Source organism: Sylvia atricapilla, chromosome 10, assembly GCF_009819655.1.
Source record: "Sylvia atricapilla isolate bSylAtr1 chromosome 10, bSylAtr1.pri, whole genome shotgun sequence".
NCBI lineage: Eukaryota > Metazoa > Chordata > Aves > Passeriformes > Sylviidae > Sylvia > Sylvia atricapilla.
Window position 1 is genome coordinate 3,202,315 of NC_089149.1, and position 143,090 is coordinate 3,345,404.

The 143,090-nt window shown below is 44.1% G+C and overlaps 2 protein-coding genes and 2 long non-coding RNA genes across 10 annotated transcripts in view; 2 read left to right on the forward strand and 2 right to left on the reverse strand.

The window, feature by feature from the left end:
• Positions 1–1,409, reverse strand: part of LOC136365728 (uncharacterized) — a 2,751-nt gene extending 1,342 nt beyond the window's left edge. The window contains exon 1 of the long non-coding RNA XR_010744397.1: positions 1,323–1,409. This is a non-coding gene — a long non-coding RNA (uncharacterized lncRNA). The remainder of the gene's footprint in view (positions 1–1,322) is intronic.
• A 43,850-nt stretch (positions 1,410–45,259) lies between these two features.
• Positions 45,260–59,918, reverse strand: PDCD10 (programmed cell death 10). 5 transcript variants are annotated; one of them, XM_066325701.1, is made up of 10 exons: positions 59,774–59,906; positions 59,047–59,122; positions 57,286–57,365; positions 53,316–53,522; positions 52,712–52,765; positions 51,232–51,349; positions 50,449–50,575; positions 50,056–50,134; positions 49,660–49,742; positions 45,260–48,117 (listed from the first exon to the last, which is right to left on the reverse strand). In XM_066325701.1, exons 4-10 carry the CDS (start codon positions 53,409–53,411, stop codon positions 48,036–48,038), a joined length of 639 nt encoding a protein of 212 aa, XP_066181798.1. In that variant the 5' UTR covers positions 53,412–53,522; positions 57,286–57,365; positions 59,047–59,122; positions 59,774–59,906; the 3' UTR covers positions 45,260–48,035. The 5 variants fall into 5 exon arrangements, with proteins under 5 accessions (XP_066181798.1, XP_066181793.1, XP_066181797.1 ...); XM_066325696.1 differs by having other exon boundaries at positions 53,316–53,530; XM_066325700.1 differs by lacking the exon at positions 57,286–57,365 and having other exon boundaries at positions 53,316–53,530.
• Positions 59,919–60,130: 212 nt separating this feature from the next.
• On the forward strand, positions 60,131–104,925 carry SERPINI1 (serpin family I member 1). Of its 2 annotated transcripts, XM_066325702.1 has the most exons (9): positions 60,131–60,146; positions 84,148–84,416; positions 85,702–85,932; positions 88,398–88,592; positions 89,369–89,573; positions 96,553–96,650; positions 101,545–101,631; positions 102,833–102,922; positions 104,182–104,925. In XM_066325702.1, exons 2-9 carry the CDS (start codon positions 84,167–84,169, stop codon positions 104,256–104,258), a joined length of 1,233 nt encoding a protein of 410 aa, XP_066181799.1. In that variant the 5' UTR covers positions 60,131–60,146; positions 84,148–84,166; the 3' UTR covers positions 104,259–104,925. The 2 variants fall into 2 exon arrangements, with proteins under 2 accessions (XP_066181799.1, XP_066181800.1); XM_066325703.1 differs by lacking the exon at positions 101,545–101,631.
• A 20,092-nt stretch (positions 104,926–125,017) lies between these two features.
• LOC136365729 (uncharacterized) lies at positions 125,018–130,376 on the forward strand. 2 transcript variants are annotated; one of them, XR_010744398.1, is made up of 5 exons: positions 125,018–125,225; positions 125,704–125,797; positions 126,762–127,604; positions 128,207–128,404; positions 129,787–130,376. It is a non-coding gene; the product is annotated as an uncharacterized lncRNA (long non-coding RNA). The 2 variants fall into 2 exon arrangements; XR_010744399.1 differs by having other exon boundaries at positions 128,256–128,404.
• Positions 130,377–143,090: the final 12,714 nt, after the last annotated feature.

Genomic DNA, 143,090 nt, shown 5'->3' on the forward strand with positions numbered 1-143,090 from the left:
GATGTGTCAGACAGAGGCAGCTGGAGCAGGGAGAATTGCTCACCCCCCAAAAAACACTGCTGGTGTCATCACCTGCATGTGAGGAACATGAAGTAGCTGCGTGGTGGGGTCATTATCCATCCCCAAAATGCATCCAGAGTCTCCTGGAGCTCCTGGCACGGCTGCTGTGGAGAGCAGGGCTGAGCTGGGGCTGGCTCCGTGCCCAGAGCTCTGTTTTAATGAAACGCGAAGTTGAGAGGGATCAATAAGGCTCTCCCCTCCCAAACAGCCCGTTAGAGGCAGCTTTGGGAAGGTGATGGGGAAGGAAATTAGATGTCTGTGAAAACTGGCAACATTCCTGTCAGGTTCACACCACGGAGGCTGTCTTGTCATTCCGTGGCAAACCTCAGCAGGGGGATAGAGAACAGAGTGAAAGACAAGAGTGTGTGAAAAGAACATGAGAGAAAACCTCTTTTCTCCCCTTTCCCCTTCCTCCCCCTTGTTTTTTCTCTCTGCCTGCATCCCAGAAACCCCCAAGTGAAACTCCCCGAGATGTGACCCTCAAGATGAGCAGCCAGAATGACAGACCTGGTGATGTTCAAATGCTTCCCCCCACTCAGAGCCCTCCCATAAACACAACCTGGTGGCTGCTGAGGCCAGATCGACCCTGCAGGAGTGGAGTGGGAAATAAAATGAAGCCACCCCTTCAGAATTAAGTCCTAATCCATCCTCCTGCAGCTCAGACTTGGGCAGTGATTTATGGCCGAATTCCTCCCACCCCTACGATGCACTCACCATCACAAACAGGCTCAGGGACCACTCAAAAAAATTAAAACCCAGCTCAGCATAAGCATGGCAAATCTGTCTGTTAACCTGATGAGTTTCTTCAAAGGGTAATACCCAATGAAAGTCATTTCCGAAGCAACACGTGGGGGAAAAAAAAGCAATTTAAAGTGTGCCAGGGAGAGCTTGTGGTTCTCTAATAAATGGATGTCAGGAGCTGAAATGTTCACAGAATCCCAGAATGGTTTGGGTTGGGACATCAAAGATAATACAGCTCCACCCCTGCCATGGGCAGGGACACTTCCACTAGCCCAGAGTGCTCCAGTCTCCTCCCAGCCTGGCCTTGGACACTTCCAGGGATGGGACAGCCACAGCTTCTCTGAGCCAGGACCTCCCCACCCTCACAGAGGGGAATTGTTCCCTGATGTCCAGTCTGACCCTGCTCTCTGTCAGTGGGAAGCCATTCCCCCTGCTCATATCATTCCAGGCGCTTGGAAATTGTCCTTTTCCATCTCTTCTTTCAGCTCCTTTCAGGTACTGACAGGCTGTGATAAAGTCACCTCAAAGCTTTCTCCTCTGCAGGCTGAACAGTCCCAATTCTCCCAGCCTGAGAGCAGAGCTGCTCATCCCTCTGATCATCCTGGTGCCTCTTCCCTGTGCTGGGACCCAGAGCTGGAGGCAGCTCTGCAGGTGGGGTCTCACCTGAGCGCAGGGGCAGGATCAGTGTGGGCAGCATCACAGCGGCAGGAGACACAGGTGGGGTTTTTGCATCACTTGCACGTATTGAGAGCACTCCTATTTTGAAATCTTCAGCTATTTGATTGTAATTTTTTCTTTGTGATGCCTGAGCCAGCTGCAGTTCCCGAGCACTCCCACTGATGTCCCCAGCAGTACAGCGAAGCTGCTTTGTGCCACTCCATCAGCAGCTCAGTTTATCCCAGCTAATTTACCCCTCTCTTCAGCTGCCTGCTCATCTTCCTCCGTTCTTCTGAGACTCCTTGTCACAACCTTTCCAGGATGAATTCATTCAGCGTTTTTGGCCCCCTGCAGGGAGGGCTCTGCTCAGACCATCTTGTACAACAGGCAGCCTGAGGAGAGCCCTCTGTGCCAGGGACAGCCCTGCTGCTCCCTGCACCTTGTTTGTCCAAATATTTCTGATGCAACTGCTACAAATCACCTGCCACGGTGACCAGGCTTGCATCATAAACCTTTGCACAATCAATACTTGAGAAAAGCCAAGCTGTCCCTTGGTAAGGTAATTTTTTTTTTTTTTGTGAGTTTAGGAAGGGCTGTGTTAGGAAACAGTTCAAAGGCCCATTCAGTGTGCTGAATATTTCTTATTCCAAGTGCAAATCTGTGACTTTACCTGCTAAGATTGTATTAGAGTGATAAAACCAATTAAAACATATTTATTGCCTTTCTAAGATTCCCTTTTGAGATGGAAGTAGTCCTGCTTTTAAAACATGAATTCATCTGTTCCATTCAGGTTACACACACTGAAAAAGCATTATCAAAAACCATAGGATTGCCTTTTGAAGTAATTTTTTAATCTTTCACTGCCTGCCTTACTTGGCTTACTGATACAAGTCAGTAGAGAACAGTTTTTAGGGAAGGCTGAGAAGAAAATGGAGCTACAGCAAATTTCTGACATGGGGCCAGAATCTGACACCAGAAACCTCTTGTGGTAGGAACAAATCCTCCCGGGAATTTTGGTGAGGAGCTCGTGGGCACAGTCTGTACACAGAGCAAGCCTGGGTTCAGATCCTCCCCTCCCTGCTCATGCCTGGCCGCAGAACACTGTCCCTGGGGACCAGGTTGGTTTGGGATGCTCAGGGGAGTTCCCTGTGCAGGCTGGAATTGAACCCCTGCCTTCCAATGCTTGACCACTCTTTCCGTAAGAAATTCCCCCTGATGTCCATCCTGACCCTCCTTTGCTGCTCGAGGTCTTTTTCTCTCATCCCATCACTGGTGGCCTGCAGGAAAAGCCAACCCCCCTTTTCTGGAGTCATTTTCTACATTGATTTGTACTAGTTACCACGCGAAAAAAAACCACTTTAAAATAATAATCTGCTGCAGTTTATGGCAGTAGCAGGAAATCCCTCCCAGAGAACAGCCAGCAGCAGGAGAGGAGATACTCACCATCACCCCAAAGCTGCTTTTGAGTGTTTGTCCTTTGTCCCCACTGCCCCACTTGGAGCACTGGAGCAGCACCAAGGGGGCTGGATCCAGCAGTGGCAGCACAGGGACAGAGGCAGTGCCCAGCAGGGACATCCCAGTACCAGCGAAAGCAGAGCTCTGCTATCACACACTTGGCATCATCACACTGTTTATTGCACCTTTTCCCTGCCAGGTGATTGAAACCCATTAAATTATTGGAACCGGGGAAGTGATTTATCTTCAAAGTACTGCTCTTGCCTGAGAAAATTAGATAAAACTACTGGATTTTCTGAAGTTTTATTGCTCCGTGTCTTTCCTCATGGAAGGAAGTTGCCAACATCTTTTGGGAGGGTTTTCTCTGACCTGGAGCAGGCCTGGGTATAAATTTGCCTTCTAATGAAAACTCCTGTATCTGAATGGCTGCCAGATCTAATCCCATAAAAATCCATGCCAGGGAAAGTTAAAATTCATATTTAGGGCTTTCTTATCAGTATTATTTGGCTCAAGGAACACATTCCTTTAAATGCCCCACTCAAGGACACAATAAGAGAGTTTCTTTCCTCCTGAGAAACAAATTCAGTGATTGTCTCATTTCCCTGATCTGAGCAGCAAATGTAATATCCACAAAGGCTGTATCACTCTTTACACACAAAACCAAGCCCATACATTATTTCAATTATTGAGAAATACTCTTGAGAAGCACTCTGTAGCTAGTAGAGAGTGGCTCTCATAGCAAATACAAACCTGGACTTTCAATTGTGTAGTGCTCTCCTTCAGAATTTCTAAGTCAAGATGACTAAAATCCTGGCAAACATTTAAAAGAATAAGTTTGGTTTGTGTTTTTTTGTTTTGTTTTGTTTTTTTCTGATCCTTGGAAAGCCAAGTCAAACTTTCCTTTAGAAAGGCATCCAGATATTGACTTAGAATTCCACTTCAAAAGGATCACCAACACCCACGCCCCTTTCTCCTCCACTCAAAGAACTGCCACAACATATTTATTTTCTTTCATGGGGATCGTATTTATTGCTGGACAAGCAGGATACAAAGAAACAGGATCTCTGTAATGCCTTAACCCAGAGTATAAACGTCAGTCACATCAGGGAGCTGAAAAGGGGATTTTAAAAGCATCTCAGCAGCTCTTGGGAGAATCCTGCTCCAAATCCATCCTGCTGTTTATCACCTGCTCTGTCCTAAAGGCAGCAGCTGAAGAGGAATAAAACCAGTGGGACTCTTCCCATTTGCTTTAATGGACTTTGGATCAGTGCCCAAGCACATTAACTTTCAGAGATAAATATATTTTGAATTCAAACAAGTTTTCCAAAGTTTCTGTCGAGATCAATCAGGAACTCAGTGGTCTTGTGGGAAAGAGCCGAGGCCCACACACAGCTCTGCCTCCTCCTAAAGCTTGAGCAAAAGCAACCCCGATTTAGGCACTGGGAATACCAAACACCACTTAAAATATTTAACTTTCCTCTGTTAATGGCTGTCTCTGGCTGCTGCTGCAGCACTGTCCCGTGTGAATCCCCATCACTGACACATCAACTGCTCCCCAAAGCCCTGGAAAGGATGAACGTGCACAACCACCTGGAGAACAGCCTCACACCTCTCCACTGGTGGGTGTTAAAGCAGGTTTGCCTCGAAAAATAAAGTCTAAAACAAGGGCACAGATAAGCCTAACGTGAAAAACAATTTGATTAATGCACCAAGGGCCACAACAGGCGAGCAGCAAACGCTGGGCTGTCAGGGCTGCCTTTGGAAGAAATTAATGGAGGGAACAAGGTTTCAGTTTAATGGGATTACGAGACCTTAAGAAATGCTCATTTCTGTCTCAATTTACCTGACATTTTTGTTTACCTTGCAACCTCTTCTGTAACAGAGTTCAGGGCTCTGCATTTGTAACTAATACATTACATAGGGTCAGTGATAATCTTGTCCTGAGTGGCTCCCACAAGGAATTGCTCTGTCCTGTGCCCTTTTCCTCCCTTCCTGTAGGAAAAAAGTCAGCAGGAGCCTGTGAAATCCCCCTGAGTCAGCACAGGGCTGTGCCTCAGCCCAGCTTTTACCCTGCAAATGCAAACCCATCCCTCACTCCATCACCAGCTGAACGTGAACAAAACAGCTTTAGGCTAAAAGCAATCTAATCTAAACCAGAGAAATACTGTGACATTGAAAGCACTGGAAATATATGATAGAACATCTAGAAAGCTTTTAATCTGGATGGGCTGGAGATAAGGCTGTTGTCACTTGCGGGAGGCACGACAAGCTCGGTGTGACTCGGTGATGGATGACCCAGCCTGCGAGTCCCGGGTCTGTACCAAAACATTATTTGTGGCCTTCTTGCAAACATTCATTGTCACTCTGCCTATTTTAAATCTGAGCCTGCTCGAGCTTTAAAGGAAGAGCATGCCATAAATAATGGGTTAGAAAGTTCTGAAATTGAGCAAAAAAGCTTTTCTGTGCATAAAGGTGGCGCCGGTTTAAAGTGCAATATATTGCCATCTCCCCAGACTAGATGTCGCGGGAGGGTGGGAATTTTCTCTCTGCAAGAGTATAAAGGTTTGGTTTCGAGCCCTGAGGACAGAAATGATCAGGTCTAAGTCCCAGGGCCAAGCAGAGCTGTGTCCCATTTGCACCTCAGCCCTGCACGGCTGATCTGGGGCAGATGTGCAACCATGGCTTTCCATTCCTGCCAGGCACGAAAGGCCATCACTGCAGCACATCAGTCCCTAAAAACTGGCCTCTGCCTGAAACTCCTCAGGTCTGAAATTAAATTTAACTGATATGAAGAGGAGAAGGTTCAGTGCAAGCATCAGGCAGTCCGAAGGGAGGGTCCCTGTGCTCCTGCAGCAGTGGCAGGGAGATCTTTGTGTCACCTCCAGAACAACCATCACTGCCTCCTGTGACCCCACAGAGCTCAGCCAAAGCCCCTGTGCTCCCACCCTGCAGCTCAGCCCCTGCTGCTGCCTCTGCCACCCCTGCTACCCTCCTGGGGGGCAGGATCTGCTTGTTTCCTTTCCCTGTGCCCTCGGATTGTTTTAATTGTCTGGCTCAGAGTGAAGAGTTTCTCAGAGCAAGGATAATTTTTCACCACTTAGAAAGCATCAAGCATCTACTCTGCGTGTAATTGAGGTCCTAAAGTCGTTAAGGCAATAACACAGGAGAGCTGTAAAAAATTATCAGAGAAAATACAGACAGAAGAGATAAGGTGCAGCTCTGGGAAAAGGAACAAAAGTACTTTCAAGTTCTATTCTTCGAGTCTTCTTTGGCTTAATTAATTAATTCTCCTCAGCTTGCTTTGCTTCACATAAACTCCCCAATGCCTGGGAGTGTCCAAGGCCAGGTTGGACAGGGCTTGGAGCAGCCTGGGGCAGGGGAAGGTGTCTCTGCCCATGGCAGAGGTTTGGAAAGATATGGACCCAAGGATCTCTTCCAATCTAAACCAATCCATGATTCCATGGCTCTCATACCCATGGAACTGATGCTAAAATGGCTCTGAATGAATGAACACGTATTTGACATTACCCATTATCCCCTCACTCTGCAAATATGTTCTTGCAGGAGGGGATTTTATTTGCTTTGAAGTTTACGTGATACTGGGAGAAAAAGCCAGGCTCTGACCTTGTAAACAACTCTGCACTTAGGATTTGTTTTTTTCAAAAGCAGATGTAAACCTGAATAGTCCTCCTGAATTCAGCGTGACTCAAAGCTCTGCAGGATTTGGTCTGGCAAATTACACATGCAAATTATTCTACAAGAGGATATTTTGCAGATTGACTTAAACTTGAGGATGAGCCAATATAGTAACTATTGCAGTAAGATATGTAAATTGCTTTGAATAAAGCCCATTTTCTAGTGAGAAAATATTTTCCACGAGAAATGAGATGACAAACACTCAACCAGATACTGCAGAGAGCAACATCTCCTGAGCAAAAGCTGCCTCTGAGGTAGGAAAGCAGCTCATTGTTTTCTTCCTACAATCTGACCTTGCTCCTTAATGAATAGCAAAGTTCCTGGCAGAGGAAGAATTAAAGCTGGAGTTTTTTAGAGAAAGTACCTCTTAAAACATTTCTGTCAGTTTAGGCAAGCACTGAATCCTCAATTACTTGCCCCAAATTTATCCAGAACAGGTATTAAGCTGGAAAAATGGAGGAAATGAGGTTGTCTACAGAGATTTAGAGATTTCTTGCCCTTCAAAGAGGAAATTAGAGTAAAACAGCACCAGAATAATGGGGGTTTTTTCCATATTCAAAGACACACAAAATATTTTTTCCTTTTTTTTTTTTTTTTTTTAAATTGGAAAGCTCCATGATTGCCATGATTAATGTTTTGACACCACCTAATGCAATCAAGCACCTAGCTCAGCGACTAATTCCATTTGCACGTGGCTTTCCTGATACACAGGGATGGGTTGGTACGAGTGGGGGATCAGGCTGGGGGTCAGCACTTCCTTACTCTGAATTAATGATAACAAACCGTGGGGACAGAACAATCCTGGGAAGAAAATCCCTGCAAACACCAGGTTCTTCTCTGGGCTCACACTTGTGTTTGTTTTTTAGGGTTAGAATAGGAAACTTAGAGGAAATATTAAATTTGGAAGTGAATAATTGACAAGTAATTTCACTGCACTCAGACTCTTTGGTTTAAATCAGACGAGGATTTTACCACTCAGAGTTTTAAAACCTTCCAACTTCAGCTGGATTCCAATCAGGGAAATTACTCAAACAGCAAGGGAAAAAAAAAGGATAAAAGTGACCTCCTGATTTGGGTTCCTTTGATGAAAAACCCAGGACAAGCTGGAGAGACAACCCGAGATAGGACCTAAGGGTTGTGTAAGGATGAGATCCCAAGTAAGGGCTGAAAACTTTGCTCCTAAGGAAAAAAGAAAAACATTTGGAAAAAAAATTAAAATGGCACACAGCGCAGACAATTGGATCTGCATTCTGTGTACACACCTTCCTTTGGAAGAGGAGGTTTATTTTTCTGCCAGCTTTGCTTGCTGCTTATTTCTTTTTATTTTTGCTCCGTACTCACTGACAGTTGCTTCGCTTGTTTTGTTCAGGATCATGAATTTCTTTGGGGAACAGGCTCTTCTCATCAAATATTGCTTTCAAGGCTACAAAACAGGAGTGAATTCCACATCAAAACCAGGGGAACATTTGGTGAGGTGCACTGTGAAAATCAGGCTGCAGGAAGAACTCTAAAAAATGAGAGAGGCAGAGATCAAGCACTGCTCTAATCCAAGAAAAGCACTGGATTTTCTGCTTCCACTTCTACTGACAGGTTTAGATTCTGGGGGATTTTTCTCCCAGTTGGGGAACTGAGACTTGTTCAGCCCTAAGGGCCACATCTTTGCCTCACACCCTTTGAATTCATTGGCCAGGTATAGCAAATCTGATGGAATGGAATCCTGGAATTGTTAAGGCTGAAAAATACCTTTAAGGTCATCATGATCAATAGAGAACCAGCCCCTATTAGAGCTGGAAGGGTGCAGATCTCAGGGAGCAGAATTCCTACAGAGCAGGAATGCAGAGAGGCTGGATGGATGGATGGATGAGGAACAGGAGAGGATGGATAGATGGATGAGGAACAGGAGAAGCTGGATGGATAATGAACAGGAGAAGCTGAATGGATGAGGAACAGGAGAAGCTGAATGGATGAGGAACAGGAGAGGTTGGATAGATGGATGAGGAACAGGAGAGACTGGATGGATGGATGGATGAGGAACAGCCCTTCCTTGGGGATGCCCCATTCCTGGCCAATCTTCAGCCAGAGCCAGCACCTTTTTGGGCATCAGGATCAAACCAGTCCATCTCAAGGGAGAAATCCCTGGCAATGTGCCTTCACCAGTGCTTTTGTAACTGCTGACTCCATTTTATTTCTTCCTCATTTAAACCTTCGGGCTGAAAATCAGCTGCAGATCCTGAGACATCCAAAGGGAGACCTTCCCATCCTGCATGTGCTACCCCTTCCAAAACCTCCCCTGTACCGAGCAGAACTTTGCTTTTCACTTTTTCACAGGGGCAAATTAATCCCTTCCTCAGTTTAGGGAGTCTGCACTGGCCTTTTTCTCCCCTCTCCTCCTCCAAGTCTCCATTCCTTTAATTTATTAACACTCCAATCCTGCCATTAAGGACTGAAAAAAAGATAATCAAATTATCCTCCGCTGAAACAAGAGCTCTGAAACTGTTCCCCGAAGACCTGCATGACTGAGCAGGTTTAGCCTGCAGCCATTTATTTACATGGATACAGCAGGATGATCTCCAAGGATTCCTCCAGTCCCGGGCCAGATTCCTTCTCCTCACGTGCATCAATCCCTGGTGCTAAAGCCAGACTAATTCATGAACAGGAATAAATGATGTTCACTGAGCTGTGACACCTGACAGGATCTCAGGAGCAGTGTGGGAGGAGGACTGTGCTGTTTTCTCGGGGAAAGGAGCCCCAGGAGTCGCCTCGCTGGGAATTTCGCACACTCGCATATCGCTAACGAGATGATGAGCACAGAACGGGCACGGATCTGAAATTGCTGCAGCCACTTCAGCTGAGAGTGCACTTGCATTTAACAAGCCAGCAAAGCAGGAGGCAAAGGCTGGGTTTGATGCCCGAGTGATCGTTATCACTGCAGAGAGCATTAAATAAAATCAAATCAAAAGCACACAACGCTCCTGGAGCTCTGCTCATTACTGGCCAGGCAGAAAAGTATGCCCTGAGTGCTGAGGGGAGAAACAGCCAGCAAAACATCCCAGACAAGTTTCTGGCCATGCTCTGGGATCTCACCTTCCAGCTGTAATTACAGGCATTTAGCCCTTGGGAAAGCTACAGGACTTTATCTATCGATTTCTGGAAGTTTAGGACCAAAGTTGTAATGATTTAAAGGATTAGGATTTTAAATGTGTAAACTGTGTTCCTGGCTTCAGTTAATTAAAAGGTACATTAATTTAAAAAAAAAAAAGCTAATTAATTCATTACCAGGACTTAATACTTAATTTCAGATATAAGATAGCCATTGAAACACACCCTTAAAAGAGAAAACTTTTTGACTGGGAATTGTTAAAGTTGGCAGCAGAAAAGAATCTGATGCAGATTTACTGCTCCCCTGATCCTAAAGGCAGCAGAGTGGCTTTAATGAGTGATGGTTCAGAGCCTCAAACAGCAAATCAGCTCCCTGTGCCCACATCTGCAGCACAGCCAGAGCAGGAAAAACCTCAGCATTCAGCGTGCTGGGGGCAGGACCGGGGCCACAAGACTTTCAAATAAAAACTGGCAGGGATTTGTGCAAATAATCCAGCTGTTCCCTCTCTAGAGAGGCCACTGGGAAGCCAAGGTCATCTAGAACCGAAATTCAAATTTGCCAACAGCTGGGCTTATTTGCTTTGGTAATGGGGATATTCACACACAACCATCACACTCCACTCGAGTCTGGCTTTTAAAATTGCACTGCCCCCATGATTTTAATGGCTTTATCCCTCATTTATCTCTCATTTTGAGCAACTCAGGGTAACCTGAAAGTGCCAGAGCAATTTTTCTTTTGCTTGATGAGGGTGAGGTTTGGACAATTAAAACCAAATTAGTGAGGAAGGTCTGAAATGCTGGAATAGTCTGTATAAAAATGACACAGTGTTTACACACGACCTTCCACAGAAAAGCAGAGAGAGCATTGCTGCTAACATCCTTACAGAGAAATAACGTCCCTTGGTCAGATAGAAACAGGCACCTGGTTAAAAAATTCACAGCTCATGTGACAATTAAATCAGCTTCAAGGTATTTAATTTAGAGGTTGCAGACTTGGCCTTGCTGAATCAGCTGCAAAGTGTCCAACACAATCAGGTTCTTTCACCTCATTTCTTTCAGGGAGCTGAGTTATCAACCTTTGAAATCCTTCTTGGCCAAAGTGAACGTGTCCCACAGCAAAGCTCCAGATCCTCCCCTCCAAATTCCTGATCCTGGGGTCTCCAGCCTGCAGGGTTGGCTGTGCCCACATCCTCCATCCTTCCCACCACGGGCAGGCTGGGAGCTGGCAGCGCTGGAGAGGAGCTTTTCTGAGGACCAGGAAATGCCAAGCAAAATTCCCAAGCCATCAGGAAAGCTCCTGGAAGCTGCAGGGACACTGATGGATGCAGCAGTCGGCTGCTTTAATGCATCCAATTAAGCAGCTGCACAGACCCTGTCAAGTGGTTTCCAAATGGACCGAGGGAAGTCTCTCATCTTATTAAACAGAAATCACCTGGTGCAATCCCCAAATGTAATTTCCCTCTCATACTCCCATGTATTTCACAAATTAAAATCCTTTTTCTTCGATCAAACCCATTCAGGAGCCAGTGTCCCAGACTCATGTTTTCAATTAACCTGTGAAGTCTGATCCAGCGCCTGATGAAGGAAGTTCTGATGTTTCCATCACATTCAGGGGGTTCTGGAACATGCCTTTACAAAATAAGGAAGTGTTGAGATAGGATTAAGAGTCTCACCACTTACTTGAAGCTTCAAATCAGCTGCTAAGCAATAAATCTTGGAGTTCTCTATTACCTTCATCTCATTTTAGCACAGATGGTAAAAGCTAGTGACCTTTACATTTTTTTGTCTTCCTGTGCTGAGAGCTGGAGTAATGAGAATATAATGAAGGTCTCTTTATTTTCCAGCAGCCTGGGAGGACACAGATTTTTCCCAGTATTGCTCCACTGGCTTTTCCCGAAAGTATTTCTCAGGGAGAGGAACAAAGTCAGACTCGTTCGTGCCATCAGTCTCCTCCGAGGCTCCAAGACTCAGTGACCTAAACACACCCTTCAAATCCAGGTTTGCTGGAAAACCAAAGGGAATTGTGCTTCTGTAAGTCAACTTATCTAATCTTTATAACACTGCCCTACCAGGCAGATAATGTAGTTACAGGCAAAAAGTGTTCAGAAACTCTAAATAGAGTAAAAACATGTTTTGTTTGTTTTTTTGGGTTTTTTTTTTTTTCCCTCCTTATTTCCTTTTAGGGGAAATAAAACGTGCCAGGTCTTTCCTAAAACCAGCTTCCCCTTGTGTTAAAAAGCCCAGACTGCCTGATCCTGTGGGATTCTTCCCAAATAAGATGAACACAGGTAAGTGCTGGGAAACCAGGCCAGCCTCTTGAAGATAATTAATAGCCTTAATTACTGCTTTGCTTTGTGCAAACAATTCTGCCCTGAGAAAAATTCAGCTGCAACACATCATTTGTTGCTGAGGTATTTTGAAACTGCAGCACCAAGGCTCAGCTGGGATTCAGTTTGATCCCGTAGCAGAAGCAGAAACGCTGTGAAATCCATTGTGGAACTGTCAGGTGAAATCCATCTGTGTTTCCTGCCGGTCACAACCCTCCTGGAGCCCCCAAAGGCAGGGAGAGGAAGGCAGTGGCTCCCTCAAGGTCAGGCTGAGGAGGATCCCTGGGGATGGATCCAGGAGCACTTCCCTCCCTGAGCCTGCCCTTGTCTGTCTGCTGTCACCTTCAGTGTTTCCCTGAGCTTTAAACTGTGACATCCGTCCGTATTTGCAGAGCATTTGGGGGCAGATTTTTCCTACGTGCACAGTTTATACATTTATTTAAAATATTGATATAGTTATAGACATATGGAAATCCAGCTTGGAGCAGACCTTGAGGAAAGGTTGCAGGATAAAAAGTTCTTGCCTGCCAGCCAAGGAGGAGAGAATGGGAAGGTTTGGGGTTGGAAAAGGGTTTTAAAACTCATCTCATTCCACCCCCTGCCATGGGCAGGGACACCTTCCACCATCCCAGGTTGTTCCAAGCCCTGTCTTGGCCTTGGACATCTCCAGGGGTGGAGCATCCACATTTCTCTGCACAAGAAACTCAGAGACAGCCTCTGCTTCCACAGGAGGATGAAGGGATGGGAAATGCAGGGCTGCAGCTTTTTCCATCAAACACAAGCAACAAATCCACTTGCAGCAATTTTAGGTCATGATGCCTTGGGAAGGCTGAGCTGGAACAGAGACTGGACAGAGCTGGAGAACAAAGTAGAGATTTATTGAAAGGCTTTTAGGGTACACCTTGGGCAGGAGAAGAGCCTGGGCAGGGCTACACCCAACGTGGACCCAAAATGGTCACCAAATGGACCCAGTCACAAGGTCTGACACTTTTACAAGTTTTGGTCCATTTGCATTTTGGGGTTGAATTGTCCCATTCCAGCTCCAGGCTGTGAGGTCCCATCCTTCTTGTCCCTCCCTCCAGCCCACCCTTGTTTGTGCTTTGGGGCTGAAAGTTGTCCTTGGTGTGCAGCAGGAGAAGGATTTGTTTTGTGTCCCTGCTGTGTGCAGAGCTGAGTGACACTGACTGTGAGCTCAGAGCTCACCCCTGGGCACCACAGAACATGAAATACAGGGAAGATAAAACTTCAGGCATCCATCACACCAAGAACCTTTTAAACCCAAGAGAAAGTTTCTTGACCATTTTGGAGGGCTTCAGACCAGGTAAAGAGCAATCTGCAAATCAGACACGGCCTACTCGTACAGATACAAGATGTTGAGCGAGTCAGCCAGAAATCCAACTTACATAATAAGGTTTCTAATCATCTTCTTTTAATGAAATTTTAATTATGGAAAAAATGAGCAACTGGTCCAGAGGTTTGTGCGTTACTGTAAATGTCTCCAAAAAAAGCACTTGCTCTAAGAAATACCTCACGTTGCTGCAGAGCTGGAAAGTAGGACATGTTGATGGGATCCCAAAGCAATTTTTACTAAAAGCACTATTTCTGAGGAATCTGGCTCCAACAAAAGAGAGAATCCCTCACGAGGCAACTTTCTAGTAAAATATTTACAAGTACACCCAAAAGCCAGTTTCTTCTTCGTGTGCTTTTGGTAAAAATGTACCAAAAGTGGAACGAGTTAATCTCTTTCTCTTCCAGGCACTCTGCAAAAGCTCAGAAAAGAAACTTTCTGCCAATGTTCCCACTGGGCTGGGAGGTGGGAGAAGGGGATCACGCCTCTGCTCCTCGCTGGCATGGCTGGGAACAGGCAAAAAATGGCAATTCCTTGGAAAAAATGCATCTATTTGGCCTTTTTCTGTTTTCATACCAGAATAATAAATCCTACAGTGCTGGGCCAAATTCAGGTGGGATTTCTGACAGCTTTATGGAGTGAAATCAAGGGAGAATTCTCTGGAATTGGGTTCTAGATGGAAAGTGTATGAAAAGGGCTTTTCACTCCATGTTCTTTTGACTGCTGCTCCGTCTTCAATAAATACCTCATACAGAATTAACCCCCCAAATTTAGGAATTAACAAAGAATTCACAAAGTCACCTTCAATTCTAATTAATTCTGATGATTCAGATGATGGAGCTGGGAAATTCCATTTCCTCTTTGCCCATCATCACATGATGGTTCAGTTCCTAACTGGGGGGTGGAGAAAGCAAACTTGAGAAAGCAAGAATTTACTTAAAATTGAACTTCTGTCAGGTTAACAGTTGAATGGTTCAAACTGGAGGCAGTGTAAGTGTTTTCTTCTAACATCAAATCTTGTCTTCATCATCCTCAAAAAAATTTGGTCTGAAACATCCTATTTTTTTTTGCTTTTTACCTAATTTCGATATGTCCAAGCATACCCCTGCATAACCCCTCTTGTATAAGTCACTTAAGAGTAAAATACTTGTTTATCTCAAAAATCAAGAGATTCCTTTTCCAAAAAAAAGAGTCACTTTCCTTCTTGTCTTCATCCTCATCAGCTTTTGTTCTTGTGCTTGTTTTTTTCAACATCCTTCCTGTGAAAGAAAAGCAAGATTTTCAATTTGCTGATTTTCCTCCAAAAAAAGAAAATGGAGGAAATGTTCGCTTGAAGCTTGAATAATTTCTTGTAGTCTTCAAATAAGATCTGCAGACTCTCCTACAGATAAATATATCAGTTGTCATCCTTTTCCTGGAAGGAAAAAGAGAGGAAGAAAGCACATCTGTCCCCTGAGACATCTGCAGAGCCATAGTATTTATTTCTACCAGAGAGGTTCTTAAAAGCGTTGTTTTTAGAAGTCAGGATAACTCCCAGACCACAGTTGCTTTTTATTTATATTTCATCTTTCTACCCAACTACTGCTGAAGAGGGAGAAATTGTTCCTAAGACATTCCAGCCTTCCACAGGATTTGCACAGAGCAGGGCTGGGACCTCCTCCCTGGGAGCCAGCACTAAAAAAAAAACATTTCCAGGAGAGGAAACAGCCAGGAGGAGTTTGGAAGCTTCTAAAGGCCCATCCCTTGCTGTTTGTAATCCTGGCCCTGGAGGATGGATAAGGGAAAGTCTCCTCCTCCTCCTCCTCATCTTATTAGGGTGGGAAATGGTTTTGTTGAGCTGCCTGCTGGGCACTCGTTGGAGGGAAAGGGATCCTTGGATTTCCCTCAACAGCTCAGACCTGGAGTTGGAAGCTTTGCTCCACTTTTCCCTTTGCTAAAACCAACCCAAACAAAAAAAAAACCTGCCAAAAATTAAAGCCATAGGTAAAATCTGATTGATTTCCCTTTGTCCTATAGGGAAGAAAATTTAATTGGCTGATTTCCTTGTACTCTACCTGTATTTCCCATAATTTCCTGACCTATCAGGAGATCCTGGCTGCCCTTGAGCAGTGACCATCCTGCACCCAGCTCCAGGCTGAGCCTCCCAGGGCTGCACAGCCTCCAGGGGAGCACAGCTGCCTCCAGATTTCTCCTCAAAACACCAAACGGGGCTGAGCAATTCTGCACAACCTCATTGTTCCAGTCATCCCTTAAACATTGCCTGGGACAAACCTGCAAATCAATTCCCTCCACAGGAAATACATCCTGCAGCTGGCTGCTGGAAGGATTCATTTCCCTGCACAGAGCAAAATGAGAGAGAGTTACAGCAGGAAAAAAAAAAAAAAAAAAAAAAAGCTTCTTTCAGAGCTGTACCTTTATTTCCTATTCATGAATACACTGCTCCAAAGGAAATCTCCCTTTGTAAACAGTTTTCTTTACAGGACTGAAAGTACCTGGTGAAACTGAATGTGGTTGGGGAAGGGGGAAAAACTATAAATCAACAACCCGATGGACAGATTTCTTTGAGCACAGTAAATAAATTTGCATGTTTTCAACAAATTGTTTCACAGACTCATGGTGCAGGTTCAAAGAATGGCCAGGAGAAACAACAGAGAATATATTTCACTTTGTCCAGACAGAAATCAGCTGAAGATCCCACACAAGCCCAGAATGTGCTGTCACATATATCCTGTGCAGCCTCAGTGGCTTTAGGACACTTCCATGGGCTGGAGGCTGCACACATTAGGATTCTATGTTTGTTGCCAGGCTGGGTTTAGACTATTTAAATTCCCTGTCAGGATCAGTTATGGTCAAATCATTTCCCATAAAAAGAGAAATGGATCCGTAACGAGACTTAATGCTTTGTTGTTTGAAAAACTATTTCAACACACTATTAAAAACTCCAAGGACTCTAATTGAACTGGTTTTTTAAGGAGGAGGCAATTAAAGTTTGCTGCATAATTAATAGATCACAGCCATTAATAACCCCTAAATGATCCCTAAATTTCATTTTATTCATTATGGACAAATTGAGCCGACTCATTGTACAGGAAATACTTTAAAACACCTGTCAGTGGAATATTCCTTCCACCGTGCAGAAAGAAAAGGCTCCTAACAGCTCCCTGAAATTGGTATCACTCATTAAAATCATCTTCAGACATTGTGTGCCTTCCACAAGTCCTCTAAGCACGATCACGGGGCTCTTTTAGTCACCACTTATCTCCAAGAGATATTCCCAGCTTTTATCAAGGAGCTTGTGTTTGTAAATAGGCAGCACAAAAAAGCCACAGCTCATTTCCCCACTTTTGTCCTGAGCTGCTTCATGAATCCCAAGCTCTTTTGAGGAGAATTTGCACACTCACAGGGTTTTATTCTAACGAGCTGAATCCTGCCACCCTTCAGGCTGCTGAGGAGATTTGGATCCTGGAGATGAATCAGGGAGTTTCAGCGGAACCATTCAGAGAGGGATGATCAAACCCCACAAACAAGGCAGCAGATGGTGGCCAGGGGAGGCTTCCAGGCCCTTCTCAACCAGCACAGCACCAGCTCTGCCTCCTTTGCACATCCCAGGAGCTGTCTCCACGCCAGCTGCAAGGGGTGGCCTGGCTCCTTCTGGAGCCCCAGGGATGGGGAATTCGAGGAGGGTTTGGGAAACACTCCCAGGCACGTAATGGGATGTTTGCACAGCCAGCCCTGTGATGTCTGTAGGTCCATTCCAGCTCAGGATACTCAGAGAACCATGGAAGGGTTTGGAAGGGAGTTTAAATCCCGCCCAGTGCCACCTCCTGCCAGGGCAGGGACACCTTCCACTGTCCCAAGGTGCTCCAAGCCGTGTCCAGCCTGGCCTTGGGCACTGCCAGGGATCCAGCCACAGCTTCTCTGGGTACCTGTGCCAGGGCCTCCCCACCCTCACAGGGAACAATTCCTGCCCAATATCCCATCTAAACCTCCCAATATCCCATCTAAACCCGTTTTGTCAGTGTGAGGCCATTCCCTGTGTCCTGTCCCTCCATCCCTTGTCTCCATCTTTCTCTTTGACCCCTTCAGGCCACCCTGAGCTCACCCCAAAGCTTCTCCTCTCCAGGTGAACAATCCCAGCTCTCCCAGCCTTTCCTCCCAGCAGAGCTGCTCCATCCCTGGGATCATCCTGGTGCCTCCCCTGGATGTCTCCTGTGCAGGATCCAGGGCTGGGGCAGCTCTGCAGGAGGGGTCTCACCTGAGCAAGGGGCAGAATCCCCTCCCTCACCTGCTGCCCACGCTGGCTTAAATTCTGATATTTCAGATTTCTACAGATTCTACAGATTTCTATCACCTCACTGTTGTGTCCATGACTTCTGGAGAGGTTCTGTGCAGAACCCCCAGCACTGGCAGCTCCCGTGCACCAGCTCCCAGCAGCAGGGCGAAGAATAAACACCTAAAAGCTCCACAAGCTTATTGTTCCTTTGACATATCCGTGACATTCACAGCACCATAAACCTTCCTCATCTGAAATATTCAGCTCCTTAGCAGCAGTCAAACAGACATGCATCCTGCCTGGCACATCCACACCGTAGATCACTAATTTATTTCTTACAGCCCTCCTGGGTGCTGTGTGTGCTGAGACAACTGCATTCCCAGAAATGGGCATAAATATCTGTATTTATTTTCTCATCATACTGGCTGGGGAGTTGTGGGGAGAGAGGGGAGAGGGAGCCAGCATAAGAATCACACAGAGAAAATGGCCTGACAAACGCTCTGGGTGCACTTCCTCCAGCGGAGTGCTCGGCATTATTCCTCATCTGCTGTGCCACAGCTCAGAGTGGGCCGTAATTATGGATTTCCAGCTGGCATTATGGTTATTATAGATTAGATGTTCGTCTGTAAAGACTGTCAAACCAATGAAATTTTTAGGTTTTGAGTAGCCTCCAGGGCAGGGCTCTGCAAGACTCGCTTTCCTGAGCCGTTAGTTTTATTTATAGTCCAGGACTAAACAAGGCAGGAATTAAGGGAATGCTCCTCGCTGAAGGTAATGGTATGGAAATGCTGATGTAGGTCTGTGACAGCAGACAGGAGCAATAGCCTTGAGGAAATATTGGAAATGTGGAGCTGAGCAGAGCAAGCAGCACCTCAAGGCTGCTTTTTGTCACTCTGACAGGACAAAACTGTAAATAATCCCCCCCACACTCTGCGCTCAATTATCAGCAATTTAGTGGCACCCAGGATATGATATGCCCGGAAAAACACAGCAGTCACCTCGAGTTCTCAACAGAATCCCTGGGATGAGTTGCTTTCTCACCTGGTTTGGATCACAGAGGTTTTGGAGGATTGAAGGCTGGCATTTTCCAGGCTGCTGTTCCAAACAGCTTTTCCAGCACAGCTCGAACAACGTGAAGTTTACCTGAATCAACCAATCTTGAGCCAAAATTACAGAAAAAAATAAATAAAATAAAACAAATTCTTATCATATACGTGTGTTCTATGAAAGTTCCTCTTTTATAGCAAACTTGCAGATTCACATGTGTCTGATGCTGGACACCAAGAAAAAGAGGAGAGCTGGAGAGAGACTTTTCATCAGGGTTTGTGGCCACAGGACAAGGGGCAATGGTTTTGAACTAAAGGAGAGGAGGTTCAGGCTAAATATAGAGAAGAAATCGTTCCCTGTGAGGGTGGGGAGGCCCTGGCACAGGGTGCCCAGAGGAGCTGTGGCTGCCCCATCCCTGGGAGGATTCAAGGCCAGTTTGGAAGGAACTTGGAGATACCTGGGCTAGTGGAAGGTGTCCCTGCCCATGGGATGATCTCTGAGGTCCCTCCCAACCCAGCTCATCCTGGGATTCTGTGATTTGGTCACCCCTGGTCAGTGCCAGGGCCTTGGGACAGATCCCCTCTGATCCATGGGGGAATGGATGTCCTGCTCTCTGTGACTGGAGCCTGTGACAGCAAAATGCAGCGCCCAGGGCATGACACTGATCCTGACCCTCTTCCCCTTCTCCAGCCTGAACAGACAATTGCTTCCCATTATCCAGGTGGAAGGCTGTAATTACCCTCATAAAAGATGCACAAATAAACCAGTCCCAAACAAATTAATCCAGTCACACCTTTCTAGTAGTATTTTATCTGTACTGGCTCGAGCACGATTATTGTTTCTAAGAGGTTGAGCTGAATTCTGAGCAGAGCTGCCGTAAAAGTGCTGCCTGCTGACAAATCAAAGGTAAAGCAAGAACTGCTGCAAACCCAGCGCTGAACAGACCCCCAGCATGCTCTTATCAGATCTACAGGGACTCAAACTGATACAAAAATCATATAAATATCTCCTAACAGCTTTTACCAGCAAAGCACAATGACACTCTGACCTCAAAGAGACTCAGATCCGCATCACTGGGATGGAAATCTTCCCACCTGAGGAGGTGTGGATGCTTTCCCAGTGATCCATGCCCAGGAGGATGCCAGCACTCACACAGAATTCTATGAAAGCCAAGGAATCTGTGGTGAAGCCTTTCAGTGATAAAATTCTTTCCACTCCTGTTTATCTATTGATTGGAAAGAGACAAACTGAACCAGACAGCAAAATTTATATCTCCCCAAGGAGTCCCAATAGCAGGATTATATTGGATACAGGTGGACATGGCACAGCTACAATCAGGGAAAACAGATGGCTGCCTTTTCACCAATGGGAATTTAATGAGACTTTGCCTGATAGAAATGGGAAGCAGAAATATTCGCTAACAAAACTCTTATCTTTAATTTCACCATTTGCTTTTAGGGAGAAAAAGAGGGTGAGTCAGTGATCCCAGCTGAAAAGTGACAACATTCAATAGCTTGGTAGGAAGAAAAATACACTGATCTTCACCAAAATAGAGACCTTTAGTCCTGTTTCGTGGGCAGAATACAAACAGAATTTAGTCTGTCTACAACAATATTTTACAGAGTGCAACAGTGTTTTGGTGTCTGTAGATTATCACTGACTTTCTCCTCACTATGCCAAATAAAGCCTCACTTTAAGAGCCCAAAAAATAAAGGAAAGAAATATCAAAGCAAGCATTTAGATGATGCAGTTTGAACGAGGGGAAGTTTAGACCCAGCTCGCCATTGAAAACAACATAATGATGAACATCATTCTTGGTTCACTGCAAACAGCACAGATCCAGAGGTTCAGAGGGAGTTTTGGCTACTTAGGAGCCATAATTCCTGTGCCGGCACATGTGGACAGCAGCAGTTTGTTCCCATCCCTGGGAGCAGCTGAGAGTTATTCCAAAAAAGCAGTAAATACCCTAAATACACATTCCAAAACACAGAGAGAGGCAGCACTCACCTCTGGCACCAAAGGCATTTCTCTCCCATCACAGTGCACTGTCTGGGTGTTTTCCTTCCTGAATTTCAATCCTAAAAAGCAACAGATATTTGTTTGGGGAGGTTGAAAATGGACAAGGACACAAAAGCAATTTATCCCTTTTTATTCCTCATCTCACACTGAACAACTGCTGTGTAAGTCTTCTCCTTAGCCAGAGCAACATCTGCATCCTTGGGAATTCTAAGTTTACAAATAAAATGGTTGGAAATTATGCCTCAGTGTTTTCCATGGTAATGGCATAAAAACCTAGCAGAGAAGTGCTCTTTATCATGTCAGTGCTTTGATGAGCCTGAACCATTTTAAGGGGCTCTTTCCTGTTTACTGCAAAGCAGAGAGAACAAAGCCTTCGGAGTCAATACTGGGTCAATCCAGTGCAGTAAACACCTGAACATGGACAGATCCACGGCTTGAAATGGGATTTATTGAGGACAACTGCTGCCTTAATTTGCAGGAGGTCTGGGAAGGCATTTCTTCAGTGTGCTTCAGCCTTTGAAACAATTTAGGGATGTGCAGCCAGACCCCAATCTTCTCCCAGCACCAAGCTGCCAACCAGCCAAGGGAGTTACTCAGCTTGGAGAAAACCAGGCTTGGATAGATTTTTATATCTTAAAAAAATCCTGAAGCAAACAATACATTTCAGCAATCTATCTTTGCCTGCTTCTTCTTACAACATGCGTGGTACCTGTACCAGCACATCATGCCTTTCATCCTCTTCAGAGCCAGGATCCAATGGATCTGTTCTTTCCAACATCAACTTGATGGTGACAGTGAAATCAAACTGCTAATTAGGAAACCGAAAAAATAAGAAATTAGCAAAGGCAGAGCAGAAAAATGCTCTGTTATATTCAGAGTCGATAAAACAGTGAAAAAATAAAGCAAAAAATAAAGTTATAAGGAAAGAAAAATCAGGTGGCAGCAATTGGTAGCTGCTGTGGCTACATCACACCCCTCTCACTATGGATTTTTTTATCTGTATAACAGTTTTCCCTGCACTAGTCCAACATCAAGCAAAAACCCAATAAAAATAAAGCCTGTACCTTGCTCTGCACCAATATTTGCTTTTCCTAGGCTGTTTTTGGTTATTCTACAGTCTGGCTCCTGCAGATTCAAACAGCTTTTGAAAAGATGGCAACATCGGTAGCACATCTCATTTAAATGCAGTCTAATTCATGCAGTGATAATTTATATCGACAGGGCTTTGAGATAGGAAGTATTTGCCATTATAAGCTGGAATGCATTTCACCTGCTGGAATTCCAACATATGCATATTTCATGGCAGGAGCCGATTTCAAAGGTGTTGCATGTGTTTGTTTTATGTGTGCGAGGTTCAGGGAGGCTCCATCGTCTTCAAGTTTTATTTACAGGGCAGGAAAAGTGAGATAAGGAATTCCCTTGCTGCACCATTCCTGCTGGTTTCACTCAACCTCAGCCTCTGGACTGAAATGTAAAATTCTGACTGTTCTTAAAATTTGAATTTCCAGATTATTCTTTGAAGAGCACCACCGCTGCACCTGCTTTTTCATTATTATTTAAAGCAGGGTTATGGTTTTGTAATGAGCTTTTTCAAAGTGGAAATGGAAGGCAGGTACAATACTCAGAAGACCTGATGAGACCTAATGTTCTAAGGTAGAACTTTTGAATTTAGACAAGCCCTAATGGAGCACTAAGAGAAGCCTCTTTTCCAGGAAATGCATATTATTATTACCATTTATTAGGGCTTCTCTGAAATAACCTTCCTCTGAGAGCACTTCTAATTAGACAAAGCCAAGAGCTCAATTCACATTAACCTCAGCTCCAGCATCCTGGATAATGGCGAGAGGCAGAAGGGCACAGGCTGGATCTTTGTACAACAAAGAGAACAGAACGTTTTTAAAGAGTTTTCATTAAGAGAGAGAAGTTTCTGCCTGTGAGGCACATCCAGAACCAGAAATGCATTAGAAACCTGTTAATTCTTGTCACCTTTTAACACACCAGCGCCTGGCTGCACGCAGGCAAGGGAGGCACCAACACAGATCCCACTGCAAAACCTTCATCTTGCAGGGATAAAGGTCTGAAGCCCTTGGTGCCAGCTCTCTCCAGCTGAGGATTCTCCCCCCAAATCTCCTGCTGGGGTATCCAAGAGTTCTCAAACAATGCATGGTTTTGTGGGGACTGCCAAAAAAGGGGCAGCAAAACCCACAGAGGTTCCGTGAGGTTTCTGACACGGCCTCTCTCATTTAGCTGGAAATAATGGAGTTAAAATCAGCGGGATTTCTACCATATGTTGCCCAGTCCTTGAATCGAGGATTACAGGTCATGATTTTTTGTGAGTGACTCGGGGGTTTAGGTGAGTGATAAAATCAAACCCCATTTTCCCAACAGCTTCAACGTTTTCCTGAGCGAGGCAGGGGAAAACAACACCCTGTTGTCTGGCCATTTTTTACCAGCGTGGATGAAACTGTGAGACAGGAAAATACCTGGAAAGGCTGGAGAAGGAGGAGAGGCTTTCCCCACACCTTTGCAGTGGGAGAGGGAAGAGCCTGGCCCTGCTGGCATCGAGGTGCTGACCCTCAGCATCCCCATGACAACAACTCGGATTTCCTGCCCACTGCCAGGCAGCAGCAGCAGCTCTGTGCCTGAGCTAATTACCTGGGGGACAGCAGGAACTGCTGAAATAGAGACTCTGCCTCTATACATCTTCATTAAAATCATCTCATACGTTTGTGCTCGGAACCTGGGCAAGGCTAAAAGCTGAAATGCAAATCACGAAGCACTCAGCATTGATTTTTTTTTTTTTTTTTTAATCATTATTATCTTCTCCCCGCCTTTTCAATTCATTGGAAAGATTTCTGATCCCACGGTGTTGGAGCTTCCAAGGGGAGAGCTGGGTCACTCCTTTGGAACAGCAGCAGGGGCGAAGCAGGGCAGCACCACAAGTGCAGCCCCTAGAAAATGGAATTTAAGGAGGCTGAATCTCAGGAATCTCAGCTGAACTGAGAATTCACTGATAAGATCACAGTTACAGATTAGGAGAAGTGTCATTTAAAATCCACAGTCATTGTTTTTTTTTCTCATGTTTTGGCCTAAGGACAACAAATTCCTGTTGCCTGTTGCAAGCTCCCATCAGAGAGCTGGGGTTGCTGCTCTCCTTCAATGCAAAGCCAAGGAACCACCATCAGAACGGGTCATTTCTGACAGCCACGATCCTGTGTTTATAAATTTAAACTGTCAGGTGCTGGATACTCAAGAGCATCCCTGGAAGTGTCCAGACCCAGGCTGGATGGGGCTTGGAGCCGCCTGGGACAGTGGCAGATGTCCCTGCCCGTGGCAGAGGTGGCACTGGATGGGCTTCAAGGTCCCTTCCAACCCAAACCATCCTGGGATTCTGTCATTGCCTTCCCAAATCCTCTTCACAAAAGCTTCTCACTATTTCTTGGGATTTCCAAACCCAAATTTAAATGTTGCATTTCTTCCCAGTGCCAGTCAAACCTGAGAATTTATCCTGAGGTTTTCAGGCAGCTGAAACCCCACAGCCCAAACCAACATTTGCTCTGATCATTTAAAGCCATTAATATAACCTTGATCTATTCTAGCAAAAACTGGTCAAAGCCATCAGAAATCTCTTCTTGTATCCCTGTAAAAATCCATTGAAGTGAGGCAGCATGATGCTGCCCTTTAGAAATTCTTATTTAATTACTGAAGCCCATTTGAGAAGCAATACACTTCATACTTCCCCAATTACAAAGTCTGCCTCTGCCCTTAAAAATAATCTCAAGCAGAGCCAAAACTAAGCTCTGATTATAATTAAATTTCCTTTTCACATGAACGTTGGTATTTTCTTATGCATTCTGAGCTCTCTGCTGATTATTGTAGGACACTGACAGGATACAGGGGGCTCAGAAATGAAAGGAAGAGAAAAAAAAAGAAAGAAAATATTATTTGATATACTAAGAAATCATGCATTTTTACAAAGATATGCTGGAAAAGTTACGGGGCAAAAATGTTATTTAAAATAAATCATGAGAGCCATCATGATATTATCACTAATTTCAGAAGGTTTAATACATACATCTATATAGATACCAATTTTTATGAGCAACTAGCAGAATCGACAGCATTGAAAGGTACAGTTGCACAAACATAAAAGGATAAAAATATTTTTAAATTATAAAATAATATGTTGATTATACAATAATTTATTACTATATTAATTATTCTATAATAATAATATATTCCAAGGCATAGTAAAGGAAGAGCAAAGACAAGAGGAAAACCAGAGGGAAACGTTGGTTCTTTGGAGAAAGATTTCAGCAACGCCAAGTCCAGAATGTTCATTCCATTATTTAATTAGTCTTATTAAAGATGTCAAGCAGGGAGTTAACACCAAGGACAGGAGGGTAAAGGCTGTCCCTGGAATGGGCTGGAGAATAATGGGAGAAGACAGATGTTTGCAGAGTCTGGGCAGTGAACCTCAAACCCCAACAGTTCTCCTTGAGGCACCATGGAAAACAGCCCAGGAGCAGGAAACTGAGAAAGGCAATTGTTCTCCCTGTCTGCCAGCAAAGGGAGGATGGAAGAACGTGACTGCATTATTTCCATCCAGAAAAAAAAAAAAATAATCAGGAATAACATCAGGATATAAGTGGGCTGCCAGCAGAGGGGATGGGAGGTGAGCAGTGGCCAGGACACCCTCGGCAAAGAGCAAAGCTCCTTCCACAGCCACAGGCCAGAGCAGCACAGGGAAATTCATAAATCTGAGCTCCAGACACGTGTTCTCCTCGTTGTTGTCAAGATTAAAGTGCCAGGAGAGCAGCAGAGCAGAGGGGGTTGTCCCCAAGGGGAGGCTGAGCTCACATCCTCCTGTCAGGCACGTCCCTCCAGGTGCCACCTGGGTGATGGAAAGGGTCTGGTGACACGGATTTGGGAGGCAGCACCTGCCAGCAGAGACAAAGTTAGGGATCAGGAATATTCTAAAACGCAGCTCTTCCACAAAATGCAGAGGTTAAGGATATATTTAGATATATAAACATATATATACACATTTATGGATATTTACAGTGCTGGAAAGAGTTCCAGCAAATCCATGGATCAAGGAGACAATGAGGCAGACCTGTGTGGTTATTTTAGCTCAGAGGGGACTGAGGGAAGCTGTGACAACAATCTCCAAGTATCTCCTGCACTGCAAGCAGGGAATTACTCATTGTCTGTGTCCAAGAAAACTTTGGGGACCTCAAACAATTTCTGGAAGGAAAATTCTAATCAGACATTAGAACGAGCTTTTAAAAAACTTTTTTTTTTTTTTTTTTTTTTTTAAGAACATAAGTCTAGAAGAAATTATTTGAGGAATTAATGAAGACTCCATTGCCTAAGGTTTTTTTATATGTTAGGATGATTTTTAATGGCCCAGGGCTGCCTCCTGAAAGCCACTTGTCCTCTGGGAGCATCCAGAGGCTGAGGAACAACTCACCCAAGGTAATCTGAACAAGCAATGTGAGAGGGAAGTTCGTATCTAGCGATGAAGAAATGGGGGAAAATAAGTAAAAAGATAAATTATAAGAACTGACGTTGAGAAATGTAAGTTGCTGTTGCAGGTAAAAGGCACAACACCCAGAAAATGTGGCTGTACCCCAATATAAAAGTCAGAAAGGTGGGGAAATTTATTCAAGAATGGAGAGTTATGGTCACAGCCCAGATAACTTCTAGACACTAGAGTTTCATTATTGCTCTGGCAAGATTAGATTACCAAAAGAGTAAAATGCAAGATTTTCTTGCCCTGACAGGAATTTCATGGCCAAGTCACCAGGCTGGTTACTCCTGGGAGGGTTCTCCTGTCGAAACTCACACTCAGGATGCTGAAGGCAGCTTTGATTTGAGCACTGAACTCCAAACTTTTCTTCCCAGCTTGTTCAAACATCAGGTTTCTGGATGAGAGGTTACACAAGGCTTCCCCCCACCTCTTAAACCATTTCAAAGAGGTGTTTTTAGTAACACATTTATTGGCAATTGCCACCCGTTTTCAGTGTCCAGCTGCACAGTTAAACCTTGCAGGGAGTATCCCAAGTGAAAAACTCACACTTTGCAAGACCTGCCTGTGGAAATGGAGCACATCACCCAGCTCTGGCTGAGCTCTGAGTGTGGAGGCATTCCCAGAAATGAACTTTGATAAAATCCAAATTGGGTCTTACAACTGGTGGTGTTGAACAACATACACTGCTCAGTCCAAGAAAATCAGCATCTAAAATTGGAATATTAAATAGCAGAGGGGACTATAAAACACAGGCCAGAGAATATCAAAGACCAATAGACCAATAAGGGTGAAAAATGCCCATTTGCAGCCCAGAAAACACAAGTTTCACAGGTACCTGCCCTGGATGTATTTATCATCTTCACAGCCATGATTCCAGATACTAAAAAGCAAAAATAGCTTTAGTAATAAAAAACACAGGCCACAGGGCAAGAAAATAGGTTTAAATCTAGATACTTAGAACTCTAAACCTCTGAGGGAAATAAATCTGTAATCTAAATCACATCCATTTATAGATGGGAGACAGATTTGCTCTATAGAAGGAGCTGATTCATCTAAATAAACCACCAGGCTTGTATTTACAGCTCTGCTGAGATGACTCTGTTCTCCTTCACGTGGGTATTGCTTTATTACCAGCTTTCGTGGAGCAATATTTCATTTCAGAAAAATGAACTGAAAGTCCAACATTTCATGTCAAGCCCAGGATGCTCATTGCAGCCAGGATTAGCTGTTGGTATTTAAGCATCTCTTCCCAAACCACATGAAGCAACAGGTTACCTTGTTCCCCTGTGAATCGTGGGGTCATGGAATGGTTTGGGTTGGGAGGGACCTTAAAGATCACCCAGTGCCACCCTGCATGGGCAGGGACACCTTCCACTGTCCCAGGCTGCTCCAAGCCCTGTCCAGCGTGGCCTTGGACACTTCCAGGGATCCAGGGGCAGCCACAGCTGCTCTGGGCACCCTGTGCCAGGGGCTGCCCACCCTCACAGCCAGGAATTCCTTCCCAATATCCCATCTAACCATGCCCACTGAAATTGGGAAGTCATTTCTGTGTCCTGTCCCTCCATCCCTTGTCCCCAGTCCAGCTCTCCTGGAGCCCCTTTAGGCTTTGGAAGGGGCTCTGAGCTCTCCCTGGATTCTTCTGGTTTTCCCAGCCTGGCTCCAGCCCTGGGATCCCCATTAATAAAACAATGACATAACTCCTCATCATCAGAGTTTAAAGTCATCTTTGGTTGAAGTTTTAAGGGGTTTATTCAGGAAACATTTGTTTCTCTGGGCTGAGGGCACTCTGTGCAGAGGGAGCAGATTCCCAGTTGTGCCCTCAGCCAGGTGGGCACGGATGCTTTGGCAGCAAATTCCATCCCTGGCTGAATTTTCCCCCCTTTTTAATCAGACCGTGGCACTGCTGCTGTGCTGCTGATGCCTTGGGCAGGCTGAGCTGGAACAGAGACTGGACAGAGCTGGAGAATAAACTAGAGATTTATTGAAAGGCCTTTAGCATATATTACGGGCAGTATAAGAGCCTGGCCAGGGCTGCACCCAAGGTGGACCCAAAATGGTCACAAAATGATCACCAAATGGCTGACCAGTCATAAGGTCGCACACTTTTATAAGTTTTGGTCCATTGACATTTTGGAGTTTAATTGTCCCATTCCAGCTCCAGGCTGTGAGGTCCCATCCTTCTTGTCCCTCCCTCCAGCCCACCCTTGTTTGTGCCTTGGGGCTGAAAGTTGTCCTTGGTGTGCAGCAGGAGAAGGATTTGTTTTGTGTCCCTGCTGTGTGCAGAGCTGAGTGACACTGACTGTGAGCTCAGAGCTGCACCCCTGGGCACCACAGGACCTGAAATAAAGGAAAGATAAAACTTAAGGCACCACTGCCAACATCCCTTTGCACCAAAACGATGGGAAAACCACGATCCCTGCACACCAGGCTTGCAACTCAGCGAGGGGACAGAGCCAGAGCAGCCTGTGGTGAGAATTCCCTGCTCTGGTGTGAGTGTTCTCCAGCCTGGTTCAGAGCATTCCTGGCCCCGTGTGAGCATTCCTTGGTCTGGTGTGTGTTCCCCAGCCTGATGTGATCATTCCCCAGCCCAGTGTGAGCATTCCCAGCCTGGTCTGGAACATTCCCAGTCCAGTTTGGAACATTCCCAGCTTGGTCTGGAGCATTCCCGACCCAGTTTGGAGCATTCCCAGCCCAGTTTGGAGCATTCCCAGCCCAGTTTGGAGCATTCCCAGCCTGGTCTGGAGCATTCCTGGCCCGGTTTGGAGCATTGCTGGTCTGGTCTGGAGCATTCCTGACCCGGTTTGGAGCATTCCTAGCCCAGTTTGGAGCATTCCCAGCCCAGTTTGAAGCATTCCCAGCCCGGTTTGGTCCGTTCCCTCCGCAGCCGCCGCTCCTCATTGGGATGCACATCCCGGAGCATGGCTGCAGCCCGCACGACAAACAGGAGCTGCCCTGCATACCAAGAGGATTTCAGGAGAGGGATATCCCCAGGGACACTCAAAGCTGGAAAGAAAAGGAGGATTTTATCAGAAGCAGCAAAGGGAGGCTGGTGCTCCTCAGGGATAACCTCAGCTCAGGGGGTTGTGTCTGCTGGGGCTGTCCCGCTGGAGCACAGGGAACACCAACATTTTGTGTGGCTCTGAAATTCAGAACCTTTCTCAGAACTAAACCTCTCTCAGGCAGGAAAGGCTGGAAGGCTCCAGCTGCAATGCAAATTCTACTGGAATTGAGCAAAGTAGCCACATTCCTCTCCAGGGAGCGCCACAAAAACATCCCAGTGGGAGCTGGGGCTGCCCTTGGATCCCTGGAATTGTCCAAGGCCAGGTTGGATGGGGCTTGGAGCAGCCTGGGACAGTGTCCCTGCCATGGCAGGGGTGGCCCTGGATAGGTTTTAAAGTCCCCTTGAACCCATTCCATCTCATGATTTATGATTATGAGATAATTTCCCGTTAAAGTACGGGTTTGTTTTGTTTCTTTTCACCCCTCTGACATCTCTAAAATCCTTTCCAGTGACACACTTTCAAACTCTTTTTTTTTTTTATTTTTTTTCAGGGAAATGCAGAAAGATCAGTTTGCTTTTTTCCCCTTATTTGCTCCAAGATGGAATTGCTCAAGATCCAACCTCAGCTTCGCCTCTGACCCTGCTGCAGGTTTCCTGCTCCATTTGCAGGAACATCAGTTCATTATTAGGGGAGATAAAGGGGCATCTCTGAGCTTCATTAGGATAGGGAGAAGAATGGGATTTCAGATCTTTGAGAAGAAACCAGCAATCTTCTGGGTGCACAGCAGATGCTGAATGCCCCCGGTCCTCAACACCTGTGAACAGAACAAAGAAATCACCAATTATCTCCAGGTTTTGCCTCAGAATGGGACACAGGAACAAATAGCTCACACAGCTGAAGGTCTGCCTTGCTTATTATTTTCCTCATTTGCAACTAAACACATTTTGGTTGGCTCTATAAAGTGTTGTTATTTGTTTTGTGTCAACAGCCAGGGTCCTGCTGTACTATTATTCATTGCATAAACACACATTTCTTCCAGCAGTATCCTGCTCCTACTCCAGCACATTTTATTCTCTGGTTTTCACATTCCTTTACAAAAGAAGTAGGGAGCTGCAGGGAGGTTTGGGGCGTGCAACGCTTGTGCTTGTGTCTCTCAGCTCATCAATCACACTCATTTCCTTCCCCACACTCTGTGCCTTTCTCATGCGATGTGGCTGCATTAAAACATTATTTGTTTTATAATCAGGTGAATGAGAGGCAGCATTGTGTCTGAAGTCTCTGGCTCATACACTCTGAAGGAAATCAGAATTATCAGAGAGAAGCTGGAACATCAGCACTGGCAGAACTGCATTTTGCAAGGAGAATATTCTCCTGGGAATATCAGGCAGGAGCTGTGCAGCCATGGAGGCCCAGTGAGGAGGAGATCCAGTAAAAATGAATGCACATGAATGAACAGCAGGCTCTGAACCAATAATCCCTGGGTGTGTTGTGAGGAGCTCTCAGTGAGCTGGTGGCTCAGAGGAAATGTCCTGCCCTGCAGGGGCTGGGGTGGGATCTCTGCAGCACTCCTGGAACTCAGGGGACAATAACTGGGTGCAGACCAGGAATAAAGCTGGAATCAAAGGAATCAAACGAGGTTTGCCACACACCTTTCCTGGATCACATTCTGGTGTCCAGAAAGGAGAGATTTTACCTCATGAAATATCCCATTTCTCAGGAGATGAGTCGATGACATCTTTCACCTATTAGATAAATGTAACCATTTTTTACAGCGGTAATAATATATTATTTTTTTTTCTTTTAATTCCACCTTCAATTATGTGTAATTTCACCCAGCTTATTTTCCAAGCTCCATCTTCTCTTTCCTTCAAGCTGATTTATCAGATGAAATCACAGCCACCCTCCAACTGATGCAATAATTCACTCTGATGGGCGACACACATACAGGTGAAAAAATATTGGCGCAATACACAAAGTCATCTTAATAAATCATGGTAAATTAGTAGGGAGAAGTCATTTTCAAGCTTTTAGCATAACAATTAAGATGAGATGAGAGTGGAAAGCAAGAGCTCAGGGCCAGGTTGGATGGAGCTCTGAACAACCTGGTCTGGTGGAAGGTGTCCCTGTCCGTGGGAGGGGTGAAATTAGGTGATATTTGAGTCCTTTCCAACACAAACCATTCTATGGTTCTGTGAAACTCCTCGGGCAATCCTGAAAAACAATTCTTGTAAACAAGGCTCTCTCTCCACACCAGCATGAGCACATTAGTATCACTGGCTGCACTTGAAATAAAGACATTTAAGGAAGAGCTACATGCAACTAATAAAGCAATTCAAGCAATTGATCCATACAGAAGCAGGCAGATGATTTTAAAAGATATTAAACTTTACCTGCAGGCTAGTGGCAAGGCCATTAAGGAATTTCCCTGTGATGAACTGCATTGAGTGGGAATTAGACCTGGAGATGTTGGATCCTGTGAGTTCCCCAGTGCCTGTGCTTCAATTCCAGGCTGCTCACAGGTTGAAGTGTGTTCCTGGAGACCTGCCAGGGATTTTTGCATGTTTTGGGTGATTTTGTAGAGACCAAGGACATGAACTGACAATGCCCTGGGTAATGGATGCTCAGTCCTGGGAGGAGTCCAGTGGCATCACCACTCCAAGGTGTGGGAGCTCCTCTGTTTCAGAATGGACCAAGGAGGGATCCAGTGAGGGCAAACCCTGCCCTGCCATACAGGACACAGCTTCTGGGGCAGGGATAAAGAGGGAATGTCTGGGAACCACCACTTCAAACCACTCCTGATCAATACCATTCCCATTTCATGATAAATACAGCTCTGGAGGGATTTCTCTTCAATGACCTCAGTTTTGTCCATGCTATTACACACTTCCTTCAGCACAGCAAACCTGGTACCAGTGTTCACAAACACACTTCATATTCCCCCACAAATGCACAGTTGTTCTATGTATGATCACAACAGGTTCAAAATGCACAACTTTTCACTTAAAACCCCAGAGCCTTTGTAATTTTTGCTCTGTAGCCTGTACAGAAAGACAAATAAGGAAGGGTTGAAGCCTGATTGTTGCTCTAGGACTCAAATCTGCAAGGCTGTGAGAGGCATTTATGAGAAGTGGTGTTTCATGAGCTTGGTAATTTGCAGTTTGTTACAAAGACAAATTCGCTTCTGACTAAATTGTATTGTAAGTCAGGCTCCTCAGGGAACATCTGACTAAAAGGTGACGTTAAAGTAATTTTCATAACACCAAACTATGAGACAAATTATAAACTTCACAGAGGAGAGAAGTGGAGGAAAGGAGCAGGAGCTGAGATGGAACAAATTCCTTCATGGTAGTGCTCAGAATGGGGAGAACTCAGAAAATGCTATGAAAACTGCAGTGCTAAAGCTGCTTGAAAACAAGCACAGCCTTGGGCTTTCAGCTGTTTGACAGTGACTGACTTCATCCTTGAAATCATTTTTCAAACCCTCCAGACGCCCTGCAAAGCCTTCTCCAAGGAGGAGACTCCTGGCAGGGACAGCTCAGCTCCTTCTTGGGAATTTCCATCACGGGGTCTGGCCCCCAAAGCTTTCTCACCATCAACAAGGCAAAAAGCAAATCTCACAAATTTCACCTGCTCAGTAAAGGGCTGAACCTTCAAAGGCTCCAGCAACCACGACTGCTCCTGAGGAATGGGATGTTCTGAGGGGAAGGAGCATTTGATCCCGTGCAGCATTGCTCCCCAGCTGTCAGCCAGAAAGGAAACTACAGTGGAGAGCACAGCTCACACCCGACACAGAAAGAGCTGATTTAGGAGAGTTTGGGTTGGGAGGCACCTTAAAGATCATCCTGTGCCATAGGGAGGGACAACTCCCACTGTCCCAGGTGCTCCAAGCCCTGTCCAGCCTGGCCTTGGACACTTCCAGGGATCCAGGGGCAGCCACAGCTGCTCTGGGCACCCTGTGCCAGGGGCTGCCCATCCTCAGAGCCAGGAATTCCTTCCCAATATCCCATCTAACCGTGCCTCCTGAAACTGAGAAGCCATTCCCTGTGTCCTGTCCCTCCATCCCTCTATCCCTTGTCTCCAGCTCTCCCTTTAGCCCTGGAAGGGGCTCTGAGCTCTCCCTGGAGCCTTCTCCTCTCCAGGTGAGCACCCCCAGCTCTCCCAGCCTGGCTGCAGAGCAGAGGGGCTCCAGCTGCAGGAGCATCTCTGTGGTCTCCTCTGGACTCATTCCAGGAGCCCCAGGTCTCTCTGGTGCCTGGGGACCCAGAGCTGGAGGCAGCAGCACAGGTGAGCTCTCACCTGAGCAGAGCAGAGGGGCAGAATCCCCTCCCTCTCATGCCTGCTGCCCACACTGCTTTGGACTTGAAGGGGAAAAACAGAACTTGTCAACCTTGGAATTTCCATCAGGGCATTTATCAAGGCAGTTGCACCAAGTGCAGCACAGAGATCCCATCTTATTAACAGTCCTCAGTTGGCAGATTTTTGCATTTGAATATTTGAATATTTGAATCTCACTGCTGTGGTTGTTTTCCTTAACGAGGCAGAGAGGGTTTCTTACAGGAGACTGAAAGAGCTCAGTGTGTCCAGCTTGGGTGTGACAAACAAGGGGGTGACAAAGTGTGGCAGTCATTGAAGGCAGCCAACACAAATAGAAAAAACCCTGTTTAGTGTAGTACAATGGTTATAAATGTGAGGAAAGGTATGCAGCGAGGATGAGGGCAATTTATCCTGAATATTAGAAACAGCTCGAACAGTGAGGCTGAATTCATGTTCTGAGTGCCAAGGGAAAGGACTAAATGACATGAGAGAGTTCCTTTTCCTCCTGTAATTCCCATCACCTCATGATTCAGTGATAAATTCCCTTCCTAGCTCTGCATTTCATTCAGGTCATGCACAGATACAGCAGCAGAACAAACCTCCAGTGCCACTGAAGCCTCTGATGCTGTGAGCAACCAAACACAGAGTCTTCCCCAAAAGTTAATCATCTCTCACTTTGCTGCAGCATCAACTGGATATTTTCTTGCTGTTTTCTAATTTCTATTTTCTTCTTACAGTTCCCCCTGGACAGCTGTACCACTGACAAGCTGCTCTAATAAAAATTGCATGCCTAAATTATTCAGGGCCAATTTATATTTATATATAACTGTACCACTACTGGACTTCTACCTGACTACATTTTCCCCACATTTTACATTTTTCCCACATTTTACCTGACTACATTTTCCCTTTATTACCCAAAAATACAAATGAATGCCATCACAACCTCCCTCAGCCTAGGAAAGAACTTGCCAAAAAATCTCTATGTTCACAAATAATACAAGAAAAAAGGGCAAGAGGAAAACTACAGTTTGTCTTCTGCTGCTCACAAAGCTAAAATTGCATTTACCAAGGAGCTAAACCAGCTTCAACTGAGAGTTGCACCCAGGCCATCAGTTCTTAAAGACCCTAAAATTATCTGAATTATTATCATATTTTAAAATACCCATCCATTGTTTTTAATTGTCAGCACAAAACAAACCAAATTGAAATAATAATTACTGTCAGAATTTAAATCTAGAGAGGGAGAACTTTGATGTTGGCACAAAAGGGCTCAGACACAGAAGCCCAGTCCTGATGTCACCCTGAGCCAACACTTCATAAAGGTGCAATAAGATCAGTATTGGGAAAAAAAAAAATTAGGAGGCACTTAAATATTTAGAATTTTAGACAGAACTGACAGTTCTGGAGCTGTTCCTGACTTTGAGGGATGAGTTTCTCCTCCTGCAAGGGATGGAGCAGATCTGCCACTGCTCACTGGAATCTACAGCTGTAGTGACAAGGGGCAATTTCACACATTCTGTTCAGCTCAAAAAGGGGAAATTCCAGCACTTTCCCCTTCCCTGGGGATCACACGGTGGTTGTTGCTTCTTCTGTGGGACAATCACTCCAAAAGGCATCAATTATTTCCAGTTCTGCCCAAAGGGGTCGGATTTATTTGGAGCTTTGGACACAAACTCGTTTCAGCCAATTCACTGAGCAGCTCTGGACTGCAACGAGTTTTGGTCCCTTGGTCCATCCTGATCTGCTGAAACTGGCTGGAAACTTCTCTGCCTCTTTAGAAATGACCTAAAGATTTTCCTCCTGCACACATTTGACCTCAATTTCTGCAGTTATTCTTTACCAGCATTTTTTGTGAGTACTTACTTCGGGCAGAGGACAAGGGGGGCAATGAGGGGTGAAGTCAGGGACACAATCCCAGCTCTCCAGGACAAGTTCCTGCCTCTGCTCTTTAATGCTGACTCATTTTTCTGCTCAATAACAATGGGAAATAAAGGGAAATTCGGCTCCATAATACTTGTCTAGAAAAATCACAGCTAATTCTTGTATCGATTCCATGAATATTTTCTTACTGCTGTTTCTGCCAGTCTGTGCTTTACATTATCATGGTAGTTTAGACTGCAAATGATGTATTTGAAGGATAACTTTTTTTCACTGAGGATCTCTTCTTTGTAAAATGTAGGTGCACCCTGATTTTTTAAGGTGCTGAGCAATCCCTGCTAAATGCTTTGCTCTCAGTAAGAGCAGAGGGAACAACTCAGAGTCAGAAGAGAACAGATCAAAATCACTTTTCTCATCACAATGTATCAAAAATCTTCAAGCTGGATCAGGAGTTTTCTTCTACTAGAGATGTTTTAATTCCGATTTAAAGAAAGAAAAACCAATGGCTAAAATTTAATTATTTTTTTAAAAAGGATAAAACTTTCTTTTGCAAACATTGAGCTAAGTAATCTTGATTTTTAAATAATTTTCTCCCCATACACACACTTCTATTTTTCTAGTTAACTCCGAGCTTTGATCCATTTTTAGAGCTAGATGCAATCTGTCCAAAGTGACATTTTTTTATTCCAAAAGAATTTTGTGCTGAAGAAGCTCACTTAGCTCTGCACCAGAGAGTGGAGCTTCAATTGATCCCTGCATTAATTATATCAGCACTCCCCCAGGTCCCAGCCCCCTTCCAAGCAATTTACAATTTACAGGACCTCTGTAGGGGGATGAAGGGAATTGCTGCTGTCTTACAGCACCATGTGCACACACAAAATGAGTTTATTTTGAAAAATAATAAACGGTGCTTAAGCATTTGCTCCACTTGGCCCCCCCCAGCCCTGGTTCCCACAGCCAAACCTGTCACTGAGAAAGTGAGAAAAGCCCAGACACTACCCCCCTGCCACACCCCTAAAATAAATAAAAAATCAATTTCTGCAGTCAAGGAGGGAAGAAGCAGATTCCTGCCCCCAACCAGTGCCCAGCTGAGGCATGTGATGGGTACAGTGAAAATGTTTGCAGTGGCTCAGCAGCCTTTAAACCTCCTCCCTTAGGTTCAGATAAGCCCCAGGTATTTATAGACTTGATCTCATTTCCTGTCCCGGGTGAGTTACACAATGTTTCCCAAGGACTCACATTCCACCTGAAGGCCACTGGGGCTCCTTTTCCCTGCCAGGATCCAGCAGGACCAGAATTCTCCCTGGGAAAGGAGGATGTCCCTGTGCCAGGAGCTAACACAGCGGTGGGCACCACCCGGCCACCCCAGCTCCATCCAACAATCCCATCGGCTCCTGGCCCCAGCAATGCTCTTTTTATCTACCCCAAATATTGAAGGAGAGCTTCATAATCTCATTTCCGACCTTGAATAGATTTTGAATGAGCCAAAGACTTAATCTGTCATTCACAGAGAGATTAATCAATGCCCCTGATCTCCTTAGCAGCACTTCTCTGGTTCCCATTCCGGTCACTGCAATCCTGCTGAGCAGGAGGAGCCTGAACCACACATCCACTTCTCCAGCTCATCTTGCCACTGCCCCTTCCAGCCGAAAAATACTTCCCTGATTCTCCTGAGGATACTTCATCTGCTCTGTTTGAGAAGAGAACCAAGTTTTCTCACAGCTCTCACACCAGTGACCACAATTCTTTGGTCCATACACCCCTGAGATGTTCTGTGTGTACCCACCCAGGAGTGGAAAAAAATCAGCCACTCTTCCAGCAGGGGACTCTCAAAGTCTCATCTTGAGGTGCACCATGGTCAGGCTGCTTGGAAGTGTTACTTAGGAGTGCCTGTAGTAAAGAGAAAAGTAGAGTAATTGTTATCTATTACATATTAGAGCAACGATTTGCCGAGACTGGCACCACAGTTTGAGTTTTTGCATTTAATAAACACATTTGAGCCTTGCTTAGGCAAACCCAAACAACCTGGCAGAGTGCAAACACGGGTTGCCCAGAGAGGTTGTGGATTCCCATCTCTGGAAGTGTCCAGGACCAGCTTGGACAAGGCTTGGAGCACCCTGGGACAGTGGAAGGTGTTCCTGCCATGGCAGGGATGGGCTTGAAGGTCCCTCCCAACCCAAACCATCCCAGGAATCTCTGATTCTCTGTTTGACCCCAAATTCAGGACAGGTCCAAACTTCTTAAGTCTAAATTTCAGCAGTGCTTAGTGTAACAACGTTTTCTTTTATCCCCTCTGTCACCATCTCTTCCTCTCACTTCCCTCTTTGGCCATTCCACACCTCTTTGGTCAAGTCAGCTCAATTACAAAACATAATTTTCAAATGAATTTGTCCAGCAGAATTGCTGCCACGGCCTGGGAAGCCAAAACTGTGTTGTTCTAACAGAGCCAATTTGTGCTGCTCTCAGGCAGGGATTAGGGAGAGTTGGAATATTTGGCCAGACCACAGCTGGATGTCAAAGGTCAGTGTGTTCCCCCTCACCACCACACATCAAGGGGTGTCTTTTTAATTATTAATTTAATTAAATGTGATAATTTTATGTGTATTAATAAACTATTTATTACTTTTATTAAATGAGATAATTTTATTACATGTGTATTATTTTTGCATGATTTTTCTGTGACGTTCTGTCCTAACAGTCACTGAAATCAAACAGGAGGACTTTTTCCCTCTTACAGGGGCAGCTTGGTCTATAAATACAGAACTCAGTAGTTTAGACAAAAGAAACCTGGTTTCTACTTAGATTATACCAGTGATTTGGGGCAAAACTCTTTATATTTTGAACTCCAAACTCTTTCACCCCTAATCTGTCTCATATCTCTGCACAGAATTAAGCATGACATGACCCTAACTGTGAAATGAAACTTTCAGTGTGACAGTACAATAAATAATCCTGCGTTTCTGGGATAAATTTGAAATTATTCTTCCTAACAATAATTTTTCATAAAGATTACAGCTTCTACTGTAGTCTTAAAATAAAGATGCTAAAGGATGTCGTTGAAGGGCTAGATCTTTAAAAAAAACCCCACAAAGCTCAGCAATTCTATGAGGTAAATAAAACTTATTTAACCATATAGAGGGGGTGGGCATGATCCCTTTTTGGGTTTCCATTCCTCCCTCTGGCAAAAGGGAGCTAAAGCATCCCAGAGCACCTGGAATAAAGCAGCATTCCCTGGGAGGAGGATTTGTGTCCAGCTACAGATGCCACTGCCCTGGCCCAGGAGACGAAGGAGCAATTTAAGGTACCTGAACATTTTCCTGCTCCAGGAAGAAAACACTCAGCAGACAGATGATATTTTCGCCTTCCACACAACCATTTTCTACAAATTATGACAATTTTCCTCCAGCATTTGCTTCTCCAATTTTCTCCTGGCAATATAATCCATGCAGAAAATTATCGGAGCTCTTTAGCTAAAAAGACACTGACTTATTTATTTTATCTCAATTCTGAAATATTTAGAGGATACTATCTAATTCTGGAGTGTTCCCACACTGGAAGTGATTTGCCTTTGCTCACATTAAATGTTTCTCATTCCAAACACTGCAGCACTCAAAAATGTGACATTCCCTGCCTACAAAGCTTTCCTTTGTGCTTGAGAAGTGTCATTATCATAATCATCATTATTATTATTTCATTGTCATTGTTAATATTAATGATAATAATATTAATATTATTGTTGCTGTTATTACTATTATTGTTATTATGACAGCAATGTAGCTGAAATCAGGGCCCTGTTGAGTGCAGTCCTTAAATGAGGAGCAGGGAGGCTGAGGCACAGAAAATTCAGCAGGCTGATGGATTTTAAGGTGAAGTTTGGGCTGGCTGGAACCATGTTCCTGTTTGGGACAAGGTCACTTTTGTCCTCTGCCAGTGGGGGATGACAGGTATGAAAGGAGCTGGGTGTTTATTTCTAAAGGGAACACTGGAGCACAGAGAATGTTTTTTTCACAATAAGGTGACCCATGAGAAAAGGGAAATGAATCCTCCCCGAAACTGCAAATGACAAAACTATTAATTTTTTTTTTTTTCAACATAGAGTTGCCTTTTGAGGGATGTTCTACACTTTGAGGAGGGGTAGACACAGTGCTGGCAAAACAAAGGTGCAGCTTTGGGCAGCACAGGCATATCACAGCTCAGCTGATCTCCTTCCTGGGAAGGAATTGTGGTGGGCAAGGCAAGAGCAGCAGCTGCAGTCCCACCAAAGCCAGTGCAGATTTCCCCACACACCAACATTCCCCTCCAGGAACAGCCCCCAGCCCTGCCATGGCTGGAAATCTTTTAGTACCAACAGCAAGAGCTCTCAGGAATGTTGTTCCAGTGTCACACTTGGTCTAGGGAAAATTTAAAACCTGATTTTAGTACTTAATTACATAAATCCCAACACTGTCACTGAATAGAAACTGTCCTTCTAGTTTTCATGCTCCATTCCCCACAGTGTGAGTCCTTGTGTCCAGTTTGAAGTTATTTCACTGAGATAAATCAGCCTAAAAGCAGATTTTTTACCATGGAGACTGAAAGAGAATTGTAGGTGTATCCTGTGTGAGAGATGTAGATTGAGTGGTGGCTTTTCCAGCTCTAATAGCTCAGGGATAAAATTCACACAAAATGATCTCTCTGCTTTCTGCTGCTAATTCAGCTACAAAAATGTGAGGGATGCAACAGCTTTTACAATTCCTTGGCTCCGTAGGAAGGGGAGATTTCAGCAAAGCAGTGCCAGTCTTGCAGTGAGAAAAGCAGGACTATCATCAAAACAGAAGGACCCATATATAATATATATATATATATAAACCTCAAATTCTTACCCGGCTTCCACTGTGGGGAGAGGCCCCACGTTTATGAATTAATATGGAAACATCTTGAGACATTATTTAAGGGTTTAATTAATTTGTAATCATCATGCTCTGGCCCCCCACCAAAAAAAAAAAAAAAAAAAAATCCCACAAGACTAACACTCACCACTTGGGATAGTTTTCAGAGGTCAAGAAAATAAATGTTAAACCCATGTTTTTCATTAATTTCTACCACATAATTCTCCTCCAAATGGATTTTGGGAAGGGAGAAGTAACAAGTCTTGCCTGCAAGGCACACAGCAGCAGGAGGTACAGGTTTTGAATTGGCTTTTAAGGAGTCAGAAAACCCACCAAGCTGCCAGCTGGTAAAATTTAGTCCCAGGTCCTCGGTTTGGAGAGAGAGACAATCTAGAGATGAACAGAAGCTGCAGCAGTTTGCAGCTGAACCGTTCCTAGCAAAATCCATTTACTTCAGGCATTTTTGATGATGAACTTTTCCACTCGCTCCTGAAGTTGGGCTCGGAGGACAGTGACTGATGGCTCGGGGAAGAGCTGGAATTGGAGCTGGCAGGCTGAGCACAGAACACAGCCCCGTGGCTGCTGCGGTGGAAATAAATGTGTGTGGAGGAGTTCCTGTGCAGAGCAGGGCCAGCCATTCTCAGCAGCCTCACCAGCCTTTGGAAAGGAGCACAAAGTCTGGGCTGGGAGTTCTCCCCTGAGCTCAGGGCAGGGACACAGAGCATCTCCAGCCCAGCTGCCCCAAACCTCAGAGCTTTACTCAGGGATAGATTTTGCAGCCTGCAGAAATAAAAGGACGATTTTGTACCAAGTTCATTAAATAAACTGCCAGGAGGGGTTTTCTGCACCTGATCCTTCTCTACCACTTAGGATTGCAGCCCACATAACTTGGAGGAGGGTGTGGATGCTGCTTGTTTTGGCCCAAGAATGGGGAAAACACAGCAACAGCAGCTCACACTGGAGGATTTTGCTTTCCTCACTGGCTGGAGACGGCACAAGGACAGCAGGAATGTCCCCCTGGGCTCCACACCCTTGTGGGGCAAGCCCTGGGCCAGGGTTACCCATCACACCTGACACCTCAGGAAATGAGAACTGGCCAAGGGGCAGCTTTGATCCTTAATTATTACTGCAGCGTGCCAGCCTTGCTGTTTAATTCCTGCCTGACAGACTACAACGGGAGCTTTCACACCTCAGCTCTATTTTCCTCATGCATTACTCTGCTAATGCAAGCTGCTGCCTTCTATTGGCAGGGAATTACAGAACCATTATTGCATGCTCATGAGAAAAAGCTCCAGATAGCAAGAGGTCAACAGGTTGAACTTCACTTACTTTGGCACTGTCAGCAGTTGGTGTTGCTCGTATTTCATGATTAAAAAGTCCCTCCTTAAGCTGGAAGGGAAAAAAAAAAAAAAAAAACAAAAAAACCAGACCCATACTTTGCTTTTATGCCTTGGTAATGCAGACATTTGGGTTTGAAAAGAACAGCTCAGTTCTCATTCAAATAAAAAATACTGACTTGCACAAGGCCTTACTGTTAAACGTTTGCTTTGGGTTTTATATTTAAAGTCATGTAAAAAAGGCAGGTAAAATTCAGCTGCAATTACATTTTCTCTGCCCCTTACACTCAATAATTCTTACTGAATAGAAATAAGGTGGGGTTTTTTTTCCTTTTCCATTACCTGCAGCATCCATGGTTCTTTGTGGGGCTTCAGAGTGCATTAAATCTGTGTCTGACAAGACTCTGCCAGGGCTCCCTAAATACTGGGGCTGGGCTAAAGGATCACAGGGGAATTTTACTTAGATATGGCTGTTGCAGAATTGTCCTGATCCAGAGGAGTGGAGTCCCCTGGAGGTGGCACTCAGTGCCCTGGGCTGCAGGGCATCACTCAAAGATTGAGTCCAATCTTGGAGGGTTTTTTCCCAACCTCATCACCTCTGTGATTCTGAGAGCTTTCCTCCTTAACCTTCCCAGGCAGTATTTATTAGCCTTACTGCATTACAGCCTGGAAAGGAATTCCTGCTCTCCCATTCCAAACCACTTCAGAAAATTCTGTTTGTCACTCATTAAGCAGCTGTAGAGAACCACACAGAATTATTAATACCACACGGCTGTGCAAACAGCAGGGAAAAAATGGTTACCACATTTTCCTCAACAAGCAAGGCAAAATCCTTCCAATTAACATTTTAGTTAGGAAATTCACTCACCATGAAAGTATCTGCATTCTCTTAAAGGTTGTAGCTCAGTCTTTTAATTTTTTTCACAGCATTTTTCAGTGTGGCTCTATTGGAGATTAGATACCCAGCAGCAAGAAGGGAAACTAAGTGAATTATACTTTTAGCTCATACTTTATTCTCTTTACTTTTAAACTTCTGGAACTCAGGCATCTATTTCACCCATCATTTATCCTTGGAGACTAAGGCAGCTTCAGGGAAAAAAGCAATTACCTACTATGGAAAGTCTAGGAGTTACAATTATGAAATAATAAAATGTCAAAGACACGTCTAATTTAGATATAGGGTTTTATACTTTTTAGCTTAGTGAAAGAGTACAAAATATTCTCTGAAATTTTTCTATCCATCAGGTGGAATTGCTCCTTTGACTGTGATCCCAAATGCAAATTCACAAGTGTTTACACAGCAGATCTGAGCGTGCATTAGAAACCAGCAATTGAAAATCTATTTTGCTTACCTTGTCACCAATAATGGAATTACAGCGCTAAAAACCACTTTTCCTTCTTGGATACACCAAGCAGAACACTTCTGTCTCTAGAGCGAGAAGAACTCAACTCCCCTTCCTCTTGATTCTTGGAGGAATTTAATGTCTCGTCCTCTCAGTGCTTGAAGTGTCACTGACAGAAACAACTTGTCCCCATGGCCACCTCTGGTTACTGCTCAACAAAGGAATCCTCATGATTTATATACCTTTAATAGCAAGAAACAAATTCCAAAGGAACAGCAATAGCAGAGTGTAACCAAACTTTTCACTGCACTTGTCAGTGAAAGGAAAGTGATCTTCACCCAACCACACAACGTTCTCTGGGATGGTCAGTTCCTGACCTGCCCATTCTGGCTCTGTGCTCCAGGAAAAGCCTTTCTGATCCTTACACAGTGATAAGCAGCAGTGCAACGTGGCAGAGACAGGCAAGAGATAAAACCCCCTTTATCCTACAATCACAGACTCTGTGAGTGCCCAGGTGTGGCAGTGCAGCCCGAATTCCCAGCCTTGCACCTCAAGTGCTGTTCCAGACCCTTAAAAATGAACATTAAAGCCATGAACTTGCCCAAATGTGGCAAAAATAACTGTGAGGATGCCATGGTAGAGTGGGGAAGAGGTGCCAGGTGATCACCAAGGAGTCAGTCCTGGTGCTGTTCCCTGCATTGCACTTGATGTCCTTGATGTGACACTGCTGCCTCAGCCCCTGCTGCTTCCCCAGCTGTCACAGCAGCCAGGCCTGGATGGGCCAAGGAGTTAAAATAAGAAGTCAGGGAGAAAAATGCTCAGGCAATCCAGCAAGCAAACCGAGGGGGAAGCATCCTGCACTGTCCCAGGCATGAAGGTCTGTATCACAGCCAGCTGTGGGGCACGAGAGGGACAGAGAAGACAAAGGACATCCCCACCACTGACATCTCCAGGTGAGCCAAACCCTCCTCCTCTGCCTTGGAGACACCAGCACCAATGAGTTTTGGAGCAAAATTCAAGCTTGTGTTACAGCATGAGGAAAAAAAATTGTTTTTGTCTCAGCCTGAAAGGAGCAGATTTAGCATTGCCCAACACCTTCCTCTGTTTAGAGGAAGATGATTCACAAACCCTTGGGATTGTGAATCTGTAAGAAGTGAAGCCCATGGTGCTACAAAACTCATCCCAGAACTAAAGGAAGAGGGAAAACCTTGGTTGTGGCCAAGGTGAGTGAATTCCTCATCATAAATTAAATTTATGCAGCATATTAAACTTCAGTATTTGAAGGGGTTATTTTATTGTTTCAGACTGTTCTAAAATGACATCTAACAAGAGGAATGAGGACAAAGAAGCTGGCTTTAAAACAGAGCTGGGCAGATTTAGGGCCAACATTCTACAGCACCTTCTGACTTCTGTAATAGAAGCCAAATGACCCAGGAGCATCTTTTCAGCCCCATTTTTTAGCACTGAAACTGCTGCTGGGCCGTGGCTCTGTTCCTGAACACGTTCCCTTACTCTTCTCTTTCAAAAGCCACATCTGCCCAGATGTGCAGGAGGAAAAGCAAAGGAGTGGAGTGAGAAATGACCAAGGAGTGCACAGCTCAGGGAGTTCCCACACCTCCCAGCACAACGCCCCTGCAATGCTTTCCCAGGAGGGGAATCCTGGGGGAAGATGAGCCAGGCTGAGCATGGCCAAGCAAGATTCTCAGGCAGAACTGCCTCCTGCAAGGGCAAGGGATAATAATCACTGCTGTGCCCAATCCAGTTCTTACTACTGCACACATCACTCCAGTCTGAAGGGGAAATCAAACAAATGCAGCAGTCTCAAGCTTAGATTTGTGGCAAGTTTGTCTGGACAGCCTTCTCTTCCTTTCCCCACCCAAGTGAGAGGGGCAGAGCCCGTGTGAAATGAGGAGACAACACCTGCACAACAAACAAGGCTTCCCTGGACACGCAGTGGGAGATCTAAAAAGCACATTAAAGAAGGAGCTAATCTAGATAAGATCATATGGAAAGATAAAAGTTTGATCCAGACTGACACTATCTGCTCCTGGTGGCTGGAGACAAGGAAGGTCTGACACCAGGACACAGTGTGATTTCATACTCACCACTTCCTGGCACCTCAAGATAAACCCTGAGCACCTGGCCCATCTCACAGACTTGCACACAAATCTGTGCATCAGTATCAGAGCTTCCAGCCAGCCTAAGCTTTTCTTCACTTCTTTACAGGCTGAGGAAAATCAAAACAAGTGATTAAGACGGTTCTTTGCTTCATTAACAAATATACAAAGTTTTATTTTGTTTATTAGATTGGTTTTCTGTATGTTAACATTATCATAGCAGTTATAACCCACATTCACAGCAGAGATTTTTCTAAGAGCATTTTGCAACACTAACTGCTGCATCAGAAATCCTTAAGAGAAACTTATCTTTTAGCTACTCAGGTAACTTGAATAATAAAGTGCAAAACCACAATAAAATTTGACAGACATATGTCCCAGCTCATATTCAGTGAAAAAGAAAGGTTTGTAAGACCACTAGATATGGATTCACTGCACACAACAGAAGAGTGTGACCTCAAGACACCAATTTTCAAGTTTTCCCATTACCAGACATTGATTACAATGAATAAGTTTCCATTACTTTTAAGGGTAACATATAGAAATCACAATGAGGTTCAAAATAAAACAAAACACATTGGCCAGACAACCTGAAGCTTAGCCCTGTATTTGGTACCTTTTACCCAATCAAGGTTTTGGGAAGAACTGATGAACAGGAACAGTTCAGTTCTTGATGAAACAGCCTCTGTTTTGACAAGGAATCAACTGGCAGGACGTAACACAGCAGCTTGTTTGGGAAACCAGTCATAAATGGATTTTTTTATACGTATTTTTTACCACCCATAGACATAAACATGGTTTCATTCAACTAATGATTGCCAGCATTAATTACTGTCCTGCACAATCCAAGAAAATGGAGAAATCTCAGAATATTATGGGAATCAGGCTAAATTCATAAAATTAACCCAATCTTTTGTGTTTCTCTCTCTCTACAGCCACTGCTGCAGCCTCTCTAGTACCAAACACTCTTTGCAAGACAGATGAAGTATCCCAAACTCCAGGGGCCTTTCCCTTCCTTCTCCCTGACTCATGGATCTTTCATGAAGCCCTTTGGAGCTATGACTTAAGTGAGCATTATCCACAAGGAGACAACTCAATCCTTCTATTTACAGAATGCAAATTAAACATTACTCTTAAATTCCGTCAGCTCTAACAACTGCTGTCCTTCTACCCCTTGCCAGAAAATGACAGTTCAGCAGGCCAAGCTTGAAGAAATAGCAGAAAGTTGGAACTCTAAATTGCCTCTGCAGCCCTCTCCTAAGCTCCCTTTGCTAAGGACACAAGACCCCACTGTCAGAACAGAGGACAGACTGACCAGCAAGCTTTGAGGACCACGTCCTGCTTTTACAGCTCCAAGTGTAACCAAAAAATTGCACAACATACATTCCCAAAGAACTCAGTTTTACACAACACTCTCCTTCACATTGTTCTATTTCACTACAGTCAGTGCTCCCATCGAGGAAACGATTCCATGCACAAGCAGACAGCAGAACATCCAGTGCTATTGGGGAGGCTGCACTTTGCCTTTCCCCCTCTTTTTGATCCTTGCAGCTCAGCCAATGCAAGGACCCAGCTGTTGTAACCTGGGATAAGGCACTTGCCCCAGATGAGCAGTACAGCACCAGGCCAGTGTGCCAGACAACCTGCAGGGACCTTTTCTTCACCATTTAGAGCCAAACAGGGAAGAGTTCTGTAGCAGTTGTGCTCTTCCAGCCCGGAGTGCTCCTCCTGCAACAGCCTGTGCAGCTTTAGCAGCTGCTTCACATTCTTCCCTAAACTTCCTAGTAACGGCCACAGATTTTGCAAACTTCCAGAAGTTTATTCTATTTCCAAATCAGCTCGAGGTGCACTTCCAAAGGGATTCGTCAGAACTTGTGAAACATCACCAGGAAATCACAAAGAGAGAATTTTCACCTGTCCAGCAGCAGCTCTTAACCACCTACACAGCCAAGGTTTGTCAGTCGAGGTCTCACATGATTTCAATTCCCTGAAAAAACAAAGTTGCCTTATGGCATGCATAGTATAGATATCACTAGTGCTACCTGGAAGAGTTCTAGCTCCAATCCTCCTCCCTCCCAAAGGGGACAAATTCAAACCCACTTCTCTGAATAGTTTAAATTTAATCTTTGCTGCATATATTTCAAATAAACCTGTGCTCCAAACCTTGGAATAGCCTAGGAGTAAAAAAAAAAAAACCAACCTGTTAACTCACCACTGACAGAAGAAAGAAGTGAGATCTAGTTCCTATCAAAAACAAAAGCACATCTCACTTCTGGGTTTATTTGTTACTTTCTCAAAGACATTTTAATATAATTATTCTGATATTCTGGTCTAGATAACAGCCAAAATCTCAGTTTTAAGGAAAATCCCTCATTTTACACTGATTTGAACTCCCGGTAGCTTTAAGCACCCAAATAATTTTAATTTTTTTTTCTACTGAATGAATGTTCTGCAGTTCTAGAAAGATGAGTTCTGCACTTTTGTTCACATACAAAAAGACAGTCTAACAGATGTAAACTATTTATTGAATATTTGCCACCAATATTGTTAAATACATAATCTTGCAGTTTTTTCCCGCTTTCAAGTTAAAATGTCAGAAACAGAACACCAAATATTTACAATTCTTGTAAGGAATGTTACATAATGACACATTAAGGCGTAAAATTCTTTTGGCTTATAATTCTGAAAAGAATGATAATAGCAAAAAAGTGATGCAAAATCTTCCTCGTGAGATTATGATTAAGCTACAATGTTTTACAAAAATATGGTGTAAGATGGCAATAATCCCATTCAAAATCCTGCATTAGGCCCCTCGAGAGAGAGGGGAGCTGATAATTTATACAGTCAAAACTTTAAAATTTACATATAAAGGTACCCTATCCATCACTGAAAAGTACAACTCTCAACATATACAGTTTTCAGGCCACAGTTTTGAAGGTCTGGAGTATCAAGTTGGTTTGATGAATTAGTCGGTTGGCACTTATGAACACGTTTATTGCCCTGTGGAAAGAGAAGAATATTGCTTCAGAACCTTCTAGAAACATGGCATTGGAGAAACTCAGCATTACTGGCATGGAGGCTTGGAGAATTGGAAGCACAGAGATGTTCCACCCTGTGCTGACCTACCTGAAGCTCCCTGCTGGCAGGCAGCCAGCCTCATTTGCATAGCTAATCCCAAAAAGGCTTATTTGGCAGGAACTGGAAAAGAATTTGGCTCTCTATCATCACTGACATCTCAATCCTTTCTGGGATTCACATAACCAAGGGAAAAACGTGGAGCAGATGATTTGGGGCTTGGAACTAGATGATCTTTAAGGTCACAGCCATTTTCTGACTCTGTGATTGTTAAACACCTTTCCAAAGCTGAGCTCTTCACCCGCCAGGAATTCCAGAATTGGCAACTCTTCCCTCCAGGAATACTGAACGTGCACACATGTGCCAGCAGCACACTATTTTAGCTCCCTTTTTGCTAAGAAAGGTGTGGGGTCACGGAATCTTTCAGCTCAGTAATGAGGTCTGAGCAGGGCTTGTGTTCAGTGCTGTTCCCTTCTGGGGGAGCAGGATCTCACCCCATGTGCAGCTCAGACAGACTGCAATTTCTCCTGAACACAGGCCTGATGGAATTTCTTACACTACTGCAAATCATCAACACACTTTAAGCTTAAGGCCACAACACACAGTACTTCTGTCCAGGAATCAAAGCTACCAAAGCCTAAACTTCTCCTTTTTGCATCAAATTTAGCCCCAATTCCAGGAAAAGGAGAGAAACCCAAGAATGCTTTGATGGGAGCAGGATGGTACTCCCAGCTGGTCCCAAGACTTTTCTCTCCTTTAGTAATGCACCATCTCCTGGGTGCTCTCAGCCTTTGCCAAGCTCAACAAGAGCTGACATCAAAGTTGGTTCCATCTTTAAAACAGAACACTTTGGCACTGTCAGAATCTGAGGGGGATCCACTCATCCTCCAAAAGAATCAGTGAATTTTACAGGAAGAGTGACTTCAAAACCCAAGGTGAAGGCCTGGAAAAAGCCTCAGTCTGAAGGCAAAAAATGTTCAGCTAGGAAAAGATTCAGCTGAATCATTCCAGACACTGCAGAGCACTGTGAGGGTCTATAAAGAAAGGCCAATAAAAATGTAAATCAGAGAGAACCCTGCACAGATGTTTTGTATTTGAAATGATACTTCAAATAGGTAAATTACTTTTCTCAATAAAAAAATCCATAATTTCTCTGTCCTTGTATACGCACTGAGAAAACCCACACAGGGCCAGGAAATTTAACTTCTCATATTCAAATTCAAAACTAACACAGCACAGGAGTGTTACATGGTGGTGTTATTTAACAAATTTCCCTCTCCTCAAAGGCATTACAAAAGAAACAGCATTTTAATGCAGCCATGGTAATGAGAGGACACAGGTAAGGAAATTATGAAGCCACTCCTAAAAGAGGCAGCTTACACCCCAAAGCTTGTCCTATTTTCCTGTTAGTCAACAAAGCATTTCATTATGTAAATCATCAAAACAACAGGACAAAAGCATACTTACTTTCCATCTTTAAAATAGGTTTTCAGAGTATCGCTGAAACTTTTGGAGTATTTTACAAACTCTTTCTTTTGGTGCTCAAGTGCCTACAAAAACAAAAACACCAGGAGCAGAGTCTTAGTTCACATATTTCTGGGTAGAGTGAGAACCTTGAGGTTCACCTGATCAGAAAATTAATGAATGTTACATCGGGAATAAATTCTTTTTTTTTTTTCTTTAGAAGAAACAAAGAAAAATCTTTTTTTTTGTCTAAAATTCCTGAGACCTCTCATACAACCATTTTGTTGTTAAAGCATGATGCCATTGATCAGCTAATCTCTCCTATCCATCCTTTGATCCAAAGGATGCTGCCTCCTCTTTTGCCAACAGAAATATTAGATGAAGAGCTGGTGCACGTACCCGCCGGTTCTGGTACTGGTATTTCTTGAAGACATTATTTACTGTGTCAAGAAGCTCCTTTATTGCACTTGCAATGTCCCTGTTGGGCAAGAAAAAGAGAATTTGAACATCCTTAGGAGATCCCATGAAATGCTGGAATTTAATCCCTTTCTAGCAGGTATTTCTTAGGGCAGTCTCTGTAGAGGAAGTGTCAGACAGGATTCCCAGGACTGTGGGAATTCAGCTTTGGAACCTGCAAGTTGGGTCAAGTAACACCTTCATCATTTCTAACTGGGATCAGGCTCTCCTGCAATGGGAACAATGCTGCTACATCTACAGAATTTCAACATTCAGGCCTAAATACAGGGAGTTTGACCTCTCCATCTGCAGCAAAATCCATCATATTGTACTTACTTGATTGTCTGAAGAAACCTCACTCTGTCATTGATCTCATCTGGAATCTTACTAAGAATCTGTTTAAGTGCTCGTGCTTTTTCATTAAGATCCTGGAATTCAGGTTCAGGTCTTTCAATCATATACTCTGGCAAAAAAGAACATATTCAAAGCCACCATTAGTTTGTCCCCAAGTCTGCAGTGACAGCTGAAAACACGACACAAAATGCACCAGGGGGAATTTGAAGGTGAACAGCACAGAAAGAGCCATGAGCAGAGACCTGCAGTGAATAACCCCTGTGTGAGTCAGGACAGTGCAACAATCACCTTTATTACTGCATGGTGGAAAAAAAGAGCCCATCTGACTTTATTTGAGACATTAAAGTCATCAAATTCAGTATTAAAGTAACTTAAAGCCTGCAGTATATTCTCCTTCTGTGACAGTGTAACTGCTGCTTTTAATTTGAAGCAGGGGAAAAAAACCAGAGGATGTTATACTCCATATTTGCCTTTTCCTGGTTGTTAGCATTGCAAAAGGTGAACTATGCAGCCATAAAAACCATAAAAACATAGTTCTAAACATTCATTTTCTTTCTTTCCTTCTCTTATTCATCAAGCATCCTTCTCAGGGAGATTTAATTTCCCCAGCAGTAGTATTTAAAACCATAAATTTTCTTCTACTATGCTGAAAAAAATTCTACTAAGAAACAAATAATCTCTTCCAGAAAGAAAAGAAAAATAGAGAATTGCATGTTCCTAATTAACAGTGTAATTAAAAATACAGTTATTCAACACTGGATTTACCTTCTACATCATCAGCTGCCATACGCAGAAGAGACTCTGTGAAATTCACATCCACACTTTTCTTCTCCAGAATTTTCATGATGATGTCCTGTGTAAGACCTGGATTTTCTTTTTCAGCCTGTAGAGCAGAGAAATTTTGTATTCTTAAATATGCAAGACCTGGACATTGCAAGCACAAGGATTTTCAGGTAAATTGCTTCAGATACTGCAGGAGTTTGGTAAGAACTTTGAAAGTCTAATGGCTTTAGACCAGTACATTACATTACATTAAAAACATTTTTTCACTACAAAATTAATTTTTCTTGGCCTACATCACTGATTTTGTATAAGTAACTTTTCCAACAAGCCCTTGCACTCATTTTAATTTGAGTAAGACAAGTTTTTAATAGATGTCTCTATCCTGTTATATTTCATAAACACCAAGCTTTGAGACAAAGATATTGTATCCTCTGGAATTTAATTCACTCCAGCACAGGTGCTATCCCCCACCTTCCCCATGACATTTATAAATGTGCCTCTCATGAATCACATCATATGCTCAGACATCACCTGGGAATTGCTCTTTCAGAAAAAAAAAAAAAAAAAAAAAAAAAAAAAAAAAAAAAAAAAAAAAAAAAAAAGCTTTTGATTGATGACATGTCTAAGTACAGAGCTGGATTAACACTGGAGCTGTTCACATCACCTGTGCTGCTACCAAAAATCTGCTCTGTGTGGAAGAAAAATGAGCCTGGGTGGGTTTTTTAGCTGGCACTACCATTTTTACCACATCTCAGTTTAACATCCAGCTTAGCTCCTTGCCACCAATTGTGAAAACACACAAAGCCAACCCACACTTTGTAGGAGCTCAGTTTGAGACTTCAGGACAATCAGGGTAATTTAGATTTAAGTGCAGGAACAGGGAAGTATCCCTGAGTTGCACAGCTCAGATAAGTCATGCCTGCTGTTATTTTGTTTCAATATTTCAAAGCATCACCACTTCAATTAAGCAGTGTAAAGGAATATCTGTATCCTCACTCTTTAGGAATACAATGGGAAAGTCAGAAGAATCTTTTTTTCCATTTACTGCTGGATTTCTACACAAACACTGAACTTCATCCACAAAACAATCCCATTACCACTCACTTTGTAAACCAATTTCAAAGTCTGCTACGTGCTACTGCTCCTGAGCATCTCTTCTACAAATCTTGTGAGTTTTAGACTAAGCTTATAATTTATTCACTGACTGCTCCCTCATTTAAGCTTTTGTTCTATATGGACAAGAGAAGAGTCTGTTTAAAATTGCCCATTCAGATTTCTCCTCATGACATCTGCAGGCATCTCAAGCTTCCAGTTCATGCAATTGTCCACTTTATTTTTAGACTACTGGATCAAGCATGAAGTCTTAGATAAAAAGACAAGGAAACAAGAAGCTGACCTTTTAGCTTCATCATACACAGCTTACTTTTGAAACAACCATTTTTCAATGCAAGTTACTTCTCACCTTAATAAAAGCTGCTCTCAGTGTCTGAGCTGCAGACAGGTTTACTCTTTCTAGCTGCAATAAAAGTTCAGAATCAATAATTAGCATTCTGCTGTTATCAGAACAAAACAAGTCAAGTAATCACCCCTTGCCCTATTAAGCAGAATGGAAAGATTCAAATTGCTGGTCTCACTTCAGAGATACCATAAAGTTAATCCCAAAGGAAAGAGTTCCCCCCACAAATGAAAACAAAAATCACTGGATGTATTTTGCAGTAAAAGTCTGACAGAAGATTTTGAGAAAATCTTGGCAATCTCTGATACTCAGAGAAAAACAAATATCCTATTAAATTACCATCAGCAGTAAAATTAAAATGCATCAAGCTGTTCACAGGTTCGACTGTGTGCTATTTCCTGCCAGAGAATATCAGAGCTGGGATTTTTGTGAAAATCCTCTGTTAAAGGTGAGAGAAAAGCTCAGGACCAAGCAACCTTTAATGGCCATGAAACTGTTCATGGCAGGAAGGGTGAAACAATGCAGAGAGAGAAGATGAACAACACGTTCCTGTGGCCACATTTCCCAAAATAAAGACAATTATTGCATTCTAAGGTAAACTGGAGCTCACCTCATTAAAGACAGGGTACATAACAGCATAGAGAGGCATGGAAACCATAGAAGTGGTCTCTGCTTCATTCTTCATCTCTTCCATTGTCATCCTCATTCAAAGAGCCACTTCTCCAGGAAAACACTATAGAAGCAAAAAACTCCTCATCCACTGAAATGTCTCCTCTTTTTCCTCGTTGTGCAAGAATACTTGAAGGACTTGGGAAATCTATTGTCCTTAGGGTGTGTGAGAAAAGAGAAAGCAAACACACAATTACAAATGCTCCTGAGGGATGGGTTCTAAAAATGACAAGGCATAGATCAAGGTGAGTTTTACTGCCTGGAAACCTGGAATTTCTTATGACATCAGTCAAGTAAACATGGAATGACCACTTGGTATAATTTCAAAACCCCAACTGATATCTATTGAGTGAATATTTTAAAGAAAAGGTGCTACCACAAGTGTTTTTCCCTTCATGTTCTTATGGGATCAATTCTCCTGAAAGCAGGGATTTTATGTGATATTTACAAAAATCTTGCCACCACTCACAGGCAGCAGCATAAGGTTCCTGACAACCCCCATCCAGAAAAAGCTTGGGAAGCACTACATATGTAACCCCAAACTTCATCCAGATGCATTGTGACTATTAAAACGACCTATAAATACTCCCTATTTTTGCACATGCATCAAAAGCTGTGATTCTCCTGGAGATCAGGGCCTACTTTCCACCCATCCCAATGTGAACACTGCATCTTTGGTTTTATATAAGCTGAAGTCATGTTTCCACTCAGGGTGTGTCCCCAGCTATGTGAACTCAATGGAAAATTATTGTTCCAGTAACTGAACCTCTGTTTTGGAAGTTCTCCACCCAGCCCAGCTCATCGTACCCAACGTGGAAGGATCACTGCTCAGACCCAGAAATGATGTGGAAAAGAAAAAAAAAGGTCACCTTACTGTTGATAAAAACCCCTTGTTCCAGCCTGCTGTACTTCCTATTCATCAGACTCTTTTAAAATATTTTATATGACATGATTGAGTTCAAAGACCTGAAGTCCAAGTCAGAAATAAAGATACAAAGAAAGATATTAAGGGGTTTAAGTTTTAGATTTGCTAGGAGTATTTAATGCACTAGAGGAGAGATTTTTTTTCCTCCAGACACCAGACATTTGCATGTCTGGGTAATTTACTGACATTTTAGTAAGAAGTGAAAAAAGTGAAATGATAAGAAACAGCAGAAACTAGTCCAGCAATCAACATCACTTCCTGAGAGTATGAACAGGTTCAGAACATGCCAAGACATTTCTTCAAGCTATATTCCTCATTACGCTCTGCACTGGCTAAAGATCTTCAGGCTGTTTAAACAGAAGAACAGGTCTTTTTTGTCCAGAGCAGATAAATAATTGTTTAGCCATAATTATACAAGCGAAATTTGTTCCTGATTTGCAGTCAGCACAGAGAATAAACTGGATGTCTACAAATTTTGTGCATAGCTCATCTGAGCTTTTTCTGAAGCAAAATTAAACTTGACTACAGTCAAAACTTTATACAAGTCTTCCAACATGGACTGCTTACTGCAAAACCTCACTTTGCTTCTGGTGCTGCTCCAACCTCCAAGTGCCACAGATGAGCTGATCCCTCCAGCTCCAGAAAAGGATTCCTGAGACTTTAGAAAGGGCTCTGCATGGATGAAATCCATCCACACGGATGGAACTGCCATCATCAGGGGTCTCACAGCTTTCTCACCCACCCCAGGTATCTTACAGCTGTCAAGAGCATGGAAGAATACAAATGAATATTCATCACTCCTCAAAAAGTTGAGTGTTTTCCCAAGAACTCGTTTCAGTTACATAAATTCATGCCAGGTCTGCTCACATGGGGGGAAGGAACTTGTCTGAACAAGTTTTCACTCCCTGCTGCAGGTACAAGCTGTCCCATTTATTATCCATGTGTATTCCCTGCTGGATGGAGATCTGTTTGCTTTGCTGTCTTCTGGAAGTTCAGTAAATATCCACTCACACATCTGACAAGCACCACGAGCATCCACAGGTTAATTTATAGCAAGTTTTTCTCTCAGTATTCTCAGATTCAGTTTTTTTTAAATAGTTAAATCAGGTCGCTGAACATTGTTCTGCTCTACCCAAAAAGATTTTTTATGGCAGGAGGAAGGGCAAAAAAGGACAAAATTGCCATTAGATATAATTACTTTGTTTTTATGGGTTAGCAGTATCCACGCATGCACAAAAGGAAATACTAAGTGAAATGATGGATTTTTATGATGATGAAAACCTATTACACTGTGAGCTACCATGAAGAACTCATTTTCTCCTGAAGAACCATAAGCTATTGTTACTAATCCATGCTACAGTTAAAACCCTCATATAAAAACAATTATACATTATCTATCACCCCTTTTCCAGACTCTGACACTCTTTAAAAAAATACACTTGGATTTATATTAATACAAAAGATACCAATTTTGCAATTGAAGAGGTGGGTTTATATATACATGCACACAAGAAATATTTAAGAACATTTTTGTTGCCAAGGTATGAAAAGAAATATATTCCATTTATCACACTGCTTGTTCATTATTTCAGCAATCTCCCAGTTTTCCAGAAGATACACTGGGAAGCATCACAGCGTCTGAAGTACCTGACTGCTAAAATTCTCAAACTATTTCTCTTTTCCATTAGGAATCAACTTGACATCTTTTGGATGTACCTTATTCACTTCACTCTTTGCTAGTGTTAAGTAGAAAGAATAATTATCTTCACAAGAACTCCGTGTTCATTGTGTTACTGAAAGTCAGTTTGCCATAGCTGCACTAAACCACATCCAAATACCCTTGAAGAAAGTCTCAATCCTGATTAGGGACCAAATCCTCCTGGAAACTGAAGTTTCTGTTCTATTTAGATCAAGTATCAGTAAGTCCACTTAACCTTTGAAATGGCCTGACTCAAGGCAAAGTTTAATGCACATTATCACACAACAAGGAGGAGCTTTCAGCATTTCTTTTAGGATGTGATCAAAAGCAGCTCTGCACAGCTGCCAGACTTCATGACAGTGTCTTGTAACAGCTTAACTTCAGTTCCTCCAATCTCAAAAGAGCCTTTTCTTTGAGAGGAGTTTACCCTAGTTTCATCTGTCATCTGGCTTTTTTGACATCCTCAGAAAAGGTGGAATAAGATTCCATGAGGAGGTGATTTATTAGGACAGCACGGTGGAGTGGTGAGAGCTGAGAAAATCCTGGAAAACTGGAAGATGTATAAAAGGTGTTACTCTGCTGGCAAACCTGTTAATTGGTCTGAGGGGGCAGATGAGGAGAAGACAGCAGGACACTGCCAAACACTGAACTGAGTGTCAGCCTGATCCTCCTCTTTGTCACAGCCACCCCACAGCCCCAAACCTATGGGTGTGCAATGAGAACCCTGGAGAGAATGTCCAGAATGATACAGGGAATTTAAAGAGCATCTAGATTTGTCAACTGTGCTAAAACAGCATTTAATACAACCCTGACTGCTCAGTCCTGACCCATCAAACACACCAGGCTGTATTCCAAGAGATGCACTAACATGGAATACGTGCTTTCACTGCCAGAATAAATCTTACATTCTAACTATTAAGTCTCAGCACTAAAATATGGTCCCAGCCAGTCAGCAAACACAGAGAGCTGGTATATTTTAGATGAGGAATAGATTTGGAAAGGTTCTTTGACAGACCTATTCCCCCATAGCCACCCAGTGACATTTTAAATCATTCAACTGAACTTTAGCAGGAAAAAAACTCAAAACCCAATCCCTGCCAAAAAGGGTGAAGACACTTCCCAAATGCACAACTACCATTGTCTGTCTAAGGTGAGAATTTTCTTTCTCCAATTCGTGTCATTTACTGACAGACTTTGGGTCATGCACTTAAATCCAGCAGAGCTGCTTCATAAAAACACAACCACGACCATGTAACTGCAGCAAATCCAACTTCCCCAAATCCACACCTGCTCCTAGGCCAGGCTGAAGATGAGTGAGGCTTCCATCAGAGAAAGGTGTTTGTGTAACACACTCTTCTGAAGCAGGGCTGAAAGCAAAGAGAGCACACTCTCATCATTTCAACTTTCCCAGTTTTAAACCAACAGAAACATTTGGTATCAACTGGCAGGGGTTCAGCTCTGTCATCAGCAGATCTACCTCTGCACTGATGTTGTCTCTGTTCCCTTCTCCAGGCTCCATCTACCCGAGATCTGGCAAGTGCTTAGATATTCTTTTTTAAAAAAAGTACTACAGAGGAACAAGGCCCAAGGCAGTGATTACAAATATTATTATTTCAATGGTTATGTCAAAAATCACAGCTCCATTCCTGCTAGAACAGACTACCTGACTGCCAAGAGGTTCTGCTCCACTTTTTTGCAGTGAAGATTCAAGAAGAGGTTTCACCTTTGGCCTGATCTGAGATCCCACAGTCACCAGAAAAAGTCCAGTCATTCAAGTCCAAGGAAGAGAGAATGGGGGAAGGGGAATAACAGCATAAATTCCATCTGAATTCAGAGGCAGAGCTTGAATCAAAATGTAAGACCAACATGCTTGGGAGGCAGGACTGTAGGTAATTTACTATTGCTGGTGTAAAGTTTATGGAAGTAAAAAAAATGCAGAATATGCTCTTTTAACTACATACACACCCCACACCTCTCTTCATAACTCTGGTTCTATCATTAATGATCACTTGAATTAAAGAAAACCCTAACCCACATTTAATTTTTTTTGTCAGATATTACTTTACCTGCCACTGTATTTTAATTATCAAATGCAATTATTTCCCATTGTATAACTTAGATTATTTGATACAGAGCTTCAAAGCTTTGTTTCAGATACAGAATTACTTTCCTTCTCTTTAAAACTGACTCTGGGTGGATTCACTGGGATTAGCATACAGATCAAGTATTAGGATAACAATCTGTATTTTAAAATCAGCAACGATAACAAGAGACTTAAAAGGCTGAACTCATTCCATATCCTACTGATTCTCACACCAAATAGGTTCACTGAAGAGTTAATAAAAGGAATGTCACCAGCAAATAGCATTGGAGTTTTCAAAGTGCCTTCAAATGCCTCTCACTAGAACAGAAATACAGTTTTCAAACATCCCCACACACGTGTAACAGTCACCTGCAGTGGAATTCTCTCTGCCAAAGCAGAACTGCTTATGCATTTGATTACTGTAAGAGCAGTTCTATGACTAATTCAGAAATGACACAGACCTGTGATAAATCCAAGACGTCTATTTTTAGAACCGTATCAACTTAAAAAAATAAAAAAAAACAAGCCTAGCCTGAAGTCAGGCTTATAATTAGTCCGTGTTCTTTCGCTGGACTTCAAAATGGAAGTGATTTAATCTGTCCTAATACCCCCAGTGTGTGTCTCCCGTGAGACCCTACAGCCTGTGCTCCAGTTCCAGCAGTCAGCAACACCAAAACTGTTACACAGCATAACTGAGCACAGGTCGTGAATGCTGGAATAAATAACCACAGCACACCCCCCTTCCTCTTTCTTTTTCGCCTCTTTGGGAATGTGAAAGTGAAGCCATTACTTTATCAAACGCAAACAGGTATGACACAGCTCCAAAGGGACAAAAATACATTCCAACGTGTGAACAAATACCAGAGGAGAATTAGTTCTTCTGGTAACAGCAACAGCACAAGGTTTCAGGCACCCAGTGTGTGCGAGCTATAGGAAAAAAAAAAAAAACCACCAACCCAACTCACCAGTTCAGTGAGCAACTTAATGGGACACCCCGGCCCTGAACACCTCCCCTGGCTGCTTTGTCCCTAAGGGGGGACCCTGCGGAGAAGGAATCACAGAATCAATCCGGCTGGAAAGGACCTCCAAGATCATCGAGTCCAACCTTCCCGCAAACACCACCCTGTCAAGCAGAACGCCACGTCCAGCCTCTCCTCGGACCCCTCCAGCAGCGGTGACCGCACCACCTCCCAGGGCAGCCCATTCCGAGGTCTAATCGCCCCTTCTGTGGATAATTCCTCCCTAATGTCCGACCTACACCTCTCCCCCGGCGCACCGAGAGGGAAGCAGCCCAGGCGCCCTTTCTCCCTGCCCGCCGCAGCCACCTGACAGCGCTCGGCTCCCAGAGGACGAGCTAAAAATAATACACACAAAAATAAAACACATCCGGGCCTGCGCCTGCCGGGCCCGGGCCGAGGGAACCGGCCCCAGGCCGGGAGCCCCGGAGCGGGGCCAGGCCGCAGCCCCCGCGGCCGCGGGAAGGGCGGGGAGAAGGACAAGCCCTCGGCGGTGCCTCGGGGCCCGGAGGAAAGAGGTCACCGCCCGGCCGGGAGGGGAAGGGACAGCCCGCGCACCTTCCCCTCACGCCGAGGCCGCCCTCAGCCGCTCTCTCAGCCCGGCAGCCCCGCAGGGCGCGGCGGGCCCCGCGTCCAGCCCGCGGAGCGCCGGCCCGGGCAGCGCTCGGCACCTCACCTGCCCCGGCCCCGGCCCGCCGAGCCCCCGCCGCTCCCGAGGGGCTTCGCCGCCGCCGCCGCCGGAAGCGCCCGAGAGGAGCAGGAGCAGGAGCAGCAGGAGGAGGAGGAGGAGAAGGAGGAAGATCCGCGGTGTTACCACACAGCAGGCGTTGTCCGGAACCGCGCGCGGGGCCCTGGGGCTCGTAGTCCGCCCTCGGCGACCACAAGCCCCACAATGCCGAGCGGCGCCGGGGGCGGGAGCGCTCTGCGGGGCGGGCCGGGGCGGGGACAGCGCCGGGCGGAGCGGGGCTCGGAGCGGAGCACCGCCCAGCGCGGCAGAGCCGCGGCGGAGCGCGGACGGGCGGCAGCACCGCGGGGCGGCGGCAGTGCCGGTGAGTGCGCCCGGCCCTTCGCGGGGCTGTGCGACCGGATAAACCGTATTGCGGCGCAGCGAGCCCAGCTCCGTGCCGGGGTAGCGGCGGTGCGGGGGAGCCGCTGCCCGTGCGGGGGTCGCCGGCGTTCTCTGAGGGAGGCGGGACGGGCTGCGGCGGAGAGGAGGCGGTCGGCACCGGAGCTGTCTCCCCGGTGTGGGCAAGCCCAGAGCCCCTGAGGCGCTCGCCGGGCTCCTGCGGGCGGCCGGGGCACGGAGCCGCCCTCAGCCCGGCGGGAGCGCTCCAGCCGGAGTTGGTGTGCTCCGCCGGGGAAAGTGTCGCGGTGCCGTGTCCCGGAGCCTGCCCGCGGTGTGCTCCGCTGGGGAAAGTGTCGCGGTGCCGTGTCCCGGAGCCTGCCCGCGGTGTGCTCCGCCGGGGAAAGTGTCGCGGTGCCGTGTCCCGGAGCCTGCCCGCGGTGTGCTCCGCCGGGGAAAGTGTCGCGGTGCCGTGTCCCGGAGCCTGCCCGCCGTGTCCCTGCGGCCGATCCGGGAGTTCCCTGCCAGCTGGGCTCCCAGAGCCCGCCGGGTTCGGGCTTCTCCCGCCTGTGGCAGCCCCGTCCTGGCGCCCCGACTGTGCGCCCCGAGTGTTGGCCGTGAAAAGAACTAAACTTGGGCATTATTTGCCGAGGTAATTCTGCTCCTAGTAAGCTTTGAGGTTTGGAGTTTGGGATTACATCGCGGGAAGAGCTCAGTGATTAGAATTTGGCGTTAATATTAAAGCAGCATCTCCGTTCGAGGTTCCGATTTGCGTTTCTGATGTGTCGCTGTTAAACGCTCGCTATTTTTTTTTTTAAACGCTGATGTTAAGGCGCACGAATTCCTCGATGTGAACATGGAAACGAGCAGCTAAAGCATTGAACTTGTCAAGCGCTGGCTGTAACTTCTCGCAGTGCTGGTGGTGAGGTGGGAAGAGTTGGATGCCGGAGGGAACAGGGATGATGTGCAGGTGTCCGTGTTACTCATCCACATCCCCTCCTTAGGGATGAGCAAGGGCTCTGGGTGGGGCAAAAATAGGAAAAAATGCACCTGGACTCTTACACATCATTACACATGTGAATTTTCTCCTTCCCGCGCCACTTCGTTTTTTGTTTTAATCAGATCGCTGGATGATCTCTCACATATCAAATACTCTACGCATTCTCCTATTAAAGGGCTTCCTAAAACCTGCATAATGTGTGTGAGTTTTGTGCTCTTAATCACCTCTGAGCTCAGATTCTTCAATATTCCCCTCGTTTTTGATGTGAGCTGATGATTTAGTCTAATGGAAAATTACGCCCTTCTGTGTAGGAGAGAGGTGTTTACCAAAATGTTGTAGCGTAGATTGAGCCAAATGTCCGTTTAATGATGCTTTATTCTTTCACTGAAATTAATATGGTTTAAATAAAGCTGCAGTTGTAGAGCTGCTAAAACTTGAGATAGTTACGTCTTCCATCAATAATGTGATACTTTTGCAGATTCTGTCAGGTCTTGGTTGGAGTTTTTGGGGTTGGACCGTGGGGTTCGGACCAGATTCACACTTTGTCATTTCATATCCATTGTATTTCTCAGAATTGCTCTGGCTTGGTTGAGTGTGATGAGGAATACATACCAAAGGAAGGGAGGGAGCAGGAATGGTTGATGGTTTTTTTTTTTAAGGTGTGGGTTGTCTACAGAATCACACAGGGGCAGCCTAAGATGTAATACAATGTGAAGGCTTGTGGCAGTGTAAAGTTGCCTGTTAAAGGCAGTCATGAGTTCCAAAATTTGACCTCGTGAGACTGTCTGTCCTGTATTTTCACGTCCTTTAGTCCAATTTGAGTTGGGATTTTTCAGTTTGCTTTGAGTTTGTCTCTTCATCTGCCATTGTCAGCGATTTGCTCACATGTAGATGAAAGTTATTCATGAACGTGTCAGTCATCTCCTTTCATATTCAGGGGTGAACAGTTCCAGGAGCACTGCTGTTGTAATAACTCTCCTGAATTTTATTCTGTTGATGTAAATGTTGTATTTATGTGTTGCTTAGTGCAGTTTATAACCTTCTGTATCACAACACGTAGCAATGAAAATGGGTTAGTGCTGGTAGAATTCTTCACAGCAAGATCTGACTACTCCCTGCTCCTTTAAAGGCTTCTTCGACTAGTGCTTTACTTCTCAAAATTTCAAATTTGTTTTTTGGGTTGCTCATCATCAGTGAAGACACATAGTTGGCATGCCTGAATACCTTTTAAAATAATTTCTAGCAATTGTGTTCTGTGTGGGCAATACATTATTCTGTCTGTGTAAAGCACAGGCTGATTTAATGTAGGGTACATCTGTCCTATACTCAGTTTTCAGGCTGTTGTTATCTGAATTAAGCTGTGTGTTCAAAATAACGTTAAAAATTGGTGTGTAAGCATGGTTTTCAAAGTTAATGTTTGGTTTTCTCTATTTTATATGTGCTTGCATATCTCTGATACAGTATAATGGGCAGATGGTAGGGAAAGATGTCTGTATAGTCAGCTGTAATTAGTGATAAATGTGTCCTTATGAATATATACATTGTATGTACAAAAAAACAGAGTAGTTTATATTGGAATCCCTTAAAAATGTTGGGGTTTCAATTGTGTCTTCCCAGCATGGTCCTGTGGACTGGATGGCTAAACTTAGAGGTGGGGGAAATAACATACCAGGTATTCCTGCAAGAGGAACAGAAATACTTTCTGAGTCTTGAATTATTGAATTGACAGAAAAACACATTTTCTGTAAACTTCTTTGTGAAGTAGTCCTGGAAATAAAGCTGTGGCACTTCAAGACAAAAGAATTAATCCCATAGTTCAGTAATAACAGTGAAGTTTTTGGTGCTTGTTTTCCCTCTGTACTTGGCATTTAAAGCAGTAGAAAATGACAGGGATGTAGGGATGCATTGATCCCATTAGGAATGGGTTTATTTCTGGTGTAAATAAAGGTATTTACAGCAGTGCAATCACTACAAAGGTTATGTGGAAGAAGGGCTGTAGCTATAAAGTGATGTGAGAGCAGTTCCTTGCCTGCTTGTGGCTTGGGTAATTCTCAGTAGCATCTCGTTTGGTGGCCATAATGAAGGATCTGTGATAAAGAATTGTTCTTACGTGGTGTGATTAAAACATCAGCTCTAAGGTCATGTTCTGGTTTGTTTAATACACTTCAAAGCTGATGATTATGAGGACTGCAGACCGTGGCTAATGGGATAAAAGCTGCGTGAGTTATCCATGTCCTCTCTGAGCTTTTGGAGTCATTGCAGAGCAGCTGTGGCTGTGAGATGGGGAAAAAAGGAAATTTCTTATTCATACAAGCTAATGAGTTAAATGTGTGTGTGGCTTCTGGGTTAATGAGATTTGACCTCGTGTGTTGTGAGAGATTTTTTGGTTTAGTTCCGTTTTTAAATATTATGGTAATTCTCGAGAAATATTTTTTGCAGTCCTTGAGGCTCTTCTTTCAGGAAGAATCAATAACAACAAGTAATTTACTGCCTAGAAGAAGAAAGTTAAAACAGCGTGGTTGCATTTCATTTTAACCAACCAGCTTCCAATTTATAGGCTGGCTGCCTTTGCACTAATTTATATACTTTGTGTACTTCCATCCTGAAGTCTTTCATCATTACAGCTAAAGAAATAATTGCTAAATAATCCTCTCTGTTCCTGCTCTGCTGTGTGAGTCTGACAGTTCCAACCCCGTGATGGCTTGACGGACCTAATGGACAATCTGCTGCTTCTGGAAAGATCTCTTCTGTCAGAATCCAAACTGAAGCTGTGCCATATGTGCAGGGGGATGTCAGATGTACAAACCAAGCACTTGTTAGCCAGCAGTGATCTCCCCAGGCCACAGAAGAGCTGCAGTTCCTGTGCTTTTCTCCTTCCCTCCGTTTTTCTCATGAGTGTTTCTGTGTGTCCAGTAGGTTTGGGAGGATTTCCTCATCTCAGAAAGAGAGCTCTCGTTTCCTTTTAAACTTTCTGCACGGCACATTAAAGGCTTTGTTTTGCTCTTGCAGTTCTGAGAATTCTGCTCAGATACCACGGAAAACAAAGGCATTAATTCCCTTTGCACTAAGAAAAAAACCCCCAAACGCTGCTCACCAGTTGCATTTTGCATCTGGTACTGTTTGAGCAGCAGTGCCACTCCAGCCTCGATTCTCCTGTGGAAGTTTGGAGTGAGCTGGAGGACTTGGACATCTACTTTTCAGTGTGATTTTTTTTTTAAGTGCCCTTGGCATGTCAGGGTGGTGTTAAGAGCGTGGGCACTTGGGCACAGCCAGCCTGTCGGAGCTGCTCACATCACTCAGCCACGGGAGATTGCCTCCTTCCCTGGCACAGCACAAAGTGCCAGGGTTTGGGGACTCTCTCTGTGGCTGAGGTGATGTTTGCTGCCCTAGTTTTCCCCCATACATCTCAGTTATGTAAGTTGGAGTTGGAAGGGTCTAAAGATTGAAGACATCATTTTTTAATTGGTACACCAAAACTGCCCTTTTTCAATGCTTTTTTTTTTTGCTTTTTTTTCCCCCCACGTTTAAATTAAAGCAGCTCCTGGAGCATTTAATGACTGTGTACTTCACACAGCAATTGGAGTTCACTGAAGCAACTCATGTTTTCTCTCTCAGATATCTTTTTTTTTTTTCCTCAAAAGAACCACTTGCTCCAGTTTCTAAACTATTTAAAGCAATTAATCAAAACCTAAGACAACAGGAACAGCTTCTGTAATATCAGGTCTTCAACTTCAGATGAGGTTGATGCAAAGGGAAAGTGCCCAGGTCCTCACGAGTGTGTGTAAAGCCTGTAGGTGAATGATGACCTTTTCATCTGCTAAGAGATATGAGAAGTGGGAGGAAGAAGACAGGGGAGCCGAGTTATTTTTACTGTAAATATGTCAGTTTATTGACTTGTTAATTTCAGATTTATTCAAAAAAGCAGGAGGAGGAAACACTAATGTCTGCCAAAACCAAAGTAATTAGTGGGAGTTGAAAGATGTCTAATGACTCTTACAAGTGCTAAAGAGGAATAAACTAGTCTCTTATTAAACTGGATATGGACTTTTAAAACACTGTAGTAATGCTATTTTATCTTTAAAGCATGTGCAATTGCATATGGTAAATAAAAACCTCTTTATTCAAGTAACATTGTTTATTCACAGTAATATTACAGGCAGAAGGTGGGGTTTTGATTGGGAAAAACTGAAGCTGACTCCACACTTCTAAAATAAGGGTTCAGAACACTTGACAAAGCTGATGTTTGAGTTGAAGATGACAGAAGAGTTTTAGATTAATGCTCAATGTGCCTGTTACACCTCCTTGGTCTAGAGTGACAAACAAGATCTTGTTTCATGACTGCATGTGCTCTGGAGCAGCTTCTCTTTTCTGTGCCAAGGGACTGTGGTTGTGATTAGTCCAGTCACAGGATCCATCTCACATCTGCTCTCCTGGTTCTGTCTGTCCAGGGAGCTGCTGGTGGAGATTTGCAGTCTGGGGAGCTGGGGAGGAGAGAACAGCAGGGTCTGAGAACCTGAAGAGAAGCGAGCCAAGGGTTAGGAGGAGCAGCAATCCTGCAGTTGGCAATTAAACCTGGGAGATTCAGAGCTGCTGCCTTTAATTCAGCGCTGCTCTGCTCTGTGGTTGCTGTGATCTCATTTCCATCCTGCAGGAATGCTGACTTCAGTGTGACAGATCGGGATTATGTGTTGTCCCCAGCTGGTAATAGTGAAAGTCTGGGAGGGCTCTTTTGCCTTGGCCTCGGGTCATTCCTGTGCCTCTGAGCTGGTCCTTCCCTCTCCATCCTCTGGGCTGCTTTATCCTCGTCCCTCCATGCCCAGGCCTGCCCACAGGGATCTTCCTTTCCATGCTTTTCCTTCCTCTGCTGTGCCCACTGGGCTCTGTGCTCCTGCAGTGTGTGCTCACACATCTCTGCTTCTTTTCACCTCTACCACCTCTGCAAGGACACACAGCTGTGCTCGGGGTGCTTTGTAGCTGTGATTATTCCTGTTCTTCCTGGTGCCCTGTGCTGTGCATGCCTGGCTGCAGCTCCCCAGTTCTCTGTCACCTCTATGGTCACTGCAGGCACTTGCTCTGAGCTGGCTGCAGGACAGTGCCTTGGATTAGTCCTCCCCACCTCTCTGAGGCACAGGGAATGTCCTGGTGTCACCAAACCCCACGGGGATTTTGGAGCTTTTTGGGGTCTCCACTTGCTCAGAAGCTGCTTGGTGTCATCTGTAGCTGACTGTTCCCATCTGCTCTTCCTACCGTGCCTCTGTTAAAGCACTAAAGAAAGCAGGATATTAGATATATGAGAAGATACCAAGGAAAACAAATACTAGGAAAAAAGCAAGCAGAAATATTTAATTACAGGGGATGTGGAGCAGCAGGGCATATAAGATACCCATGACAGTGAGTAAGAATCAAATTGACTGTAAGTAGATCTATTTTGAGGGGATGATATGCATGAAGTGAAAAATGCCATTAGTAGTTTATCATATAGAAATGTGAGGGAGGGAAATGTGCATGCAATATTAGAACACAGTGCACTTGTGGATTTGACATAACACATAGCAGGTCCCCATATATGAAGTGACAGCAAAATACCCTTTAGCTGCAAGGGGACAAGCTTTCACTCAGTCACAAGGCAAACAAGTTCTTGAAGTGATGGAAGCATATTTCCCAAGAAGAACACGAGGACAGCTCGTATTTGGAAGGGGAGAAAAGCAGCAGAAATTCAAACCTGCATCTAAGAATTGTTACAAGGAGCTGTGTCTCATAAGGATCTTTGCTACCTTTAGTGAAACCCTGTGGAGATGAAGGTATAAAAATGTGTTCCCACTGTTTGTCACCTCAGCACTGGTAGAGACTAATTAAATGGATTTGCACCATCCTTTCCTAATCCTTATCCATGTAACTATCCTATCCTGGAGTTATTACTTAATTCCTTAGGAAGTGTTGGGCTTTGGAAGAATCCCTGGAAATATTGCTGCAGTACTGAGAGAGCAAGGACAAAACTAATTTTTTTGCTTTCAGAGGCTCTAGGATTATCCCAGGAGCTCAGAGAAGGTAACACCAATGGATAGGATAGTTTTAAGGGAAGAAGGTAAAAACTTCTTTGTTTTTAGATATTTTGGTGGTGGACAAGCCACTTAATCTTTCCTTAACCTACATTTCTCCAATATAAAATGGAAACAGACTCTTCCTATTCATACAAACTCTGAATGGCTGTGAAGAATCTGAGGTTGATTTGTTAAAGCTCTGTTTGAGTGTGATTAATACTTTGAACAACCTCAGTCTATATGAGCCATGTAAGCTGCTAGCTGGGCATTTCATTCATCAGGCATGGTGATCTTTGCTGGCTCACAGCAGCTTGGTATAGATTTCTAGAGACACTGGATCGTTCCTATTACTTACTTGAAGGATAAATTGCAACATTTATCGTGGCATTCCCATTTTTTTGTTTGTAGATCTTTCAATACCGTGATTGAAAAACGCTTTGAAAGCCAGTAAGTGCAAATCCCAGATATTGTTGGAATTGTAAAAGGGTGTTTTGCACCATCCTGATCAAAGTAACAAACAGTTCAATGGACTTCCCCAACACAGAAAATGTTTACAAGAAATATTTTCAAGGAGGCCATTAGAACGCAGCATTCATTTGGAAAATATTTGGGATAATAACCTATCATTCAAGTCATAGAAAATTTCGGTGTTGGGTTGCGTTTCAGTCAGGAAAAGACTTGATATCCTTTCGAAACAAGAAATTGTGCCATCCCTGAAGCCTTGCAGGGTTGTGCCGAGGCAGGAAGCAGCATATTAATGTGAAATTTCCATCTTTTTCACGCTCAAGTGGAGCAGATCTGAAGTCAGTTCATTCAACAAAAATGGCAATTTGGATCTATTTTACAGAGCTCACTTGAGGCAATGTGCTCTTCCTCGTTCACTTTAAATCTGGATTCTGAGACTATGGAAGATTTTTTTGCATATTACAATTACCATCAGTTCTGTTTGCTCACATTTTACCTGGTTGACTAGAGAAATAAAGTTTTCCTGGGTATCTTTTGGCATATACAAAATCTAGTTAATTAAGACATGCTATACTTTCTCCCCAGAGTCAAAGTATAATGTTCAGCTGGCCGACTTGCATGAATAATCCATCACTGTGAATCATTAATTTAGAAGACAAGCTATGGTAATTGATGTCTTTATGCAAGCTATGGAAATGCTTAGGGAAATTGCTTATTTTTTTCTTGTTATTTCCTTTTTTTTATATATTTTTTTTTCATTTGCTTTGGAATATTTCTAGGCCTGAGTAGCGCAGATTCTGAAATGGATTCATCTGAGATTAAGGTTCCTGTGGGAATGGGATCTCTTTCTCGGGTTTGAGTAAAAATCTGAATATTTTTCAGCTGAAAAACTGTTAAAATCATAAGACTTAACCTTGAACCAATCTTCTGAGCACACACTGGAGGAACCACTTTAAGTTTTGGAAGTTTCTAGGAAAAGGACCTGGCATGGTGATCTCAGCAGTGGCTTTAATGTGGTAAAAATGCCTTTAAAAATTCCTCTCATAATTTGGTTATGCAAACAGGGATCACGAGCCCTGCCTACTGGGTAAGTTGGTATTTAGACCTTCCTGTATTGCCCTGAGTTGCCAGCATGTTTTTCTATCAAACTAAGCATATAAAAGTCTGCTGATGTGTATATTTTGTTGGAATATATATATATATATATAGTTGGAATATGTACATTGGAAGAAAATTCATCACATAATTCATGTTCCATTATACTGTAACCATTATGTCTCTGTGGCATGAAAAAATTTACTCATTTGGTTTCCTTTCTGGGAATGTCTTCACTTCCACTCATAATTGAAATATGAGGGTTTGCTACCAATTTACAATTATTTTGTCTGCCTTCAGAACAAGGCAGAGGCAGTTGGTTGGTATTGAATGGGAGCCAACAGCTTGGTGGCATTTCAAAAGTGGAACATCAATCACCCATATATGACTTGAAGCATATATTTATTATATAATAATATAATATATGCAAAATATTATAAAGTCTTTCCATTGATGCTAATGGGATTTGGGCTTTAACTGCATAGTACTGTGGTGGTTTTTATTCCACAGAAGAAACTTCCTAAAAATTTCTTGTGTGTTCTGTGGCTGAAATGCAGCGTGGACCATTTCTACATTTAGATTTAAAATGTAACAATCCTGAAAAGGAGCAGACAGGCTTATTTTGTGTTCTTTTTAATTTTTTTTTTCTTTACCCTTGAATATTTACTTCCCATTTCAGCATCAAACGAGAGGCTTATTTGATCTCATGTGCTTGGCTGCTCCTGTTTGTTCCCAGCTGAGCCCTGATGTGCTGCACTTTGAGAGATGCTGCCCCGAAATCTGACATTTTACACAGGAGCAAAAAAGGAGCATGTTCCAAATAAATTCGCATTTGAGCTGAATTCAAATAGGTTTTGCTGTTTGGGTTCGGTTTCATGAGGTGGGAGAGATGAAATGCTGCTGATAGCTGCAGTTATTGAAAAATATAATCACAACTTTCATATAGTGAGATAAGCCATGTTTATTAATGCTTTCTGTGGACATAGAGTGACTTGGCCCTGGGACATTAAATGCCTAAATGGGTTGTGTAATTAGCTTTTTTTCCAATTAGGGATCAAACAGCTAAACACACAACTTTTTTCTGAGCAGCTCGAATTATTTTTGTCGTTTTAGCCAAGGGAAAACAATTCTAATTTTTCAGGTTTTTTAAATAAAATCTGAGCTGCCCAGTGAACAGAAGTGGGATCCTGGGGAGGTTTCTGTGCCAGCCATAAAACTCATAAACCAGGGATGACTTTTGTGTCCCATCCTTGACAACAGAACAAATGTTTGAGCCTTACTGGCAAAGAATTCCAAAGTCATTGAACCAAAACCGTGGCATGTGGTGGCTGTGGGTAGAGACCTCCCCAGGCAACCTTTCCCAGAGCTTTCTTGTGGTTGCCAGCAAAATTCTATTGTTTAAGTCCAGCCTGATGTTTTCTTACTACAGTTTGAAACTCAGTTTGTCCCATCCACTGTGTGTGCACAATCAGAAATATTTTAATGCCTTTTTTCCTCTCCCTTCATGATTGATATCGAAGAGAGGTACTGAAATAAAACATCCCCAAACTGGCCAAGTTTGAGCTTTTAAATCCATATTAATTTCATACTTGGCTACCTCAACTGGCATCATTGTTAGTGCAATTAAAAAATAAACAGCCGCCCTAAAGAATTTGCAGCCAGGCTGTGTCACACTCCATCCCAAAGGAAAATCCCTGGGCTTAGGGAATATTCCTGGTCTTTGAAAGGCACTGCTTGAGTGCCTGCCAAATGTAAGCTTTTTTCCCCACAGCAACCACCTTGACCTCCTTGACAGTTTCATAAACCAGATAAATACACAGCAAAATCCCCAGTTTGATCAGGACGTTACAGGGGAAAATTTCTAGTCTGGATTTCTGGATAAAGTAATCTCAGCAGTTCCTGGAGGGAGTGACTGGGGAGTTGCCAGTGTCAAATAGGAGGTAAATATTTCTCTCCCTGAAACAATTCAGCAAAAAGACCTCTGAAAACCTGAACGACCTGAGGACTTTGAGGTAGTTAAGCTCTAACTTTGTAATGTCATGCTTTGACTCTCTCTGTATAAGACAGGTTAAGCGAGTAGGACCTTTAAAATGAGAACAAGGAAATGTTTCTTCAATAAAGCCCCAGTAAAGATTTTTTTTTTTTTCCCCCAATGCAAACTCCCTGAATGGGGGTGCAAAAGTGTTTGAGGTCAGGGATCAGCTGTGGCCATTCAGCCTTGTAATTACAGCTGTGATAAGTGTGTTTTCAACTCTTGCTGCGCTAAGAGATTTCTTAATCCATTATTTTATTAGGCCTTTCATTGCTCCTCCTAGTACATTGTAACAATCCCTGAAAACTTCTGAATCATGGGAAAACAAGTGTCAGGCTGTTAATTCCTGGCTCTATAGAGACATAAACTTGGGTCTTGCCTGGGCAAGTGCATGGCCATGTCTGACATCACTAACACTGTATTTGAGAGGCACAGGAGGCACACAAATGTTAGCTGTGTGTGGTGGTGAAGACTGGACTGTTTAAGGTCAAGCTTTTAAAGTAGCATTTGGGGAGAAAAATGAACTTCTGGTCCAGTATTATTCACCTTGGTTGCTGTGGGCTTTGAGAGCTGGAACAGAGATGGCTCCTGGTGAAGGCTGGATGTCTTCTGCCTTTGGCTTCACTATATTTTTATCAAAAGCAAACCCTGATGCCTCAGCTGGGTGCTCTTTAAGTGCAGAAATTCATGTCACTCAATGTCCCAGAGGTTTGGGCACTTGATCCAGTGGAGCTGCTGTCACCTCTACACAGGCACCTTGCTGCTTCAAACAGCAAATCTCAGTGTTGCTCTTCACTTCCAGGTTGCATAATTCTGTATATTCTGCCATGGATGAATTTGAACAAAGGAGAAATAAACCTAGAAGTAACTTAAGGTGGATGATTTCATGCCCTGAAGTGGGCCAGCTGTAATTTTAGTGTCTCATGTGTCCCAGTGATACACATGTCCCAGTGTCCACAGCTGATGTTTGTGTGCTGCCTCAAGGCTTTGCAGGGTCTGGGTGCACTGAGGGATGTGCTGTTGCCCATTTACACCTGGGGGTGTATTTGGATCCAGTGGAAAAGCTGTCCTGTGGTGACTTGACTAAAAAAATGTCTGTAATTTGGGCTCTGCTTCTCATCCAGCTGCAGCAGCTCCAGGAGGTCTGTGTGAGGCAAGGCTTTCTGCCTGCCTGTTGCCTAATGAGTTTGCTGCTGAGACAGATTGACTGAAAATTAAAATCTTTTTTCTTCTGTGACTACACTGATGGAACTGCTTGGCACAAACTGGGTCTGAATTCTTGCTTTGAGGTGCAGCTGTCCACCTTGTCTATTTGACAACTCAATTTCGACATAAAAACCAGATAACCCATGTAGTGCTTGAAAATTGGGATCTTATGTGTAAGCTCAAGAATTCAGGTTAACCTACTTAGTTTGAAAACCACGCTAGTTAAAAAGATTAACCCAATTTAAAATAAGTGTGTACGTTACCCACCAATGGGAAATATTGGACACACATGAATCATAGCTCATCATACAAAAACTGGGAGTAGTGTCACAGTCTTTTGTAGCAAATGGTAGAATTAATATTAACCTGCATAAGAAATCATCTGAGACTTGCTGGAGAACAGTTTGGTTTGGGGAGGGGAGACCATGAGGTTTCAACCTTCAGTTTTCATTCTGGGTGTTGGAAATGATTCGATTCCTTTCTTCAAGGTATCAAGAGTTTTCAAATTATAAATATCTTAAAAGAAAACAAAACCCTGTCCAAACCACAAACAACCCCAGCCATCCTCTGCCCAGCACGAGCGTGTCCCTGGGGCCTTGGGGAGGTGTGGAGATGTGAGGCAGCAGAGCACAGCACAAGTGCTCTGTTCCTCCAGTGCTTTGTGCCTGCTCCTGCTCCTGGGGATTGCTGCAGTCGGGTCTAACGTGATGCAAACTCCTCTGTGTGGGAGAATAAGCAAGATTAAGACAAATTCAGCTCCCTCCATGTGGTGTTTAAATGGCTCATCACAGAGTGGGTACTTGGAACGGCGTCAGTTCCCATAAACACAACCCAATGAGGCTTGAACAGTGAGCACAGAAGTGAGCTCCAAGGCCACATCCCACCTTCCAGGCACAGCTTGAGTGCTGGACTCTGGACTGAGCTGTTTTATCCATGGTGAGCGAAAAGTGATGTTTCAATAGCCGCAAGCCTCCAAGGCCAGGGCGAACAAAACTATCAGAACAAAAATGGGAATATTTTATTCCCCCCCAGTAAAACGAGCCTTGTTTTTTTTTTTCCTCTGACTGAAAAAAACTATTTGGTCGTTGTGTATCTTCTGTTGTGGATAAGATGCCTGAACAGCTGGAAGTAGTTTTACCTCCCTGCCTTTCTGTTTCTAACTTTCCAGTTTATCCCTTAAAGCTGCTGTTGTTCCCAATATTCTCTCTGAACAATTCAGAAACACATGCAGGGCACCAAGCTTACTGCTTGTTTTCATGCCCTGCCAGCTCTCCCAGTTGGAACAGCATGAGGCTGCTACTGTCCCATTTGTTGCCTTTTGGTTTGTGTTTTTTTTTTCCTTGAGTGTGTAAGTTCATGGATGGCTGTGAAGAAACAAGAGGGAGGAAGGACGTGAATGATGATGTGGAGATAAAAGCATGAGGATTTTAGTGACAGTTCTGTCCATTGTGCCATACTGGGTGGTTCATTCCTCCTGTCTACATCTGACTTGTCTGTGTGGGTGTCTGGAGTCTTGTCTATAATGGGAGAAATCTCCTGGTTGCTTGGTTTTTTGAGGTATTTGCAGAGCTGCTCTCAAGTGCAAGCAGTTGTGGAGTTGTAGAAACCATGGAGATAAGAGAGACAATTAAAAATATTTGAGAATATATGAAAAATACCAGCAAAGTAAATAGCAGTGGTGCTGAGGCCTTAGAGGCAAGAGTTGGAACTGGCCTTAGGGTAGGAGGAAAGAGGAGTTTAATTTTCTTCTCCATGTGGAATTCCCATGTTTCTCCCTCCTTTGGGAAGATCAGTGATCAACATCCATCAGATCAAAAAGAAATTCTTATGGAATGCCTTCTTGGAGGTTTTACTGTGAAAAGTAGAGAGTGAAAAAATCCTGCTACTGGCTGAATTTGGCATCGAGATTATTCTGTAGTTTTTAGAAAAAAAAAAACAACCCTCTGTATTTTGTACCAGATGTTATTCTGCTATGTTAGAGAAATATTTGAAGTGGAGAGGCTTAATGCTAAATTTTCCCCTCAGTTGGTGATTTTACTGAAATGTCCTTGTTCAGTGACTCCATTTTGCTGGTTCAGAACTGAACCCCCACTGAGCAACTCTTCTTTCTCACCCTTTTGTCTCTGAAGGCTTTGTGCTGGACCAGCCTTTTGCCATCCTCATTTTGTGCCTCAGCCGTGGCCCTGCTGGGGCTAGGTGCATGTTGCTCTGAGGTTTTTTTGTATTTTGAGTGTTTGCATTTTTGTAGTGGAGATTCCCACCCAGCTTCATGCAAACTATATATTGGTTACATCTTTTTCCTTTGCGAGGAGTCTTGTATTGATGGTGATATTCACTTACGAGGTGGTAGAAGTGGCAACCTGTGTAGCCAATCTTCTGCCTTCTGATGAAGTGTATATAGATGGGAGTCAGAAAAATTAAAATAGAGTTTTCCTGCTTGACCTTCTGCTGCCTGCCTCGTCCTTTGTGTGTCCAGAGCAGCAACAGGTGCACGTGCAAAGACAGCTCTTCCAGCTGGTTTAAACCTGGTCTTTCCTAGGCCCTGCCTGTGCCAGGACAGCTTTTTCACTGAATTTAAACCTGGCCTTTCCTAGGCCCTGCCTGTGCCTTGGCCATTCCAGGATAACTCTTCCAGCTGGTTTTAAACCTGGCCTTTCCTAGGCTCTGCTTGTCCCCTGCCTGGGCCAGGGCAGCTCTTCCAGCTGGTTTAATCCTGGCCTTTCCTAGCCCCTGCCTGTGCCCTGGCCGTGCCAGGATACCTCTCCCAGCTGCTGCCCATGTCCTGGGCACTGATGCCAGGGCTCAGCACTGAGCTGGGGCTCTGTCAGCACTGAGGTGGCAGGACAGGCTCTCTGCAGTGTGCAGCTGCTCCCTGGAGTGACTGGGGCTGGCTGGAAGCTCAGCAGTGCAATCCTGAGTTTTCCATGGGGAAAAGGACCATGCAGGAGAGGAGCGTTGGAGGAACTGCATCCGTGCATTATAAACAGCAGGCCTGGTAATGACGGATTGCTGCTGGTAATTAATCAGGGTATAACATCTACTTTGAGTGCTGGGGTTAATTGTTTCGGAGGTTTTTTTTCTAAAGCAATCTCTGTCTTATTACTGTACTGTAAGAAAGTAATTCTGATCTCAGAAGTGTTAGCAGAAGTGAATAATAACTCTCTTGGCAAGAGGGACGTTACCTAAATGTAAATGGAACCCAGTGCTGATTGCAAGGCTGAAGCCAATATTATTTTGTAGGAAAACAAGCTGGTTTGTATGTCATGCTTGCTTTCAGTTCATGCACTGACAGACTCCTCTTCTGAAATCCTGATGCATTTTAATTAACTTTCTTCATCATCTTGACATAGCTATACCATCGCCTGATCTCCTTCCTTCTGAAGGGAGCTGGACAAGGGATGGAAGAATTAACTTCTACTTTGGTCTTTTGAAATTATGTTTCACACCATATAGTTTTTCTGTTTAGTTATCCTGAGATGATTTAAAGATTGTCATTGTTCATTGTGTCTTGTTAAGGATATTGGAAAACTTTTCCTGAGTTGGTTGATGGGTTTTAGAAGACATTCAGCAAAGTCTCCTCCAGAGATGCACAATTTCTAGGTACTTCTCCTGCAGTTTTCCCTATTCCTACAACCCCAAGTAGTGAAGGCATCCTGTTCTGTTTTTGTTTCTCCTTAATTAGTTGTGTCTTTTAGTCCTCCTACTTTGGAAGGTTTAAAATTGGCTGTGAGAGCTTGTATAATGCCAGGCAAAGTACACAGACTAATGTAATGTATCTGAAGTGACTTTATGTATAAATAGGGAGCTGCAAGAAAAATGCTTGAAACACTGTATTCGCTTGCTGTAAATGCTTCCACAGGATGTATTATTAATATATTTGGGTGCTGCTGAAACTGTAATATCATCCTGCATTACAGCAATATCTGTGACATAAGTGACAGCTTTCATCACTTATAAAACTACGCTCCAGTACATGCAGGAATCTCGCCTTTAGACTCCCAACTGCAGTGATTGTATCTGGCAGTTGCATATGGTGAAACTTAGCTACTGCCCTTTTAATTAAATTATAGTGGGAGCTTGGTGATCAACTGAGTTTCACTGGAAAATAACAGAAATGCGACTTACTATAAGTAAGGAAATTTGTGGTACGTGCAAGAGCAGGCAAGAAGTTGTTCTTGGGTCTAAAATAACTGATTGCAGTGTTCTATCTCTGCTGCTTGTGATGGGAAGAGACTATTACAGAATTAGATCTCACTCTTCCTTTCCCAGATAGCCCTAAGGAGATCTGAAGAAGGAAAAGGAATGCTGTTGTCTCGTTTGGGGTGTCTTCCCTAGATGGCTGCACCCTGAGTGAAGTACTGCATCGGCCTCTTCACTGAAAAGAAAAATCACTGCAGAGGTGGAATGTGTCAGAATTGGTTCTTGAGAACCCCTGAGACCCAACTTCCGATCCTGTGGCTGGGCATTGTCCCTCTTTCCACAGCAGTCAGGTCAGAGTCTTCACCACCAGACCAGTTCCCCATTCAGGGAGCTGTGCAGGACTGAGAGCCCTCCCTGGGGCAGAAATGGGTGGTAAAAACCACCCAAACCAAACAGGCTGTGCCTCACTAAGATGCTCCCATGGGACTTGCCAGGTAGATCCCCCCAGGTCTGCTGGAAGCAGATGCTGTGTAGTATTTCAGTCTCAGGCCTTGGAGCTCTCCCCAGTCAGACTGTGGTGGCTTTGTCAGATGAGCCACAGGCACAAACCCAGTTCTGAACCTTTTAGAATCCCCAAGTTCCAGAATGCTTCAATTTTTCTCCTTCACAGAGCTTGTGGGTTTTGTGTTTTCTTATTTATAGCTCTTACTTTGTGGGGCACACTGGAGCTGTCAAAAATAAGGCGCTCTGCCAAAGTATTTCTAAAAATTTGTTTCTCCTAGACGGAAGAAACAAACAGAGAAATTGCATGTGAGTCCTCCCAATTGCAGGCCTTGCAGCAGTAGATCTGGAGACAAGACCACCTTTTTTAAGTGTCTAGACATGTATTTAGATGTTTGCTTCAGGCTATTCAAATTTAAGTATTTTGGACATGGCTTCTCAGCATCTCTTTTTATTTTTTAATTGGAGCTGAGGGAATATGCTTGAGGAAGCGCAATTAAGACAACTTTGGCTTGCATAATTGCCTCAGCAGGTTAGTGACTCAGTGCCAAGCTCCATGAAAGTTTAAAAACATTTGGGCTTCAATGGAAAAAAAATTGTCAATATGAGATTTTTCAGTGTACCACTTCCCTTTCAGGTTTTGTCAATGCTCCTGGTGCTGTGTGATCATTCAAAAAATAGAAATAAAGAATGCTGAAGGGCGTGACTTGGCTGAGTGTTGGAGAGCAAGGTTTTAGTGTGGCCCAAATACTTCCTGGGGAATGACTCTTCCTTGTGTTACTCACTCTGTACTGGAGGTTTAAATGCCCCACTATTTCCTATATCATTATTGTGCTGCTCTCTAATGAAATTAACCTCCAGGTTTCCTGCTCCAGAAGGCAATGACACCATAATTGACAGATGGTGATAAAATCCCTTCACTTATTAATAAGTGTTTGTGCAGACTGAGATATAGATGTCACTGCACTGAGACAAGCTGCTTGCAGCAAGCTCAGTGCTTCCACATGTGTCTGTAGAATCTCTGCTTGACAAGGTCAGATGCTCACGTAGGCTAAGGGCAAACATTTGTTGGGGATAAACATTTTTTTGCAGCCCACAAAATGTAAGTACATCCCCTAACGTGAAGGAGCTGCCTTGCTGGCTAAATGGGGCACGTGTCACAGTGAGCAGTGATGTGCCTGCCTGCTGTCCAAGGAATGCAGAATTTCCCAGGCTTGTCACCACTTCCAGGCACTACCAATACCCCAAGTGCTTTGTAGATCCCTTCACGTGCTGCTTGCACTGTCCCTGATAGCTGTAGCTTAAAACATTTAATGGACATTTGGTTATTTTCCCATTTCCTTGGCTGATTTCTGCTGGCTCTGAGCAATAGCACCCCCTGAACTGTGTTTTGAGGTGGTTGATTTGCCTGCCCTCAGCTGCAGGCAGGCTCTGTGTGTCAGCACATCCCAGTGTGTTGGGAGAGCTCTGCTGCCTGGGGGTTCCCCAGCAGGAGGTTGGATGCCCTTGCACTGCTCTCCCCTGGACACCTGCCTGTTCTCCTGGCTGTGGGAAAGAAATGATTTCTGAAGTGGAGCCAGCTCAGGTTGGAGCTTTAGTTCCCAGTCCCTGTGCTGGGGAGGAAAAGGGAGATGAACACAGTGAGCAGCTGATGGGAGGAAGTGTCACACTACAACGTTCTGGAGGTGAGGATGTTTTTGCTCCAGTACTGCTGGCTGGAGGTGCAGGTTTTGCCCAATCTTCAAACAAAAATCTGACAGGTTGTGTTGCTGGACAGAGCAGAAGGGACTGAAAAGGCCCGTTCTTGTGTTACTCTGCAGTGGATCAGGTGGGTTTGTAAGCAGCCGGAGCTTTGCTGGAGCAGCCACATTCCCCTGTTGTTGTAGGGCCTGAGGCAAGCCTGAAGTAGCTGGGAGCAAATCGTGGACATCCCTGGGAGCCTCCTGTGCACATCCTTCAGGGTAGCCATGACAACCATCCCTGGGCTGGGGAGCAGCTGAGGCTCTCACCGACTGCTCCTGCCTCCCCTGGGGCTCGGGGGCTTCTTTGTGAAGGGGAATTGGGTTCTCTGCCCGAGCTGGGTTCATGTTCTGAATTGGTATTATTAGGTGGTGCCTCTCTCTGATCTCTATTGGTAGCTGTGATTGCCAAGAGGAAATCATTCAGAGTCAAAGTGCCTGCAGCAATTGTCGTATTTACCAACCTGCAAAGCAGAAGTGGCTGAATTTCACCAAACTTACATCCTTCCACGATTCACCTGCCACAGGCATGATCCTGTTCTGGTGGGGTTTGGGGGGAAGGAGAATTCCCCAGTTCCTACCTGCATCCACTGGGGGTTTTTCCCCCGACCCAGCAGGTCTTGTTCCCTGAGCAAATCCATCTGTTGCTTTATCAAATTGTTCTGCCAGACTTCTGTCTGCTCCTGCGGCTGCTCTTTACAGGAGACAATGTAATCAGTGCTGTTACCACACTTGTTTTCCTCCCAGGGTTTTTTTTTTTTAACACTCTGATCAGGAATCAGCAGTTTTTCTCATTTGTGCTTCCCACACCTTTGGTGTTTAGCTTGCAGGTAGCCAAGAGTAATCTTGAAGGCAACTAATCTTAGTTTAGTCTCTGTGTGCTGGGGAACCAAGGCAATGTATCACAGCTTTATTTTGTAGGTTTTTAAAGCCATAAATTAGTTTCTTTATAAAACCCTCTGGAAAGGTGTAAAAGAAAAGGAAATTATAACCCATTTTTTCAACCTGTCTGACAAGTACAAGGTACTAGAATTCAACCCTTAATTGAATTTTTGGCACCTTCCTACGCCGAGTCCAGGTCTCGCTGTTCCAAAATTCGTGGTATACCTCATGTCTGTGAACTCAGTTGGAGTTTGTTGATAGGATATCTCAAAATATCTCAGCTTCCAGAGAGCTCCTGCCCCTTTTGCATTTTACTGGAACCGAATAGTTCAGAGTTTGTGGGTGTGAGGGGGCGAGTTTGTTCTGCTTCCTCTTAGTCATCCCAGCCTTATGCTGGGGAAAGGCGAGAGCTGGATAAGCAGTCCTGTATTTATCAGATGAATGTTTTTTCTTCAGGAACCACAAGAATGGATGTCCCTTGTGCCCATGCACAGCAGCACATCTGGGCTGGCCCCAGCCTGTGGCCATTTGGGGAAATGTTCTGGGCTGAATTTTGGGACTGGTGACATCTTTCCTGGTGTTTGCCGAAATGCTGAATAAAAAAACGTTTCCTGGGAATTGACACACACTGAGGTGTGACCTCAGTGCCAGTACCTATTGAATTAATACCTGGAATCTTGTTGGTTTTAGTGTTCCATGGCTGCTTTTTTTCCCCTTGAGAACAGTTGCAAGCCAGAACAAAACTGATACACTCTGACAAACCTCTGTAGCGAGTGAGGATTTGTGATACACAACTGCTTTTCAAGGAGGGGCTGTGGCAAGGAGAGTTTGTTTGCGCTGATTCCTTAATTGCCTGGTAGGAGAGAGGTGTTCATGCATCAATTGATGAAATCAAACAAAACTCAGGATCTGACACACCCTCAAATGAGAAGTTCATTACCCTTGGCCTTAATAACTGTGTGGCTGAGGAGTGAAAGCGTTTTTAACAGCTTTTTTTTTACTCTTATGTTTAGCCGATGAAAGCAAAGTGTACACAGTAACATTTGAAAGTGATGATTGTTGATTTTTAAACATTGTTCAGTGGGGACCTTGACTCCTCTCCCACTGCTGCAGGATTATTTAACCAGATTGCATTGATGCAAATCGGCAATGACAGACTGTACTGGGGATGTCTGAGGAAGACAGAAAAGACTGAGTGAAATTTTGATGATACTCCCAGGGACTGTTTAAGTTCCTGGATGTGCATTACATAACGTTCAGCTTCATTTCCTTCCCTTGAAGTGTGTTTGTGAGTAGGGTCCAGGCAATTTAAAGATGCTCTCGGTGCTGCTGCAGTGACAATCAAGGTGCCCTGGGCTCTGGCTGGAGAGAGGCTGAGAAGATGCTGCACCAGAATCAGCCTCAGCTCTTGGTCAGATCCAGCCCTCCTGCCTGAGGAAGCACAAAATAATGCAGCCTGAAGGGAGGCAGGATCAGAGGAGCAGGAACTGCTCTGGCTGGAATGATAATTAAGAGCTGGATTCCCAGTTGTCAGCAGAGCAGTGTGAGAGGAATTGAACTGAGGAGTTTACCACAGACATTTCCCATTAGATGGATGAGATGGGACCATTTTCACACTGGCTGCCAAGGATTGGTCAGGTGTCTGTGGTGTTTTACAGCCTCCTCCCCACTGACCAGCGCCCACAGATCTTTAGTTTGCTCTAAAGCATCTTCCCTTTAGTTGGACTCATTCATTTATTTTTGTATTTTCACTTTAGAGAGCATTGCCAGCAAACGAGCTGAGGAATTCTCTGCCTGGATCCACGTGTCCATTCCTGCCTCCCTGGTTTCCTTTCCCCTTGGTGTCTGTATGGGAACTTCACTGTGAACTTCATTAGAAAACCTCTCTAGACTGAAACGATGTGGAAGGGCAGGGGAGGAAATCTAAATTGTTTGGGTTTAATTCATTCCCACTGGGAACTTCTGTTCTGCACAGTTCAGCCTCCTGTGTTGCCATCAGTGGGATTTGGCTTGTAGTTAAAAACTTAAGTTTGGTTCTTTGTCTTGTTAAGAGCATTTCAGTATAAACTTTATTTGTCTCCATCTGTGTACTTACTCTATTTTCTGCCCAACTAAGTAATGAAAAGTAATACAACTTAATTATTTCACATGAGGAGCTTTTGGTGAGTGGTCACAAAGAAATATGTTTTTGATTTGTATGTAATGTTGGGGTTCCAGCATTGTCTAATAACAAGTATTTTATTAGCTTTATTCAGACAGTCTGACCTGCATGTTAAACACTTAATTAAGATGTATAAATTTCTCCCCTCCTTCCCCTGTGCAATTATTTAAGCCTGTCTGGCAGTGGTACACAGGACAGAGATCAGTGATGGAGTGCTGAACAGCTGCCTCTGCCACTGCAAGGCTGGGGAACTTCTCTTTTTGAAAATTGCAGATTATTTCACATCTGCTTTAACCACCTCAGGTCTCCAAGTGAGCTCAAGCTGTTCTTGATCCAGGAGTGGAAAGCTTTAGCGCTCTCAATAATTACATCCACACTGAGCTGCACAATTTGTTTGTATAGATTAGGGTGGGAGAGCTCCCAAATTTGGGCTCATCCTCAACAAAAGGAAGATGAGCTCCTGCTTATCTATTTCCTGAGCACAGTTTTTGGTGCTATAGCCCAGTGTGATGGAGGCTTGTTAAGCTTTTCTTGCCTTGTGTAGCTTTTAGGATAAGAGAATAATACCTGGGCTCAGTCTATCATGATGATGTGCTGGCTGAAGTCTTATGTAACACTGGCAGAGGCATGCTCCAGGGCTTTTAAACAGAGAAATCTACAGTGCCCATGATCACAGAGAAATCCACTTATTTTCTACAACAGAAACCTTCATATCCTTAAGTCAATAATTTATAAATGAGCAGGTTAAAAAAATGAACTATTAAGCAGCTGTCGGGGAAGTTTGTGGTGTGTTGATAATGTTTGGGGTTATAAACAGTGTCTCAATGTTTCTGACATAAATAATGATGCTCAGACTGATGTTTTGCACTGGGCAGCAGTGAAGGGCTGGGTAGTTCTGTCAGTGCACTGGAACATGCAGATAGAAGGATTAAAGGTGGTGCTTTAGGCTTCTGTGACTTATCTGTGCTGTTCCTAAATAGAATCAGAGCCTTCAGTGGACACTTTTGAATCGGTGGACATTGACATTAAGAATCAGAGGAAGATTGACGAAGTAATCCACACGAGTGAAGTGATGCTACCACAGATAATTTATTGGAAATATAGAAAGGGAAATATTTCTCACATCTCACATGGGAAGAACCACGGCAAAGGAGAAGAGGGGCAGGGGAGAGGCAAGGCTCTCCTTTTCCCCTGAACCACGTGGGATTGCTGCACTGGTTCATCTCTTCCATTTTCTCACTTCAGGACTGAACAAAAGGCTGATGGAGGTTGGGGGACAGGAGGAATCTTAACTAGTGCTGGCACCAGTGGCTGCCAAGGCACGTGTGTGTACCCTGTTGTTCTTTGTATTTTCTCAGCTATAAAGCGCCAGTAATAACACTTAAATTATGGATCATTCAGTGCCGTGTGAGTGAATTAGATAATGCTACATAGGCCTTTGAAGATGAAATGCAGAATATAAATGTTGTCTAAAGCTTACTTTGTGTCATGTGTATAAAACCCCCTGGTAATGCCAGCCCCAGGATTGCTGAGAAGCATAAGGAGAGGCACTTGGGCTGGCTGCATGCAAATTGATTCGGTGGAGCAGCAGCATTCACACAAATCTGTGCTGTGCTGACGAGCCCTGCAGCCTGGCACAACAACCTGTGAACACTTGTGGATAAAGCTCAGAGCCTCGTCCTGTCCAAGCCCCTGCTTCAGGAGGATCTGCTCTGTTCTGTCTTGGAGTGGCAGAGGGAAGGAATTGAAGCAGGAGCTCTGTGGTTGCTGTTTCTCACCCAAGACTCGCAGCAGTAGTGGGTCGCATGCCAAGGTAGCACAGAGTTGAAAGGAAAATAAAAATGGAAGGATGAAGTTACACATTCCCTGCTCCAGGAGCTGGAATTCTACTATCAGTAGTTGTGTGATGAGCTAAACTGGGCTAGAGTGGGAACTGTTGCTTACCCCAGAGCATTTCAGCAAACCTGGAGGATGGATTAGTCAGAAGCATCAGTGCTAACCCTTTTTAAATTTAGTTTCCTTCCTTGTTCCCACTGCTGGGTCTTTCTCAGCGTACACTACCTTTGTCCTCTGAGCTAGCAGAGCTACCCAACTTCTCACTGTTATTTACTAACAAAAGGGGGTTTATTTGGTAACTAAGGCATGATTGATTTTCTTTTCTTTCAAAGAATTTTTGGCTGCTTGCCACTTGCTTTGCAACTGAGCAACATCACGGACCAGTAACCTTGTCAGGGGTGTCAGCCAGCTGTTGCACAGTGTTTGAAACAGTTTTACCTGTTGGGGGCTTGGAGTGACTTATTTATCTAAGTTACACCTTACTAGAAGGTCAAATGAAAGAAATAGCAGATTTCTGGGTCTTCTTGGTGGAAAAGTGCAGAAAAACAAACCAACTCCAGGTCAGCATTGCTAAAGAGCCACAATTCCAAAGGGAAGTAGGGAAGGGGTTACTGGTTTGGGAGTCCTTTTCTGTAGAAGCCATGAGTGTTTTGTTGGTCTGGGGCTGGAAGATTTCACAAACAATGCCATTGCATAAGGGAGGAGGTTATCTTTGTGTGAAAATACATCTTTATTTCTATCTCCTCCAAATAACTGCATTGTGCCTTGATCTCTAGGGATTTTCTTCCCCCACAGATTTAAAACTAAAAAGTTAACTGTTCTTCTTTCTCTCCAGTTGAATTTGATATTATTCAAACAGTCTTATTTTGTCTAAAAATTTCTCTTGCAGACCTTAAAAATCTCGAGTCATGTATTTCCTTGGGCTGCTGTCCTTGCTTGCCTTGCAAACTGAAGCCTTCAAGACCAACTTCCCTGATGAAACCATCGCTGGGCTGTCAGTGAACGTTTACAACCAGCTGAGAGCCACGAGGGAGGATGAGAACATCCTGTTCTCCCCTCTGAGCATTGCCATGGCCATGGGGATGGTGGAGCTGGGAGCCCACGGGACCACCCTGAAGGAAATCCGACATTCCTTGGGCTTTGATGGCTTCAAAAATGGTGAGGCTTTCTCATCATGTCTGGGTTTTTTTGTCTTAGAGGAAGAGGAGCGAGGGTGAGAGTGGCCTGCTCGTGTCCATGGGTTGGTAATCATTGAGTTTCTTGGTGTCCTTGATGGCCTGGGCAGGCTCAAACTTGTGGGTTCTGCATGAGCTGAGAGATGCTGACATTAAACCGCAGTTGGGCTACCTGAATCTTCCACAAGTGCAGCTCACCCTGCTCATCTTGGCTTCTGCTGCAAAATAAACTTGCCTCTAGGAAGAGAAGATTTTTTAGGAATATCCTTTTTAGGGATTAGAGTCAAAGCTGGTAAGGAGAGCAGTGGGTTCAGCAAAATTGCTTCTGTTGATATCCAAGTAACTGGTTTGAAACCTGAATGAAATTTCTTACTCATGAAATGTGCTGGACTTTGGGGTCTTCAGTGGAAGGATCTTGGGGAGAAATTTCTGAACACAGACATCAACCTGTGTTTGTCAGAGCCACTGCAGGGCTGATACCTCTCTGTGGAGGCTACAGCACCAATTGAGTTCTACATTTTGTCTTTAAAACCATAATCAATTATCCTTTAGCTGTAATGGGGGCAGTTGTGCAGTTGATTTTTTCTGGGCTGTTCACTGTTCTGCAATATCAGTGGCATTCAGTAAAAGCATTCCCATGAATTCTGCTTGGAATATATAATTGCAATCAGTTTTAAGGTTTATTTTGTTTAATTCTGATGCAGTAGTACAAGCTTCCTATTTTAAAGCAGACTGCTTTAATCCTATCCAGGACTCCTCACTACCCTCCAAGGATTCTGTTCTGCCCCACTAAGGACCCTGGGAAATTCTAGACCTGCTTTTGGCATAGAAGAAGGCTGTGGGAGGTCTTTAGTTTCAAGACTTGAAGTTCATTTTTCCTAGAACAACTGGCATTCAGGATGGAACAAAAGTTCTGTTAAGAATTTGGGGTGGCAAGACTTAGAAATGGAACCCGTAGGAAGAATTTTTTTAATTTCTCTTTTGGTGTAGAAAGGATCTGCATTGATAGCTTTGCCTCTGGTGGGACTCAAATGTCTCATTAATTAGACTAATTATAGCTGGTAGAAAAAACAAGCCCTAAGTAATATGATCTTGGAGATTATTCCTTCAGCTCTGAAGGTGTGTGTAGGTTTAGAAACAAGTTTGTTTAAAAAAAAAAAAAAAAAGATGACTTTCCTTCGCATAAAACACTTCTGTGAATTTTCAGCAGGAAAGGCATGGAATGATTTTCCTTTCTGAACCACTGAAGCAGTTTTTCCCTTCCCCAGGTGAAGAATTTGCTTTCCTGAAGGACCTTTCTGACCTGGCCACAGCTGAGGAGAGTCACTACGTGCTGGACATTGCCAACTCCCTCTACGTGCAGAGTGGCTTCCATGTCAGTGACAAATTCCTGCAGCTGGTGAAAAAATACTTTAAAGCTGAAGTAGAGAATGTAGATTTCAGCCAAAGTGCAGCTGTTGCTACTCAGATCAATAAATGGGTGGAGAATCACACAAATAGTAAGTCCATGTGATCCTTTTTTGCACTTCCTGCAGGAAGTTTCTGCTTTCAGACTTGTGCAGTGATGTTGGGTTGGTTGCTTTGGTTTTTCTCTCTTCTGTCTGAGACTGAAGTTTCTCCTCCCAGGAAAAGAATTCTAGTATTTCTATTTTTTCCTGTGTAGGAATGATCTGTCATAAGTAATATTAGTCATTGTTAATCACGTGGCATGTGTTTGAATATTTGTTCTCTGGTCTTACCATCTGTAACATTTATTGAATGAGACTGTTTTAATGGTAGGCATTTTAATAGTATTTTAAATTATTTTTTTAAAAAATGATAAGTATTATTTCTCATGGCAGATAAGTTGTCTGCAGAGGGGTTATTGGCTCATGCTTTGGATGTGTGGAGTATTACTCCTCTGAGGAACTCGTACTCACAAGGTGCTGAGAAATAGAATAGTAGGGAATAAAAAGCCAATTTTGAACCACAAAATCAGAGTGTGTAATGTAATATTTTGCAATGTGAGGAAACGAGATAGCATGTTGAGAGGGTAGTTGATTTTAGGAACGCTCTCAACAGTTTCACAACACAAATTTGCAGCAGGGGAGTTAAGCACAAAATTACTGCTGTAAATATTCACATTGAGAGCTGCATGGGGCTGCCTTGGCTTGGCAGCTCCCAGAGAGGTGGCATTTCCTGGATCCATGCAGAGTCCCAGTATCTGGGAGTCTCCTGGTGTAGGGATCAAAGCATGTTCTCATTCTGCTTCCTCTGCTCCACTCTGAAGGTTGATATTATCTTTTGAGAGTAATTCGGGGGGGGTCTGGCTCTGACACAGTTGTACCATTGGGAATTTGAAGGGATTGGAATCCCCTGGAAGGAATTAACACATCCCCCCCCATGGACTCTGAGCACTCTAGAATCCATAATGCTTTATGGGAAAGTATGGCTCCAAAGTGGAAAAGCACCTCTTGTGATGCTTTTATTCCATTTTGAAAATGGTCTGGTTTGTTCCAAGAGAACACTCCTAAAAAACTGCCCTTCCTGCCAGGCTGCAGGAATAGCTGGGTGTAAGTGATGCAGCAGATTGCAGAGTGTTCCCATGGATGTGGTGTCCATGGATGAGGGAAAAGGAAAAGCAGGGCCCACCAGGGCAGCTGGGAGGCTCTTGGGGCCAGGTTGGGATGGTTCCAGTCCCTCAGCTGCTCCCTGCCCACTCCTTCCCTCTGATTCCCCCCTTAGGAAAGGGGCACAGCACAGGCAGGTTCCCACTTCCAGCATGTTCAGCACGATGGGAGGCTCAGGGCAGAGAACAGAACCATCAAAGGTTTCTCTGGGCAGGAAAATTCTTAACTTTTCATCGATATATATATATATAACAAGATATGGCTGAAAGAACATAAATATGAGTACCAAATAGAGATCTGGAAATGTTTTCCTTCTTAGTTTCCCTGTTGTTTTTTCCCAGCTCCAGGTGAGTATTGGTTACACCTCACTCCTTAGAACATTCGAGATAGAATGGAGTACAAAGAGCAACCCAGCAGAAATCCCATCCCTGTGATACACAAATCTCACACCAGTTAGTCAGGATCATATGCTCCAGAAAGCAGAATTAATTTGTTTTTTAAACCGTGGGTTAAGGAGTAATAATCAGACTGAGGAATGTGTTTATTTTAACACTTTGCATTGCAATGTCAGCTAAAAATAGAAGCGAGCAAGAGAGCAATCTGAAGGAGGCTGTAATTCCTGAAGAACAGTGACAGATCTGGTCAGTGCACCCAGTTTACCAGGCTGGGATTGATTTTGGTGAAATGCAAGGCTTTGGAGATGAGCTACAGCCTGCATTCTGATGGAAATGACTTATTCAGGAGCAGGAGCAAAGCAGCTGCCATGCTCAGCTGCTGTACCTCCCATGAATAGAGCAGATGCTAGATGGTTTTCCTCTTGCTTTTCAAGAGCTAATGTCTCTGGAACAAATGCTGGGAATTTATGTGGATTTTTGATGCTCAGTCCTGGCTTTGAATTCAACAGAACATCCCTGAAGCTCCTTCAGAGCTGGCCCAGGTGGAGCTGCAATGGGTGCACTCAGCCCCTTAAACCAAGCGCCCATTTCAGTGCTGCTTTGGATTGGAGCCAAAGTTTGTACAAGTTCTGACCTTAAGCTGGAAGTGCTGAGCTGTTTCACAGCAGCAGGGCCAGCATTCCAGATGTGACCCTCTTTCCACGTGGCTTCCTTGTAGGGTATATTTAGTAGTGATCAAGAAACAGTTGCCTAACACGTACTTGATGGAAGGGTTTACACACCTACACTGTGATTTAGGTTTACAAAACACTGGCACTTTAATTGGAGATTTAATGAAACATCTGAATTGGAAATTACATGTTAACACTGCTTTTTATTTTCTTGCATTTTTCAAGCTGCCTTAAGTTTGGATTTAAGGCTCACTTTGACATGCAGACTGACAGCTGGGTTTCTTTTTAGGTATGATCAAAGATTTTGTGTCTTCAAGAGACTTTGGTGCTCTAACTCATTTGGCTCTCATCAATGCAATCTACTTTAAAGGCAACTGGAAGTCACAGTTCAGGCCTGAAAATACCAGAACTTTTTCTTTCACTAAAGATGATGAAAGTGAAGTGCAAATTCCAATGATGTACCAACAGGGAGAGTTCTACTACGGTGAGTTAGACCTTGAGCAAGTTAGAGCTACTAAATCTTCACTTAATGGGTTTGTTGCAGTAATATCCATTTGTATTGTTGTCTCTTCTTCCACGTAGAATTTTTTATGTGCTGTTTGCCCAAAGAAAGGACTCAGGTTTGTTGGTTTGTTTTTTGTTTTTTTTTCCCTAATGTGTGTATTATAACTGGTAGCAACATTTATAATGACTTGACAATGCTTATCCATTGGATTTAAGCTCTTTGCAATTCTTGAGCCAGTCCTGCTTATCACAAAAATATTTTTCTTGTGCTGTGCTAAACATTCAAATGAATAATGTTTGCTCATTACTGTTGGACTGGCAAAATAGAGGTTCTTTGAACAGCAGAGCTAATGATCATTTTTAGTTGGAGCTTGAGCTGCAAGTGGGTTTTAAAATGTCTGGCACTGGTAGCATTTTGCTCAGTCTCATCACTGGAAAATCCTCTCTCCTGAATAAAAAACTCTGCCCATTTCCCTGAAAGTCTCAGCAGCCTTAAGTTGTAGGCTCTTCTCTGAAAGTTCTGTCCCAGAACTGTGATTATCTACAGATTGTGTGATAGCTTGAGCTTGTATTCTTTAAGTCGTCAAATGTAAACCTCAAATTCTGTGATGAAGAAACCAATATAAATTTTATATAGAATAAGAAGGGTGATATTTGTTTCCAGAATCTAGTAAATACTGCCTAGGATTAGGCCTATTTAAACTAAAGACAAAAGCAAATAGTTCTAACAGGGTTTTTGTTGTTTTCCTCCTCTAGGAGAGTTCAGTGATGGCTCCAACGAAGCAGGAGGGATCTACCAGGTGCTGGAAATCCCCTATGAGGGGGATGAGATCAGCATGATGATTGTCCTCTCCAGGCAGGAGGTTCCCCTGGCCACACTGGAGCCACTGGTCAAGGCCTCCTTGATTAATGAATGGGCCAATTCTGTCAAGAAGCAGAAAGTGGAAGTGTATTTGCCAAGGTGAGAGCGTGCTCCCGTGTCACTGGAAAGGAGAATTGCAGCCAAATTGATGGAGGAGCAAAGTAGGGAAAACTGGAACTCATCCTGCTCCAGCCTGGGGTGCTGCAGCACCCACAGGAGGAGGGTGGCTTTGCCAGGAGGATGCAGTGCAGGGTGATGGTTATTTCTGCACCACACCAGCCCTGCATTTGCATCCCTTTCAGAGCAGAGCTCTCCAGACAGGAAAGTTCCCTCAGCAGTTAGTTCCCTCATCCACCCGGAATGATGCTCACAACTCATTATGGAGAAGTTCCATTTAGACAGGAGCCACAGAAATATTGGAAGTCTGAACTACCAAATGTTTCATTTAGGTGCTAATTAGGTTTCTATGTGCTGCTATTTTCAGAAGGTCTGGTGTGGTGTGTGTCTGTGCAGATACAAATGGTTGAGCGTTGAGCAATAATTCCAGTCAATTTTGGGTTGGATTTTTTTCCCAGCTGTTAGAAATGCTGCTTTTTCTCCTTAGAGCAGCAAAGAATAACAAGACATCACTACCAGAAGGGCTGAAATTCCTGTCAGCCCATTTGCAGACACAGGCTGTGTGCTCAGTGCACATTTGCCCACGTACACCATGAGGATCTTTCCTGGAATCCTGCTTCATCCACCATCAGATATTTCTCATGCCTGTGCTCTGCCTGCCTTGGTAGCAGAGTTATTTACTACTAAATGTCACTAATAATGTCCAGCTGGATCACACTGTCCTTCAAGTGATTCATGATGATTTCATGGAAGTGTTTCTGTAACAATGGAGCCCAGCTCTGAAAGGAATCACTTCCACTTACTCCATTTCTGTGGTACTGTGCAGTGGCCACGTGGCTGCAGAAAAAATAAACTCGAGTGAATCCTTTAATCATTAAAACAGTCCTTTGATTTCAGGTGACTTGGAGATCTGAGCTTGTTCCATTTCACAGGTTCAGACTCCCTGCAGTCTTTGCAGTTCAGAGATCCCTGTCCAGGAGCTGAGCACAGGAAACAAGGCCAGCCAGGATAAATTAGGTACAGATGGACTGGTACTGTCAGCGTGCCCTGATCCCAAATTGAGATGGAATCCACTCCTCTGCACAGCTCAAAGGCAGAGTGCTGAGGGTCCAGCAGCATTTTGGGGCTGTCTTTCACTCCCCAAAGTAAGAGTTTCTCTCGTATTTAAAGCCCCAGCTCTTTTGAAGAGGCAGGAATAGCAGCTAAGAGCTGCATTGCAGGTTTTATATAGACTGAACCTGCCGTTCTCTGTTCCTGGGATTTATTTCTTGTTTGTTTTCTCTTGGAGCTTTTCAGGTCCCAGAGGCCTCAGTGAGTCCACTAAGACACATGGGAGGGGAGTTTTTTCTTAGGTTGTTTCTCCTGCAGGCTTGGGCAAACCTAAATGTTAATGAGAAGAGAAATCTGAGGATTCTTCCATCCTAAAGTTTCCCTTTTTTTACCTAGGACAGCAGCCTGGGCAGCAAGTGCTGAAATTTGGCATCTTCTCTCCAAGAGTTTCTTGAGTGGGAGATCCACAACAGATTATGGAGATCCTCCACTGATCATGGAGAAAATCTGCAAAAACCAGTTTCCATATTTAAATATCTTGAATGGCATAGAAAACACATTAATTATGTTCATGACTTGGGTTCAGTTTTTATTGGTGATTTGGGGTTTTGTTTGCAGAGACTCCAGGTTCTCAGATGGGAATTTGAGGCCTGGGGTTTATGTGATCATAAAATCTCCTTATTTATTCTGCCCTCAGGCTGTTTGGTTCTTATCCAAGAACCTCAAAGAGTGGGATAAACACCTGCAAATTCAGGCTGTACAGAGGCAAACCAGGTAGAAACACGTGCTAATCACCTTGTTTTCAGATAACAAAAGATAACGATCCTGAGCTTGGAATTGTGTGTAGGAATTCTGCAGTCTCCTTACAGGAAATCCAGAGATGAATCGTGTGCTCCCAAGGTGTTGGATTTCCATTAGGGATTCAGAGGTGATCTCCAGGATTTTGTCAATGCTCTAAATAAACACTTCATAAATATTTGATGCTGTGACTCAGAAAGGCATGTTATGAAATGTGGCCTCCAGGCTCTGTCCACTGAGAAATTGAAAGCAGCAGTGGAATAAAATTAAATTTTTATATCTTGAAAGATGCTATCCAATTATAAAGTGAACATTTTTTAAACTTATACATTTGTAATGGGACTGAATGACTTGCCAAAGCAGAGTTAATCACAACTTTGCAATTTCTGTCTGCATTATCTGCGTGCAAATGAAATTGTGTATTATTCCTCTTAATGGCAAAGGAGAGATTTGCACAGAATTGTTAAATTATACTTCCTCATTTTCATTTCCAAATCATTGTTTTCAGCTTAACCCAGACTAAAATGATCAACATTTTAATCCACTTTTTGCATAGGAGTGAAACAGACCATGAATCTAATTTACAAAGCTGTCTCTCCAACATAAATTACTTGAAGAGCATGGGAGGAACTGGTAGCTAATAGTGGTGCTACAGTTTGCAGATCTCCTCTTAAGGATTGTTCCAGTGTGCCCAAATCTCTCTAACAACCTTCTTGTTTTCTTGTGCATTTAAAATAGCTTTAAAATTTTCAGATGGTGCCAAAATGATAAGTGGTGTTAGCTGAAAGTTTTCTTTAAAAGAAAAAAAAAACAAAAACAAAAACCACCCTACAAAACCCAATACAAATTCAAACCAAAATGAAAAAAAAACTCCTTGAGCTTTCTGGTTTTACTTTTTTAACCTACTTTTTGATGAGGAATGGGCCAGTGCTGATTATCCTTGAGATACAACCACAGAAGAGGTACAGAACTGTCCACTGGAACACATTCCCACTCAATTTCTGAAAATCCAGCCCTGGAAAGAAGGATCTTGCCAGACAAAAACCCTCAACCTGCTTTGCTTCCCCTGCCCACAGCAGCTGAATGGGGTTTTTGCCTGGTTTTGCTGTTAGTTGGTTGTTTTGGGGGTTTTTTTTTGCTCTCTTGCTTGTTTGTTTTCAGAGTATTAAATCCTGAAGGTTGCTTCTAGCACCTGAGGACACCCTGGCTGAAATTCCAGCTGGGATGCTGGAACTGATAGCAGCTGGCAGCTTGGCACTGCAGCCTGGCACAAACAGTGTCCCAGTCCCCAGGGCCTGTTCTCCAGGCAGGAATATTGATATATTCCTCTCTTTGCCTGTCCTTCTGCAGGATTTCATCCATTAGAACCAACCTGAAAACCTGGGATTTTCTAGCTTTGGCTCACTCAGAACCTTTAGGAATTTTTTTGAAATGATGGCATTTGGGATGAATCACTCCAGACTGGATGAGTGGACCCTGTACCCTCATCCTCCTTGGCTCTGTGGATCCTGAGCATGTAAAAATCACAGAAAATTCAGTGTTTTAAGGGTTGCATGACACCATAGAAGATGAACACATCTTTGTTTCTATCTAAAAGGCTCTAAAATAGAAGAGAGATGACTTGATGTGGAGTGTTAATGCATAACTGCAGAATGTCAGGCACATAAATGCATCATTTTATTCTAATGCTTGTCCAGGTTTTAAATTTCATTAAAATGTCCCGACTCCCTGCTAAAATCTCCAGAGAACTCCTGTTTCTCAGCCTAATCTTCTCTTCAGTGTCTGTTTCTCAGACTTCAGTTGCTACTGTTCCATGATTTTTGATACTGAAGTATTTAAATCAGTTTTTCAGAGTATTTTTAGCATCAGGAGCACCTAAAGGATTTTGGGGGGAATCAATAATTTCCATCTGGTTCACTTTGTGCAACAAACAGTGCAAATAACCAAGTGTCAGGGGTAGTATTGTGGAGCTCAACATTCCCAAAGTCTGGGAATTGAGATGGAATGTCAGTTCTGTGCTCTGGGCTGTCAGCTTTGATTTGGAATACCATCCTCACTGTCTGTAAGGAGTGCTCAGAAACCCAAATCTGACTGAATGTTTATGTCAAACTGCAGAGCCTGACATTAAATTGCAGAGTGTGAAGCTGCCCTCTTACTTTTGAGAAAGGGATGGTTCAGATGTCAGCTAAAATATTGGAAATCTGATTAAGAGTTGATTTGTAACTCTCCCTGCTTTCCAGGGCGTGTGAGGAAAGAGGGGAGGTCTGTTTGGAGAGGGGGTTTTACCTCAAGACAAAACTCCAAGGAAGGAAATTTATTTGGTTTGTTTTTGTAAAGGCATCATTTGATATTTGTACAGCTGCTGTGGGATTTTTTGGGCTGTTTTGTTGGTCGTAAAAAAGCAGCAACTCACCTCTGTAGATACTGGGCAGCCTCTCACTCACCCACCTGCTCAGGATTTGCCTTTCCAGAGTTTCCAGGCAGGGATGGAGCCAGTCTCCAGTGGCTGCTGCTGTCCTCCCCCTAGGCATCCTTTGGCATCATCCCTCAGATTTCCTCCCATCCACGTTCTTTCCAGGTTTATCTTCTCCCTAAAGCTCTCCTAAGCCTCCCCCTTGCTCAGTGTGCAGGAGCATCCTGTGGCCCAGCTGCTTTCTGGGTCACATTGCATTGCTGAGCAGATGTGTGTTTGCTGTCCAATGGTCCAGAGACTTAAACCCACCTGATTTCCATTCCTGCCTTGCTCTATTACTCTGCAGTTCGAAAAAGATGCTTTTATGCAGTTATTTTTCTTATTTTTTACCTAAAAGATGCTTTTCTGCAGTTATTTTTCTTATTTTTTACCTAAAAGATGCTTTTATGCAGTTGGGTTTTTTTTACCTAAAAGATGCTTTTTTGCTATTTTTTTACCTAAAAGATGCTTTTCTGCATTTATTTTTCTTCTTTTTTACCTAAGAGTTGCTTTTTTGCAGTTATTTTTCTTCTTTTTTTAACCTCAAAGTTTACTTCCTATGCAGACTTTACCTGCTACATTCTTATCCTGATATTTCTTAGGAATTTGGCACTGCTGGCTCCTACATAAATCATGTTGAAAGATTGATGCACTTAGTATTGGGGTGAAAAAAAAAAAAAAAAAAAAAGGGAAACAGCACTGAAATTTTTATAAAATCCATTTTAACATTCATTTGCATTCTCTGTAAAGCAGGTACAGTGGTTTTCAAAATGTTTTGATGTAAATATAATATAGAAGGAAATATTTCTTGATTTATTTTCTGTGGACTTCTTTAATGTGCACAGAGAAGACCTCTGGACTGGACTGGACTGACTCTGGCATTGGGAACCAAGTCTCAATTCACCTTTTTTAGGATTTTTACCAAAGTCTCTAAAGTAGATCTGGACATGTTTTACAAGTGTGTTTTGACAGTAAAACTGGTTTTAGTGTTGGAGCCTAAAGGTCAGGGAAATTTGATTGAATGAGTAACTTGTAGACTCGTTACCACAGTAACTGATGCAGAATCTGCCAGAGCACCTTGAGAAGCTTCTTTATTCCTTGAATTTTTGTTGGTCTCTTCTGATTCTTTTGAGAACTTCCAAGGCAATAAAATCACAAGAATCTGTTCCTGTGGTTTTTATTCCATTCATGCCCTGGAATTGGTCTGGACAGGCTGCAGGAACATGATTCCAGCAATGATTTATCAGTCCTGAGCTATCTCCAGATCCTATTTCAAGTCCTAAAATTCTTCTCTGGATAATGATAATTCTGGATGATATCCATCCCACCCCAGATTTTTGGCTTCTAGTGGTGTTTATAAGTCCATTATGAAAGTAGATTATGTACTGGATTTTTTTCAGGTTCGTGTAAGTGAGGAAGATCCTCTTGACTCTTATTCAGTCCTGTTTGATGTCCAGATAATTCCTTTTCAAGCTGCCAAGGCTGGTGCTTGCCAAGGTGTTGGACATCTCAGCTCTTCATCAGCTGTGCCCTGCCCACAGCTCTGGGCCAGACTTCCCCCTGAAAAGAACATGTTGTTCTTCCATGGATTTGAGGAGTTTAATCCTAAAAAAAACAGCAGATTGCACAGAAGCAAATCTATTTGGTTCTAGCACTTCTTTGCCCCCCTCACCAAGGACTGAGCTGTGGCTTCAGAAACCAGAACAGCTTCCTACAGCCCATGCTTTATGTTGGATAGTTCCAGCCAGCCACTGCCAGCAAATTGTAAATCACTAATAATTCATCTGCTCATTCTCCAGGGCACCCAGAACTCACCCCACACAAGCAGTTTTAGTCACTCTTTTGTGTCTGGCTGTAGACATCTGCTATTTTCTGCTTGGGGCTGCCATTACTAATATTTTCCTGCCACATTTCTGTGTTTCTCCAGCTGTCCACTCATAAAGGTCTTTTTTTGTTGTTTTACTGACACCAGGCATAGCTTTTTACAATGTTTGAAAATCAGTGTGTAAATGGAACAAGCTTTTGCCCAAAATTTTGCCCTCAGGATAGATCTCAGTTTGTCCTTCCAGCCTAGAACAGGGCTTTTGCCAGTGCATTTAAACTAACAACTATTTGTTTTCCCTGCTCTTTACTCACAATCAAAACCCGATTACAGTTGTGCCACCACACTCATTAGAAGCTGAATCAGGAATGCTTTATATTCATATTCATAGCTGGTCTTTCTTATACCATCAAAGTAAAAGTGGAGTATCTTTCTTACTCCTCCTTTGCCAGCAGCTCTCTGGGAAGTTCTGCTGTCCTTTGCCTCATTTGCTATTCTGTTCTAGTATCTGCACAATTAAATTCAGGTTTTAGAGAAAACCTCTTGTGTAAAAAGTAAGCATTTCCATTAGCTGCTGCATAATTTTGCACTGCAGTTTTATGGGCAGGGGCTGCACATACCATTAGCATATTTTTGATTGCTTCTGTATTAGAAAAAAAAAAAATCCAGCTGTGAGTAAACTCATTTGTCTATAAGCGTTTTTTGGAAGGTGTCACCAGCCCCGGATCTCCTACTTTGCATTATTTATCTTAGTGTTTTCACCTAGAAAATTTAATCTTCTAATAACAGTAAGTAGTGCTTACATCTGGCTTTTTGTAATTTTCTCTGCCGTTCTCCAGGTTCTCAGTAGAACAGGAAATTGATCTGAAGGATGTCTGGAGAGGTCTGGGAATTACAGAGCTGTTCAGCAGCAGTGCTGACCTCACTGCCATGTCTGGTAAGAACTCCTTGTCTTGTCTCTCAAAGCAGATGAGGAAATACATTTTTCACCTGGGGAAAGTTCACTCGGAGTGTTTCAGAACTGGGTCTCATTGGAAATGGAGACCAAGTGTGATCCCTGTAAGAGGCAGATGCACACTGGAGCAGTGCATGGCTGCAGTGCCTGGGTGGCAGATGGGATCCACACTCCAGGGGGATCAAAATGTGTCTCCAGTGCTGTTTGTTCCCAGCATGAGGAGCATGAAGCTGCTGCACAATTAATTCCTCTCCCCAGATACCTGGAAGCAGCACGGGAAGGAAGAGTTGGGACATAAAAGCAATTTAGTCACAAACGCCACCTGCACTCAACAGGAGTTAAAATATCCAATACCTTTAAAAATCCATGTGGAAATGAGGCATTTATGCTTTTACATCTTCCTAAAGCTGTTCACAGAGTCACAGAATATTCTGGCTTGGTAGAGACCTTGAAGAACATCTCCTTCCACCCCCTCCATGGGCAGGGACACCTTCCACAATCCCAGGTTGTTCCAAGCCCTGTCCAGCCTTGGCCTTGGGCACTGCCAGAGATGGGGCAGCCCCAGTTTCTCTGTGTTGAAGTGGCACACTGCCACCTGAATGATTTTGGGGGTTTTTTAGCTCCATGTGTTACTCCCCAGCCATCCAGGTAGTTCTTTAGCTGGTGGGAAATCCTTGTTCCTCATTGTCTGACCCTGGGACAGTCACACCTGTGAGCCTTAAGTTTGCCTTTATTGCCAGTGGTTGGACTTCCTTCCTCCCACATGCACAGAGAAATATTTGTGATGATCATATCCCTTCATTTTTGCTAAGTTTGAAATGTTCTTTATAGTGTATCATGTAGTTTATTCCACTGGTTTGCCACTTTTGCTTTTCCAGTGAAACTGGGTGAAAAGCTGGCTTGAGCTAATATGAAAAGAGTTAAAATAAATGAAAAACCCCCTTTTTCAAAGAAATAGCATTCTTTTGAAGAAAAACACCTTCAATTTCTCTGCCAGCTCAATGAAAAGTCAGCTTCCCTCTAAATTCTGGTCTATTTATAGGAAATTATTTACTTGAGAAAAAGCTCCTAGGAGAATGGAAAATGCACAGGGAACCACAAAGGCAGCACCTGGCTTTTATTTAGTTCCATGTAAAATTCATTTATATTTCAGGGGCATCTATTTATCAAGAGGTTGACAGAAAGAATCACGTGCTTGTGGCTTAATCCATGTGACTAATGATTTGTTTAAAGTTTTATTATTCTGACAATTGTGCTGTACAAAATCAAAACACTGTGTTCTGCATGACTGAATTAACTCCTCTGCCATTTAAAGATTTACTTTTTATTTAAGTGTAGAGCAGTGTATAGAGAAAATTCTTGAGTTTTACTGTAGCTTTCCTGCTTTTCACTGAAAAGAGGTCATTCCACCTGGGCATGAAAAGGTTATTTGTAAATTAAGCATGAAAGAATAGTTTTAAAGTAATGTCTTTAATGAAAACCCCACAGTTGATGCTGTCTAAATGAAGTTTTAAGTAATTTAAAATACAGAATACTTTCCTTGATTCTAATTTTCATAATTTAAAATATAGATGGATGAAGGGAAAATAAGTCACAAAGACAAATTGTTTAAACATGAGTTTCACAGACACCTGAGTGGGACATCAAGTAGCAGGAAAGTGGAAGTTGGAAGTTTATGTGTATCTCAGGGTCAGCCCTTTGAAAAATCTGGCACTTCATGAGGCCTTAAGTGCAGACATTTCAACAAAAAAAAAACAATCTTTGACTGGACACTTAATTTAGGAGGCTATAAATCAAATCTAAAGAGATTTTTGAGAATTTTGGTTGCGTTTAAAAATCCTCTCCTCCTCCTGTCCTGTGGCTCTGCCATTGCTGCCAGGGAAAGTCTCCTGCAATTCCAGCAGTGCCCCTAATCCTGTCATCACATTGGTGAGCTCAGCAAAATTCTGTAGGGCTTTAGTCGTCATAAACCAAATTGCAGGATTATTTTTCAATATTCAGATTTTTTTTTTTTTTTTTTTGCTGTTTCCCCTCAATCTGAAAAAATGGGGCCAGCTTGACCTTCTGGAATGTCTAGATTCTGAGCAACCAAAGAGAAAGTGTTAATGCAGGTGCACTTTTCAAATGTTACTCCCTTGCAGAAATTTAAGTTCTTTGACAATTGCCACAGGTGAGTAGGAGGACATTCCTGTTGGGCTGTCAGCTCTCCTGTTTTCTGACTCTCACTTGCAGAAAAGACTCTGACAGTATTTACTTGCTTCTGATTCCATCAGATGTCCAAAATAATCTTGAAACAACTTTTGCTATTTCAGATGTTATCATTGTGATTTTATCATATCACATAAATTTGCTGCTTGAGTGTTTTAACACCACTCAAGACTTAGCACTGAACCAATTTCAATACTAAAACTCCTTCAAATGATTATAATATTTCTGCCTGTTTTATAGAGCCTTAAAAGCAGCAGCTTTCAATGCAAGGTGACCTGGGTGACAGTGAGCAATGAAGGGATCTCAGTGACTTCCTTCCACAATCTGAAGCAGTTAGAAGAGTATCAGTGCAGTAAATAACTCTTGGAAGTCTTGACTGACATCCATATCATTTTTCTGGGACAGCCTAAGCAAGAAGAGCCAATAAACCCACATGGTATTTTTAAAAAAAAAAAAAAATGAGACTTGCAGAGCAGCCAGTTGGCAGCTGAGTGGGAGTTTGCAGACATATGGAGAGTAGTGACAAATGGAGTGTGGTGCCAGCAGAGTCGTGTTCATTAGGGGGCAGCTCCAGCTCCCTCCCACTCCCCATGGGTCAGCCCTGCTCAAAGCTGAAACTCTGGCACCAAATCCCCAGGGGGCTTCCCTGAGATCTTCACAAGGTGAGTCAGGTTGGTTTTATGGAAATGCACGTTCAGAGGAGCTCCTGGAGGGAAATGGAGTGATGGTGAGTGCTCAGGTGAGCCCTCCTTGTCCCCTGTGGAAGCTGTGAGGGGTAACCCTGAGGAGATGGGTGTGAGATGGGGGCACTGCAGCCAGGGATGTGACAATCGCCCCCTGGAAAGGCTGCCTCAACTCTCAGGGACAACATTATGCTTTTCCTAGGAAAATAGATTCATGCACTGCAGGGAGAGATGAATGAGAAGGATGTGATAGTGGCAATATAAAGAGAAGGACCTAGAGAAGGTAATTTGGGATGTGGAATTGCTCTTTTCATCATCCGAGGACAAAGATATCCAATGAAGTGAAAGGCAACAAATGGAAAACAAACAGAAAGTGCTTCTCTCATGAAAAACTTCACCACAGGGATCTTTGCTGGGTGTTCCTTGAGATTGGCAGGACTGAAAAAAAAATAAAATTGCTCCAGAGCAATCAGAACTCTCTATACTGCCCTGAATAGAGGCACTCTGTGTATAGACACTTGGGTTAGAGTATAAGGCACATGCTGTGTGAGAGGATATTTTTCTCTTGTAAGTTGTGCTGCAATTTTCATCTACAAAGCTTTTTGGATCTTCTTCTGAAGCAACAATTCCATAGCTGCTGCAGTGGGCTGGGCTAACTGGGTGTACTGGTCTCATCTGCAGGGGCATTTTTTGTGTTCCTGTCAACTTCAAATGCTGGGTTTAATACTCAGATCCTGAAAGCATTCACAAGTAGGCAACCTTTTATAGCTGATGGCAAATGTTAGCAGTGTTTGTGCTCTCAGAATGAGGGGCTCTGAGCCCATCAGGTGCAGAGCAATCTTCTGAGGTGTTATTTCTCACCAGGAATAAATACATCTTGGAGTTCCAGAAGCATCACCAAACTGTGCAAAATAAAGCACTGAGAGTGAAAGCGTGGAACATTTCTGTGAATATTACAGAGCACAGGATCAGGCTTCAGTGCTGCAGTAATAAAGAATTAATTGAAATACATGATTAGGATAAGTGGGCGTTGCCTTGTGATTGAACATTAAAATGTATCTGGATTTAAGATTTTTGCTTAATGTTAAAGGCAAGTGAGTGCTGCATGTGCCATGTTTTAAAGGAGTAGGGTGGGAAGTCGATCCCAGCTTTCAGGACAGCACTGCTGAAGGCTTGGGGCTGAGGTCTGGACTGATACCAGGTTTAGCAGCCTCATCCGTGTTTTATTGCTCACAGTCCCTGAGGGGATGTTTTGGGGCTTTTGTTGGTGTGACTGAAGTGCAGCAGCTGAACTGGGAGGTTTAATTCAGTGCTGAGTGTACCGAGCAGCAAATGAGATCTGCTGGGGAAAGACTTTCCTCCTCGTGGCTCTGAGTGTTCCAATAGAGCTGATCCTTCAGCGCCCAACAAAAACCAGGGAAAATTCCCTGACTTCAGCAGGAGCAGCCTGGGACTGAAATTAAAATACTGACAAAGAAGGATGGGAAACAAACAAGATTGGAAAAAGCTACCTCTGTGGTGGTTCTTGCAATAAATATCTTCAGCTTCTTGTAAATATAATAGAGGAATAAAGAATAGACCTCATTTTCCTGGAGGAAGTCTGTGTTGTACCTAGTGCAGAAGTGAATTTATTTTACTGTCTAAGTATTAGCCTATAATGTAATAATCTTTTTTTTTCCCAGTAATTGTATTTAAAATCTTGATTCCAAGGGCTGGTTTTGCCTTCTCTGCTATACTGAGCTCAGGGCAGTCCTGAGCTATTTTAATATCCATGGTGTAGGAGAGCACTACAAATGTGAGTGAGGTAAATGGTGCTGTTAAAAGGGATTGGCAGAAGGTGTTTCAATGCAAGAAAACTCTTCTCCTTCCCTGCCTGGTGTAGAAGGTGGATGATAATGGGATTTTGGCAGTGTTGGGGAAGGGTTCTTTAAATGCTTCAATCTTATTGTTGAGCCACTTGAAATATGTTCCCCTTTCCTCTGCAGATAACAAGGAACTTTACCTTGCAAAGGCATTTCACAAGGCATTTCTAGAAGTTAATGAGGAAGGATCAGAAGCTGCTGCTGCCTCAGGTACCTGACTGAAAAGCAGAATTAAATCAAATGTCTGAGTATTCTGTGCTAATTAATTTTTTACAACTGATTTGCTGTACAGCCAGGAAAGCTGAATAGCAGCATGGAGACACAGCATAGCAAGTGTGCTGCTTGCAGGAGAGAATTCTGCAAATCAGAAGTGTTGGCATTTTTGTAACATGTTTTACAAAGAATTTGGAGTCTCCTGTGAAAAAACCCTTCTTTATTTTCTTTCTGATTGTCAGCAGAAGCCCAGACTCCAATTTCTGTTTCCTTCATGAGGAAAGGAGCATTCATCATTTTTCACCTGCTAATTGAGATGGTCAGGGGCATTTGATCCAGGAGAGTTAGAAGGAGATGAGGGTTGTTGTGGCAGCTGCATTTTAACAAGCTCACATCCAGACACACAAGATGGGAAGTGCTGAATGCACAAGCAGAGCTGTCCCCTGTTAATGCTGGGGGCAGGTGCTTGCTTTACATGATTGGCACATGAAAATAAGTTCCATTTTTTGCCCATATGTATCATTAGGTGATTTCTAATTGCCTCTGCTTTGCCAGTCTTTGAGGAAAGGAAGAATTACTTGCCAGGTCTGTGTTGAATTGTGCCCAATTCTCTATGCACATGCTCCAGTCTTGATGAACAGTGGAGTGAAAATTTAGAAGTAAATGAAACACTTGGAATTCGTAATAATATCCTGGAGAAATCCATGCACCTCCAAATAAAAATAACAAAGGGCCAAATCCTGCCTGGTTCACAGTTACTTTTACCTTCAGCTCTGCATGATGTAAAAGCACCAGCCAAAAGCTGCAGGATCAGCCTATTGAATTTTTTGCATGTTCCCTGGTTATTAAAGGTTCCCTTTCCCTCTGCACTGTGTAAAGCAGGTTAGCAGGGCTGGTTAATGCAGTGCACTTCCCTCTGTGAGAGAGCAGCACTCCTAACTCCTCTGAAGGTTCTGGATCCTCAAATTTATATGCTGCTCCCTCAGCCTGGGAAATTGCAGCACTCTGCATTGTTAATCATTCTTCAAGCCAGAATAGGCAATTACTCTGCAGGTTTCTCTCCTTTCCAGGGAATATTTTCCTGCTGTTTATTTTGGTGTTGAGTGTGGGACTTCAGTGGCTGCACAAAGGTCTCTGCTGAAGAGCAGGAGAAGGGGCAGAGCTGTTTGACAAGTTGCCTGTGTTCTGTTTCCTCTAGGAATGATTGCCATCAGCAGAATGGCAGTGCTCTATCCCCAAGTCATAGTGGACCATCCCTTCTTCTTTTTGGTCAGAAATAGAAGAACAGGTGAGATTATGGCAGACTTCTCTTGAGTTGTTCACAGCACATCCTCAAGCAGTCAAAGGAAAAATGCATGTTTTGACCAATGGACTGGGCTTGTATTGTGAATTTCCCTTAGTTTGTGTTAAAACACCCAATATTGAAAGAGTCACCTTTTCCATGGCCCCAAATCTCTCTCCAAAAAAACCACACCAACATCTGACATAACTCTGAAAAAAGCTCACAGAAAAGAAAAACCTCCCCATTCCTGTCGTGAGAAGAGAGTGTTACTGCCCTGAGTATCCATAATCACTGCACTCCCTGAGAGCTTGGCTGCAGTCAGAGCAGTGAAATGTGTTCCCAGTACCAAAGGATTTGCATAATGGAGGGACATTACAGCTGGGAATAATGCTGTTGTGCTCTCCAAGGGCTCGGTGGCAGGTGAGGGATGAGAGCAGCACTCAGCAGCAAAAGGGGCAAAGGATTAAGTCATTCCTGAGGCTCCTATTTGTAATTTGCTGCAATGATGTGGATGTGACTGGGTGATCAAACATTGCTGTTCCCCCCCAGAGTGTTTATGGGTCTGTGTTTGTGCTCCCAGCACAGGAGCAGTGTTCACTAAACCATTTGGTGATGGTCAGTCTGGTTGGGTGGAGTCACTGGTGGGTTTCCTTCCAGCACAGCACTTGGATGAGCCACTAAGAGAATAAAATAAACTCCATCCCAGCTGACACCAGGCCAGCAAGGCAGGATACCAACTCTTAGGGGTTTATAAACCATAATAAAATTGAATATTCTTACTGTTGTGGACACATGAGAAAGAAAATATGCCTGGAAGAGGGGATCTGGCCTTTATTGCTACTCAATAGCCAAAAATCTTCCCAAAAGGAAAAGTTCAAATCAGGACAGAGTGGAACTTGGTCGCTTTGGGGCTGTTCTTAAAATTGTTCTTAAAATTGTCTGTAGAAAGAGGAGTTACCAACAACTGTAGCTAAAGCCTCAAAGCTTGTTACTAATCCAGAAATCTGAGGTTGGAAACCTTTTGAAAAACTCCTCTTGGTTGTCCTTCTCCTCCAGACAAGCCCAAGTGCTCGGGTTTGGTTTCTGTCTTCAGAAAGGGCTCTTGAGCCATTTCCTGTCCCGAGTTCTGAGCCATTTGTTCCTGGAACAATCACGCAGCCCTGCTCTGGAGGTTATTGTTGGTATTCATCATCTTAAATCCTCAGCTTCTCCTTCTGGCTCTGACACCTTTCCCTCCCTTCCTCCTTCCCCGCTTTTCTCCGCAGGTACCGTGTTATTCATGGGAAGGGTAATGCACCCTGAGGCAATGAATTCAAGTGGCCACGACTTTGAAAAGCTTTAACTGCCACCAGCTACCAAAAGGAGGAGATAAGCACATAAAGTTTGAAGTTAATATATTTAAGGTTTGCTGTGTTTTCCCCCAAGATACTGTTTCAAAACGCTTTCGGATCTAACTGCGTGCAAGTCGGTTCCCAGAGGAAAGCTTACAGTATTAAAGTAATGGTTCTGTTTTTGTCATTGTGATTGCTGTGTCCTTAAAATAAAGTTGTGTACATGTCAACAATCGTTTCTTGTTCTAGTGAGTTGTAAAGCAGAAAACTGCAAATCCATTATTTGTAATTTTTTTACAGTCCAAAGAGTGACTTGATCAATGAGACAGGAGCAGAACGTGTGCAGCTCTGAATAATGCAATTGGCAGAGCTTGGTGGGCATTTCTAGAGCTGAAGAAGCACATGTGGACACTGTGATTTCAGGACATCACAGCCTGTGATGCACTGCCTGATCCCAGAGAAAGGAACAGAGCTGAGTGGATTTGATTCTCTGACTGTGGTAGACTTTGTGTGAACTCTCCCACGTGATTCTCAAGTGCTGCTTTTCTGGATGCTCCTGCATGTGACTCTGCCACTGACCCCCTAAGTGTTGATGCCAATAAAAGCATGAATATCTGAGACTGTCAGTGTAGAAAGCTCTGTGTGTGACTCAAGTAAAGGACTTCAGTAGTAATGGCATTCGTGTGGACATATTTTTTCTCCCCCACAGCAGTTCTACTCTTCAGTCTCTCATTTCAGGGCTCTAGAATGTTCTTTCTCAAAAAAAAAAAAAAAAAAACCAACAAAAAACCTCACCCAAACTCAATTTAAGTGTCTAAAAATGTTCAATTCGTAAATAAGTATCTAAAGGAACAATATCATCCTTTTCATTTCCTAACTTTTTCTTGAGAACAGTCTGACAGAGAGGAGAATGACATGTAACACAAGTAAATATTAGCAGGGGAATTAGTTGCTGTTTCCATTTGGAAGAGGAAGAGCAGTATCCATTGTCAGCAGAGACACATATAATTATTTCCTCCCTCATTGTGCAAAATACAAAAAGAACAGAGGTTATTAAAAAGGTGAGAGAGAAAAGGAGAAAAGGAGGGAGGAGCTCCTTTGAAACAGATCATAAATACAAACCTTTGGATAATAAATGGGGTTTTTTCTCAGTCAATAGCAGTTTTCTCTTTGGAATTCTGTGGGAACAAATGGATTTTGGCTGAAGTGCAGTCACAGGCTTCGCTGGCATTCACTCACTTCAGAACAGCAGAGATGTCGCTCCCAAAGTTATTCATGCAAAGGAGAACTTCCAAATGTGACACGTTGTTCACTCTTTTTCTACTGCTGGTGCAGCTCCTGCAGGTCAGACCAGGACATGGGCTGGGAATGATCCCTTCAAGAAAAGCCTTTTGAGCACACTTCCAGCCCTGCCTCCTTGGATTGTTTCACAAAGGGGGTTCTGAAGTGTGTTTCTGGTCCTTATTACCTTTCTGTACTATAGTCTGGACTTGGTAAGACAGCTTTTGTATTCAGATTTAGATGAAAATGGTAATTTTAGCTTTGTGTAGGCTAAAAGTGTTGTGCTGGGGAGGGAAAAGGGAGTGCTGCTCAGAAGGAGCAGGGGCTGGTTTTTACCAAGACCAGAACTCTCTCACTGCAGGTAAAATGAGCTTTGATGTGGGTTACACAAGGACTGGTCCTTCACATTGAAATAGTTCCGTGGATATCCCCTCACATCTGTAAAAGTGACCCAAAGGCTGAGGGTATCCTGTGGGGTTAATCTTAGGGGAACCTGGTTTTTTAAGCTTTTGAACATTTTAAAACATTTTTTTTTTCAGGCTAATTTTTGTGGTGTTCGCTCTGACTAGAAAGACGTGAGAAACCTTCAGTCATGTTTATTTTCAGTCCATAAAAATGTTCCTCCTGACCAATTTTTTTCTTTTCTTTGTATCAGTTCCTTGCAACAAAAATATTCCTTACTAAGGGAAGGGCTGAAAAGAGATTTGAGCTAAAGCTTTGAATTTTGGAAGGACAGCAGCCAGGCAGAAGTGTTTGTGGAGGGTATCGGATGCACAGAACTCCCCTGCAGCTGGATTGAGCAAAAGTACAATGAAATAATGCAGAATCACAGATTCCACATCAAATTCCTCGAATTACCTGAGTGGGCACATAGGAGAACCAGCAGGAGCAGAAATGCAAACACTTACGATTTCATTTGCTGCTCTCCCAGGCCTTACAGATGCAAAATAACCATTTTTGTTACTTGAAAATTGAGAATTACCTGGTTTACAACAACATGAATTGATTCACTTCCTCAGTTTTCAGTAGTAATAATATCTTAGGGATTGTTGCCAGTTAATAGGTATATGAAAGTTTTTACTCCAGATTTTGTATAAGTTCCTTTCAAAGATGCTACTGCTTCTTCACTACAAAACTAGAAAAAACATTTTGTCTTTTTTTTTTTTTTTTTTTCATCTTTTTTGGGTTTTTTTGGTAGGTAGAATTTGTCAGTTGTAGCTCATCTATGAGTTGAGACGTGCAGTCTTCAATTTAAAACTGTTTCGTGTTGGAAGCTCTACCAGCAAACAAATCACTGAAACTTCTCTAACTGTGCTGATGAAGTGACCCGTGGTGGCACTGAGCTGCAGTTGCTGTTGTCTGATGGGATCATCTTCTCCTCTTTGCTCATGTCCTGGAGCCCAGGGGGGGATGCTGGAGTCCAGGGAATTCAGCATTTCCAGAGCTACCCTTGGAAATGTTTTCCCCAAGAATCCCCTCAGCAGTGGTGCTGCTACTGAAAATGGATTTATTTGACTGCCAGGATCCCACTTGTACGTGACCTTGAGCGCCTGAGTGGGTTCAGAGAGTCTCTATTCAACCAGAATTTGTCCTGTTGTGTGAGTCACAGTGGGTTTGTTGCTGTTCCAAGCCGGGATTTTCATTCTTCCACAAGCCTTGATGTTGGCAGAGTGAACTTCTGTATCGGGGTCTGGGAATCAAGGGCATGAGATTCCTCAAGGAATTAAGATCTTGGTGTCATACCAGAGACTAACAACCCCCAAACTTAGTCAGGGCTCTTTTGGCTAATTTTTATTTGTCAGTGGTGGACAAAAGAAGAAACCACAAGATGTCACTCTATCCTAAGGAGCTGGGAAGGACTTTCCTTTTGACAGGAATCCTGTGGGGGTGTTGCAAAGCTGGAGATCCTGAGCAGAGCCCAAGTACAGGGAGATCTCAGCGCAGTCAATGAGAGATGCTGAGTTTGGAGCAGAGTTAGCCCCAATTCCTGGGAATAATCATCACAAGTGGGGGGAACAAACCCCCGAACACCCGCTTTGTGTTGGAAACCTCACTGTGATCCTTGGGAAGGGATTGCTGGAGGAAGCTCATTGCTCCCAGGGGAGTTTTTGTCCTGCATGATGCCTGGTGTGCCTGGTGGGGGCTGAAATGGCAGGAGTGGGCTGTTCTTTAACCTGTGCCCACGGACAGCCCCAGAGCTGTCCTGGGGTGACTTCAGAGAGCCACCGCTGCAACAGGACACAGAATTTCTTTTCTACAGGAGAGAAATAACTGGGATTGACTCATTGATGTGCTGGACACCTATTCTGCTGATCTCCTGTGGTTGCCTCTTCAATTTCTTCCCTTCCCTTCCCTTCCCTTCCCTTCCCTTCCCAAACCTTCCCTTCCCAAACCTTCCCTTCCCAAACCTTCCCTTCCCAAACCTTCCCTTCCCAAACCTTCCCTTCCCAAACCTTCCCAAACCTTCCCAAACCTTCCCAAACCTTCCCTTCCCAAACCTTCCCTTCCCTTCCCTTCCCTTCCCTTCCCTTCCCTTCCCTTCCCTTCCCTTCCCTTCCCTTCCCTTCCCTTCCCAAACCTTCCCAAACCTTCCCAAACCTTCCCAAACCTTCCCAAACCTTCCCAAACCTTCCCAAACCTTCCCAAACCTTCCCTTCCCAAACCTTCCCAAACCTTCCCAAACCTTCCCAAACCTTCCCAAATCTTCCCTTCCCAAACCTTCCCAAATTTTCCCAAACCTTCCCAAACCTTCCCAAACCTTCCCTTCCCAAACCTTCCCTTCCCTTCCCAAACCTTCCCAAACCTTCCCTTCCCAAACCTTCCCAAACCTTCCCTTCCCTTCCCTTCCCTTCCCTTCCCTTCCCTTCCCTTCCCTTCCCTTCCCTTCCCTTCCCTTCCCTTCCCTTCCCTTCCCTTCCCAAACCTTCCCAAACCTTCCCAAACCTTCCCAAACCTTCCCAAACCTTCCCTTCCCAAACCTTCCCTTCCCTTCCCAAACTTTCCCAAACCTTCCCAAACCTTCCCAAACCTTCCCAAACCTTCCCTTCCCAAACCTTCCCAAACCTTCCCAAACCTTCCCAAACCTTCCCAAACCTTCCCTTCCCAAACCTTCCCATCCCATCTGCTGCACTGTTACTATCAGGATTTTCCTAAAACCACCACAAGGCCAACTCCAAAAGTGTTTACAAGCTCCTTCTTGAGCTGTTCGTGTCCCTTTTATTGGCCATTCTTTGCCCTTGTCCCTGCAGTGGAAGAAAACAGGAGGACGTGGGTTAGAATGAGCTGGACCAAAGCGGAGGGAAGCAGCGCCTCGGTCACTCCGATAAAACCAGCAAGGAGCTGACTTTCCTGGGGAGCTGCTCGGCCTCTCCTGGCCCAGCCGGGGAGGATCTGAGCCTTCGTTCAGCTCGGGAATCCGTCCGGAGCTCCCGGGGGTTGGATCAGGCGGTTGCAGTTCCAAGGGTCCCGACAGACGGGATGCTCCGGCTGCTGGCCGGGACCTCTGCGAACTGCTCCAGCAGCTCCTCGGGCTTCCAGCTGGGCTGGCTCAGGGCTGGGACACACAGTTCCACATGACAAACCATCCTCAGTGGGCACCGGGGACACTCTGAAACTCATGAAGGCTCTGTGTGTGCCGCCCCCTCCGCAAAAGCTTCTCAAGTGACATCCTTTTTATACAGCATCCGCAGGAAGATATTTTTTTTTCTCCATTTTACAGCATTAATTAGAAGTCCAAGTCATGGGCCAGTTGCTGTAGGCATCAGGCAAACTGAAGGAAAAGCTGGGCAGAGATAGGGGCTGGAATGCAGCTGGAATTGCAGTTTACAGATCATGGCCAGGCTGAGGAAGGATAGGATGGAGGAAGGATATCGGGCTCAGCCCGGCACTGCCAAAGGCAGGAAAATGGAGAAAGGTGCAAAAGATAAATGTACCAGCCCAGATCCAGATATTGATTGGAAAATTCTAGGTCTGCTAGGAGCTGGCTGAGGCAAGAATTGGAATTGTTCTTGCAGCTCAGGAGCTGAGCCCATTGCCTGGGTTTTTATCTTTTCGGCCACACTGAATCACAAGAGGAATGATGGCTCAGATATGACCCAGGCTTTACTGATAACAAGTTGTTTTACTGTCTCTCATAAACACACATCCTCCCTGTGGAAGAGTGATCTTTTTGGACAAACCGAGGTAAAATTCCTACAGAAAAAAAAATGATTCTGTGTTTGTGTAGAAATGCTTTTAAGAGAGGGAGGAAAAAGATACTGAGGAAATCTGGATTGTGTCTAAATTGTGTTTTTAATGTTTTCATTGAGGATTTGGAATTGCCCATGGGAAAAGATGAGCTTCGACCATTCCTTCAAGTATTCAAATGCTACCAAAAGAGTTTGAAGCCAGTCATAGTTTTTTACTCTATTTACAAGTATTTGTTAAAAGTCACATTTGTTTTTTTGTTTTAAACCCGGCCTGGAATCCTTGCAGGTAGTAACTGGGTGCTCATTTTCCCTGAGCAGGATGAATGAAATCTATTAAAACACGATAAGAAATGAAAGATATCAGGAAACCCCTCTTGCCCTGAGAGCTGTAAGGATCACACTCAGATCTCACTGGTCACCATCAGTGTGGCACAAAAAGTCTGTTTATCTGGGGCTTTTGTCCTTGTCAGTGTATTTTGTAAATGCACACTTCTAAAGGCAACAGCCAAAGAGCCAGCACAGCCTGACACAGGAATAAAAACATTTCTGAAGTTTATTACAAGACAAATACTGGTCTCAAAATTCTTTGGCTCTGCTGGGAAATGTTCAGCTTGGGTCAGGCTGCAGCTTGGAATCAGCAGTGTGTAGTGACAGTCTGTCATTTTCCAGGAGCAGGACCGTGTAAAGCTCTCCTGCCAACTCCAAACCAAGGAATGTCTTCATCAGCTGAGCTGCTTTTGGCAGGATGAGCTGAGCTTCGAGGTCTCTTCCAACCCAGACCATTCTGTGATTCTGTGATTCTATTAAAGCCCTCAGCAAAATCCAGAGAGGTAAAAGAGGCCAGTTCTGCTGCTGCTGCCTGGTTTACATTTGTCTCCATCGATTTCTCCTCCACACAATTCTCTCCTTGGTCTGTACAAAAGGAAAATCAGAGACAGTGTGCTCCAGTTTATAAGCTCACTTCAGATTTTTTGATCAGAACTCATCCCAATTTTTCACTGTTGCGTTCCATGGGGAGCAAGATGACCAGGCTGACTGGAGTGATTTTAACCCATTTATTTTCCAGTGTCATTCCACATTTAAAGCGTGCATATACTTATAGATAAAAGTGTTCTGAGGAGGTGATCTCTTAATTACTGAGGTTTAGAACTTTAACACACGTGGGACAAAGAGTTTGGAGCCGTGAGTAGAACAGCCATGTGTCAGCCTCACAGAAAGGCAGAGATGTCAGCAGCTCTGGTGAGCACATCCAGGCACGTCATCCTCAGGGAGAGATGCAGTGAGCAGAAATCAGGGAATGTCTGCTTCCATAACCTTAAATGCTTCAATCCAGCAGACAATCTTGTAGTGTCCAAAGGACTCAGAGCAAAGAGCATCCTCAGAAAAAGCTACATTGTCATCTGCAGCCTGTTCCAAATCCCCTGGTGGTCCCTCACAAAAAAAAGTGCCACTACTTTCAGTCAGTTCTGGACCCTGTGCAGGTTTCTCTCAGGCTCTGCCCTGAAGTTTGAGTTCAAAGAACTGGCTGGGAACTGGCACACCTGAGATTTTTTGTGACTAGAAAAATTTTGCTCAATGTGCTCCATTTTTCCCAATTCGCAAGAAATACTTTAGAACACTCACCTGAAAATATGAAATTGGCTTCTAATCACAGTGTTTCTATAGAAAAAAAAAAAAAAAAAGGTGAAGACTGTACACATGCAAGATGTAGAATTTAGAAAATTGCATTTTGTCTGTGTACACATGCACCCATTGAATGGGGATGTATTATGGGCACCACAAATCCTGTTATTATTTTGCTATAGAAAATAACCCAAACCTAAGCTATTACTGCATGAAACAGTGAGATCATGCAGTACAAACTAATGAAGCCACTCTGAGCCTCTTGCTTTAGAAGCTGGGGAACTTTTCCTTGGTGCAGGATGCCTGTAAGGGAATAAAAAGATTCTTTCCTCCTTCCCTTTCTCAGTCACTTGGCTGGGTTCCTCTCTTTCAGTGCCCTGAGTTAAATGATGAATTCTGGCCTCTTGAAACTGATGGCAGCAAATTCCTCTGCCTGCACCCAGGGCACAGGGAACCCACCAGGTTAATAGGAGGAGGCAGAGGGAGGCAGAGGGCCCTGGGGAGGTGAAGGGATTTCAGTGTTTAACCCCAGGGGCAGTGGCAAAGCTCCCCAGCCTCTGGTGACACCCAGGGACCTGAAGAGGAGCCACAACCCCCTAAGGAGGAGCTGGCAGAGCTCTCCTGATAGAATCGACAGAATTGCTCTGGTATTGCTTCCTCTTTTCTAGACAGAACCACTTCCTAGTGGATTTATTGGCAGTGCAATAAGTGTCCTGAGCACGAGTTAATTCAGGCTCTCCTAGCCTTGATAACACTTGCTTAAAATATGCTTCCTCCTATGGATGACAAGAGTGCAGAGATTATATTTTGATAGTTCCATGACAAGTGACATCCAAAAAGCAACAGAGAAGGCTATTTTTCAGAAGGGCCATTAACCAGCTGGCAGCCTGTTTTCCACCCTTCATGGCAAGCATGATAATCTGAACAGCATTCGGCAGCAAGGCTGATCAAAGTCTCTGCTCTTTTCCCAGGAAATGCATCCTGACTACTCCACAGAGAAAGGTTTTCAAGTGGAAAGGTTGTTTTACATTTCTATCTCCCTCAGTGCTGCAAAGCCTGCCTTATTTTTTAGGGTTTCTGTACAAAGCCTTTTTTTTTTTTACTAGAGCTTGGGGAGTATTAATTTTGCAAGTGTGTTCACAGTCAGCACAGACATCTGAAGACACCATCTGATAAACCACGGGCTATCTGTGACAGCCTGGTGCTTTTGTGTGTCACGGCAGTGGTGACTTCAGCTGCTGTAACACTATCTGAACCTGCCCAGGCACAGCAGCTCAGGCTCATCCCTGCCCAACACAGCTGGCAGAGCAGATAAAATCAGGATTTATTCCTGGTGTCAATCTCAGAACTCAACCAGCGCCTTGCTGTTAAAATTTGGCCTCAGTGGGGCAAAGGGAAATGCTCTTTCTCCAGAGCTGAAGGGAGGTGCTGGCCTAGCCTCTGCTGTGAGGATGGTTCTCCTCCTGTCCTCCCTGCTGCCCCTGCAACCCCTGGCTGGGATTTGGTCCAGGGCAGGGCTTTGCCTGCCTGCCTCTCCTTCCCCTGGCAGGGCACTGCAGAGGGAAGGGGATGGGGATGTGGGTTTGACTCCAGGCTGCAGCTGGGGCTGTGCCAGGCTCTGCTCTGCCCCTTTGGCCTCATCCCAAGGGACCCATTCCTCAGCAAACAGCGTGGAGCAGACAGGGTCACCCTGAGGGTCAGTGGCCAGCAGGGACAGCTGGCCTGGTGCCCTGGGGGAGAGCCCAGGGATGGGAGAACACAGGGATGGGAGGATCCAGGGATGGGAGAACACAGGGATGGGAGGATCCAGGGGTGGGAGGATCCAGGGATAGGAGAACACAGGGATGGGAGAAACCAGGGGTGGGAGAACCCAGGGATGGGAGAACACAGGAAAGGGAGAAACCAGGGATGGGAGAACCCAGGGATGAGAAAACCCAGGGATGGGAGAACACAGGAAAGGGAGAAACCAGGGATGGGAGAACCCAGGGATGAGAAAACCCAGGGATGGGAGAACACAGGGATGGGAGAACACAGGGATGGGAGAACACAGGGATGGGAGAACACAGGGAAGGGAGAACCCAGGGGTGGGAGAACACAGGGAAGGGAGAAGCCAGGGATGGGAGGATCCAGAGATGGGAGGATCCCCACTGGTTTGGCTCTGGGCTAAGGTCCCTGCCCTGGTACACTGCCACGGTGTCTCTCTAATGCTGAAAATGGGAACAATATGATGCTGTAAATTGCTGACTGTAAAACAAGATTGAGGCTGATGTGCAGAACAGGGCCCCCTGTCCAAACCTGCTGGAAAAATCATCCTGCTGGCCAAACCACCCTCTGGCCAAATCACCCTCTGGCCAAATCATCCCCTGACCAAATCATCCTCTGGCCAAATTCCTCTGACCAAATCCCCTCCTGACCAAATCCCCCCTGTCCTGCTTGTGCCAAAGTGCCAGCGGATTTACGCGTCAGGAAAATCCAGTGAACAACCAGAGCGTTTCAAAACGAGCTGACAAATCTGCAGCACTTGGGAGCAGCAGCTGATGCTCCCACAGAGATGTAACACGACTCCTATAATCACAGAAATGTATTTAATTTTGTTTATTTAAACCAGCCCCGTGTTTTGCTGTGAGCATTCATCATCTGGTGTCGCACGGCGGAGTACGAAATGTCACCCCTTGAGTCACATCCCCAGCGACTCTGTTAGCAATGCTCTGGCTCTACTCCACAGCTGGAGGAAGAAAAGGGCTTCATGCCTTGCTGGCTGTAGAGCAAACAGGCTCTTGCAGCTTCATTTTGCATTCAGCAGCTCTCCGAAACAGTGAAGGCAGCATGAAAAATGAGGAGGAACACGACTGAAGCTCGGCTGCTGATCTTTCACAACTCAACTGCGAAAAAAATACCAGGTCTGAAAGGAGACTTTAAAGCACAGGTAGCAGCAGAAATATTAAAGTGCCTCCATCAAGAAGAGAACACCTGGTCACTGAGTCATTTAATAAATGAGAACAGGGCTTTCCTCTTCCCCCAGTGCGAGGCAAAAAGAAAATTCTGATTTCCCGACTGGGAATACAGCCTGGAGCTGGCAGCAAAGGGAAGCAGCTGAAAGATGGTTTGGTTAATGGCTGAGACTGGTTCAGTGACCTGGCACTGGGGAATATTGTGACATAAAATAGTTTAACAGCACCCTCACAGCCCCTCCAGGGCGGCAGTGGGCTTGGAGCCCCTTTGAAGTCCAAAGATCAGGATGGACGTGACGTGTACAGGGTTTAATCCTTTTTATTTTCCCTTAAAGAAAAGCTGCTTCTCCTATCACCTCAGCTCTGTTAAAGCAGGAACCTGAGGTGGGGAATAACCTCTGGAAAACGGAGATTTGTCCACAGAGGGGATCTGGGGCTGAAAAGAGCTAAAGCAGAGTGAGGCACTGGATGAAGTCCCTCCACTTCCAGCGCCTGGTTTGCCTTCACTGGGCCCTGACTGAAACCCAACCTGGGGCAGGAAAACCTGATGCAGATGGACGGAGCCCTGCCCTGCTCAGGGATTATAAACCAGGCTCTGGGAAGCCCCAGCAGCAGCTCTGGGGTCCTGCAGTGCCAGAACTGGTGTGGGAAGGCAGCACTGGGGAGAGGAAGGGCGAGGTAAATCACTCAGGTGGAGATGCTGTAAGGTCCTCTTGGCTTCTGAACGTATCAGAGTCCAGAATCCCTTCTCCACTGAAGTCAGTAGACCTGATTTCAAACAGACTTTTACAGCTGTGCCTTGTGGATTGGAAATGCTTGTAGCTGAGAAATCCCCTGCTTGGCAGGTACAACTCCTCAGCTGTGGGACAAAGAGGTGGAAAATCATCCCAGGAATGGCTCAGTTCCCCCAGCACTGCTGGGAGGAGAACGTGGTGTAGCCCTCAGGACACAAGGATGTGATACAGCAGCTGCAGTCTCTGACTTTGAGCAGGAACACATTTTCATTCCATTTAATTTCTTTTGGCAGGCCGTGCCAACTCCTAACTCTAAATGCAGGGATTGTGGACAGCTACAGCGTGTCTGTCTCCTGCCCATAAAAGAAGCACTGGAAAGAAGTTCATTCTTTTTTTATGTAACACAAGGCTGCCATTTGCTCAAAATGAAAGCAAGTGGGAGCAAATTATTTGGATTTCCTGACAAAAGCTGCATGGAACACAACACCTTTAATAAAAACAGTTGATTCTTCTCATAATGCTCCTCTCCTCTTTCCCCCGTGATCACAGGAGGCCTTGCTTGCTGCTCTCAGCTAGAGAACATCTTTATTATCCTTGCAGACAGTGAATAACAAGGCATTCATTTGAACCTAATTTTTTTTGGCAATGAGACCCGGGGAAAGAATAGGGATAAAAAAATGGGAGATGTCAGGAACAAGTTCTGCCTGTAAATACACGTTCAGTGTTCTCAGTTCCTTCTTTGATTGGAATGGGGACAGGCAGCTCTGAATTTTAAACGACTGAGTTATGTTTGTCATTCAGCTGCATTGTTTTCCCATGTTTTCCTGTCCTTTCCCTCCTTTCTAAGCCTGTGTAGAGCTGGGTTCTTTTTACCACCTTGGCCCAGCAATACAATTATTTTTCCATCCCATACTTAAAGAGATTATGTCTATTTGTCTCAAATATCTCACATTTGACAACCTGGAAAAACCACTTTAATAAAGAAGTGCTCTGGTGACTCCCAACTATTCCCGCATTTGCAAGATCAGATTTTCAGGAAGGCAGGGGTTTGATGGATGAAATAAACCAAATTTTTTTTTTCAATATATTTCAGGTAATCAATTCTAAACAAAAAAAGGAAACATAAGTCTTTAGCAGCTGGCAGCAGTTTCAAATAAGTACAAGAAGATGATGGAAGTGTAATGGTATCTGCAGTGATGGAAGTTAGAGAGGAGAAAAACCAGAGATGCTGCTTCCAACCACACAGGGGAAAAGGAGGTTTACTGGGCTGCAACAGGAAATTGTCTATCAAAATGAATTTAGAACGATTTTCATATGATTAAAATTACCTGATGAGACTTATGTTTGATAAATTAGGAAGTACTTAATGAATCTCGTACTCCATCAGGAATTATTCGCAATTAACTCGTGGGAAGGTGAAACATGAGCTCCATAACAAAGAGGTGGATGGAGGAAATGAGGCTGACCTCACACTGGAGGTCTCATCTCTGGGTGGCTCCATCAAAATCCCTGATTTGTTTGTTCTGGCAGCTTCCGAGGAGACGTTTTCAGGGTGGAGGATCAGACAGGAACAGCAGCTGGGGAAGTGGAGGGTGACAGGGAGCTCATTAAAATGGGTGGCAGTTTGTCACTGAGCTTCAGGGAGCTCCAAACCATGACCTGTGGGAAGGTTTCGTTCTCCCTGGGGAGATCTGGCAGGTGCCTTTTGGGGTTTGGTTCTGCTCCAGCTGAATTCTGTGGCTTTAAGGTTCATCAGGATCTCATGTGCATCCCTGGGTTAGGGATGCAATCACTTCATGCGGTATAAAAGCCATGTTTTGAGGTAAAAGGGAAAATATCATTTCAGTGAGGTAATTAAAGGGAGAAATCAGCCATCAGGAGTGCTGTGTGCAACCAGCTCCACTGGGGATACAATTATGTTTTTCCTACAGGCAAATGAAGAGACAGTGAGTTATGTCCATTATTTCTTTTGAAAAGAAAGTTTTGAGAAAGAAAATCTTGAAATGTTACTTCTTCGCTGTGTTTCCTCAGTGACAGAAAAAGTTTAATTCACCCAGAAATTGTTGAGCTTCATTTTGTTAGAAAAGAGAGATTTGATACTGGAATAGGCCTCTCCTAAACCAAATAAAAACGCTTTCTTCATTCCATAAACATCTTTTCTTATAGCTTCATCCAAGGACTGTTAAATCAGGGAAAGGCTCCCTCTTCAGTGCCTGACATTGGCATTATGACTTGCAAGCCCATTGTTTTTCCAGAAGAGAGAACCAAATTTCAGCCCTTGTTGCTTGGTTACAGCCCCTCCAACCCTCCTGGAATCCATGGGTTTGTAACACCTTAGAAAAGCAGACATATATAGTTTTCACTTCAATTATTTATGCAGCCAGTTGTTGATTCCTTTTTGTCTGGTGACCCCGATGAAATGTTTCACTAGCTCTGCTCTCCTCCTGCTCAAGGCTTTATTCTGTTGTCCTTGGCTTTTCCCTGGGAATGTTCTCCAAGCCTTACCAGTGGGAATCAAATGCTTTCCTGGAATCCTGAATGGGCAGGACAAAAAGAAATGTGTTGCCTGGGTAACTCAGCAAAATAACCAGATAGTCTGAGTGAGTGTTAGCCTGCTTATCTGCCCAGGCACAGATGAGCATTTGTGCATCAAAACTCTGCTCCTTTTCTAGGGCCGTGCACATCAGACCTCTGAAATATCCCAAGAAATTCTCTCTTTCTAACTGACTCATCCATGAACACCCTGGATTCCTGGATATGTTCAGACCAGGTAAGGTCAATAAAAGTTAACTTTCTGCTGGTGCTGAAGTGTTGTTACATGTTTAAGTGTGATTTTACTGGTGCCATTGGCCTGATGATGGTTTGACAACACCAATATGTATCAAGTTAACACCAAAAATAGGATTTTACGTAAGGAATTTATAATTATATCAACAACCTGATTTATCCCTGAATCAGAAAAAAAAATGTTATAATATAGAAATGTCTTTTAAATATTCTTTAACGATGATTAACAAAATGTCAGCTCAGGAACTCAGCCAGTAAACCCAGATTTAAAGCCAGACTGTTCATCCAGTCTGGTCTTAGCGAAGTCAGTGGCTGGGAATCCTGTGTGAATGCTGACCCTGGGCACAGGAACAGAATTTCTGCTGCCACAGTGCCAGGATTTCATGGTCTGAGCATCTCAGTTATTTCTGTATAAAAGGAGGAGGGATAATGTAATTTCCTTTCTTCCTCCTCTTTGTCTGTCTGCTCTGTTCAATTAAAGCACAAAGTCTCTGTTTTCCTGACTTTCTGTTGTGCCCAGAACAGTGAGGTCTCTGGTGGCCTTCAGCAGTGAGAATAATTGGGATAGTTTCTGTCGTTAAGCAGACCTCAGGATGAGCTGGATTCTGCCCACTTCCTACATATTTCATGGACATGCAGGGAAAAATCCAGTGGGACAAAAAATTATGTGAGACATCATTTGAGACAGATGCCCACTCCCTAGTTACCCAATTCAAAGACGAAATTGCTGGTCAAAATTAGATGAAGTGGGAAAAACTATTTCTTTCTTGCAGAGCTGGGACACACTGCTGAATTTCTTGTCAGAAGCACATTTTTACGGGCAGGTTGTAAAGATCTGAAAAATAGTGTTTATAATGGAAAGGCCGACACCACGTAAAATATGTCGTTCCTCTGAAATAGCACAGAGATAATTTTTCATGGGCTTTATGAGGAATGCATTTGCCATAAAAGATCTGAAACCCATTAGTCTGTGATGGGGCCCAATACCTTTCATTTTATAGACAGAGGAAAAATGGCAAGTAGAAGGGCCCCAAATTACAATCTTGTTTGATTTAGATATTAATTTCTTTATTCTTAGCAGACAGAGGAATGATTCGCTCAAGTGACCTGATGAATCTCTTAATACCCCATCCTCGCCCACCCCGTAATAAACTCAGTTCTTAGCACATAAAGTTTTAATGAAACCTGTGTGGAATGACTACTTTGTTAAATTTCACATAACGATCTGTCAGTTCAACATTTGGAACCACAGAATGGAGCTGAGATTCTCTAATTACCATTATTCCCCTCTGCTTTTAGTGGCACGGTGAAACTTGCCAGGAGAATTTTCTAAGAGAAGGTTTTGAAGCCTTCAGCAACCTTTGGGGAAAGCACAGACCTCTCTGTACAGAAAGGCCTTGTAATGATCAGCCTTTGTTATGGCCAAAAAGAGAAATGCGAAGGAAAAGGAGGATAAGGAATAATTTTTCTGTGAAGAAGCTGAAAGGTAGAAGTCTAAACCACAGAGGTTTTGACTATATGGCATTTCCAATTGAATATCCCCGGGCAGAAGGGATAGTGTATTTTTCCCACATTGATTTTAATCTATTTATCCCCTCTTTTGTCAGTACAGAGCCCAGGAGCTCGAGTGAGGAAGGAGCTGTGCCTGTGGTGTGGGAGTCGCAGATCAATAGGGCAGATTTACAGCTCTGCCTAAAACCTGGTTGCATCACTCCTATTGGAGTTTAAAAGTCATCTGTGAACTTCAGCAGGGACCGACCAGTGCCCACAACCACACTGGGCTGCTGCAACCCCACCCTGGAACCCTGCCAGCACCTGCACCTTGTCTGGGTGAACAAACAAAACCCAAACGCGTTTTGATGGCAATAATTCACTGGGCCGATTCTCAGAACCTGCAGCTTTAATGTTTTGAGAAAAATATAATGTAAAAAACCGGACACAAACCTGACCTGTTGGTTGCCACCAAGAGAAGAATCTCTTGTTTTCATTCTCAGCTGCAAACTGGAAGAAGGAAGCCTGGAAGATTCTCCTAAAATGGCAGAGCACGTTTCCATGGGGCAAGAACGCCCAAAAAGAGGCGCTCGTAAAGAACTTCCCTGAACATTTCATAACATGTGAGCCTCTTTAAGGATTTTCTTTCCATCCAATAGAGACACTAACAAGGCATTTAACAAGCCTTTAATGAAGCAGGAGATCTTTCAGGCAACGAAAACACCAACTTGGAGTGGGCAAAACCGTGAGAGCAGTCGGTGAAAGCGAAGCCGCCGCAGCGGGCAAGAACAGAGATCCTGCTGGATGATCACGTATCCTGCTACACCTATCACCCGACCCATCTTTAGGCACCTTGTGGAAAGACAGTTCACTGATACCAGCTCGATCAGCCCAGGAATTTGTTTGATGTGCTTAAGAGATTGGTAACAATAGCTCCTTAACGTGCCCGCGTTGCGAGGTGACAGCGTTTCCCTGGAGACACTGAATCCATCCCACCTCGGCCTGGATCCCGGCAGGTTCCCCCTCTCCAGAGGCCCTGGAAGTCGCTCCCTGTGCAGGGGCAGAGATGGGAAGATAAGCTCTGCCTGTAGACAAATAGCCCTGTGCAAGATGCGAGGATTTTATGCAGCAGCCAGACATGTCTGAAAGGTAGGAGGGTGCAAGGAGACACGAACCTGTAGTCATTGCTTGACATGCTTTGACAACGAGGATAGAGTTACAGGATTGAGTGTCTTTTTTAAAATGGACCAGCTTGTATTGCTAGGGCAGATTGCTGTGCAGGGAAAGCAGGAATTCAAACAGAGATGGTTTTTCTTGGTCTCATTGCCTGATTGCCAAAAGAAAAAGCTGTCCCGACAAAAAAACGTCGAGTTTGTTGTGAAAATGTGTGAAAGGCACGTGGATTGAGATGTGGGCTCTGATCCATGAGGACCCGTGAGGAAAATGTCAGTTAATATGCTAAGAGTGTACCATTGTGGTGATAGGACCTAATTAAGTTAATTATGTCTTTGTGGGGGGGCAGTTTTATGAAGCATAAAGCAAGATAATTGATGCTACAGCTATCAGCAAGGATGCTTTGTAGCCATAACTTACAGGTGTGTTTGTCACTAAATTACGCTCAAAAGAACTGCTTCAAAATGTTGCATAATGTCTCATAAAACTCCTATAAAAATAATTGAAAGGTAATAGAGCATGCAAACACTATGTCCTTATCTCCTACTCTCCTAAGTTCAGAGAGTTCTCGTAATAAATGTTTGCATACAAGCAGAGCTGCTCTGGAGCAGTAAATTGTGTGCATTTGAAATGAAGCACAGCCTGGATTCTGAGTTTGTCATCTTTTAACTACTTGCACAATTTGTGTCGGTGAGTTACCCCTGCAGTTGGTTTATATGGATGGCTTTGGCATTTGCCATGGACTGGGACAACATAAATAACTGGGTGTTTGGAACTTGGGAGCAAGCACTTACTTGTGCAGGTGGTTTGGGCAGACCCAGAACTCTTAGATCCAGCTCTCTTAAAACCTGCAAAATCAGCAGTTCCCACCCAGTGATACAAACCCTTTGCTTTTAGAGGATTTATTGCTCTTTTCTTAGTTTCTCTAGTCTGGATTTTTTTTCTTTTTTTGCCTTAAAGATGATCTTAAAAAAACACATTTGATTTGGTTCCTTCCTTTAGAAAGGTCCACGTTTTTCATTTCCATAGTATCAGGACTTCACTGAGATCAGCCACACGGGAGCAGGGCCCTTTCCATCAGGTGTGGGCTGTGATTCAGTGGGATGGAGCAAGCACCACGGGAATTCTGACTCTGGATATGTGAAGAGTTAGTATAAATAGCCCTACTACTTGTTTCATCCAGGGCATTTCAGACTTAAGGGGAAAGCAGCCGTGGTTCAGTGAGAGCTAAACCTGCTCAAGGAGGCTGATTCCTGAAGAGCAGCTGGGGATAAGGCTGTGGGAACTCAGACCAAAACTGCTCAAAAGGCTGGGACAAAAAGCCTTTCATATCCCAAATGCAAGAATTTGCTCATAACCTCCTTTATCTTTGCTCCTCTTTAACTGAGCTCCCCATTTTCTGTGCAGCAGAGCCAAACCTGTGCTGTGGAGTCTCAGATGTTTGTTTTTCGAGGCTGCTGTTTCATCAGGAGAAAGGAGCCTTTTGACTGACACGCCTTTTTTAACAGCCAAATATCTAAAATATACACAGGAGGGACTTTTCACTCTCTTTCTCACTCAATATCTTTCAGTGGTGTCATTTCAGAAGCAGCTCAGCTTTAGCTCTTCAAAGCCCTTTTTTTGTGGGTTTTTAATGTATCCTACACTTAAAGGCAGCTGGACTCAGATGTACTTGCACTGCAGTCAGGAAACCTGGAGCTTTCTGGGCTCTGGGGAAACCTGGCCAAGGTGTCAGTGAGAGGAGAACATTCCACAGCTGGCACTGACATCTGGATGAGGGGGGACTTTGATCAGGGAGCTCAGCAGCGCATGGTTTTCCAAGGAATGGCCTGGAAACTCCTCAGCCATGTTCTGAAAAAGGCAGGAGCTGTTCTGTTCTCAATGCTGACAGTTTGCAGAACTCTTCAGGCACTGAATTCCTCATGGGGACTTCCACTGGGGAGAATAATGTAAAATCCAAGGGGTTAGCCACGAGTGCTTCCAGTTACCCCACAGCTCCCTCTTGTCAGCTCACACAGAGCACCCCAGACTTCAAGGTGCCTGCAAAGGATTGTTTGGTACAATTTTGTGGGGTTTTGTTTGTTATTGAGATTGAAAAAAAAAAAAAAAAAAAAAGTTGCACCTGGATTTGGTGTCAGTGGCAAAGATGTAGCCATGATAGGAACTGCACCAAGGGCCAGCCTCAGAAATTAGAAGCTGGTCACACACAAGATTATTTTTTTTCCCCCATTACCTTTTGAAGTTTCCTTTCCAAACCTCTATTATAGAATTCTTAAAATATAGTCAAGTACCTCTGCTTAAAAGACATCATAAATACTCCCCCACACCCCCCAAAAAGAGGGAGAATGGAGGAATGCAATTGCCACAGAGGGTTTCCATTAGCGAAATTAATTCTTCTCTCATAAGAATTTAGGTCCATGATTTATGATAACCACCAATTTCTCACTGCAGGCGAAGTGAGAGGAAATGACTCAGCCTGGACAGACATCATGAATCTAATTTTTTTTTCCCTTAATGCTTGACATAATCTGTGTGCTGCTCCCTGAGGTGCCATTGCAGATTCATATCCAGCCGAAGGGCCTCACAATCAAGGCAGGAAATTTTGTTCCTTTCATGTATTGTGGGACCTGTAATTGCTTGGAATTGCATCCTGCCTCGTCCATTGCCGCTCCTTTTGCATCAGTTTTGCAGCAAGATAGGAAGGTAAACAAAGCAAGGGAGAGAAAAGCTGTGTGCCACTCGCTCCTCCAGAAAAATCTTCTGTGACACGATGTGGGGGTCCAGCTGGTGCTTATTAAACTCAGGCAGTTTTGAGATGAAAGATGTTTCTTTCTGTCACTCTTTCCCATGGAAATCTCACTACCCACCTGATTGGGGAAGTCGTAGCCATCACTTTTTTTAAAAAAATTTTTTTTTGGAACTTTATGTTTTATTTGCCATCACCGATACAGAATTTTGTGAGTGCGTTTCCTGCCAGGAGATCAGAACAGATATCATGTTAAATGGTTCAGCTAAAATGTTTTATCCCACATTTCCAGGGACTGGGAGTGTATATTCCTGTCTCAGCAGAGGAGGTAGTATCTAGCTGAGAGAGAGGTAGGTTTTGAAAAGTCTTGCAGTTATAAATAGTCATTTGAATATATCCTAAAAAGATCACCTCCAAACTGAGAAAAATAGCTGATCTTTTTCTTAAACACAAAAGAATTTCTACAAATTTCTCTGGTCTGATCTCATCTAACATACAAGGAGGTAAAAGCAGAACAAACACCAAGACAGAACTAAACCAGAATTCCCATTTTCATTTTCTGGGGTTTTTTTTTTCCCTATTTACCCAATGTAAATCCTCTTTTCTCAGGGCTGCTGTGTGTGAGCTCCTGCTGCTCTGTAACACACATCCCTCCACGAGGAGCTGTTTGCCTCCAGGTGACCTCCAAGAGAGTCTCAGTAAATAGCTGCTATTTTCCAAAATGCTGAGCTCACACAGCCTCCTGGAAGTCACCTACAGTTCACTGGGGCTGGTCTGACCCCATTAAAACCCCACCAGGAAGCAGAAGGGAGGAGAGCTGAGGTCACCAGGACACATCTCTTCATCAGGGTTTGCCAAAAATCTGTAATTGTCCATTTTAAGCAATGTTCTGTTTGGCCTCTCTGTTACTCCCAGTATGAGACCTTCTTTGCCTTCCTCCCCAAACCATCTTAAAGCTGCATTTTTATTCTGTATTTCTGCTCCTGACTCCGGTTGTTTTATGATGCTGACTGACAGCTGAGGCTCCCTGGCAAGAGCTCCCTGAGCCTGTAGAGTAAATGTCAAATTACAGTGCTGGATGCACACCCTGACTAAATCAAATCATTGTTTTTCAAGTATTCCGTGGCAAATTCCTAAACTGCAGCTGCCAGTCTGCAAGTTCTTCAATCCCTCTGAAGCACAATGAGAGAAATTGCCCCATTTGGGGTTTTTAAAATGTGACTTTTGGAAGTGTTCTTAGGCAAGGGACTAAGAGAGCTCATGAACACACGACTTCAAGCTGAAGATTGACTTGGTAACCTTGGAGGTCTTTCCCAGCACTAATGATTTGAAGACTCTATTGAACAAAGTTCAGTTTTTCTCCAGAGCTCTGAGAATCCTCTAGAACATATCCAAGAGATTAAAAATAAATATACTAATACTAGTAAAAGAATGAGTTAAAACACCTGTCCAGTGGAATAAAATAAATAACTGAGGTGTCTTTCCATCCAACCCAGATCCATAAAAGCAGAGCTCTCCTGAGTAGAAGGGAACAAACACGTCTTGCTGCTGAACAAATTCAGCTCTCAATTTTCTCCAAGACTCAGTTTTTCTAACAAATTGCTAGTAAATTTTTCTTTCTGATGCTTGGACACATCTGTGAAAGGCTCCTGTGTGTAAGGAAATGCAGCTCAGGGGAGGGGTGAGGGGATTGCCCAAGGTTTGGCCTCAGGATGTGGCTGTTGCCTGCTGGCAAGTCCTACCCCAAGCTATTCTGCGTTTTCTGTAATTATTTGCTGTAACTATAAAGCAAAAACCAATAAAACTTGCGTTTCTCTGGGCAGAATCTACACTGGCTTAACATCTCCTCTCTAGCTCCTCAGGTCTGACTACAAGCAATCAAAAGTTCCTGAAATCCTACTCCTCCTGCTGCTCCATCCTTGGCGATGCACACAATATTCCGCTGGTTTTACCCCAACACAGAGGAATCCTCGGGCAGAGCTGGGACTCCAGGCTGCCTTTCCCAGTAAGTGTGGGGTTTTCCAGTCTGATTGCAGGCTTGTAGAAAAGAGACATTGACAAAGAGGAGCTAAGGCAGAAATCTCTTCCTCAGCTTGGAAGCGGATTTTTGTTTACCTCCTTTTATCTTCCAAAACTGGGGCGGAATAAAAATAAGATTCTGTCCTTTGGGGCCAGGGGATTTTCCTCAGCCTTTGAGCTCTGAGCACCAAACTGACGCCATGGGCAGGTGGATAATGAGCCCTGAGAAGGCTCTCTCCAATATCTGAGCCAATTTAGCAGAGTTAACCAGGATAAGCAGTGGCAAACTCCACTTCAGTGAGAATTCCCACACCATTTACCAGCTCCTGCATATGGCTCTGACTGGAGGGATTTCTGCTGGAATAAGGCCAGAAATAAGAGAAAGCTCAATGTCAAAACCTCGAGAGCTTTTACTGATCTTTTTATATCTTTATTTTTGCTTGTTTCTTTTTTTTTTTTTTAAGCTTCCTTCTGACTCCTTCAAGTACCTTGGCTGGTGTGACCTAGAAGAACACGGCGTTCGAGGAAATCAGCTCCGCTGTCCCCGAGTGAGGGAAGGTAAAGATCAAAAAGACACTTGGACATCTCAGCCCCCAGCTCTACTGAGTCATAAAGAGTCCATCCTTAAAAGTGCTGAGCTCAAATCATGCACCTTGCCATTCCTTTGAAAAGATTTCAGGATTTCAGGATTTCTGCCGGTGTTTGCTTTGTTATTTTTAACCATTAGGAAATTGTCCTTTGTAATTTCCAAAATGAAAAACAACTGCAAATCGAAAATTTTTAGTATTAATGTGGTGCTGATGACTTCTCTCAAAAGTTCATTAACATTTGACTGCTCAGAATGCAAGAAAGCAAGAGGGAAACCCAATCCTGCACACAGTGGCACATATATTGTATTTTAAGACTAAATTGGCTCAATTACAATCTATAGACACACTCAAGAACAGATGGGTTTTAAATTCCACTATTTGCATGTTTGGGAGTAAACAGTGGAAAATTTCCAGCCTTTAATCAGGAATTTGAAGATGTCCATAGCTCTAAACATTTCATTAAGTCTTGAAGTCTCCAGTGTGTGTCTGTCCCAATACAAATGAGGTTTGCAGTGGGGCTGTTGATCCTGGTCACTGCTCTGGAAGCTGCAAACATTTTCCTTTCTCAGGACAATCAAAGGCTAACTCAGAGCATGGCAAGGAAAAAAAAAAAGGATTTCAGAACTCAGATCCCTATGAAGAACCCTTCAGAAATAGTTTTCATTCTGAGCTGTAGCAGATCTGTCATTTACCAGCCGTGCACAAAATCATCCCGACTGTGGATTGCTGGCTGAATTACGGCCCTGGAAATGGTAGAAAAATTTTTCCATTAATTTATATCTCAGAAGCCTGGAAACTTCCACACCTATAATATTACATATATTTCTTTATTACAGAACCTTCCCAGCAATATATATATTTATTCTTCCAGGAAGTGACTAAGTGCCAGTTCTGTACCACATCCTCAACTGTAAATCTTTCTCTCTGACCAGGGCCCTCAGAAGAAGAGCTGTTTTTCAGAAAAGAAGAACATACCCTGAAAAGAAGAAAACAAGTAACTGACACGGAGAAATGGGAAAAGAGGCTGCAAGAGAACTGGGAAAACTGTGCTGTAAAACTTTCTCATTAACACTTTGGACTGTAGCTGTAAAGAAGCCAAATAATGACGCGCTGGCTGCTCACTGCACTGAATAGGTTAAAACCTGTTGTAAGAAAGGTGTCCCTGGCTATGGCAGGGGGTGGAATTGGATGAATTTTAAATTCCTTGCCAACCCAGACCATTCTGTGAGGACTCCATGAATATTCATACCTGGCTGATGTGCAGCACTTTGGTGCCAGATGAGTTTAGAAGCCAAACCAATAAGCCACGATTGCTTAGTCCTGCTCCCTCCCCACACACTGCTAACCCCACTCCTAGAGGAAGGAGGAGATGGACACTAAAATTCAGCCTTCAGAGATGGTTTCTTTCTTCTTTACAAAGAATTAAAGAGCCCATCACTATGAGGTGATTCATCTGAGGTGAATTTGGCTCTTGGTACCACCAGTTATTATAAGAGCAGCAGCATAAAATGTATTCTCATTTTAACTACCTCTGACTAATTCTATATTTAATAGAATTATAGAACTATTACAAGGCAAGAAAGGAAAAAAAAAAAAAAAAAAAAGTGATTTCTCTTATTTTTCCCTTCCCAGGAGTTGAACCTTTCCTTCCAGGACCTGGGTGATCTTTACCAGGTGGAAAACTTCAAAAGAATCCTCCGAAGGTTGATTCGGGTGGAGAAGCTTTGGTTGGTGGACAATTCTTTGACAGACCTTAGTGCCATAAGGTTGCCAAGGTAGACAAAATGTCCTGTTTCTATTTTTGTGTAATGTCCCAGAAATCAGAATTTTACTGAAGGGACAGCTGGAGCAGGCTCTTGAGAGCTGCCAAATCTGCTCTTGGGGGGGTTCTGGGTTGAGAATCCATCAGTTTATTGCTGTTCTGAGTTCATGTCATCCCCGGGCTGGAAATATCCAGTGAGGAGATCAGATGATTCCCTCTTTATTCCTGGGGAATAATTAATGAGTCCTGTCAGCTTCAGGGAGATCTGTGCCAAAAGGGGAAGTTGTTGAACACAGAAGGAATCTCTGTGAAGAGACAGTGGAACATAACCCAGGCAGAGAGGCCAAGCACGACCATGACAACTATAAATTCATTTTACCATCCATCTGTTGCTACTCTGCTGTTGTGTATTTAGGTGTATGGAGTGCTGTAGAACTGAGAACAGAAATAATGATGCATCTGTTGTACAACAGAAAGGAATTAGGGAATTTAAAGTGCAGGGATCTGATCTGGCAGTCCATGAGACAAACAGAAAACCGGTGTATAAAACCCATTCTTGTTGGAGGGATTCTGTCCCAGATGTGACAGTGATGCCATACACTTTGTACTTTACAGATGCAGAGAGCTAAATGTAAATAAAAACCACTTTACATCCTTCAAACAGCTGCCAAAGATCCCTCAGATTCAGCACTTATCTCTCGCTGAAAATAACATCACGACCCTAAGTGGGATTTCAGACTTCAGGCACACTCCACTTGAATCCCTCATCCTCAAGAGGAATCCCTGTGAGTTCCAGGAAAGATACAGACAGCTGTAAGTCTGACCCCCTCGTGGCTAACAAAAGCGATAAACACAAAAAACCTCTTTGTCAGAGTTTCAAAAGAATGGGATCTCAAATCCAACAAGCTTTCTAAAGAAGCTTTTCAATTTCCCATAGTTTCAATGCTCCAGGAACGTGGGTTAGCCAGCTATTATGTGATAAAAGCCCCAAAATATTTAGAAACTGCCTCTGATGCTTTTTAATGGCATGACTGGCAATGCTGGAACTGAGCTGAGCCCGTGGATCAAGTTTAGAGACAGTGAGCAGGGACAGACAAATTAGATTCCCTTTTATTAATAGAAACTACCTATTACTCAAACTCTCTTCAGTCTCATTGTATCCTTGGTGGGTTCTGCAAGGAGCCTAAACTGCATTACATGTCAGGGATGGAAGGAGGAGGATGTCTTGCAAGATGGGAGAGAAAGAAGGAGAAAATTAAGTTCCCTTCATTTGATTTTTCTGGATTCCCCCTGTCCCTGTGGCAGGGCTGGGGAAGGTGCTCTGCCTTGAGCAGTGAAAGTTGGTGCTGCAGGTTTTGGGATGTGCTGGAGATTTAACAGAGCAGCCCCAGAATTTCCACTGGAAATGGAAATTCTAATGCAAGACATTAGAATCCAAGAAAATTCAGGAGAATATAATCTATTCTAGGTCTCCCTCTTAGAAAATCTGCATGGTTGCATGTTTTTCCCCACTACAAACACAGCCAGGAGCTGATATTTTAAAGATAAACCTTGCAGAGTGTGTCTGAAATGGGACACATCTCCTCCCATTGTTTCCTGGGAGGGGAAAAAAAAGAAGAAGTTTTTAATGAACACCTTTCTGAGTTTCCAGTATGTCCTTGAGTCTTGGGGGCATCCCTTTGGCAGTGGGGTGGTGATGCTGGTGCTTTCCAAAGGCAGCGAGGCAGATATCAGCATGGGAGGGGAAAAGTAAATTTTAAATGATGGATTTCACATCTTATTTGCATGTCTAAAAATCCAGGAGAAAAAAAAAAAGGAGAAAATCACCTTTTGACAATTCTTAACTGTGTTTCTGCTCTCAATCTGCCAGTTCTTAGGGCAATTAAATATTACTGTTTGGTATATCTCTGGTACTATGTTCATTCCCAGTGTTGGAAGACAGATTCTTGAAGTGCTTTATCTTTATTGAGTCTGAGGATATAAAAGAGGTGCAATAGAGAGAAATCTGAGAGTTTTAATTAGCTCCTTATCAGATAAATTCTGCAACAAATGGCAAATCAAGATTTCCAACCACCCAAATCTATTTCAGATATGTTTGAACCCACTGTTTCTTTTTTATCAGCGTCTCTTTTGTTCTCACCATTTCCCAAGATTATTTTTCTCAATTTCTATTTTCTCTTTTGTCTCTCTTTAAGTGTGTTCTCCAATTTGCCAAACCTGAAAATGCTGGATGGTGTCCCAAAACTGCCAGAGGACTGCTCACCCCCTGCTGTCAGGTTTTTTTACAGAATGTGTACTATACTCTAGCACTGTGTTTTTGTAGGATCACAACTGTGCTACAACCACCTTGCTGAAAAGAGACAATAAATCCTGCTTATGGAAGTTCTATTTTTTTTTTTTTTTGTACTGATAAAAGAGATATTGAAACAGAAATAAAACATTTTTGAGTGCATTTGGGGATATGGATATGTAAATAAGACATAATATTATACTGAATATAATGAGTTTGGTGTATTAAAAATAGTGTGAGATTTTCTCATCTAGGAACTCTGCGTCCACAACTCACAATTGTTGACTCCTACTGCATTTAATCAAAATATACCCAAGCCGAGGCCCCAAATTCATTGTGGGAAATGACACAGGGATGAACATCCAAAGAAAAGGAAAACAAATCCCACAATTGAATGAAAAAGCCCCAACAATGTCCAAGTGCTTTTTAATGAGCTTTTTACATGGGCTAAGCTGAGCCACCCCAATCATTTTGACCCTTAAAAATTCAATTAAAAATAAAAATAAGTCTTGGGGAGCACTGGGGAGGCAAATCATGAAAAGGAAAGGAGACTTTTGTCTCACTGCTGGCATTGTTTGGGGATGTCCTGTGGCTTAATAGAGGCTCCTCAAAGCAGAGCCACAGGAGGGAAAGACCTGTGGGAGCTGCCAAGGGATTTGAAAAGGCTCTCAGGGTATCTGGATGCAATTATCTTTGAGAGGGACGTGTCCTTGGCTTTGATTGCTCTGCTGTCCACTCCTGGGGGCTCTGCTCCCAACCAGCACAAATTGCTGTGCCACCAGCGGTGCAGGGGAAGAATGGCAGAGCCCTGAAAATGAAGCCAATTAAGAGAATTGCCTAATTCCAGAGCCAGTCAATAAATCCTGTGCTGTGTGCTGGCTGCAGGGGCAGGTGGGTTCAGTGGCAGGGAGGAGGGAGGAGAGCTCAGCCCTGCAGGGCTCTGCAGTGCCATGACTTACCAGCAGAAAGGGCTGCTCAACATCTGTACTGCACCCAGGCATGAGAAATCACCAGCCTGGAACGTTCCCAGCCTCTCCCACAGCTTAGCAGCCAAAACTGGTTTATCAAAATACTGCACCCATGAAATCATAAAATTATAAATGTATTAGAGGCTTCGGAGGATTTTCTACAGCAGTGACAGGAAAAGGCAGTGGAGAACTGCAAAGAGGGGTCAGCTTGATGGTCACCCTCAGGAAATGTTGAATTGTGGAGAAGCAAAGCAGTGCTTACATGCTCACAGTATTTATATGCTCCCAGGGCTGGATCAGCAGATCCAGCCAGCGGGATCCAGCACTGGGAACAGACTGTGACAAACCCCTCCATAAACACACCCCAGGATCAGGAGGGAAATTCAACCCCACACAGCAAAGAGCTTTCACAGGTTCAGAGAGAGATGATGAGGCTTACACAGCAACAACACAGCCAGGGCTTTGAAACAGGGGAACAGAACATTGTGTTCGTGGCAGAGAACAGGAACTTTTGCCATGGAGGGGGTAAGGACAGAAAACATGAAGGCTTTCTGTGAGCTGAGGATAGGGGTCTAGCTCAGGTCTAGAAATGAATCCAGGCACCCTAGAACACATTATCATTGTAAAGAACCCCTGTAGTGTCTGGGAGCGGAAGGTTGAACACAAAGGATTAAATATATTCTTTTTAGCTGAGGATATGTGTGAGAGAACACCATGTTCTTGGAAATGAGGCAGGGAGCTGGAGCAGAGGGGAAACAGAGCCTGAGGGACCAGCCTTACTGAGCACCTGATCTTTACTGAACACCTTATCCCTACTGAGACCACCTTACCCTTACTGACCACCTCACCTTTACTGACCATCTTATCTTTACTGACCACCTTAGTGACCACCTTACCCTCACTGACCACCTTACCTTTACTGACCACCTTATCCTCAATGACCACCTTATCTTTACTGACCACCTCACCTTTAATGACCACCTCACCTTTAATGACCACCTCACCCTCACTGACCACCTTGCATTTACTGACCACTCTACTGACCACCTTACCCTTAGTGGCCATCTTAGCCTCACTGACCACTTTATCCTCACTGACCACTTGACCTTTACTGACCACCTTATCTTTACTGACCACCTTATCCTCACTGACCATCTTATCCTCACTCAGCACCTTGCATTTACTGACCACTTTACTGACCACCTTACCCTCACTGACCACTTCACCTTTACTGACCACTTTACTCTTAGTGGCCACTTTACCCTTAATGACCACTTTATCCTCACTGACCACCTCACCTTTAATGACCACCTCAACCTCACTGACCACCTTGCATTTACTGACCGCTTTACTGACCACCTTACCCTTAGTGGCCATCTTACCCTCAGTGACCACCTTACCCTCACTGACCACCTCACCTTTACTGACCACTTTACCCTTAGTGGCCATCTTACCCTTACTGACCACTTTATCCTCACTGATCACTTGACCTTTACTGACCACCTGACCCTTAGTGACCACCTCACCCTCACTGACCACCTTGCATTTACTGACCACCTCACTGACCCTGCCTGGCCAAGCCAAGAGCAGAGAGCAGCTGGGCACTGCCGTGGGTGTCTGACTGGACACAGGAAAGGCAAACAGGCTTTCCCCAAGGTGTCACACCCTGAGCAGTGCTCAAACCGTGCTGAAATCACCACACCAAGCACTCAAGGGCCAGGCTCTCTTCCCAGAATTCAGCATCACAGAGTGAGGCTGAGATGGGAAATTGCTCCAGTCCCGTGGGCAGACGTCTCAGTTACCAGCTCCTGGTAAAGTTACCACCCACCTCCTGCAGATGTAATTAGGAGCTGCTTGAATCTCTCCAGGGAACAGGCTCCGAGGCTCTGCTGCTCAGACCTGAGTGCTGGGTCGGTCACCAGAGAAAGGCACAGACACTGATTTATTCTCTCTGAACAGGAAGTTGGTTCTGCTCTCATCATTTTTCATTTCAGTATTTTAATGCTCTGGCTCTGGGATCCCAGGGAAGCATGAGGTAATGCTGGGGAGCCTTGCTGATTTTATTTAAAGTGCATCCAGGAGCAAGAATGTGCTGGTGATGTTTTGAGCTGTCTTGCTGCAAAGAGATTGAAAGGAGATCACAGAGCCACAGGATGGTTTAAGGGTGGAAGGGACAGAAAAGCCCCTCTAATTCAACCCCTGCCATGGGTTACTCAAAGCTCCATCCAGCCTGGCCTTGGACACTTCCAGGGATCCAGGGGCAGCCACAGCTTCTCTGGAAAACCTGTGCCAGGGTCTCCCCACTCTCACAGGGAAGAATTTCTTCCATCCATTCCGAAATGTAAAATAACAGCTGCCACCAGGGAGCTCAGTATCAAAGTGTCACGAAATCAATTTCCAATTACTTACAAAGATTCCTTTGAACCTGACATTTCATGAAAATTTAGCAAAGTGTTCCCAAAATCTTGCTTAACGTCCTAGGGCAGGTCTAGAGCTGATGAGCCAAAACCTCTCATTTAGCTGTCTCTTCACTTCTCATTATGTCTAAATCTCTCAATACAAATTAGAAAAGTTTGGATAGAAAAATTTAAGCAATATCAAATTAAAAAAAAAAAAAAAAAAAAGATTAACTAAATGAACAAGAAGAAAAGAAGATTTTTTTTTCCCCTTTAAAATACTTATTATGATCCCAGGAATTTCAGAGCAGGGTTTAAAAGATCTGTAATTATTACAGTTCATGGGTCACGGGAGCAAAGTTGTAGCAGAGAAGAAACCATCAAGCACAGATGAGCATTCCAAAAACCATCTGCTCATATACACCTCACCTTGCAGAACATGAAGGACAAACACCCCGTGTCCCTACTGGTCCAAATGATTTAAATCCCTCAGGAAAAAAAGGCTTTGAGCCAATATCCTTCCCCAGGACCCAGCCCCGACTGGGTGTGAAACAGCAAAGAGGAAAGCAGTGGCTTCCCTCAAGAAATTAGTTCTTTTAGTGGCCTTCAGAGGCTGGGAGAGTGCACCAAAGGCAAAGCAGAGCTGACCAGGATTTCATCATCAGGAATTTTAATGCAAATCCTTCCACCCCAGATTCTGACACTGCCATGGATTAAACAATCTGTCCGTGAATCCCTTGAATGCTGGAGCACAGAGCAGTTACAAGGACATCACAGGAGACTTCTCGAGGTCCTTGTCAGGTCTCAGGTTGTCGCATCCATGAGAAATTTGCCTGGCACACCCTTTGGGATGTGCTGTGGGTGCTGTGGTCAGTCCTGGCCGTGCTGTGACAGTCACAGCCCAAGTGTGTCACCTGCCCCCTTTCCATGGGCAGGAAAAACATCTCCCCTTTCCTTTTCCTGCTCCTGGCATTGGAGTGCTGGCAGTGCCAGGACAGGGCTGATGTGGTGCTGGTTTTTATCCTGGCCCAGCACGAGTGAGGACCCAATTCCTGCCCATGTTGGATTCACCAGCACAATTCCCAGGGATTTCAGAGCTGCAGGAGCACATTCCCATTCTGCTGCAGGGGTGGAAGGGAGGAAAAGCCTCACAAAGCAGGGATCAGGTCACCAGAAAGGGCACTGTGAGGCTGTTAACCTTGGAGCAGCAGAACACTCTCCCCTTTCCCCAGAGAACTTATAGTCTGAATATATCAGACTGTGTTCATTTATTTCACCATTTCCTTCCTGGCTGATTAAAATCAAACACCTCCTGGTCTGTGTGAGGCAGCTTTCAATCATCACCACTTAATTCTCGCTGTTCAATAGAGCATTTTCAGCATTTTTGATGATTTCCTTGCTATCAACACCAAAAGGAAAAAAATGAATTTATTGAATATGCTGACTGACACTTTGATCCATTTGGATACACGTGTGGGACATGCAGAGGCACATGGCAGGAAGCACGGTGGAAATAAGCTATTAAAATATTCCAGATCACTCATTTTTCATTTTTAATCTGTCATTCCAGACAGATTTGGTTTGGAATTGCCAGGTACACACTATTGTGCAATTGAAAGCCCTGAAGGTAAGGGAAGAAGGCCATCAACAACAAATGCTTTAGATAAAAACAGCCTTAAACATAAATGTGATAACCTAAACGGGGATGAGAGAAGCTTGGACAGTGATAAACTGGGAATGACCAGAAGGTTCATGATTTAGTCAAGCTGCAGGAAATGGTCCAGCCAGCCTTGGGGAGTGAAATCCAGCCCAAAACCATTTCCCACAGAAAGTCCACAACTCCTCTGTTGCCAGGGTCTCCCCATCTTCACTTCCTCCTGATATCTGATCTAAAGCCGCTCTTTTAAAGCTGTAATCCAGCCCTCCTTGTCCTGTAACTCCTGCCACCCTGCCCAAAATCCCTCTCCATCTTTCTTGTGGCTCCCTTCAGATCCTGGAATACCCCAGTTAAACCTCCCCAAAGCCTTTCTTTTCCAGCCTGGACAAACCCAATTCCCTCAGCCTTTCCTTGCAGGGGAGATGGAGAACAAGGTAACCTGATTATTACTCACTATTTGTAGGCCACAAACATTGGGTCATTAATTACTGAGTGTGACTTGGCTGTGGCAAACCAGCTCCTAAGCAAGTTCTTGGTGAGACTCTCTGTGCTTTTATCCAATTTCCAGCAGCACCTCCTGCTTCCAGCACGGACATTGTGCCTTTCCCTAAGGGGAGAGCAGGTCAGAAAACAGATAGATGGAAAACAGATAAGGAAAGTAAAGTAAGGAAAACAGACACAGAGGGGTGGAATTTGTGAATTGAGCTATCTCAGCCTTGGTTGGGTACAGGCTGTGGTGCAGAGACACCACGGGTAAGACAAAGAGCCAGGAAGAGAGCTGTGTGTGTATGTGTAACTGATGTACTTGTAATTGTCAAGGGCTTTAAAACTGTGTAATTTTGTAAAAGCTGCCAAATAATGTGAACAATGGGCTGTCAGTGGTTTGTGGGGGAAATCTTGTGAGTGTTTAGGGCTGTGGCGTATTTTGAGCTGTGACAAGTGCACAACACTGTACTGTGAGAATAATATCTGACTTCAATGCCTTCAATAGCCTCAACTTCGACTTGGACTCCGACTCCTTTTACCCTGACTTCAGCTGAGACTTCAATAAACTTTAAGTTCAGCTCAAACTCTGACCTATTTTTGCTCAAGCTTTGACTGAAGGCTCCGTGCTTGGACTACTTTTTTGCCCCCTTTTTGAAGCCCCATCTCTCAGTGCTGGGCTGGGGTCAGGGGTGCCTTTCCTGCCGTGTACGTGGCACATCTTGTTCCCTCTGCTGCCACTGAAACCTCCCAGGAGCTGCTGCTGCTGTGCTCCCATCCAATCTCTGTCCCTTTATATCTTGTTGTTTCTAACACAAACTGGCTTTGCAGTGAGTGAATTCTGTGTGCTGTGGGGAAGAGGTGTCTTTGTGAAGCTCTGTAGCTGACGAGAGCAGTTCCCCCTGGGAACAGCTGATGGAAATTCCTGTGTTCTTGATGTTTGGTACCCCAAATGTCTCCTTCCTGAAGGACCGTGGAGCTCCCTTAGGACTGAGCTGAGCTCAGCCTTCCTCCTCCAATCTCATTACGTTGTTTTAATCAAGTTGTAATTCATCACTTTCTTCCAAACAAAATATTTTCCTCTTTTACATGGAGGTGCAGCCTTTAATTTGCACTGGGGCTGCAGTGGGGTCCTTGCAGGAGAGCCAGCTCCAGAGAGGAGGAACCACTTCCCAGATATCCTCAGCTCTTGTTCTCTCCCAGAGGTGAAGGGAACTCTGCTGTCACCAGCTGGGACAAGGCTCATTCTGAACCACAGGGATTTATTTGCAGCTCCCTCAGCACCAATTTTAGCTGCTCCCTAGAGTCTCCTTTTCTCCATCCCACTGGATAATCCTGTTTGATCAAGCCCCACTGATTGGAAGAGAAGACAATTCACAGAACTTGGGGCTTATCTATTTGATAGACGTCTCTCTGAGCACTGGTCACAGCCATTAATATTGTCTCGGGTGAAATAATATGATCTGAACAATCCAACAATGAGAACTGGAGAGAGCAGAGCAGCCACAAAACCCTGGCCAATGAACTGAAGTGCAGCTGCCAGAAGTTCAAATGAATTAGAAGAAAAAAAAAAAAAAAGAAAAAAAAAAAGTGTTTTATTCAGTGGAATGAACTACAGCCAAAAGAAACACAGATTTCACAGAGAAACGCTGAACTTTCTGACAATAATAACCAGCTGCAATTTGCCACTCTTTCTTCCTTAAGCCATTCTGGGTCTCTTGGTTGTTGAGGTTTTGCTGAAAGTTGTACCCAGCATGCCTGAAAGAGCCCACCTGAGGGAGCTGGCACTAGGTCTTGGCTTTAAAGTGCCTTTTTTCCTCTTTGTGCTAATTTCTGGGGTTGTGCAAATTATTTCCAGTGCTTCCTGCAGGCCTCAAAGAGTTCCATTTCATAGGATTTCTAAAAGGATAACATCCCCCTTATTACGGAGCTCCTTAAAATTGCCTAAATGTTCATGTCAGAGGTCTCTTTTAGAGTCACAGTGTGCTGGTTCCGTGCAGAGAGATGCCCAAAAAAGCCCCTGTGGGGCTGAGCACACTCACAGATCTCTCCCAGGCTGTTTCTGCCGGGCACTGTTTAACCATTTCTTCCTAAGAATGATGGAATCGAAGTTTTCCCACCTATGATTTCACCTTCAGGTGAATCCAAATGGATATTTTCCCTCCCTGGTTTGGGGGGTTGTTTCCAGGGAGCCCCAGGTGCTGATAACATTTATCAGTGCTGTTATCACACATCACTCCTCCTTGCCACAGGCAGCTGGGGGCTGAGCTCCTCTCCCAGCTGGGATCTCCTTGCTGGAATTTGCTGTGGTTGGTCAGGTCCAGGTAACTCAGGGATGGAAAGGGTGGACATCACCTCGTGGGACACTTCAGGTTGGGATGGACCCTTCTGGAGCCTCACCCAGGTAAGGGGAGATCCTGCACCCAAAGGTGCCCAGGCTGTCCCACGAGCTGCTGGAGCTCACCAGTGTGCCAGGACCAGTGCCAGCTGCACCAGGAGCTGTTTCCACATCCCCTCTGTGCTAATGGGTGTGTTGGAAGTGCCTGTGCTGAGTGCAGGGCTGGGATTTGGGAGCAGCATTTGGGCTGCAGTGTCCCGGGAATGCCAGACTCTGCTTTGCTCAGGGAACAGAAAGGGGCTTCACTCAACAGGTATTTTATTTACCCAGCATTTTTCCCCGATGGAATCATGTCCAGTACAGCTTTTTCATCCCTTCAGCTGCCAGAGGGGATTGGGCTGTTATATACAGAGGAAAATTGTTCTCATAATCAGTTTTTGAGGGCTTTTGTTGCTAAGTTTTTACTGTATGATGGAGAGTCTATGCTGCTTTAACATCACACAACGTCTCAGCTCCTAATCCTTTCACAATGAAGCAAATATATTTTGTTTTCTTGAGAGATAACAGAAATCCTGCTTAAAACACAAAGCCAAGCCAAACAACAACAACAACAACAAAACCCTTGGACAATTGAATTGCATGAGTAACGCTGAAGGAAGCATTTCAAAGGCAGAGAAACCTCTCCATAAAGGTAACTCCAGCCAGAAACCACTCTCTGTAGGAATGGTTTTAAAGTATTTCCACATTTTTCATGCTCTTTTCTTTGACTTTTAGTGCAAGGCCGTCTGTGCTGAGCAGCTGATTCTTGTGGTCCCTCGAGTGGCTGCCACAGACAGGCTTCAGAGCGTAGAATAAGGACTAAAACCTGCTGGAAGAATAAATTCTTAAACTTTCCCCCTGCCAGATAAAGTTTGCTATAACTAATTTAGCCCCTGAAGGAACAAGTCTATTAGCCCTTTGATAGCTAATTTAATTCCTGGTAATTTATCGTGCTGGATGGGTTGGGAAAACAGATTTAAATGCCTTTTGGAGGCTAATAAGAAATCATCAGGGGATCTAAACCATTGTGGAAAAGGAAAATGGTTGAAAGATGAGGCTGGGAGAGCTGGAAGTGCCTCCCTGGCGCGGGTTGTGTGAGGAAATTGGCAGCTTGAAGGGGGATCTGAGGGCAAGTGTCTGGGGAGAGGATAAGGTGCAGAACCTGGCTTGAGGGAAAATAAAGTTTTTTAGGCTGGTTTGTCCTCTCAGTGTTTTGGCAGTTCCTGCTTTTTGCTGTTAGACAAAAAGGTGTGTCATGAAGTAGGGGCAAGGGTTAAATCTGAGGTTTCTTCTCCATAACCTCAGGGATTTATGTCACTTATTTGATTTTTATCTGTTGTTCCCATAGACCTTTATCTGTAGGTAAGGCCACAAGGTGCTGATTTGTGCAGATCCCCTTCTGCTGTTGACTCTGGAGCTGGCACTGTGCTCCCCAAGTGCAAAAACAAGTTCTGTGTATGGAAACCCAGAAGGAGATAATTTATTGGCACTTGCTGTGTTTCTGGCACGCCAGGCTGGGAAAGGTTCTGCCAGGGAGCTCAGGGAGAAGCAAAGCTGCTCCTGTCTGCAGGACATCCTGCATTTTAACCTGCAGTGCCCTCAGACTTGGCAATCCCACTGCAGCAGGCACAGCACACCTCCACCTCACCAAAACCCACCTCTGAACTCTGTGTCTGCTCCTCCTGGGATGGGATTTGTAGCAGCACAGCAGCTGCCAATCTGATTTGGTGTCTGCCCTGTGTGAGCAATTTCCCTGCCATAAACCCAGCCAGCAAAACCACTGCAGCCTCCTGCTCTGGTTAGGCCTGGAACAGGACAAAATTTCAAGGCATTTCCTTGAATTTTTTTTTTTTTTTTTTTTTTTTTTTTTTTTTTTTTTTTTTTTTTAGTTTTTTTCTTTTTCCTGTTTCCTTCTGTAGCCTTGTCACAGGATTTTTTTGTGTCAGTTTTCAGGCAGGCTTCCTCTTCTCTCTGTCCCTCCTTGAGATGCAGCTGTAACATCAGGGCATAACCTGTCTGCCTGAAGCAGAAGGTGCTCAGAGAGCAGAACACACAGAAACAAACCCCACATTTTAAAGGAGTGTTTGCACAGCTCAGTCAGTCACTGCAGGTTTCAGGGGGATGAGCCCAGTGAGGCGTGAGAGGCTTTTTGCCACCTCAGAGTGCACTGAAACCTTTGCTGCCTTGGGAAGGCTGAGCTGGGACAGAGACTGGACAGAGCTGGAGAATAAAGTAGAGATTTATTGAAAGGTGGACCCAAAATGGTCACAAAATGGACAAACAGTCACGAGGTCTCACACTTTTATAAGTTTTGGTCCATTGGCATTTTGGGGTTGAATTGTCCCATTCCAGCTCCAGGCTGTGAGGTCCCATCCTTCTTGTCCCTCCCTCCAGCCCACCCTCGTTTGTGCTTTGGGGCTGAAAGTTGTCCTTGGTGTGCAGCAGGAGAAGGATTTGTTTTGTGTCCCTGCTGTGCGCAGAGCTGAGTGACACTGACTGTGAGCTCAGAGCTGCACCCCTGGGCACTACAGAACCTGGAATACACGAAATTTAAACTTCAGGCATCATCACCTTGTGGGGACATCCCTTCCCCTGGATGATTGTCCCTGTTGGAGAGGAGCTGCTGCCCACAGGAGCCAGTCCAGGCGTGGAGACAGCTCCCAAAACTCCAGTCCTTGCAGAGGCCCAGCTGTCAGGGCTGACAGGTTGTTAGAGATTCATGTTCACTTATGAGCCATGAAATAAAGCTCATCTCCCCTGCAATTTACTGCTATGCAGTGCCATTGATTTTTATGGGAGCTGCCTGGTGTTTCATAGCAGAGTGTAATTCTGCTCCTTTTTTCTTGGACATTTCCAATTTGCCCATCGTTCACTTAATGGCTCAGTCAAGAGCCCACTGAGCTTTTTATAGTATTTAAATGGGAGACATTAGCATAGCATGGATGCTTTAATACACCTATATATGAATCTTTAATGCATTCTTATTGATCAAGTCCTTATATGATAATAGAGGACTGTCCTCCCTGTTTACACAGACAGGAGACTCAGGCTCAGAAAGGAAAATTATTCAAATGTCATGTGCAGGATTTAGCAGAAAGGACTCAAATCCACTTATCCTAAGCTGTAGAATCCCAGAATGGTTTGGGTTGGGAGGGACTTTTAAAATCATCTAGTTCCAACACTTTCCACTATCCCAGGTTGCTCCAAGCTCTCTCCAGCCTGGCCTTGGACAATTCCAGGGATCCAGGGGCAGCCAAAACTTCCCTGGGGACCCTGTGCCAGGGTCTGCCCACCCTCAGAGGGAATTTCCTCCCCATATCCCCTCTAACCCTTGGTCAGTTCAAAGCCATTCCCATGGCGCTGTCACTCCAGCCCCTCATTCCATTCTTGTCCATCCTTCTTGAAGCTCCCCTCGGGTACTGGAAGGTCACAGTTGGGTCACCCCAAACTCTTCTCCAGGCTGAACAACCCCAGTTCTCCCCCAGCCTTTCCTCACAGCAGCCGTGCTCCATCCCTCTGTGCTGACTCCTGGCTCCTCTGAGAAGCTTTTTGTCGCTGTTTTTGCTGGAGTTTTTGTGCCCAGGAGCAGCCTCGTGTCTCTGCCTCTCTGTTACTGGTTTTGCCCAGCTCTGTTTGGGCTGGTGAGGTTTAACCCTGCCCTGAGCCTTGATTTACAATGAGATGAGAACTGCTGCAAAGGAGCTAAAACAGGTCACAGGGTTTAAAAGGCCCGAAAGGAAATGATTAATTTACGAGGGTAAATTGTCAGTAAGATGATGTGAGCGTGTGGAAACAGCTCTTGGGGTCATTAAAAAACAAGAACAGATTTATTGACTGATCAGATGTCAATAAGCTTCCCTTACAAGCGCGGACATTGTATCCTGTGAGGGAGCTGGAAGGGGCAGGGAAGGGATCTGCCGTGGCTAATGCAATATTAAACAGAATTCCTCTCTACTTAATCCTCTTATTAGGTATTGCATTACTTGGGCTGTCGGTGGTGGCTCCTGCTGGGGAGGGCGAGGCAGGCAGCGAGCTCTCACCTCCTCAGCAGGTTTTTAAAAGGTTTGTGCACAAAGGGATGTTCCAGCAACCCAAATTTTGTGAGGAATGAGGAAAATTCACTGCAGGTTTGCCATTCCCCAGGCCTGACAGTGGGATGGGTGTCCTGCCCTGCAGAGGATGGATACGCTTTGCCCACTGGTGGCTCAGTTATTGAGAGTGACCCTGACACTGAGGATGGCCTTTCCCTCCCCGTCCACAAGGAACCAAACAAACCAAGCTCTTTCTGTGAGGCCTGAAGCCTTGATTCTTTTTTTTTTTTTTTTTTTTTTTTTTTTCCCCTGTGTTTTCCTTGCCTGAATTCTCTGAGATGAGCTCTGGAGGTCAGGAGCAGGTTCCAAACCCCACTGCTCACACCAGAGGGGGTCAATGTGCGCTTCTGAGGGATCAGCCAGCACAAGCAGGGACTTCTGCAGCTCAATTACCCCCAGAAAACACAGCCAGAAGGCAAAATGCAGCTTTGTGGGGACGAGGAAACAGAACTGGAAGCCGACTCTCTGCTTTTACCCAAGTTGGAAGCTGCTTCCCACAGGAGGCACCTTTAGCCAATTCCAGCTGCTGGGAACAGCAAGGGGTGATGTGGGATAAGCAAATCACAGATCAGGTTATTCACCAACAATTATCAGTTGTGGGATTGCCCTGTAAGGGAGAAAATATTGAATTTTATTTCTTTTTTTTTTTTTTTTTGTCCTCTGCTGCCTAAAATACCAGCAACCCAAGGCAGAGCCTAATCTGTGAGGCTGTACCTGGAATGAAAAACACCACATCTGTTGCACACCAAAGAGATTTAAGGCACCTCTCTGGAAAGCCAGGGCTCTTTGAAATATTCATGAATCTTCAGCAGTTTCCTCAGATACAGAAGAATGTCAAATAATCTCCTCTTCTTTTTTCCACGCTGCACCGTTTAATAGCTTGAGCTGTGAAACCTTTGCTACCCAGCAAGATGGAAATGCCCCTTTCCCTGTCTCCTCAGGACACTGACTGTGATTCCTGTGATGCAGATGCTCCCCTCAGAGCAGGGGGCAGCTCAGGGGTGGACTGAGGGGAATTTATTGGGGATGTTACCTGCAAAGGCTTCGATCCAAGGGGCTCAATAAAGCAGATTTTAGTGCTGAGGTGTCAGTGCCACTCGTGGGGATCCACGTGGGAAAGCCAGCACAACTGCTGGAGGCAGGAAAGCTGAGCAGGAGGAATGAAACAGGGTGAGCAAGGCTAGAACTGGGCTTTGTGTTGCATCCAGGCAGCACTAGAGCAGAGGTTTCTTTGAGG

Bases quoted from the DNA above. Each gene is read 5' to 3' on its own strand.
- PDCD10 (XM_066325699.1), bottom strand. From the start codon at position 53,411: ATGAGGATGACAATGGAAGAGATGAAGAATGAAGCAGAGACCACTTCT. The intron at 52,766-53,315 runs GTGAGCTCCAGT...CTTTTATTGCAG, and splicing joins TGTACCCTGTCTTTAATGAG to CTAGAAAGAGTAAACCTGTC. The intron at 50,135-50,448 runs GTAAGTACAATA...CTTGCCCAACAG, and splicing joins AGGTTTCTTCAGACAATCAA to GGACATTGCAAGTGCAATAA.
- SERPINI1 (XM_066325702.1), top strand. From the start codon at position 84,167: ATGTATTTCCTTGGGCTGCTGTCCTTGCTTGCCTTGCAAACTGAAGCC. The intron at 84,417-85,701 runs GTGAGGCTTTCT...TCCCTTCCCCAG, and splicing joins CTTTGATGGCTTCAAAAATG to GTGAAGAATTTGCTTTCCTG. The intron at 96,651-101,544 runs GTAAGAACTCCT...TTTCCTCTGCAG, and splicing joins TGACCTCACTGCCATGTCTG to ATAACAAGGAACTTTACCTT.